The 132,086-nt window shown below is 41.9% G+C and overlaps 2 protein-coding genes across 2 annotated transcripts; both read left to right on the top strand.

The window, feature by feature from the left end:
• The first annotated feature begins 10,523 nt into the window (after positions 1-10,523).
• On the top strand, positions 10,524-70,124 carry ANKFN1 (ankyrin repeat and fibronectin type III domain containing 1). Its single transcript, XM_018918961.3, has 17 exons — positions 10,524-10,710; positions 18,384-18,594; positions 23,385-23,579; positions 26,122-26,235; positions 39,080-39,177; positions 39,790-39,880; positions 43,149-43,256; positions 48,963-49,062; positions 50,206-50,338; positions 50,949-51,065; positions 54,267-54,482; positions 56,539-56,705; positions 58,109-58,259; positions 60,044-60,212; positions 63,613-63,779; positions 66,967-67,186; positions 69,328-70,124. Exons 1-17 carry the CDS (start codon positions 10,525-10,527, stop codon positions 70,122-70,124), a joined length of 3,240 nt encoding a protein of 1,079 aa, XP_018774506.3. The 5' UTR covers position 10,524.
• Positions 70,125-95,683: 25,559 nt separating this feature from the next.
• On the top strand, positions 95,684-97,491 carry NOG (noggin). Its single transcript, XM_009094369.4, has one exon. It carries the CDS (start codon positions 96,246-96,248, stop codon positions 96,915-96,917), a length of 672 nt encoding a protein of 223 aa, XP_009092617.1. The 5' UTR covers positions 95,684-96,245; the 3' UTR covers positions 96,918-97,491.
• The last annotated feature ends 34,595 nt before the right edge of the window (positions 97,492-132,086 follow it).

Below are 132,086 nucleotides of genomic sequence, written 5' to 3'. Positions count from 1 at the left end.
TCTATAAATTTGTATGTTCTTTTTGGTCTTTTTAAAGACTGTGTCACAAGCCTAAAGATGCCTTCAGCTTAAAAAAAGAAGGTGCTTATCTGGGATGGTGTGTGGCTGCCTCTATTCAGCTTTGTTCCATGCTCAAGGTTCCTAAATTCTGGGGTTTTTCTTTATTCTTTCCTAATCTAGAAATTACCAGCTATGAAAAGCTTGTTAATTTCTGTTTGTAAAATGTTCTGGTGTAACTTGAATGAAATGCAGTGCAGCTGGGAGCAGTCATGGCTGAACAATACATGGCATAAATTATCTCTATGCAGAGTGTCTGACAAGATAACATAATCAACAGGAGGCTGACAAAACATCACAGCTGCCTGTTGTTGCTGACAACTTCATTATTTCCATGATGTTCAGACGGGTAATTTGTTTCTGAGGACCAGCAATATCTTCAGACACATCCAATGGCCTTGTGTACTTTTATAGGCTTCCTGAAGCTGCAGGAGTTTGCACAGATTTAGGGGGTTTTCCTAACCTAGGGAACAACTGCAAGAACAAGCAGCAAAGAGCTCTGCTCTGCATTGCTTTTGCAATAGAGCAGCATTCCCATCTATCAGAGTTGGTGCACACCTCCTGATAGGTGACAGCAGCTGCCCTTTGATTCTTTGGTTCATACAGGAAGGGCTTTGAGGCCCTGATGGACCCCTTATACTATTTTATTTCTGTTTACCTTAACTTACACTCCAAAAGATCCCAAATGACTCAGTAGTTTTGTAGCTCTGACAGCCCAGGCCTGATTCTATTCCACTGCAGCCAGGAATTATTAGTCTCAGGAATTTTCCAAGTAAAAAGACTAGCAGGGGGAAACAAGCCACTGTGACTGTATCAAAAACATGCCATCTCTAAAGAATTCTAACCAAACAGTTCTGAGTTTCTGCTAGCTCATTTAAAACCATATTCTGAAGTACAAGCAGCAAATCCACAACTGCCACAAAGCTGAGAATTCCTCCCATCTGCATCCTTCCTCTGGGAATCTGCAGCCCCAGGCATGGGTGCATCTGCCAAGTCCAGCCCTGCAGAGAGCCTGGATGTGCCGGGTTCCACGTTGGGAACCTGGGCTGGGAGCTGGGGCTACAGAGGGAACCTGGGGGAGCCAGGGCTGCCAAGCCCAGTTCCACTTGTTGCTGACATCACATTGCCTCAAATATTTCAGAATGTTTGGGAAAATTATTTCTAAGCTTAGTCCAAACACAATTATTTTTCCTTCACTCACAATTTCAGAATTTTTCAAGTTTGATCATGTCAGTGACTGATCAACTGGGAAATATTTGTCTTTTTCATTAGCATACTGAATACTTCTGTGTCTTTGTGGATAATAGGTTATTTGCTATGGATTTGGATCAAGAACACTGGCTAAAGTAACTAGTGAAACAGTAAGACTCCAGTCAATGTTCTTGAAGAAACACAAGAAACCAGGGAACAGGACAGAGAACAAACAAATTGGCAAAGGGGTATGTGTGAAAGATAATAGGTAAACAAGGAGCCAGAGAGGCAGGAATTGCCAAAACCAGAGCTGGAATTTACTACAGTACATACGTATAAAAATGTGCAAGATAGAATGAGTGTGGGGACAAAGAAACATGCACTTTTATGTGTTTGGTGGTTTGGTTTGGTTTTTATTTTACCTTTCCCACTGAATAGTTTTGACTGTATGATAAAAAACATACATTAAAATAAACACTCCATTATCTTGTTTCAGGGAGAAGAGTCACTTTAACTACTTTTCAAATCATGGATTTTTAAATGAGAGTGCATACAGGTGTCAGAGTTAGCCTTGTTGTCATGTTACTTTGGGAGGGGGTGGAGATCCCAATCCCAGGTATCCAATCTGCCTGGCTCCATTGCTGCAGTGGAACGAGATCTTATATTTGAGCAACGTTTGCTCCTTCTGTGGGACTGTGAACGGTCTAAAATGCAGCTTTGTCTCTTATGATGGCAACAGCTTTGCGAGTAAAGTCAGGCTCCATGTCAGTTTCTCCACTCCAAACATCCCACCCAGTTTCTAGTGGGAAAAACCAAATATTTTTCGCAAACACGCGATGTAAAGCAGGGACACGCTGGGTGCGGGGATGGAGGATGCCCTGCTGGGCATCGCGTCCCGGGGACAGGCGAGCCCTGCGCGGCCGCGGCTCCGGGGACCTGCCGGGGCTTTGGAGAGCTGGGTGGACGCTGCCACCTATCGATGGATGGAGGCGAGGAACCCCAGCCCAAACACGGAGCTCCTCATCCCAGAAACGTCCCAAGGTCTGCGAGGAACAAACAGAATTTGCTAGGTGGAGTTAATGGCCAACACAAGGCTAAAAACACCTGTGGTGTGTAATGAGAACAACACAGGGTGAAGGTCTGGGGGACTGGGTCACCGAATCAGCCAATTTGGGCGGCCTCCTTAAACAAAATGAACCACTCAATGTACAACTTCACAAAAACATGCAGCTTTAGCAGCACTAAGAGCAAGAGCACCTTGTGGGGTCAGCTCTCCTTGTGGGCTGCAGGCAGGGAACTTTCAGACTCACCAGTCATGGAAGGAAATCCTGTTTCAGTAGGTAAAGTCAGCAGTGTGAGTACAGGCAGCCAAATGCTCTTGCAGCTCTGGAGAGAGGAATGCAGGGGCAAGAAGAGCTGGATGGCTTCTCTGTCCTCTGATGGAAGCATCAAAGGCTGAGGATGGGCAGATTTCTGCAGGAAATCAGACTAAAGGATCTTCTTCCACTTGTACAATCCTAAACCCAGGGTCTATTGCTTCTGCAGGTCTTTCAGTCTTCTTCATTTCCAGAACTGGATGTAGGTGCCTCTCACAGTTATTTACCTTCAATAATAATTTTTAACAGTTTCATTTTTATCATTTGCTAAATGTATGATTAGTTCTTTTACCTTACTGAGCAATTATTTTGTGTCTTCTGGATTTGAACAGGCTAATTATGAATTTATATTCATAGGTCAAGAAGATTATAAATATATTTTCATGAGACAAAAAAGCTAATTGTATTTCACAAGAACTATGCTTGGGCAAGAAAACATCTTGACTTTTACTATTCTACTAAATACTGTTTGGGTACAAAAAGGACTAACCATTTAAAAAATCAAAATGGCAATGTAAAAGGGCTGCTTTCCACCAAGCTGAAGGGAGAAAGTAGAAAATAGAAGTATTGAACCGCAATGAGAAGGTGCTCGAAATGTTTAAGAATAGACTGATTTCTGGAAATTCACTCTATGTTTTACCCCTTTAAACAGCTGGAAATTGAGAATTCCTTTACAAGTGAGTTCCATAGGTGAGGTCTATACAGGCAAAAAAAAAACTTAATTGGGGACTTTGACTTAGAAGAATCATCCCTATTTAGCACAGCACTGAAAACTGAGTTCCTAGGCTTACATTATTTTTAACTGATTTAGACATTTCAGATTTTCAGCATGTTTTTTTCCAGATAGTATCTCAGTGTTAGAGAGGTATTTGGTGGTTTTTGAAAGATTTCCAATTCTCTCCTGTTGGCAAGGAGCAGTGACCTCAGTCAGCTCTCTGACTTATGATCCTTGGAAGGAGCAGTACAAAAGAGGGAATCCTGTAAACGGAGGGGCTGTGGTTTTCAAGGTACAGGAGAAGGAATGCTGTGCATAGAGTATTGTAATAGCACTTTGCAATTCTCTGCTGCAGCAAAGCAAGTAACTATTTGCATTTGATATTCTCATTATGCCCTATAACTATATGCATTTGATATTCTCATTATTTGCATTTGATATTCTCATATGCCCACATGTCTGTGTGCGTGTTCACACACACAGATACAGGCAGGCATGTGTGTTGATAGAAAAGCTCCCAAAGAATGGTTGGATCCATATAGCTTTCTCTTGAGCTACAAGTGGCTACTGGGGATATTTCTCCTCAGAGACACCTTCGGCTCGCAGGCTGTTGCTGTTAGGCACTCGAGATAGGCCCATGCAAAGCAGAACTCAGTTTACCTCTAGCAGAAAAGTCCAGGCGATAGTGAAGAGGAAGAGAGCGTGTTCTGCCGGAGAGTTAAATCCAGAGTTTATTCCAAAGTATTAAAGTTCCGAATCTCAGTACAGCTCCAACAGACCCCGACCGCATGGCCCCAACGCCTTTTAAGCTCACAGGAAGGTGGGAGGGGGGAGGACAGGTGAGCCACCAACCAGGTGGGAGGGGGAGGGTCTCAGGGGACAATGACACCTGGACAGGCCAATGACTCCAGGCCTGAAGGGCATCTTTTGAACTTCTGCCAATCTCATGATGCCCTTCCTGAAATGTAGATCTTGATACAGTAATCCGGAACTGGGCAGGGGACAGGCAAGGAGGAAGTAGTCACAGCTGAGGGGAAGAACCTAGCTTTACACCACAACAGATCCATATCCAGATTGGTTTAAAAAATACAGATTAGCTTCCAGTTCCATGGCATGCAAATGTCAGGCCCAGGACGACATTTTAGCTTCAGCTACTTGGGCAAAAGGATGCCCTTGGGTATGAGGCACAGCACCCTTAGCTGAGGTTTGAAGTGTGGGAGAATCAGGCTGATCAGCAGATTTTGGGATGTTTCCAACATTTTCCAAAAATCATGTCTGAATAAAACAGGGAAGAAAACTCAGCAGATTATAAGGGTAGCTCTGGTATCTCCTTAAAAATAATGCAAAATACTTTTTAATGGTCACTGGCTAGGACCCAGGAATTTCTGTTTTGGTTCTTTTCTATATCCAATGTTGCTCTGGAGCGTTCTGAATTTAACCCAGTGGACTGTCTAGAAGATTAACAATTTTCTAGGTTGTTGTTTATCTTTGACTGTCACCTTCACTGTTTTTAGAATTCTGTATGTGGGTATTTGAAATATTCCACATTTGACTTTGTAATATTTTTGTGGGTTTCTGTAGGTTCCAGCATTTGCTTTTTTTTTTGTTTTCCTATAGTAAAAAAATGAGATTATGAAATATCACTCTTCTTCTATTTTGGAAGCTCCTAATGCAGAATTAGAGGATCTGCTTTAGCATCCATAGAGTGTGCTTTTGTTATCCATTTCATAATCTTTTTGAGGCATGACCTGTTCAGGCTGGGAGCTTTCCAATGATGTTGCAGATGTCCCACAGCTATGGCTATGCCTGCTGCTTTTGTTGCTATGATTGCAGACAGCTGTAGTGGTAGCCTGCTTGGAGAAAGAAGAAACAATACATCACATGCAACAAGCACTACTGCAATGTGATTTTTACCCCTTCCTCTCACTGTTTTAGCATAAAACCAGCTGCTTGAGGATGGCTGCATTAATGTCTTTTTACTCATACTTCATGCCAAATTAATTACAATCACAGTTTTGTTTACTCTGGCAGTAATTCTTTTTTCTACTTGCACGCTGTGCTGCTGATCAATTTTAAAGGCTACAACAAGCTAAAAGCACACAGAAGTCATGGCATTTCTCCCATGGAGGCTTCGATATTAATCACTCCTACAGCTGCACAGGTAACTGGGACAGAGTTAAGGCACCAAACATTCTACCTGTGATACAACACTACTTGCCTTAAATACTGTTCTACTCTGAGGTTTTAGCAGCAATCTTGGACTTCAGTAATCACTAGTAACAGGCTTTTTCATATCTGATCATTCATGCAGTGTAAGGAGGAGATTTACTCATTCTGCCCAGAGGCTGAGCCAGCAGAGACAGCAGAGCTAGTGTGATTCATTGAAGGAAGAGTGGGGACAATTAACAGCAACTTGTTCACATTTTGCCTTGGATAGCCTAAGCTGGTAAGTCAAATTTAACTCTTTAATGCACATATTCCTAATTATTAGTTTCAATTATAATTGATTCATAAACATACAGTGCTGAGGGGTTTCTCAGCTGTTTTGTTTTCCTAAAATCCTAAGAGAATGCTTTTACAGCTATGCTGTGCCCTACCAGTGCACCTGTCTTTAGAGTGTAGCATATATGGGCTACAAACAACAGAGGGTGATCCATAATTTAGGTATTTCTTTTTCTTTCTCAGAAACATGTTTTTGAGGGACATGAATATTAGGTCAGTATTCGACGATTAAAAAGGAAAAAAACCCTGAAATCTTTTGTAAGGGTAACTATTTTATATTAATTTGTATTTGAATTTGACTTCTAAAGGGCCCTGGTGATGGGGAATAAAATGGTTCAGTGCTTGGGTGCAAGTAGAAATCTGATAACAAAGATGAAGTTGCAGGATGTGCAGAATGAAATATGAAATAAGATCAGGGAGACCTTGGTGCCTGGTTTGGTTCCTAGCTATAGCACAGAGACAGTCACATTGGTTTGATGGGTATTTCCAAGGCAGGGCAGCAATTGTTTCCCCAGAGATCTGTTGCAAGACTTCGTGCTCTTTAATTCTTGGAAATGAAAACTGCTGTTAATTATGTCTGGTTATAAGGGGAGCTGCTGTTGTTATTTTTTCTAGTCCTGCCTTTCCCAGTAAAACCTGGTGCTGTGCTGCCTGTTGCAGTGCTCACCGTGCTGTGGGGGTACAAATTAGATCACACAGGGCTGCTCTAAACCATATGGAGAGGTCCTTATGTCATCCTGACCCGGGTCAGCTTCGTGCAGATGCTTCCATGGGTGAAAATCTCAAATGGGGCTGTTCTACACATCTTCTTTTTCTAAATGATTATTCTTCCAGGTGCTGCAAAAATTTTGGTTCTGACAAGGACACATCCTCAGGCTAAGTGCATTTGAGGTAGGGTATTTGTTGTTTCAATCAAGACAATGCACATTTCAGGTTTTCACCTGATTGTTGAGGCAAGGATATGGTTGTAAAAGAAATTTTAAAAATTACTTTTTAAAGGAGCCTAAAAATCCTCCTAAAATGAAATTAGTTTATTTCTGTAAAAAAATAACAGCATCCAAAAAACCCTGTGCTTTCCATCACAGCATCGTGGGTTGAGCTATCTCTTTTCCTTGTTTCTTATTATGCTTTTCACCCACGATTTTGCCCAATCTCATTCCCATTGCTCTACTGTGAGTCATTTCTACGGCCTGATAAGATACCACTTCCAGAAAGTTTTACAGAATATCCAGCTTGCCTTTTTTTTCCATTTCATACCTTGTATGTGACTAGGAAGGATGCTAAGTGTGATAATCTGCAGTAGCATTTTGCACTTTACTGTTTCAGTACACTGGTGAAAAAATGCAGCTCATTCACATCATGTCGTTTCAGCTCTTGCTTTATTGTCCCACAGTTATTCCCTGCACTTGTTTGGGATATTGATGGTGAGTATACAGGGAACACATCTATGTTTCAAGTCATTTGTGATTCACCAGTTCTGTGTGGATAGCAAAGATGCCATCTGTTTTATTGTTGAATAGCTGCAATTTCAAGGGTGTTTACTTAGCTTCTCTATAGATTCAACTGCTCTTGACTTCACAGAAACATTGATGAGATTGTAAAAGATTCTCTTTTTCCACCAGTTCTCTTCTTCCACCAGTGCCAGATTATGGATCTGCTCTGGCTTTTTACTGACAAAGCTCCCATGTGTGGCAGGGGCACGCTGTGATTACTGTCCTGGGAAGTTGTTGTTTAGGTGGTTATTAACACACTGTTGTTTTCTTCTGAATGGATAAATCCTGGTTCATTGACCAGATCAAGGCAGGAAGGACTCCAGCCACCCCAAGGAACTGTCATATCTGGAGTCAAATTATGTAACTTTAGTCACAGTCCATAAGAACAGTAACCCAAGCCATAGGAAACAGGCTTGGCAGTTTACTGCTCTGAACCTTTTCTGGGTTGGTGACACAGATTAGCACTCCAGGGATGCCTAAATTTGCTTTGGTTCAAAGCCCATACCAGCATTCTAGAATGCTGCAACAGAGACTCCAGTTTCTTTTTACAGTTAGACATTGAAACAGAGAAAACAGCCCTGCCAACTGTCTGAGTTTTGAGTGTGTATTGGGAGAGGTGTCACTAGAGCACCCCTCCCAAAGACTCTGATTTCCTGGAAAACTGTCCAAGAACTGACAGGTGCTTCTCCTTTACTTGCCCAGGTTAGTATTTTCTCATAAAAGACAATGCAGCTGTCAAGCTGTTCTCTGTAGAAATTTGAGATTCTGGAAACAACTTCTCCCTTCTCAAGAAAAGCTTGAACTTGATGACTTTCAAGAGATTCTGTGAAAAATATCTGGGCAACTGAGTTTAAGAAGATGGAGACAAATACACTTCCTGCATTAGTGAAGGCTGGAGAAGAGATAGGGCTCTTTTTTTTGAGTCAGACTGGCAAAATTCCTTTTATTTTTTGTACTTATTTCAATCCTTGAGAGTATTTAAGTCAGCAAGCAGGTAATTTGGTCTAGTGAGACGGGGACGATTTTATCAGCCTAGAGAACACTGACAGAGGCATAAGCCTTGTCAGCTCTAATGCCAGGCATTCTTGTTTTCTTTAAATAATACCACAATAGGTAGAAGTCCTACTAAGTAGATGTTCCTAATTTATTTAATGTATACTTCCTAAATATCCACACAACCCCTCAGTAAATTCCCATATTGGCTTCATGGACCTTGTAACCTCTCTTGTGCCATTCAGATGTGCTGAGCCTGTTTCTTTTCAAATAAAAACCCATCATCCCAAAGCAGAGAGTGCAGCAGGCTGACCTGCCTGTGAATTAAGAATTGGTTGGGTCTACCTTCTTTGAGGGTGGTTAGGTTTGTGTGGCAAATGCAAACTCTTCTTTCTATCCAGAGCTCACTACCAACTGTGTGTTAGTATTTGTGTGTGGTATTTGGTATTCAAAACTTGTAGTCTTGGAATCAGATTATTTTGGGAAATTGAAATTTCCTTTACAAACATGCCTATGGCACTCCCTGGCCTATTTTTATTCACTGTTTGGGTCTGGGTTTTGACTCATACTTTATTGATGAAAAGAAGTAGTTCTTGAAAACAGAGGTGAAGGGAGAAATTTATGTGGGACAATCTGTGGCACTATGTACTAACAGAAACTGAAAGTCTTACTCTAAGTAACTGAGAATTAAATTATTATTAAATTTGGTAACTTCGTGACTTTTTTAAAAATTCTAATAACATAGAGAAGTGGATGGTAGATAATCAGTTTACCCCATAAACTCAGAGAAAACCAGTCAAAAATCCTAGTAATGCTGCCTCCTGAGTCCCAGGGAGCTTCTGGTCATCTCCACATTTGCACATTTATTTCAGGAGTGCAGCTCACATAATTCCCTTTTGATTGCATACACTGTTGTTCTAATGTAACAAAGTCTTTTCATCCCATATGAAAATCGTGTTGACTCTGTCTCTCTTCCTTCAGAGACTTGGTCTCTCTTCAGTACCCCAGGAACATGGAGAATTTGTGAAATTAATTGTAATGAGATACTTTTATGCTCAGGGTGTCTGCCCACCACAGCATACTGTGAGAATGGAAGATGTAGAAAGCTTAGGAGATCTGGATGGTGTCTTTAATCTTAAGGACAAATACCTGCCAAAACCAGCCCCAACAACAGGATGACTGTTTAGTAAAGAATGCTTATACTGGAAATAGTCCTTAAAGTCTGGTCCTGCCATCCAATTTGCTCAGAAGTCTAAAACCATAAGAACAAAAAAAAAATTTGGATCATAGTACAAAAAAAAAAAAAAAAAAATTATTTCCAGAAAAGATACTCTGGAAAGTATCCAGGTTTACTATTACAACTTTGAAGTCTCCTAGAGAGGCATTCTACCTTATATATGTGTACACATTCATCAGGGGAAAAGGAATATGTGAAGAAATGCTGCATTTTTGTCACTTTTTCACTTAGAAATCCATAGGGATAGTTTCCTATGCCTGCAGTTGGGTCAAATCTGATTCTTAGTTTCCCTTCAAAAAGGCAAAATTATTTTCACATAACATACTTCTAGAGTTAAATATTAATTCAATTTTTCTTAATACAGAAAAATTACTGTAATGATAAGCATAGAATGTATTGTTTAATTTTGAGATAATATGTAAATCCAATTAGGTAAGGCAGTCAGAGAGAGTCAGCAATCCCTCTTGGAAGGGTTTATACTCTAAATGGAAAGGGCAAACACAGAGCAGGATAAAGTAATACAGCAAATAGACAAAACAAGTGCCTACCTGCTACATAAGGAAGAAGCCACTCGTTATGTCACTGTCCATAGCAACATTTACTTTTTTTCACTTTTTTCTGACACCTGTATTACTAGAACTCACTCTGCAAAAATATTGTTTACCTCATTAATTGAAACTCCTTCTCCTTATATGAATTAGCAAATAATTCTGGGGTGGTCTGGTTTATTTTTCCGTCTTTAATTCTCTGTCTCCATAGATATCCATGGGTCTAATTCCATAAAGGGCAATTTGCCATTGAAAAAGCCCCAGACACATGCAGAAGCTGTGTGTGAAAGTGATTTCAGGCCCAGTAGCCTTGCACTGTGTGTTTCAGTGCCACACTTCTAATCAGCGATGTCGGTCTAGCAAAACCCCGCTGAAGAGCTGCTGTTTTCCTTTTAGAAAACCCTGGCTGAGAATGACCCAGCAAATGCATAACTTGGGGCTCCTGCAGAGCAAAAAGCACAGCATGCCCTCGTCGCCCAGCGCTGCCAAGCGGCTCTACAGGAACCTGTCAGAGAAGCTGAAGGGCAGCCACACGTCCTTTGACGAAGCCTACTTCAGATCCCGCTGTGACCGCCTCAGCCTCCGCAAGGCCTCCACGGTAACACCCTCCTCTGCCTCTCCCCTCTCCCCTCTCCCATCTCCCATCTCCCACCTCCCATCTCCTTCTCAGCTGGCTTTTCATCTCTACCATTCTCACCATCACTTTATTCCCTGACAAGTGCATGTGCTCTTCCCAGCCGTACCATTAATGACCCTTTGTCAAAACAGAGTTTGACCTTCTTGAAGGGTAAAGACAAGCTACCTACTCAAGTGGTGATGCTTTGCTTTAGGAGTCAGGTTGTAACTTGGCACTTACATGACAAAATGTGAATTAAATCTATAGATGCAAGTGTTTCTCTTACAAGAAAAGAGTAAAACATGTTTTGAGAAAAGTGAAGATGGCTTTTAATAAAAGTTCCCATTTTTCCAAATGACAGAGCAAATGGAAACTTTCAGGCATGACAAATAAATGTAAGGTTACTACCAGACTGTGGTGATGGTCAGGAGATGACACTATGGAAGAAAGAGATCACATGTGAAGGAGTCTGGCCTGGGTACCCCATCCATATCCCAGCCAAGCACTCTGGTACCAGCACAGTAAAATATAGAAACCCCTGCTGGAATTAACCCTCATAATGGCTCCTGCTGCTGCGAGCGCTAGTGAAGTTACACAACCCCCAGTGCACGTATTTTGGGGAATGGACTTCGTCTCTGAAATAACAGCCCAATGCAAATTCAGTGTACAACAGAATCTTCTCTACTTGCTGGAGGAAGATGAACCTGCTTGTGGATATCGCCAAAACAAAATAAATCCCCCTTTTTCCGAAACAGGAAAAACAAATGCTTCTTCAACTTCTCCTCTGAATTATTTTGAAGGAAAGAGTTTCTCTCCACTTCTGAAGAGCAAAGTTTGATGACATTGTCTGAATGCACCAGGAGATGCCCCTTGGAACAAGCACTCTGCTGCCCTCAATACGATGCTCAGTGCAATGCAGGACTGAACTCAGAGTAGGGCTGGGCTGTAGCAGACACAGGGCCAGCTACAGCCTCCTGGAGAACAAAAGTTTAGAGATAAGGAAATGCCAAGTCCTAGGAATTGAAGTCTTCACTCCGGTCCTCCAGGCCTGTTTATCTCTCTGTAACCCCACAGACTATTTTCCCTAACCCTTACAATGGGTCAGTTCCCAAGCCCCCCTAACCCTATAAAAGAGGCTGCCTTGGCCCATTCTGTTAGAAGAGCTGTCGTCGGACCCTTCGCGAATCCCTCAAATAAACCACAGTGGAACAGCTGAGGCCTCTTCTCATCTCTCCAGTCTGCTCTTCAGACAGCCATGATCAGCCAGAGGGCCTTGGCAAGCTAAGAGCTGAAACTACAAAAGATCTGATTGCTCTAGGAGCTGACAATCACTGAGCTTGCTAAGGGTCAGCCATGGCCGTGCAGCAGCTGTGGCTTGGGCACCCGGCCCCAGAGGGCTGAGATATCCAGCCCTAATACTGCCTGCTCTGACCCTCGCTGGAATCAGCTATCCAGCTAAGGAGCAAGCCCCCGTGGCTTTTTTACACTGGGCCAGATAACAAAAATATCACATTTTGTCAGAAGGAGAAAGGACACTCTAGACTCCTTTAATACTCACAAATTATGTGAGACATATTATATAAATCAGTGCAAGAATTGGAAATTATTTTTAATTCAATTAGCTGATGCTGTCCCCTAGGATTGTGCTTTCCTGAAGTCAGAAGGCTCTTGCATGACCTGTGGAGACTGTTGTCTCTCTCCAATGAAGAAAGACCATGACCTGAAGGAAGCAGGGGACCACGGCTGCTCTTCCAGAGCCAGTAGATTCTTGTTTCATAAGGGAAGCCTAAAATTCAAACAAGGCTTGTGAGCTGGAGAACTGCCTTTTCATGGTAGCCAGCAGCTGTGCTTTTGAGGCTGCGGGTTTCCAAATGCTTTTCAGTTTTTAGGGATGATTTGAATTGACGTCTCAAAGTATGAACTGTGGGGAAAGATTCTTTAGATTAATTTTTTTAGCCACTATCTTATCTTGTCTTTTTTTTTTTTTCCTACCTCAATTTCAAGCATGACTGAGGGAGTGAAGGAGGAGGGTAAACCAGCACTGGGGACACACCAGAGCAGACTGACATGTAGGCTGAATGAATGCCAGTCTGTGAGCATATCTTCTGCCCCGTGTTTATCTAAATACTGCTTTCAGAATACATATGCCTTCAAACATGGGCTCTTCTGTCATACTTCACTAATAAGAAGAGAAATTGTCAGTGAGCTGAGCCAAAGGACTGAGGAGCAGGGCACTGCTACTGGGGGCTGAGTCCTGTGCTAACTCTGAGCCAGTAACTCAGAACCTCAGACCTGTCCCTTTCCACTCTGACCTGTCAGCAGTGGGAGTGCCTATTCCATCAGTCATCATCATTAGGAGACTTGGTTTTATGTTGTGTGGATGGGGATTTAATGGAACACAGACTTATCTGTGCTAACTTTGTTCCCCCAGCCCAGCACACTGTCATGGGAGTGTCACAGCTTTTGTCACTGACAAAAACCCAGCAAAGGAACCTCCAGGTATCACCACTCTGGGGTCTGAGCTTGTGTCCACAGCAGGCAGTGAATAGACTCCCACTGAACTTGAGAGGCTTTGGATCCCATTCTATCCATTCTGCTTGTTGTTTTCCCTAGAAATAAACAGCAAGAAAACTATTAGTGAAGGGGTGGAAATATTCCAGATCAAGTTGCTAGCTCATGTGTTTTCTAATCATTGAGTTTCTGTGCTGCTGAGCTAAGTCAAGGAGTAAAATCATGTCTCCAGACAAGTGAACAACATTTGTTAGAATTTGTTTTCTTTCAGCTTTGGCTTGTGAGGAGTTTTCTTTCCACTCTCTCTTGCTGTGCAACACTTTCCATTCAGTAAATTGTTGTCTTGCTGCGGACATAGCAATGTCCCAAAATAGCTTTATTCTTGAACTCATGTTTATCAAAACAAGTCTTTGCAGAAACTACTTTACCACTTTTTCCAACTCCAGTAGTACATAGTGGACTTTTTCAGTCAAACTTTGAGCAAATAGCTTGAAAGGGGCACTTCATTTTAATTAAGCTACATAAGATTGCATTTCTAAACACTCTGGCACTGAATCACTTACTGGAACATGGTTATTACTTACTGCAAAGCAATACTGTAGCTCTTTTCAGTATATACATTTGTGCATCACAGTAACACCTAAATAAATTAATCACATAGCACAGCTGTCCAGCAAATGATTAGAGGCTGCAGGACTGAGTCAAGGAAAAAGCAATGTAAAAACTGCTCCTAAACTTCACCCAATCACTTTTAAATGTGATTAAGTTTTCCTTTGAATTTAATGCTTTTGTCCTTTCAGAGCAGAAGAAAGTTATCTAGTAAAGATAAATGATTCCTCATGTTGGTATTTGTGACAATATCAGCTGGACTAAAATAGAGCATTGGGGTATAAAGATACCACTCCTTATACCTGTTTAGATTTCTTATCCCAAGGCTGCAGATGTCTGAAACATGCTGCAATACTAGAGAGTCTTCTACAAGGAATGTGATAAGCTTTTTGCAGCAAACTATATATTTTCAAATATATTTCTGTTTTCTGTGTGAAAGGAAATAGTTTGGGAAAAGTTGGTCAGGTGTGTAGAATGTTTTTCTGGACTTGGAGAGCTGGGCTGAATGCAGACTTCCAAATGGGGCAGTTCACTAGCATGGGGGAAGAGGCAATAGATACTTTCCTGCCTCTCCAGGATGTTTTTTGACTGTCTAGCAGACTTTGATGTGCTCTTCTATGGATGAGGGATGCACACATGACCAGTTAGAAAGGCCACATCACAGCTGCCATGATTTTACACTCCTTGAAGTTACAAAACTGGCCAATGTATTTCAGCCTATTGCCTGTGTCTGAATTGCTCATTTGGAAAACCTGATCTTTGCAATTTGATCTTCTAATTGCTTGGATTGAATGAAGCCACTTATAATAGTCATGCTCTGTTTCTCATTTAAATCAGCGCAGCTTTTCCAATCAGATTTCTAATGAAATGAAGAAATAGAAATTTGTTTTTATTTTTTCCCTCTTGGTGAACTGTTCTTGCCAGCAGGTCTGTTGGCTACAGCATTTATGACAAATTTAACTTAAATGTGCTTAAATTCTGCTCAGCAACTTACTGAGGGCCAAAATTTCACAAATACTTCAGGTATTTGTCAAGGAGAAGTCTGAAGAAGCATTTTCAAAAGCACACCAGCAGGTCTAAATCATGATCATCAAAAAACCACAGTTTAAATCAAAAAATTTTAAATAATTCTACAGCAATCTGACAAATAGTGGTGTGTGTGTGTGTGTGTGTGTGTGTGTTTAAAAAGAACAAAATGCTTTAGTCAGCCATAATTTGGGTTAATTTCAGCTATAATAGTGAACTTAGCCTCTTTCTTTTATTATCATGTAATAGTGAATTTTTGGTTTGTATAATGAAAGAAACTTCTGAGATGTAATACAAGATTTCCTGAGTTTCTCACAAAATTTGAATTAAAGCCAAATAATGATATTGAGCGCTCAGAGTAGCACTCCACAAATCCTAACTCATTTAACTTTTGTGCACATATGTAAAGCAAATTGAAAGATAATTACTTATTCTGGTTTTTAAAAAAGGGAAAACCATGTGTGTACACAGTGCCACAGAAGGGAGAATGTGAAGAGAGAAATAACTACCTTCCTGTCCTGAGTGAGCAGCGCAGCCTTTCACTCAGTAATATCATCAGCTTTACCTTTTTGTTCTGCCCCCAGACTGTTTCCAAAAATAAATTTAACTAAAATAAATGCAGACCAATCAGTCATTCAGTTTCCTTCAACCAATTCCCTTTGTAATATGCTCTTATCAATTCACTGCTAAGTAAGTAGATTTTCATAGCTGTGATCAGTTAGAAGAGTAATATGCTTTTGTTTGTTCTCTGATTGGATCAAAATCCAATGATTCTGAAGCAAAATTATGCTGTACTACCATGAACAACACTCTAGAGAAAACTCCAATAACAGTAGGAAAGGCATTTGAAATGGACATTAACAGAGATTAAATTAATGCTGTTAGAATGCTGATGTAGAAGAGTTGGTGAATGTATTTCTAGAGGAAGGTGTCCCTGTCTGTGGGAGGTTGTTGGCACAAGTTGATCTTTAAGGTCCCTTCCAGCCCAAACCATCTGTGATTTTCTGATTTTACATTTCTAATAATTTCCATGAAAAAAGTCTATCACTTCATAATTCTGCATCATAATAATGAATGCTCTTCACTTCTCATGGAGTGAAGAGCAAGCTTTCCTTTTCCTCTGTACTTCACACATCAGTGCCCTCTGTGTGTTTATTTTGAGTGGACAATACAGTGACATACAGCTGATAAATCAGTATCACTGTGGAGTGGAGCTGAAGACATACTGAAGTATCAGAATCATACCAATAATTTAAACATTTTGTAATTATAATTACTTAAAATTCTTTTGATTTCTAGCAAGAGCACTTCATCCTTTCAGGGTACAGGCAAAACAGCAGAATAAACATAAGGTCTCAGATACCAAGATTATAAAGGTGTTACATAAGCAAGATAGCAGATATGTGGAACTACTGGAATAAGTAGTAGATAAGTACTCCTGCATTGCAGCAAAAATTTCTGACATTTTTAAAGTTCTCCCTTATAACAAGAGAAATATGTGCTGTCTTCTAAAATTTTCTGGATGTGTGCTCTGCCTAATGACAGTGTATGTCCTTACAAACCATTTTTATCTTGATCAGAGGGGTTAAAAAAGAATGACAAATAGAGTGGCTCACCATTCCACTGTCCCTTTTTCTGAGATTTTTTTATCTTATACCAACCCTGGAGTGTGGCCTAAGTATGATTATAAAATTAAACCTGAATCTTACCATTTGGAGAAGAGTCTAAACCCAAGAGAGTGACAGAACCCCATGAACAGCACTGATGTTTAAGTAGTATCTTTTATTCTGCATGGAAGCCTACAGAAAAAAATATTTCTTCAGCATGAGCTGTTCTGTACTTCAGTGTCTACAAGGTGATTCCCAAGTCAGCTCTACTGTCCCAGATTTGCATTATTGCTGCATAGCTCGTCTCACCCTTAGATTATCATCTTAACAGAAGTGTCTCATTTCTATACATTGGCAGTTTGGGGTACAGGACACCTTCTGCACACTTGTCCTCCTGTTCTGCTGATCCCAAATATTCAGCACTGATGGGGTCCCTACTAAAACTTTTAACTGACATCACCTTTGCAATTTCTTAGTGTGGTACCAATATTTCACATGCAAAGAGTAGACCAGAAGACCCCTGTCAGGCCTGAAAATTTCGGAAGACACTTTTAACTGCAAGCACACTGAAAAAAAGGTCCTGTAGAACTGATCAAATTCCAAGGTGAAGCTGGGGACTGCAGTTTCCAGAACTGTTTGGAAACCCTTAGTCCATGTGTTTTACAAGGAGACATGCAGATGTTCCAGCAGGTTATTGTTTCACTGAGAGCAAACTTGGACACAGATATGCCCAATAAAACTATTGATAAATTGATATTTTAAAAAGAAAATGAAGTTTAAGTGTGGTTGAAGTGTTAACTTCTAATCACAGTAGAAGATGGTTTTCAGTTCAGTGTGTATTTCATGGAATAAAGAGTGCATTCTGTGATGAGAATTTTCTCAGGGATTTTGGGACACAGGGAGCTGCTTTACACTGTGTTCTGAATCTGTGCTCTGAACCCTCCTTGCCTTGCTAGGCCTCTTGCTCCTGCTAATTCATTCCAAAGAGGGAAAAATCCTATCAAGTAATTATGGCAATGGGACACTGGGAGAGAATTTAAAGAATCTTGGCAAATAACTTGTCATTACTGCAGGCTCCAGAAGGATGTTCTCATAAAAGAAACCTGCAGGCCCTGCTACTCTCCTGCACCTGCTTCTCCCCAGCTCAATTAGGAAACAACAGGAGCCTTTGTATTGTGCCATTCTTTTATCTCCTTGACATTGGGAAGGAAAAGGTTCAGTGGTTCTCCCTGCCTGAGTGTTGGTGCCGTGGAAGTTCTCGTGGTTGGCTGCTTGTGCCCTCTGCTGCTCAGGCATGCACACTGGACAGTCCATTTTTTCAGTCCCATCTCTACTTCTGTTTTTAAGGCCTACAAATATCAAAGTCTCCTCTAGTTACAACTTAAAAGCAATAACATGGGCACTTAGAAATAACTGAGGTGATGCAATGAACACAGTGGGTCCCACTGGAACTGGGAAGGTTTTTCTGCAGAACTGCTTGTTTGATTTGGATTTTCATCATCTGATCGTAGTTTTCTACTTGAAATTTTGAGTTTGAAAAACTCAGTAGTCCAAGGCTCTGCCAAAACTCTAGTGTGTCATCCAGTTTCACACTGCAAACATAGTGTTGCTCATACAGTTTGATTACAGAACAGATGTCTAAATAAAAATGTATTTGTTTCATATGGGTTTGAATCTCACTTGAATCTTCCCACAGACCTGAAGCAATTTCAAGCACTCCAGGGGTACACCAAGCTCAGTTCTGCTGCAAACATTTGCCTTGCTTCAAGCTGGGCCTAAGCTGGGGATGGAGGTGCAATATTTTATTTTCAGGAGCAAACTCACAAAACACAAATTTTCTCTATTTTTAAAGCACTAACATATGAAAAGTTTTACTGAATTTCTGTCTTTATCGACACACAGAATTTCCAGTGCAATGAAGCTATGTTTGAGGCTGTAGAGCAGCAGGACCTGGATGCTGTTCAGATTCTTCTTTATCAATACACCCTGGAGGAGCTGGACCTGAACACACCAAACAGCGAGGGACTCACTCCTTTGGATATTGCCATTTTGACAAACAACGTCCCCATTGCCAGGACCCTCCTGCACGTTGGGGCAAAGGAAAGCCCACACTGTAAGTAGAGAACACAAATTGACTTAGATAATTGCTTGTATGAGATCAGTTCTGCTGTTGTTAGTGAAAATCAATTACACAACACAAAAATTGCCTGGTTTTATCATAAAGAGGATTATAACAAGAGTGCTGGAGGATATTTGCAGCAATATCTGCTCATTGAATATGTGCTCAGCAGATTTGTTTTCTCTCTCTCAGATACACCAACTAATCAATCATGTTGAGCTTCTAATGTGATTAACACTGGGGCAGCTGGGTTAATAGCAATCTTGAGAAAAAATCTTTAAAAATATGGCAACAGGAACTCAGTGATTCAAAGATCGTGGTCTGAAATGCAGAGTTTGTCATCAAAAGTGAAAGGATGATGGGTTGTCTAGACTTTACTTTATTTTGATTATCCTTTTGATTTTGGTTACACTGCCTTCAGGAGGCCAGTTGTATCAAAATCTATCACTTCCATTGCCCACAGACCCCTCACTACTGGTCTTTAAATGGCCTAAAATCCCTCTTAAATGAGAATTTCAAAGTTCTACAGAACCAGAGAAAACCTAAACACAAAACAGACCTTCTTACTTTGCTGGAATACCAATATTGCTTATAACTACATATTGTAGTTATAAAACTTCTTTGTATTCCTTCATGGGCCTTTTTATGCCCAGTTTGTGGGTTAGAGGGTGACTTACCAACCCAATTAATCAACCATATACCATGACACAAGCTCTGACGCCTTACGTGAGTCTAAAAATACCCCGATGTAAGAGAATTTGTTTTAAAGTCAATGCCTATATTTAGGACATTCCCAGCAAGGCTATAATGAGACTGTGTTTGAGGGGTTCGGCCACTGCAGACTCTGCCATTAATTTGAAGTTAGTTAAATTAACAACATTTAGTGCTGGCATGTCAATCTCAGTGCTCCAGGAAATTGCACCTTGAGGCTACTAACATTGCCAGTTTTTTCACTGGAGAGTGTGTGTGCATGTGCATGTTGAGTTTTTTTGCCAGACCCTCAGTGTTGGTACACCTTTATTGCTTTTCTATATCCACAGCACTTATATTATCATTTATTCTGGTCTCCTTTAACCTTCCCTGGAGATTTTTGCATAGTGTAGCTGCTCAGTGAAAAGAGTTTTTTAGTTTTATATTTATTTGTTTATTTTTCTGTCATGGTTCATGACTGAGGCTTAAAAAAAAAGTGTGACAGCATTTAGAGTACATGATTGACTGCTGAAGCAACATTCATTAACCATGACAAATCTAGAGGAAAACACAGTCTTGAGTGTTCTAAACAGCAGTAAAAAAGACTAAACTAATTTTTCATTGACCTCATCTGTAAATAAATGCAGTCTGATGGCGAGCAGGGGCAATCATAAATTAGTATTCATTTCCTGTAATTAATGCAAACATGCCTATGAACACAGAGAATATGAATATATAACCACCTCATTTCCATTTCAAAATATACCCACCAAATTTCCACTTCACTTATCTTGATTTTTAGTTTTTCTGATTGAAATAATGGATGAAACATTCCCAGTAAAAAGCAAACGATCGTTTTGTTTGGGTTTCTTACCTGAAGGGTTTGCAGGGGCTGTTTGAGGGTGAAATGCAAAAAGTTATTTTCAGCCTTCAGAAGAAAGGTTCAGAGCATCTTTGTGCATGGCTTCTCTCTTGTGGAACTGATGGCAGTCACCTTCTATTTTGTCCAGACTTTCTGCTCTGCGTTTCGTGCTCAACCAAGCCTGTTCAAATTAAATCCTGTTTGTATCATCTCAGGGCTGCAGGAAAATGATCCAGCACCCAGCAGGAGCATTTTCATTCCTCTGTGGTGGGTAATTGAGCAAGACTTCTGCATGCTGAATGGGAGGGTAAAATCCTGACTCACACAGTTTTGGGACTGGACACAGCATCTCTTAATGTGATTAGAAGCATGCAAGACAGATGCAGAGAGCTGGGAAAAGGTGAAATGGAGGAATTCCTCCTTCCAAGTGCAAACAAAAGGCTTTCTTCACAGAAAACCTCTGCTCTTTCACTGTATATATTAGCTGTAGGGATCCAGCTGAAATTTCATTATAGCCTCTAACCTAACTCTGTAGAAAAGAGGATCTGGAGGACAGATAGTTTCCATCTGTATCACCTGGATTTCTGCCTGGAACAGCAACAGATAAAGCAATAGAAAGTAAAACTATGATCTTCATCTCCACATGGAACTCAGATTGTATAAATCTCAACAGGAACCCAACATCTTTTATAAACAATGCAACTAAGATCAGAGAGTAGAGCATTTAATATATTAATTTTGTAGGGGAGAAGACAAAGTGTTATCTTTTCAGTTACTATCATTCATCATATACTCATGGTTTGGCTTGTTCATGTGAGCCCAAATAAAAATAAGATTAAAATTCCCACTGGCTGATTGGACATCAGAAACTCGACAAATGTGGATCTGAGCCTTGATTAAACAGATAGAGCCAGATCCTTAGTGAGAACTTGAACCAATGCCAATGCACAACCACCTGAAGCTCTGGCACATAAAATCTCCTTCCTCAGTCCTGTTGTGCTATCAGATGTGTTGCATGTTTATTGTAGGCATGGATCCAGGAAACCCTATCACCTCTGGCCTCCCAGTAAACAACAGTTCTGAGGATACCAGCAGGTTCCAAGGAGCCTGGCCATATGTCCCTGATGTCCAGATGAGGAATGATCAAACTTAAGAAGGATGGCTTCAAGCCAGCTTCTGAAAGCAAAATCTTAGAGACAAACATTCTTCAAAAACAACCCTTTGGATATCAGAGGTGTTGAGTAATTCTTTGCTCTCCCATGGCTTAAAGATCCCAGGCCACTTTTCACATCAGTAGGGTTATTCTTAGACTCTGCTAAACTCTGGCTGTCATACTGTTATGAGAGACAGAGGCAAAAGTTAAAATGAGAGGTTCAGGCTGGATAAAACAAACACCTTTTTTGCTATTAGGGCAGTGAAGCAGTGGAACAATCTCCACGCATCCTGGGTAGTTTTCCAGACCAGACTGGATAATACTTGCAGGAACTCAGTCTGACCTCTTGGCTGAACCTGTGTTGAAGAGGATTGGTCTAGAGAAGGTCCTTTCCAATCTAATTTGTCCCATATAATCACAGTTTAAAAACAATGCATTCATATCCACATACATATTTGCTCCTGTGGTGTTTTGGTGTCAAAAACCTATGAGAGTCTTGGTGTTTTATATGGTACAGATTGATGTTTTCAGAAATGTCTGCTGCTCCTGACTTGTGCAAGTGAATGCTGGGTTCAGTCTGTGTAAGATTCCTGCTGTTCCTGTGAAAGACTTGAGGCAACCAAGAGTCTGCCTGTCTCTACTTAGCAATTCCTCACTATTGCTAAGAGAAGCCACATGTGCAAGGGCACTGATTATGGTAAAAAGAGGGCCTTTAAATTAAGGCTATCTCAGAGCTCTCCTGCAAAAAACACCAAACACCAAAGTGATTTTCTGTGCACTCTTTCCTGCATATTGAAAACCAAGCCAATACCTGCATTTTTTTTCAAATAAACATCTTTACAAGTCCTATTTTCTAAAATGCAGATTAAACAGTTTTAGGCTAAGAGTAACTTTGAAAATAGGACTTGATTCACCACATTTTACTGTACAATCAAAGGGCTTGTTTAGGAAATTGGGCTAAAATCAAACCTATTCTAGCTTGTAACCTTTGTGATCTCAATTTTCACCTTGATGTAGCCCACAGTAGTTCACACTGGGTAATTGAACAAGACTTCTGCTCAATTACCCAGTGAAATCTGAACTGCTAAATATCAAATTAATATTATTCTGAGCATGGGAGAAAAAAAATCTCCATGTGACAAGCTGCTCACTGCCTGTCAGAGGACTAGTTAAGTTCTCTGGACAAAACTGTGGCACAAAAAGCTGGAAAGAGATCGATTCTCTACCAGCCATCGACTTAAGGCACATAAACTTCTTTATTTTGCCAATCAGATCTCTTCTTGTTTGTTGAAGTTTATATATTGTGTTTGTAACAAGTACAACCTCCTTTTTTTAATGTAAGTTTATGATATTATACTGAAGCAGAGGTTAGAGAAAGAGGTTATTATTTTAGCTTGGTTTTCATATTCTGACTTAACAACAGATATGCAATTTCAGTCTATTTAAGACAATTTTAAGCATATGAAAAATACCAGAGGAAAAAATGTGGCAAATTTATTAATGTTGTTAATGACATTTAAGTGGCCAGATCTTTGAGGAGAATTAAAATAAATGCAATAATACAGAAACACTGTCGGAATACAACCGGACACCCTGTTGTTCAGGGTGTTGGTAGCAGTTGGATTAAATGGTGGCTGCAATTCTCCTGGAGTGACAAATGTGGTTCTGTTGAAGTATTGATCCTGTAGAAAGGCTTGAATTTCCTCTGAAGGTCCAATGGTGGTTATGGAGGTCTTGTCCTCTGAGAATCCAGTGGAGACAAGGCTGCTGTGGTGTTCCAAACCTCAGACCATATCCAGGTAGGAATGCTTGGTTCCTGCCCCTGGGCGGAGCATTTCCCAATGGGATGTAATTTTATCAGCCCTGCAGTGACACTCAATGGCCCATTAACAGAAGAAATCCCTCAGAGCTATCCAGGATGAGGCACGAAGGAACTCTGCCCTGCCTGGTTTTAACAGCTTATTGAAGATGGTGATAGAATACACACTTTTGGGTACATCCTACATTGTAACCTAAGATGTGTTCTGAGCACAGCCAAAATTTTGCCAAGCACTTCCTATCTCCCTCTTTTCCTGGCAGTTATGACTGTGGAGAGCAGGTCTGTGCACCTGAGCAGGCTGGTGCAGGAGGCCCAGCAGCGAGTGACGGAATTATCGGCGCAAGCAGCGAGTGAAGGGCTGGGCACGGAGAGCACCGAGAGGGAGAAGCAGCTCAGGGGCTGGGAGTGGAGGGCCAGGCTCTACCAGCGCATGAAGGCCGGCTACGAGCATGCCCGTGAGTATGTTCCCCTTTTCTCACCTTGGGAATGAAACTCCAGGTATTGATTGCACTGAGCTAGAGGTGACTGCTGGGGATATTTCTCCTCAGAGACACCTTCGGCTTGCAGGCTGTTGCTGTTAGGCACTCGGAATGGGCCCATGCAAAGCAGAACTCAGTTTACCTCTAGTGGAAAAGGTCCAGGCGATGGTGAAGAGAAAGAGAGCGGGTTCTGCTGGAGGGTTAAATCCAGAGTTTATTCCAAGGTATTATTACAGTTCTGAATCTCAGTACAGCTCCAACAGACCCCGACCGCATGGCTCCAACGCCTTTTAAGCTCACAGGAAGGTGGGGGGGAGGACAGGTGAGCTACCAACCAGGTGGGAGGGGGAGGGTCTCAGGGGACAATGACATCTGGACAGGCCAATGACTCCAGGCCTGAAAAGCATCTTTTGAACTTCTGCCAATCTCATGATGCCCTTGCTGGAATGTGGGACTTGACAGACAGACAGTAATTAGGAATAGGGCAGGGGGCAGGCAAGGAGGAAGTAGTCACAGCTGAGGGACAGGATTTAGCTTTACACCACAACATCGAGGAAATTTTAGTAAGGAGGTAATAAAAAAGAGAGCTTGATTTGAAGGCCTTCAGGGGCAGTTATAGGAAGATGTCCAGAAAAGCCCACTCCTACCGGGATGAGTACATTTTTATAGGTTTTAGGAAATTAGCATAATGCATAAAAAGCACCAATTAGGAGGATAAGTGGTGATGCAATCCCCCCCAGGTCAAGCCCCTTCTCTGAAGTGCCCTTCTTGGCACTAGCTATGCTCTGTCCATGAAATGGATCTCCAGGAGTTGTTCTCAACCTTGGTTCCCAGGAAGAACCAAGATAGAATTGGGGCCTGCACCTCCCGGGGCTTGGAGCTCTACGATTTGTTTTGTCTTTCTGCTTAAGGAAAGGCTGTGGAAAAGCACTGGGCAAACTAGCTACTAATACAATAGGCTACAGAGCTCCAAATATATGTGGGAACATTTAAAACTAAAAAAGGCAAAAATGACATCAAATACAGGGAAACAGCAAAATTCCAGGCAGGAATCTGCAGCTGAGCACCCTCTTCAAAGATGCTGATCCTCACAGCACTGCTGTGAGTGGGGGCTGGAGGAGGTTGGAATGGGGAAACTGAGGCACAAAGGTGAAATGGCCTTTCCAAGAGGGAGAAGGAAATGGCTGTTAGAACAACAAAAGCACCAAATATCTGAGAGAAACAAGCAGAGGGCTCCTTAGGTTGCATAAAATTAATATGACATCCAACATCCCAACTCTTCATTCAGGACGCAATGATTCTGCCCTTCTTATCTCTTTTCACATTTACTCCTGGATCTCATTTAACATGTTCAGAATTTAAAACAGGATGTTATAAAATAACATATGAATAGGCAGGAAGAGGGATGGAGACGTTGGCCTTTTCTCTGTTGTAATTTGATAATTTTTCAAAAGAACTTACTATTTTGGAATGGGATTGTTCTAAATATTTGATCAAGCAGTGAAATTTCATTTTGCACATAAATATTGTGAAAATTTGACCTTAATTTTGATAAGCACTAATCTTAATCTTGGTATCCATTTCATTACCACAGCCACAAACTGAGTCACTTTAAACAGTTGTACAAGTGAGTCTGTATCCAAATTAAATGGAATTTAGGCCCAAATGAAGGAGTAAACAGGCCTGAATTGTTTCTAGACTCATGGATCTTTTAGCTGTATCCTATGTAATGAAATACAAACATTGCCATTAATATTTTTAAAAACATGTTTATATAAATGTACTCACAAATAATTTTCACAAATTTATTATATGTCAAGGTTATTTCTTCAAGACAGATGTAATGCTCCTTCTCTTAGATACTAAATATAGGAAATACAGAAATAGTGAAAGCTAATATACTGACTTTTTAAATCAATCCCAGCAGTAAGTAATGACATTTTTGTGTTTGATTTCTGAATTGACTCTATTGATATTCTGCAAATTAAGCTTTTTTTTTTTCCTTTTCTTGTTTTAAACAAAAATGTTAGACCCCAATTGACAACTGTATTTTGGAACTATTACACCAAAACAGTTGGGAAATTTGCAGTTTTTTAATCCCAATAACATAAAAATGGTTTCTGGTTTTTGATAAATTTGAGTTTGTTAGTGAAACCATCAAGGTTTCATTAGCTCTTTGTGGTTTTGTCCTTTCCCTCTCCTCTTATTCGCCCCAAGAGATTTATAGGGGCTTTTCACTGACATAATTAGCATGGATCTGTTTTATTGAGTTATATGTATGCAGGAAGATATTTTTAACCAAAAAGGAGCCAAAAACCATGATAGAAACAAATGGTGTCTGCAGGATATTGTTAGTAGGGTCACTAATTAAAATGCTCAAAAGGCAGAAAACACAAACACCTACAGCCCAAAGCTCACAATTGCAGGGTGATTTTCAGTGGGTTCTTTGAAGACTCAGGAACATTGTTTGAATAGGATTTGTTGTGCTGAAGAGCTGATGTTTTCTCTTCTCTCCCAGGAGCCCCCGAGGCGCCAACCCACGTCTGTCTGATGGTAACGAGCAGCACATCACTCATTGTCACCTTCCAAGAACCCCTCAGTGTCAACTCAGCTGTGGTGACCAAGTATAAAGGTACTGGATTTAGACATCTCTCATTCCCCTTAACAATGTACAAAAATTTGAGGGCTAAGTGGCAAAGGTATTAATCTACAAGGGGTTATATTACGATGCAATTAGTGTTTAAATGTAATTATTTTCCCAGTAAACAGACACAGAAGTGGAATTTTCTTGAAAGATTACCCAAGGACAAAACTTTTATTTAAAAAAAAAAAGAAAAATAAATTAATCAAAAGCTTTCTCCATGAGTGCTTTGAAGAAGTTTGCTTGACTCACTGTGGTTAAGACATCAGCTCAAAGACTGGGTTGAGATGAGCAGTTACAAAACACAAACTAACTTTGGTGCCTGTGGGCTCCTGAAACCATGTGTATCCTTGTAAAAGCCAAACCCACACCACCATTCCTTAAAGGAATGCCTCTGGAAGCTGAAACTTCTGGCACAGGCATCATACAGCCCAATTAATTAGCTATTCCAGGGCTGCCACATCATTCTTGGAAGAGTGATACATTTGGGGTGGCACCAGTTAGTTGCAAAGTGGAATGAACAAGAAAATGCTTCCATCTGAATAGCCCTGTTGAATAGAGATGGTTTTAAAACAGAATTTCTGTTCCACAGGAAATTCCAACATTAAGAAAAAAAGCAAGTTTTATTGAAGATTAGAACAAAAATGAGAATTTTTCAAATTTCCTGTTTAAAGGAACTTTCAGGTTTTCTACAATCCTTGGAACAGTAAGTTCTTTAGTCTTCAGCACTGCAATCCACAGCCTCCAGCTTCCAGTGGGAGCATGAGTCCTCCCATGGTCAAAGGATTGGGGATCTGAAGCCTCCTTGGCCCTGCTCAGGGGAGTCAAGGAGTGGGAACCTGAAACTCCTCTTAGTTATTTCCCCCAGTTTCTTCCTTCATGCTTCATGCTTTGTGTTTGTTTCTTTGTGTTCATCACTGAAAACACCTTTCAGAGGTGCCTAAACCTAAAGTTTTCATACTCACAGGCAGCACTGTCCTGGCTGTGTGGTGGGGAATCTGTTTCATGTTTCCATGGGGGTGTCCCAGGGATGGTTTCAAGAGGAGAGATTCAGAAAGACCCCGTCCCTTGAGGGTCCAGCAGCTCAGGGAGCCCCTCCAAAGGTGGGACAGGCAGTGCACAGGCTCCACTGACACCAGCACAAGCTCCCAAAACACTACAGGAGCTTATTTTGGAAAAGGTACATTGTCTCTTTCCTTCCTCCTCCTGCTTCTAGTAACAGATTCCACTCATCACTGGCTGTGCCCAGCAAAATAATTTTTTGCATTCCATGAAAAAACCTCCCAGACACTACTGAGGCCATCAAAGTGATAATGCCCTGATAGCCTCAGTAGAAGGCAAATTAATGTATTACATCTAGTCAGCTGTGCAGTGCTGCAGGAAGTGTGATTTTCAAAAACATCAAAGCCCTTTAGAAGCCTAAATCTAATTTTCAGCAATGGGTTGTGTTGCCAGGAAACTAAATTTCATTTAAGAGCTTCCCACTGCCTGATTTACTTGTGAAAACAATACTTGGGCTCCTAAAACACCAAAGTTCTCTAGAAAATATCAGACTGTTCTTCATAATAGTTGTATTTTAAATAACCCTGAAATATTGTCCACCCTCTAATTAAAATGATTCTTGGTATTTTCACAGGAAATCAAATTCCCAAACAGAGCTGATTTTTAAAAATAATTTTGTGAGGGTTGCAGTACTTTTCTCTTGGGTATTCATTTGGGTTGAGTCTGGTTTGTACCATGTCAGTGGTGTCCTGTTTTTGATAAACACAGCATTCAGAGAAATTTAATCCAACCTGACCTAACTTTCTGATCAGACCAGGTAGCACTGCCCTGTATTTTGAATTACCCTCACTCATGATCATTTTATGCTCTATCAAGTTGACAGTTAGTCTTGCCAGAATATTCTTTTTAAATCCTTTGTCCCAGGAGACTTGTATATTTACCGTTAGATAAAAAGAAAGATCATTAATAGCTCCTTTTGGTGACTTTCAGGAATTAATTAAGCACTGGTTGTAGAATTGTTTATTACATTATGGAGTGAGATTCTTTGTGCTGCTTTGAGGGGTCATAAAATGAACCTTTCAAATGATCACTTGCAAGAATGATTAGAACCAGCTAGCAATTACTAGCTCTGAAAGGAGAGCTTGATAACAAAGTGTGAGGATCTTTTTAGTCAGATATATAAACCTCCTGTCCAGAAAACCACCAAAGCATTTTGCTAATTCAGGAGCAAAAAAAAAAAAAAAAAAACCAACAACAACAAAAAGCTGTTAATGTGGAGATTTTTCCCCCTCAATACTTTACCATTTCTTTTTCTAAGCAAATTAAAATTCAGGAGCATTTGCACCAGTGTTTAGGGAATACCTGCTCATTAACAGAAACTAATAATGTTCTTTTCTCTGGACCTGAACTGTAGGGAATAAAAACTGACACCAATTCTGTTTGGCTTAGTTTAGTTCCCTAAAAACAGTGAAAAACTGCCAATTCAATTTATCCTGGGTCATCTTTCTTTTTTCTTTTTTTTCTTTTTTGTTTTTTTCTTTCCCAAAACTTTATTTGCCCAAATGTTTTTTAGAAACTGGGCTTGGAACATTATCTAACTGTCTGCTGTTTTCCTGTGTGTGATCTTTTCCCTTGTTAGCTGTATAACTTACAAATAATCATACAGCAGAATAATACTTTGCACTCACTCCCTAACCACTAAAACCATCTCACTTCATTAGGAGATTTAATTTTAACCACACACGGTGAATGGGTATTGACTTTGGTGTCCCAGCTGGATGGCAACTCAGTGGCTGCATTCTGTTCAGCCATTGCTTTAAGGAGCCAGAGTATTCTTTACTTCCTCTCCTGGATTGTTGTTTAATGTTGCAGGCACCATCCTAATGGCTCCCTTCAGCTTCCCTCTGGAGAAGGCTGCAGTGTGGTGGTGGCTGACGTGAAATGATCCCTAAGTATTTTGTAACTTAGTAAAGTGTTTTGAGGCTGCAAGCAGACAGGCATGGCATAAATCAATAATAAAAGTAATAATCTGCTCCATACTAAGAAAGACTCCAAGCCAGAGACACCTCACCACAGCCAGATTTAGGAAGGATGTGAAGCATCACTGTAATATTGAGGGGAAAAAAACCCTGCCCTTGGCTAATTGTGCCCTAGAGCCAAACTTCACATACCACCATGGAAGTACTTAGGACCTGCTTTAGTTTTACATCTTTGAAAACACAATCAAAACTTTCCACGTTAACATACAAAACATCTTGGCACAGTTTGAAGCCAAGGAGAGCTTTCTGTTTACACCACTACACTGGTGCTGCAGGATGTTTTGGTATCCCAGAGTTGCAGCACTGCAACCATCTTGAAGAAAAACACCCCACAGCAGCACAATCAGCCCTCAGACAGCACTCAGCTCCCAGGAACATCCCACTAGAGAGGAGCAGCAAGTGCTTGCTGGGCTTAAGAACTGCTGTCTTTCACTAACCAGCTTTTTTGGGTTTGCATGTTCCACACAACACATACACATAAAGAAGGAAGGATTTTTCAAAGAAATAAATTAAAAGTGTTATGTTAAGTAATTTTGTCTCATTTCTTTTCTGTGGATTTTAAACCACAGAAAATTATTTTGCTAAACCACAGATTATTATTTTGCTTTTACAGTGAATAAGTAAACAGATAAACCTCTTCTTACTGCATGACTTTTTTTTTTCATCCATTTCCCATGAGAAGTAGTCATAATAATGCTGTGATACCAAAGTATAGGATAAGGAAGAAAAATGGACATAGTGCTGATCACTACCTACTGGAAAGGATCACCATGCAATGAAAAATCTCTGTTTATATTTTATTTATAATTTTTAAACAAACATCTATATTCCCTTTTGAAGAAAAAAATGAAACAGCTTGTATAACCCAAGTTGAGCTAATTTATTTTAGAGCCTGGAACTATTTATGTTTGAAGAGAGAGGAAGAAAGACATGTTTGATGTAGCAAACAAAGCTAATCTTCTCTGTTTGGTTGTAGCTGTGAATGCCAAGTTATTTTCCAGATAGTGATGCTGAGCTGTCTGGGCCACTTTAGCCCTTGTTACCTTTTTGTTTAGTTTGGTCTTTTAGCAGAGTATTTCATGTTTGTTAGAACTTCCTAGCTGCCTTCCAGGATTTCTTTTGGATGGAGAGAAGATTTTTATTTTCAGTCAGTGTAGCTCTTTAAAAAGCAAAGCAAAACAAAACAGGTTGGCTTAGATCAGGAAAGAAGGAGTCATGTTTTGCTTAAATGTTGAGAAAAGGTCGTTCCCTGCCTCCTTTCTTCCAAAGTTCTTTGTGATCCATTTCAGAATTATTTTTCTTTTGAATGAGAATAATTGTCTTTGAGTGACTGTTTCAGTCCTGGCTGGATGTGCATTAGCCCCAGGACATTGCTGTCACGTGGCTGCATGGAAAGGGTCAGTTCCAGTCCAGAACAGACCAGGACAATTTACTGTTCTCACTGGGAGTCTCAGTAAAGGATGGGGGGAACTGGTTTGCACTCAGGGTCAGCACCTGTGCTCAGGAATGATGAGTCTGGGCCTGTGTGAGACCTGCCCTGGAGCTCCAAAGAAACCTGGATCTGGTATTCTCAGCTGGCTTCTCACCAAGTCAATGGAAAATTTACATTCAAGATTTCAGTGTGAAAAAGACTCCAAGACTTTACAGGAGTGATCTATAAATTTTGTGTGATTCTTCATGTTTTATTCTTCGGGGTTATCCTTTCACAACAAAATAATCTCATCATTTTGTGTGGGCTTCTGCTTGTCCCCATGAACACATGCAAACAGCAGATACCACATTTTTAAATTATGTGTTTGATATGTTTATCAAAAGTTGGCCTTCCATGTTTGACCAAATTTGGATTTGTTCCATAGCAGGCTCCCTGCAATGATCCTCAAAGACCTAAATATACAGATATATTGCTATATTTCTATATCTCTATATCCATATCTACATATATCTTTCTCCACTTTGGTGGCAACTATCTGCTCCCACAGCAGTGTCAGAGTGGAAAGCAGCAAGCCTGTGCTTTCTTTGACTTCTAGAAGAGCCCTGGTGATGGAAATGAATGCTTGTGGAAGTGAGTCTTATGAAAACAAAGTGCTTTAATAATAATACCTCTGTCTCTCTTAAGTAGATGCTGTGTCACTGCTTGATCCTGGTCCAGTCCATAGCAGAACTGAGCAGCATTCTGTACTTGGTCTTGAACCCTTTCCACTTATTATTCAAAGTTTCTTTGTATATTTTCAAGTCCATTCTCTCTTTTTTCAAAACAGTTCTTGCTCCGTAAAAGAAAAGAGAATACATTTCTTTGTAAGACATTTGAATTTATCCTGCTGAATAGGTGTGGTCTGATATTTTTTACAGTAGTTCATTTATGGCATTTTATTAGGTCTCCCGGGCACTTTATTTGCACGTTACATTTTGGTAGCTAACAGGACTGTGCAATTTGACTTCTATTTTTATGCCTAGCCAGTACAGAAATGTATAAAAGTTAAAACAAACCTTTCTATTTCTAGCTCCTGTCAATGTCTGTAGTATGTGCTGGACTTAACAAAAAATTTAAGACGTTCTATTGTTTAAGTTTGTTATGTATTTCAAATCACCTTTGAACATGAATCACATATTAAGTGATGGTGTAATTAACTAATGTAGTTAATCAAACACCAGTTACCTAGCTGAATCATTCTTTCCTCCTGCTTTGTGTTTTACAAGGATTTTGAACAGCAGCTCAGGATGAATAGCTATGAGAAAACCCAGACATACAGTTTCTACTTTTGTCTCCCTTCATTTCTGAAGGAAAAGGCTCATATCATGATGTTGTTTAATTTCAGACACTGATTTGCCTTTTACATTTGCTTTGACTTACCAAAATTATTGAGTTTTGGGGGGGTTTTTTAATTGTTTGTATATGGCTGTTACAGCTTCCATTTCATAGATATGGCACAGGTGAATTCCTTGTAGTCAGTGGCAGGATTGGACTCAAGAACTTCAACTTCCGTCTTGAAGGAGGTCAATGATTTAGCAGATATTTTGATTGATGGATTTGGGAATGAAGACTGACTTAAAACCAGAGGACAAGGAGTGGAATCCCATTAAACAGATTCCTTGAATTTGCCTCTGAGTATTTCCTTCCTTTCTTCCCCACACTGTGAAGTACTCTGCTTTGCCTCCTACCTTGTGATAGATAGCTTTTTTGGGTGCATTTTGCCAGCTGCTGATTATTAATTAGATGTTAAGGTTGTGGTTTGGGCCGAAGCTGAGCCTGCACCGACGATCGCTCCTCGCGCGCGGGAGCTTCCCCGCGGCTCTGGCTGCACAGAGCACAGGAGAGCAACGCTCCCACTGGCAGGGGAAGCTTGCAGAATCCAAGCCAAGCTTTTCTAGGATGTGAACCCTCTGCATAAGAACCCCATTTATTCTTCAATCTACTCTCACAGTTCTAACACGTGTTCTCTCCCACTTTTCCTTCCACGGCCACAGTGGGGTATGTTTGTAATTTCAGGGCTGAGAAAGAAGTCTTGGCTGTTATTATAATCCATTGTAGCTTTCTAACCACTGGCCCACATTGGAAGGCTGCATGTGCACCCACATGGCCCATTTTCTTAGTTATTTATAAAATGTTAGTAAGAAATGTCATTTTCACTAACAGAGGAAAAAATTTCCTTCTAGTACTGGGATAGCTGGTCTTATTGCAAACAGATAGAGAATTGCTGGGATTTAGAAAACGCTAATCAAATACTTGAGAAAAAAGATCTTTTTTTTTTTTATATTCTCTTGGTGAGAATTTTATTAAAATTCAGTAAAAATAGTATCTTATAAATCATTTATATAATGCAGATTTGCTTTAAGATGAACTAGTCATGAAACCATGATCAAGCAAAGATGTGTCTTTGGCACCCAGCCTGCTGTCATAATGGTTCCCATAAATGTCAAGACATAAAATAGAGTATTCTGGCCTGGGTCAAAAGAACATTCAAAAACAGGGCCACAAGAAAGGTTATTTAACATCATTGGTTATTATTAGCAGGCGTAAAATGCTGGGCTGTTGGGAAGAAGATTTACTGCAAATAAAGTATTTGATTATTAAAAGAAAAAAAAATCTCTGAAATAAGTAATGTGAAGATTTATAGCTGTGGAAGTTCCAAATGAAGATGCCCTCTCTAGGAATAGTCTGTATATGCTTTTTTTGGTACTCTCTTGCACTGTTCTGCTGAGAGGCCCTTTAATCCTCCTGCAGCTCTTTCCCACCACACCACAGCAAGTGCTTTGTTTGCCTCAGGTGGGCACAGAGCTGCTTGTTTGCATCTTTTTTCATTCCTCTTCAGATTTACTGATGCTTCTCTTTGTACTAACCCAGTACAAAGAGTCTTGGTTAAGTTTACAGAAATAACTGAAATCATAGATAAAATCCAAAGCAATGAACACTAGTATTTAGAGAAGTTTGGAGCCCAGGTTTTGATTTAAACTGTACCTAGAAATCCAAGTCCCAGGCCATGACTATGTTTTAACTTCTGTGTTTGCACAAACTGCTCAGTGCCAAACATTTGTTTTTTCCTAATGGAAGCATTATGCTGTCAGTAGTCCCTACAGCTGGTATGACTTGTCTTTCTACTATCATTTCTTGGAGGATTTCCAAACATGAGAGAGGGAGATGAACATAGCCTGAACTGAAAATCTGAAAAAATTGGGTTCCTTTCCTAAATCAGGCTGGAGACAACAGTTGAAAACAGCAAGGAGGAGCTGACCAAATACTGCAAACAGTGTTGTCCATCAGAGCTGATCTCTACACCAACAGATTCCTTCTTTTCAGTGGTGTTCAGGTCTCTTCACTTGTTTGATAAATATTTGTTTAGGGTCTTTAATCCTGATTTTATTCATATGAATGGCAGAGTTTAATGTCCTTAAATCCAACTGCTAAGACTTGATGAGAGTAAATAATTTAAATTTTTTAAAGATCAGCAAGCAGAAAAAGATGGCGTGGTTTCTGGTGGTGCTCTCTGTCTGTTTTCTATTTCAAAGGAACCTAATAAATAACACAATTATTTGTTTGGAGGCTCTTGGAAACACAAGATAAGACCACCATCAGCCAAGGCCCTGGACATGGGAGGAGGGGAAGGAGACAGAACCTTTGCTGCTCAAGTCTGTCTTAAAAGCTTGAGTGGCAGAATGCACTGCCCAAGGTCACTCAGCAAGTCAGTGGCAAATGCAGGAATAAAATCCAGAATTCCAGCTCCATACACTACTCTGCAGACCCCAACAGGCAGCAACAGAACTCCTGTCCCTCAATCTAGCAATTCAGTAATATAAGAGCAAGGAAAAACAAATGTGAAGACAAGAAACAAATTCTACTGTGGCTTAGGCTATTTACTTGACTCAGGAGAAGTTGCTTCCCTGAATGAATCTACAATAGGGTCAGGAGGTGTTTTATGCCTTTATCTGTCTGCCTGTCTCTCTGAGAAGCTGTTAAAGACATGTTCATTATAACAGAAGGATTGTGAGTGGAAAAGAAACAGGTGAAAATAAACTTCTCCCTTTATTTTAAAGTGCGTGAATTGAGTATTTAAAAAAAAAAAAAAAAAAAAACTTGGCCACAAGTGAGTTACATAACTTAAGCCAGTCTAAAATTATGTGCCAGCAATTTACATGAGTTTTATGTAACTGTTTATACTGCTGTTTATTTAAAAATTACTACTTATCTTGGCGACCGCAGCAACACATCATGCATTTGCTAGCTCTGGAATACAGGGCACCTTCATTAAAACACATAGTCACCAATATATTAAACACACAAAAAAGCCCTGCTCTGACATAACATGAAGTGTCAGATGGAAAGCCGCAACAGCAAAGACATTCAGCGTTCACAACAAAGCAGCCCTTTGGGGTGTTCGGAACAGGACTGGAACATGCTCCATCCTTAATTCACCCAACAGCTTTCAGGTCCTTTACAGCACAGTTGGTGCAGTCTACAAGACCAGCTCCTGTTCCTGGGCTCTTATAAAGGACCCTCTTCATCCTCAGCTTTCTATACTGGAGCATGTTTATAATTCAGCATTTACATGCTGAGGTGAGGCAGCCTTTTGTTCCCTCTTAAAGTCCCAAGGACTTCAGCGTGACACAAATGGTTGGTAATTTCTGTTTGCTCTCTCCTAGCACTCTCCCTCTCACAAAGGAGGCAAAGATTTAGCTAAATCTTCATGATGGGTTGCTAATGCAAAATTAGACAATTTTTAGGTCCAGATCCTTCAGCAGGGTAAGACCATGAGACTTACCTCTGGCTTTGCATTACAGGAACAGCTGCAGACATCCCACAAGGCCAGGTAGTGGGAGCAACACTGGCCTGATACAGGGATTTTGCCCTTGTTTTGGGGCCTGTTGACTGAAAAAGGTGCTCTACCCCTCCTTACTTCATTTTCACATCTATAAAATAGGAAAACTGGTATCCATGTCCTCCTAGGAGGTTTCTAGCCCAATGAATCAGTATAGCAGAATATTATGTATTATTTTTAGATGACCGTTACAGTAGAGAGCTGAAAACTGGCAATGCATAGCAGGAGATATAAACCTAAGTGTTAAATTATTTCCATCGATTTGCATTTCTTTAAAGCTGTATCATGTCATCTTCTCACTTGAGTCAGTAAAATCATGGGAGGAAAAAAGTTTGTCAAAATTATAAGCAAGCAAGAAAATTCCAAAACTTGTTATGAGTTTCTTTATGACAGATATACTTTGAAATGAGGGGAAAAAGAAGGCACTATTCCAACACAGCTGTTGAAAAAATATTTATTTTTCAGTTATGGAAATTTTTATTGAAACTGGGGGATGAGTTTTTTTCCAAAAGTGAGGTTTTAAAATAAATATATTTGAAAATTAAGTTTTGAGTAACTTTGGATACACCATCTTGTTAGGTAAATATCCTTTAAAAGGAGGGTTCTCAACCATGATAACCATAACCTGATCCACAGTCTAATATCATATTCCTGTGTTTCAATTCCATGGGGCTCAGCCACCACTGGCTAAGCTAAAAAGAAAGCAAAATGCTGGCATTGCTGGCTGCATCAGGAGAGGCACAGCTGAGCCTCAGCCTGGCAGCCAGTGAAGGATGGGGTTGGGGGGGAACACAGGGCACCCAAGGTGCACCTCATGGCAGGATGAGCACAGGGACATTGGGACACTCTCCCAAGGCAGCTGTTGTTGCTGGAGGGGCTGGGACATCCCAGTGTCACCCAGCACTCAGGGGCTCACTGACACCAGCTGGGGCAGCAGCTTGCCCTGGGAGGTCAGAGCAAAGCCCTGTGATTTACTGTCACAAAACCTCTCAAACCTCCCTGCTGCTCCTGAGATGGCTTTGAGGATCATGGCAGCCCCTTCTCCCCTTCGAAACTCAGCATCTCTCCCTGAACTCAGCAGTCTTGGATTATTTCTGAGAACAAGCTGCCATGCTGTTGCTAGTCACAACACCAATATTGTGGTGTTCCTGCTGGTCACAGGCTTGCAGACAGGTAGGATTGCAGTCCTGCTCAGATTAAGGCATTAACTCCTCTTCAGACAGTGTGCCAGCATCTCGAAATGCTGGGAGCACTCCTCTAAATGCCAAATGCAAGTGGAAGGGGACCCACATCAAGGACAGGGCTGCAATGTTTGTTTGTGTAAGCTACCCAAATTTAAATATGCCTCTCGAAGTACCAGGTTATGTCTGGGCAGCCTCCAGTCCATGGAACAGTTAAAAATTTGGGAGGATCAAAAGCTGCTTAGAGCTACTTCTCTCATCCATGGCTTTTGCTTTGTGCTGCCCAAAGTGTGACCCAACCACTGCCCCCCTCTTGGGGCAGGACACTGGGGCGTGCCTGGGGATTCCAGTGAAGGCAGGATTTGCTGGCAGAATCTGTCCTGAGTGACACTGTCTTGCTTGATATGAATCCTTGAAAAGAAAAATGGTGTCTGAAGTGACTGCAAGCCTGTTGACAATAAATTCAGCAGCTTGAGCAGGGTTTTTCCTTCTGGTTTCTCCTCCTGGAAAACAGAAAACATGTCTAAGTCTGCAGCATGTGTACAGTGTCTGCAGTGATTTAATATGAGTAGAGTTAGAAACCTTGAAAATCACGGTTTACAATGGAAACTCTGACAGGCCATCAAGTTCAATGTTGCTTTTAAGTATTCCTATAATTAAACTGTCAACAAAAGCCTACAATACAGTACTGCAATGGTCCCTACATTTTCCTACTAATGTACAGAGATAGCTTCCACTAAAGGTGGCAGAAATTAGGTATTCAAAACCCCTGCAAAACTAGAAAAATACATGGTGAAAAAATACAATGAGAATACAGAAAAACCAATCCTCTTTTCATTGCAGCAAACACAGAAATGTTGCAGAGCATGCTGTGCAATCATAGAAACAAAGTGCAATCATAGAAAAGGAGCGATTAGGGGGGAAGGGAAAAATGAGTTGTGGTATTGATACTTGGCTGTTTCAGGAAAATGTGTTGGCAGTTAAATGCTATATATGCTGAACAAGAAATTCTCTGAAGCCATTTTCTTTTAACGTGAAAATACCAATAAGACACTGCCAGAAGATGAAAATTCCACATGTTGAAATTAGAATACCTATATCCTCTGATCTCTTCTAAATTATCAACTCCAGTACTAATGAATATACAAATAAAGTGTCTAAAAACTATTTTGTGAATAGATTTTAGGAAATAAAGGAAAGTTTTATATTGAATTCTTTGGTGTCAATCCAGGAAATTAATGAGATTTCCCAGTTTCTACTGTAGAATAACTCAAGAGATTAATTTCACTATGGTTTTGATAGGTTTTCCTGGAAGTTTGAATCTGAAGGTACAGGTCACTATATCCCAGAGGTACGACTCCAAGGTTAACCTGGATGGCACCTCTCATAAATAAGGAATAATTTAAGAAAAAAGGCAGGTTTCCTGCCTGCAGCCATCTGTTCCTCACTTGAACATACTCTTTTTTCAAAATCATCCAGTAGTATTTCTTGGTCTGCTCAATACTATTTTATGTGCACAATATTTTTTTTCAAGTACTGAGGAAGAGTATGGACAGCAGAACTGCTGATTCCATGACCCCTGAGCTCAGCAGGAACAGGAGTGACAGGAGCACTTTGGTGAAGATGTCCATCACAATTTGGGCTGAAGGAAAGATGGGAGGGGTCTGTCAGCCCAGCAGCCCTCAAATCCCTCTGAAAGTGCATTCAGCTTAGCAGGTCCTGGTGGAGCTGTGTAGTTGCAGTGACCAGAGCAGCAGCAGGTCTGGCCAGGAGAGCCAGAACCACTGAAACCAACCAGGAGGCTCCACTGAGTATCTGGTCCAAGGAGAATATTTCTATCCAAATTAGCCAAGGGTAGTTTGTGGGCCTGAGGAGGCAAAAGAACTCTGTGCCCATGCCCACCTGTGCAAATCCAGTGCAAATCCAGTTGGTTAGGATGTAGAAACTGCCAAATGGCATTAACAGGTCCAATTCCTTCACCTCTTTTCCACTGCTTCTCTGTCTTTAAAAGGAAATAGCTTAAGTGAGCACAATGGTGACTCAAAGTAATTTGTAGTTCAGTCTATTTTTAGCATTCTTTCCTGAAAAGCTTTTGAACGACATTTTGGGTTTATCTCCCATACACAGAGATATAATTTAATCACTGTGAATTTGCTATACATTACTGTTAAACATGCCTTTTAGTACCCACATGGGCTGGGAATCTGCTAAGAGAAAAGTTAACCTGGGAGTGATTCAAGTCCTTTGGCTTCTTTGCTTGGACTGGTACCTGACTTGATTTTCTCCTGCTATTTGTTTCTAGTGGAATGGAGCTCTTCAGAAGACTTTTCTCCTTTGGCTGGTGAAATAATTATGGATAATCTTCACTCTTTGAGGTGCTCCATCACAGGTCTCAGGACGGTGAGTTCCAGAGGACTCATTTAGACCTTCATGGCCTGGTCCCCACAGTGATACAAAGAGAATTTGCATCACCCCCCCTTGGAAATCACTGCAGAGCCTTTCTTGTAGCAACATGTTCCAGTGATTGAGCATGATATGTCTGGAAGCCATCATCCAAAAGTCACAAAGAAATAGAACCAATTTTTGAGTTATCATTCTCAGGAGAAATTGGGAAAGACTGGAGCAAAAGCTGTTTTTTAGATCATGTGATAATCAGTGCAGATGAAAGGCTCCTGAGAAATCTAGACCTGACTCTGATGACCAATACCTCAAATAACAACTCTTCTCCTTCTTCTAGAAATGCACATGCTGATGGCAGTCATTCTCATTTTTGTTATTTGTCTTTGCATATCTATTTTACACCAAACAGAATTGGGTCTCAAACCTTGTTCTCTTTGTAGTATGTTTCAATCTTTGTAGTACATTTTAATCTATCTGGGTGCATTTAAATTATTAAAGCTATTTAAGTTTCTCACTGAAAAAAACAATCTTTGAGAGGCACTGCTTTGCAGTTGTTGCAGCCAAGGTTTTGAATGCAGTGATAGTTTTGACTCCAGTTGTTTCCATTTGCAGGGCCAGAGATATTATATCCGTGTCTCTGCATACAACATGAGAGGATGGGGACCTCCATGCAAATCTACTCCTGAATATGCTTCTCCTTCAAGTAGGTGGGGTTGGTCTGGCTTCCAGTTTGCTTTGTTGAAGTTCACAATGTAATTATCATGCCATCTGGGAGTGAAATAAATAATAAAACTCAATTCCTTCCAACCCCCAAGAATTAAGAAAAATAATAATTCATGTATATTTATGTTTCAGCTTTTATTCTTCTCCAGTCCTTTGACAGAAAATTGTTTTCTAGTCATTAACACTTTAAAAATTGGAAATATTTTAATCTTCATTTCTCTTAGGAGAGTTCTGACATATGGAACCTCATTTTTCAGTACATTAATAGATCAAAACCTGATTCTGAGCTGCTAGAAGCAAAACATGTTAAAGTATCTCATGTGGTTTTATTGTTACCTTGTAGCATTACAGATCCCATTCACTGGAGCACTCTTACAGCATCCTATACATAAAACACTCCAGTGTGGACACACATGGTGGTAGGATGTAGCCTATAAATGTTACAGAAGTGTCAAAAATAAAATGTTCCTTTTCCAACCTCTGACAAGTCTTCTCAGACTTCATTAGGGCTAAGAGTTGTCATTTGTAATTTTTAATCTATTATAATCACATTGTATTGTTGCTTTTCCAGACTTAGTGTTCCCTGCCAAACTGGCTCAGTGTATTACAGCTCCCCTTGTATTGATTAATGCAGTAAAGTGGGACTTCTCTTTTTATTGCATTAACACTAGCTTTTATTAGGCTAATGTAGCAATTTAATAACCTTGTATGCTAATGTGAAAAAATATAACAAGCTGTACCTACTCTCAGTAGTTATAATGGAGAGGGTTGGATAAATGAGGCTTTTGCATTACCATTGTCCCATTTTGCTTCATTTTTTCTCTTGCGTTTTCTCCAGAACAATACCAGAACTAGGCTAAAGAAATATTCTGCTTGAGAACAAAAATGCTCTACAATAATGGGGAAAAAATCTACTGTGGATAACTGAATAACTTGGTGATGTGCAATTACCTTGACTATAGCCAGGTGTAACTACACAGGACTTGGCCCCAGAAACCCAAAATTTACATCAGCTGGGGGACAGATTCTTTCACAGTAGCTGCCAGTTATTCAGCCAAATATCCCCAAAGAAGGAGCACTCCTGGCAAGACAGGTGGTGTTTAAGACTGCAACTTTGTATGATGTGAATTTTGCTTTCAGCATATTGCATTCTCTTCCCTTTTTATTGTTCCCTGTTATTAACCTTCTGAAATCTGACATTATGTGCCAGTTCCAAAGTTTTGGGGTGTGAAGGAAATCTTCCTGCAGATTTCAGTGGATCAGCACAAAAGCCATGGAGAGAATTCTGTTCATTCCCCTTGTGCAGTATCTCAGGGTGCTAAGAGTACAGAAAGTTCTGTAATTGCTGGGTTTAGGGCCACATGCTTAAGCTTTACAGTAAGACCAGCAGAGCCTAAATTCAAATATTTTCATTAAGTAATAGTCACATTAGAGAGACAAGATGTTATTTACCATTGCTGTTACTGGGGGCAGAACTTCCCTATTCACATGACTGCCTTCACCCCTGGTTTTGAAAAGCAGAAGGTTTGTGCTTGGCAAGGAGGCAGCAAGCTGACATTACACCCGTGCTGCATAACAAAATATGGCCCTGAGCTAAAATTTTAATGGGAATACATTAATGGTCTACAAAGTTGTCTGTATCAGCAGCCATGAGAATATGCAGGGGAAAGGAAAGCTTCAGGGCCTGATGCTGACCCAGTCCAATCCCAGAGCACCAGAGGCTGGTGACACTCTTGGACATGTGTCTGTGTGTGATGACAGGGAGCACTTGCCACTTCCCCCCCACACAGCAGCAGCCTGTAAAGTGGTGGCCAGCATTGTGCAGCTTCTCTGTGAGATCCCAGTAGACAGAAATATCTCTAGGTTTAATCATTATCAGGTGAGTGATGGACAATGACAGAAGCTGATCTGGTTTCTGTGTCATTTTTAAAGTGGTCAGCAATCTGGAGGTCCAGAAAGTTTGGAAACCACTGGGACAGAGAAATCAGAAGGTTGTTTGAAACTCTACCAGTCTTATAACACCAAAGCACTTTGAGACTGGTGAGTTCCAGCTGGTCCCTCCTGGCTGCTCACAGGAGCTCTAAGGACATTTTCCCCACACCAAGCAGTAAAGGCAGCTGGCCCTGATGTCTGCAGTAGCACAGAGCACACAGGACAGCCCCTCTGCGGCTGTCACACTGCTCACAGGCTATCAGGATACCAAATGTCTTCTCTTTCCAGCCTTTCATGGGGCTTACTCTGGCTGCTACACTAAATGTAAATAAACAGGTATTTATATCCCTGGCATAGTGAGTCCATTGGAAGGAATGCTTGACTCCAAACTTGCACTAGAAACTGGATCTGTATATTTAGTGAGTGAGCAAACTGCTGGTGGCTGTGAGTACGTACATGGCTTCTGTGCCAGCAAGATGGGAGCATGTCTCTGTGCAGACAGATCTCTTAATACCTTGATCCACCATTCCTCTGGGCCAGGAAATGGGTGCAATGAGCTTTTCTCATTATAATCAACATATGAAAATAGCCAAGTCTGGAATTAAAGAGATCCTCTCTGATACACACAGCTTCTTCCTATTTGCGATGAGTTTGTTTTTTAAAATGAAGACTGAGATTCTCATTAGCAGAAAGTGAGTGAAAACAAAGTCTCTTGGAGGTTGAATGTGTGTGGGACAGATGCAGCAGTTTTTTGCCTCAGGAGTGCAGTGCTGAGCAGCCCGTGGCTCCAGGGCAGGAACTGCCAGCATTTGTTCAGGCCTCTGCTGGGAGCAGATCTCCAGAAGTGATTTTACTCCAAGCATGTTTCTCAGGCTACAGGGCAAGCTCTGGGGGTAGGAAGATGTTCATTCTCTGTTTTGCAGAACGGTAGGCGAGTTGTGGAGCCTCCTGGTGTCAGCAGGAGTGGCAGAAGGATCACTGTGTGACCTTGGTGAGGGGCTGAGTGCCAGGACAGGCTGAGAGCAGCCCTTACTGCAGCAGCGGAGCCCATTCATGGAGAGAAACAGCCATGGTCAAGTCACTCACTAAAGGAGCTTCTCAGAGCTGCTCTTTGTTAATAATTATTATGATTAATCACCCAGCTGGCACAAGGCAAAGAAACTTCAGTGTACAAGTAACAGCAGACTTAGAAACTACTCCTGCCAGCCGAGATGTAAAACTCCTCTAGAGCCAAGAAGTAACAGAGGCAACAAAATATTTTTAGAACCTCTCCTGCACCTTTGTGTTTCATTTCTGTTTATTCCTTTGTTCACTAGACTGGAAAGACTGCAGTGGAAGGGAGCCTCGGCAGAGGGGACACACGGAGGCCCTGGAAGGTCTCCTCCAGCAGGTCCGAGCAGAGCACCAGCACCACAGCTGCAGAGGTGAGCAGGAGGGCTGCTGCTGGGCACCAGCTGAAGCCTCGGTGGTGCCTGTCATTTTTAGCAGTTTTCTAACTAGGTCATACCTTCTCATTCATCAGGAAAAGAAAGATATTCATATTGGCCCATCTGGAATTACTTTAGCACACTATCTTGCTCTTAACCCTTGAAATTAGTTGGAGGACAACATCTGAAGGCTGCAATGTGCACACACACAGGCACAGTCTTTCTCTCTCCATAACCTACACACCTATTGATTTGTTTTTCCCCACAAATTAGTTTCACACGGCATTCCACTAAAATGTTTCAAGGAAGGCTTTTTTATTTTTTCATATAAAGAAATACTTTAGACAGTTAACAACTGGTTTGGATCAAAAGGGAGGAATTGGCTGCCTCCAAATGGAAGACACTAAGTGGATGGCATGCCAATCCATAATGAAAAATACTTGCACAATGCAAAGGGAAGATAAGATTGCTCCATTTCAAAACAGAATGGATCAAAACTAGGAGAGAGTTCAAATCTCAGCCAGTCTTCATTCATAAGAAACAGACTGTGCCTTTAATAGCTCAAGAGCCGAGGCAACATCTTGGCATTCTTTTTAGAGCCTATATAAAAACTCCTGTTCTATATGGGTTGTTGAAAAGTACTATTTATTTTCTTAAAATAAACTTCTAACTGGAATAATGCCTCATTGCAAAGGGACTTACTTTAAATGGAAAAGTTAAACTATCATGAAGTTTTCATTTTTCTTCACCTAGCATGACTGATATGTCAAATTGCATCAAATTATTTAAAATCATAGAAATATTCTGAGCTAAAATCATCTGGCTGAAATGAAAAGATGCAGCCTTTGTTCTTTACGTGCAAATTTGTAACCATCACACTGATACACGGTCTGACACAACCCACTGTAACCATAGCAACTTAAACTATTCATCTCTGATGCTTAGAAAGGAGATATTGCAAGAAAATGTTGTTTCTCTAATTAAAATTCATGCAAACATTATCACTTGCAGGGGGTCTTGGTACTGAAAATACAGATGATGTATTCTATCTCTTACATGGCTTTTTGTGCTATTAAAGAAGGGTTTTTTGTGGTACAGTTTTTCCTTTCTGGAGTTAGAGCCTATCTCAGCTCTTTCAGGCCACCTTCCCAGTCAACAGGAACCAAGCGATGAAACATCTGAAAAGATCCTTAATATAAATTGTCTTACTGACATAGCAGCCCAGAACAGAAGCAGTTATAAACATCATGCAGAAAAATACCTCCTTTTGACATTCTCACACCAGTGCCTGCTTCTTACAAAATTCCACTGCTCCTGAAATTAACCCCAGTCTCTAAACTGAGCAAAGATCACTTTGTTGTTGATTTCGTATCACCTTTGCCTTGAATAATAAATTACAGTACACAAAAAGTGTTTAGCTCAGAACATTTTCCTCTGTACCTGAAAGGCTGTGGGACCTCACATGGGGCAGTACCACACTGGAGTCAGCTCGAGCAACACCCTTGCCTCCAACCAAATAAAAATCTCATAATTGCTTGTAATGCTAGCATTACCAGTAGTATATTTTGGATAAATCAGCATGGCATCATCAGAGGAGAACCTTTGGAACTTTCCTTAAATATATGATGATGTCAATCCCTTTTATTTCACTAATTTGGTAAGGAATCAAAACAAAGTTTGCAGGAAAAGTAAGAATTATGACATCATTTTGACTCAGAAAATTTTTTCTGATATTTATCAACCTCAGTGGAGTCTGAGGAGTTTGATCAAGGACAAGCTTCTCAGAAAACCCCAAATAGCAGCTTTTACTTCATGTAATACAGAGGCTTGATTTCCATTCTTAATTTATGTATAATAGCATGATTGACTGACAGGGTGGAAGTCAGCCTGGCCCTGCTGTTTATCCACAGGCTGAGGACATGCCCAGGCATTTTTGTGTTTTTTGCCATGATTCCCTTTACCACATTCCAGTTGGTGCCAGCCTCAGGAATCTCTGTTTGCCCCAGCTGCTGTAGAGCTGTCAGTAAACAGCTGGACATTGTTTGAGGAAGATCCTCGACTCTGCCTCCAGTGCTGATGATCTGTGAGAGCAGAACCAGGCTCTGCAGGAATCAGAGTTCAGTGGGAGCAGAGCTGGGACCAGTCCTGGTGCCCAGGCACCCCCAGTGCCCCACAGTGATCCCTGTCCCTGTCAGGCTGGCTCCGAGGGCAGGACAAGTGAGAGGAAGGTGGGAAAAACTGAGATTATCTGAACAATGCAGGCAAAAGCCTCAGCAGCCAGAGGAGCTGGAGGATGAGGCCGTGTGCTGCTGCTCCTGTGGGATCTGGGAGGGGACATTGCCCACATTCCAGGCAGATCTTTGCCCGAGTCTGTTCATCCAGGCTCTGCCTTTTGCCCTGTGCTCTGCATGCAGGCGCTGGAGAAAACAAGCTCACAAAAATACCAGGAAGAATACACTGGAATGTACAGTGAGTTTAAGAGCTTTTGGAATTAGATCAGCTGTTGCTTTTGAACCTGCTCTGTGATATGATGAAATCTCCTAGGGAATTACTTAGGAAGCTTTGCTTTCATATGTTTAATCTTCTGGAAAACCCTGATGATTACAAACAACAGTCATCCATTTGTCTTCATAATTCCATGCTACAGACTATCATAACTGAGTTACAACAATTGTATGTCCTGGCAACACTTCAAATATATTTTTAAGTATTTTTTTTCTTTTAGATCTTTCTTTCTAAACAATTCAGAGTGGATTAAGTAATTGTGTGACGCTTCATTAAGAAAGGAACCCAACTCTTCAGTAGAATTCTTACCAGATATTTTCCTCCTGAAATTCAGTTGAAATGTCTTTTACTAGACAAGTCAGAGGTGAAATAAAAATGTTCTCATTTTAATTCGATTCACAAGCAGAGCACATAGTTTTAATTGCATTTAGCAAAGAAAAGGATTGCTGATTCCACAAGGCATTTAAGATATTTAGATTATAATTCTTTTTGAGAATATACAAAAGTAGACTTGAAAACCAACCTATAGACTGAGAAGTTCAGGTTGAGAATTTAAGAAGAGACCCCAGAAGCACACAATTTTGAGGGGATGGTTTTTATTCTTCCACTAGATTGCTTTTAAGTTTGGGTTGCAGTTACATAAAAAACTGCAAAGAAATCTCTACACCCTCTACCTTCAAAGGGAAAGGCTGCCAATGTCATAAATACACCTTTTTATTTAATTGCCTATTTCAGATCAGGTTTGAATGCTTCTGATCTAAATCTAATCACTGGAAATTCTCCCATCTTGGCTGCTATGTGCTCACTCCCAGAGCTCACAGCTCAGTTTCTGTATCATTTGTTAATATAAACTTACTGTGTTGCTACTGGTGCTTTTCTATGAAGGTTACTCGATGTTATTTATTAGTTAATTAAGTAACAGACAAAGTTCCATTTCCTGAAGATCCAAATTATCCTCTGATCTCAGCTCCATGTTTTCTGGCTTCTAGACATACAATACTGTAAAATAAAAGCAAACAGCAATATAGAAGAGTTTACCATCTCCATCTTGTTTTACATTAATTCTTTTGCTGTTGGCTTCTGCAAAGCTGTGGACTAAACCCAAACCACTAAATAGACCAATAACATATATTTCACTTGTAATGTGCCCTCTCATTTTAATGCTGCAGTCTCTTGGTGTTTTATACAAAATTATGTTGCTCTGCCTTCAGTAATTTCCTCCTCCGTTGCCTCTGTATAGATGGAGGGAATACAGAAGAAAATAATTAGAATGAAATTTATATTCCTAAATTGATCTTAACCTTGGAAGAATGAAACAGTAAGACAGGAGTTTTAATGTAGCATTTGGTTTACATTACTGCAATACACTGAAAAAAGTTCACAGTAAAATAACCATTATCTGAGGAGATGTGGATAGAAATACAAATGAATATTTTTAGGAGAAGAAAACAAAGGAGTAGTCATGGATTTGGCTGAGTCTGTTTAAGCTGAAGAGTGCATTGGAGAATATGCCATGGAGAACAAGTTTGTGCTGGAAAGACAACGGATTTGATGATCTAATAAGTGTCATACATCTGAACTGTATGATTTCACCCCCAACAGAACCTTGTTCTCTTTGTACTCACTGTTCCACAGAGCAGTAATTATTGCTAACAATGTGTCTGCTTGCTGGGGCTTTCAATGTGCCAATCGTGGTGCAAATTTATTCAGCATTTAAAAGATGCTGAGCACTTCCACAGATGGGGTTGTGAAAACAGCAAATTTAGATGTTCTTCAAATATTCAAAATTAGAACTCACCAGGGAGACACAGACAGGCCCCTCCTATTCTGCACCAGAGGTAAATGGGAAATACTCTGAGAACATCAAAGCAGAAGATCTGCAGCTTTCACAAGTCATGGTTTTTTTTCCCACTGGAGAAGGGTGTCCCTCAAAATGTTTCACACTTCAGTCTGGGTGGGGATCCATGCTTCATCCAAATAAACAGTCAGACCCTAGAAAAGTGAAATGCACTTTCACAGTGACATTTTTTGTTTTCTCTTTCTTTTCATATCACAGCAAATATCTGAATAATTAACTCAATTTTTCAAAGTATTTCTGTTGTTTCTCTTGCAACAACATTAAACAGCACAGACATTGCAAAAAACCAAAACCAAACCCAAACAGAGTTAAATGCCCATTGCTTTCAAATCCAGGTATGAACAGCAATTGCCAGTACATTATAAAGTCCTGCCTGTCCCTGATTGCCACCTCTTGGTGTCCCCTCCAAACCTGCTCACAGGCACACATCTGTTCACAGCTGTTACACAGAACTCATGGCTTTCAGTGCCCATGGGAAGATATTTTCTTGGCTTACAAGGCCATGCATGAGAGAAGAGAAGAGATTTAATCAAATTCATCAAAGTGAAAAGAATGCAATTTATAAAAATTTAACAATATTTTTCTTAGAATATTGGGACAATGTTATAAAATTCTTCTATTGGAGAGCTGGCTAAGAGATGCTGGCAGGCACACAACAGGTCTCAGCTTGGACATGAAGTGAACAACAGAATTTAACACCTCTTCCTTGGACTCCAGATTACTAGGGAGCAAAGGCAACTGTGGAAACTCTGAGGCAATAATGAGTGGAAGTTGTTGTGATGGAGAAAAAAAAAATCCAAGCAACAGCAGATGTATTTAATGTGATATAGAGAAAGATGAGGGTTAATCTGGTCTCCTCAAAGCTTTTCCTTAGGTTTCACTGGTGATGCTGGGATGTCAGTGACAGCCTGTGCACCAGTTATTCACTTCTTAGAAGCTTAAGCTACATGTGGTAAGAAAATTAGAATTACAACAACCTAAAATGTTGACTGATGATTCAAATCCCTTCTTGGGTTTTTGAGACCACTGGTAAAATTCTCATCCTCTCTGAGCATTAAGGAGTGTGAATGGCTGGTTCAAACTTGCCTCAGAGTAAAACAGCTTTTTCTTGTCTGAGTTTGCAGCAAGTAAGGAAATTGTCTGCTCCTGTGTATCACTAAGTTAATGAAAACACCATCAAAGGGTTGCATTTGAGCATCTTTCTAAATGGTGTCTTTTGAAAGGAATGTAATGGACACTGACTGAAATTTAGTACTGTGGTGCAACAAACAAAGGTTTTTTATGAGACACGAACTGAAATTTAAGAGCTGGGTTGGGTTTGCTTCTTTTTCTCATTTCAGAAAGTTCTAAAATGCAAAATGCTGGTCGCAAGCAATCGGTTTCCAGAAGCCTGAAGCACCTTTTCCATTCATCAAACAAGTTTGTGAAGACTCTGAAACGGTTTGTCATTCCTTCTCTGTTCCAGGCATTCTGGATTTTGGCAGTTGTTGTTCTGTATTAGAGAAAAGAACCTTAAAAATATGTGTGAATATGCCACTACTGATGAGACAGCAATTGGTCAGAATGAACTGATAAAATCACAGATGTGTAAGACTGGTGCAGCTGACAGGAAAAGAATGCTCCAGCTCCTGCTGAAATCAATAGAATTTTTTTCCTTGTTACTTTTGGAAGTGGATTCAAATTTTTACAGAGTGAAATATTCTGTGTAAACCCAAAGTGCAGCTACTGAGCTGTTTGAAAGCACTGCCTCTGTTGCTGCTCATTAATGAAACTACAACATTTATTCATTCATAATATAAAGCACAGAGCTCAGATAACGCCTGAATAGTCCACTGGCAACAAGCTACACACGTAGAACTCTGACATCCTCAGCTGGGTTTGCAGCCCATTGTGACCCAACTCTCAGCCCTGATTATTTGTTTAGCAAATGGAAATTGCTTATTCTGGATTATTTCTTCTTTCATTGCCAGTAGTGTTCAATTTGCATTTTCTTCTTTGTATTTTAGTAAGATTTTGATTCTTTCAGAAGAGCTCTCCAGAGTCTTTAAATTCCCTGCAGTAACTATTTAACTTATGTAACTAATTGTGAGGGTAAATATTGAAAGGAATGATCTCTATAAACAGGTTTGCAGATATCTTGGCCAAATTACACTCAATTATATCAATATAAATCCATAATAACCCACCTGATTTCAACTTACTTACTTCAGATTTGCTCTGAAGTAAAGGAGGGCAGACCTAAGCACATTAATGATAAGTTTTAGTAAAATTTCTGATTTCTAAAGGGCATAAGGCCTCCATTGTGTACTGTGGCAAAATTCTCACAGAAACTGATGTCAGTGGCTTGCACAGTTCCATAATCTCTTAGATTCAAGTAGTCTCACATCATCTAAAGTGATAAACTTCCCAAATATTTTTCAGAATTTACTGACTGAAGGTGCATGACCTTCTATTATACAGAAGTTCAGACCAGATGATTCACTTTGTCTCATCAGAACTTAACATCTATGATTCTTTGACTAAATTTGGCATGGATGTGAACAGACATGAAAGGTGTTTGATAGTGTTTCCTTCTCTCTTTAGGGGACTCTACTTATCTGTTATACTTTTTTACAAAGACAATTTGTTAGTAACCAATGAAGATCAAATCCCAATTGTGGAAATCGATGACTCTCACAGTAGTTCAGTTATGCAGGATTTCCTGTGGTTCACAAAGGTAATGGGAGTCTAATTTCATCTATTGCTTCTGCAAATTTGTTGCTAGCAATGCATAGGCCTTAGCTCATCACTCTGAATGTATGAAATGATGTCAGTAAAAAGCTGAATGAGGAGATGCTTTATCACTCATGTTAAAAGCAATTTTCAAAAACCAGTCATGTGGATTAAATCCTGACTGGGCCACTGACAGTGATACAATTAACTCTTAAGGAATGATCCTAGATGAGTGATTGCTCTGTGGGTACTTACAGGTTTTATGGACATTCAGAGCAAGAGCCTACAGAAATAACCAGGGGTTTAAAATTTGGTATTGTGGTTGTGCCATCACCCAAGTTGTCTCACACTACTTTTTTTATACCACAAAGAACAGTAAATCAGTTTTGCACAACAGTCCAAAATCAATTGAAACAAGTTCATGATGTTTACAGAATACTTCGTGTGTGAGTCAGTATCTGTGCCATGTTTATCCACTCAGCTGATTGCCGTCTGCAGAAACACAAAATGTGCAATATCTACTGATTTTTCAAGTCCAAATTGCATTTTAGTATCTCTTCTGCTTTTGCAAATGCTGAGAACAAGAACTGGTTGAAGTGGATCTGTTTTTGCAGTTGTCTTGCATGTGGGATGACATCAGGTGGCTAAGGCAGAACATGGCTGTGTCTGTGTCCTCATCCACAGCACTCCAGGCCAGGCAGAAGATGCTTTCAGCAGCAGCACAGCTACAGGTGGGTCCCATGGCATGTTTCTGCCTGTTAGCTCAGTGACTTTCTGATCTGCAAGGGACAGAGCTGCCAGCTGTGCCTAGGACTGTTCTTTGGAGCAGCAATCTCATCTCCAGAAAAATGAGGTACCGAGTCTCTCCCGCCAGGAAGGAAGGAGTTATATTAGAAGTGAAGAGTAGGAATAACAAAGGAAAGAAACAACAGGAAGAAAGAACAAAAGAAGTAGACAAAGAAATAAACAGATATGAACCAGTAAATAATGACCAGGCAGAGAAGCCTGCGAGTTTGCAGATTGGGAATTCAAAGATATAATCCTAATATTTGCTTCTCAAAAGCCTCTTATAGGCCTATTCATTATCAATTATTAATGTCTTAAAGAAGCACTTAAAGTCTGTTCTATTCCAGCCCCTGCTACAGATGCAACCTGAGTGTTATTGAACAGGTCACTTAAATCCTTCTGTGTCTCAGTTCACTACTTGTTATGCAAATAGAAATTACACTTTCTCCAGCAGACCATTTCTACCTTTATTGTAAAGCTTTGTAAGTTGGGTTAAGTTTGGTTTCACAACAACATGAAATCTCTAGATGGCAGGCAGACACTTTCATTAAAATAGTTACTTTTGTGGGAAAATACATTTTCGAAAAGCTGTGTGCATTTTTGTTATGGAAAAAGTATATCCAGGCCTCACTTTCTTCTTCCTTTTGCTGAAGTCACCAAAACTTCCCAGAAAATCTGTGGTGCACTGCTGGCATTACTGCAGATCCTCACTGCTGGACACTGCTGGCCACACGTGCCCCCAGGGCTGTGTCAGCACAATGACCTGGTGTGCAGAGCTGGGAGAGCCACACACTGTGGGGCATTGCTAACAATATGCATGTGGGGCTTGTTTTACACCTTTTGGTGAGCATGCTGTGCAGGAGAGCAGCCTTCCTGGGCAGCCACCTGTCTGGACTGATTTCCCCAGCGTGCCCCAAAAAGCCAGCCTGCTGCAGGAGGACCACCTGTGTAAAGCAGCAGCTGCTTGTCAGTCCTTTGAGCTGTCAGGAGAGGAAGTTTTAACTCTATCTGCTGAAGTTCCCCCTCTGGGGTTGGCTCAGCTCAGGTAGCACACCTTTGGTTAGCTCAGCTCCATCCCCTTGAACAAAAAACCACCCTGGGAGATACCCAACATCCCCAGGGCATCGTGGTTCTATTGGCTACCAGAGATGCAAAGTGCAGAACTTGAAACACAGAGACAGAGCAAAGATGCCTGTGTGGTGCATTCCCTGCTGAAGTTTTGCCAAATTTATTGCCCTAAATGTCTGTTCTGTTTGCCTGGTCCCTGAGGAGCACAGGGATTGTCACCCAGCTGCCAACCATGTGTGGCCTAATGGGATCCGCCAGTGGAAGGATCTCAATAAAGTTTATATGGTTGAATACTTTTTATTGAGGCAGTTAATAGACTGACTCTGCAGGAATTTAGGACAGGATGGAAAAGATCAGTGATGACACTGCTGCTCAGGGACTAGATCAGTAGACTGAGACAACAGGGACTGCAACTTTGCCTGCTGTTACCACCAGACAACTAAAGCAAACAAAGCACAAGTGATGGTGTAACAAGCTAAGCAGACACAAAACTTTTTTAGGGCATGAATCTGTCCCATATTGATATTATTAGGTCCCCCATTCCCTGTGCAGGAATGTCTTTCACAACATAGTGACAATAAAGAACTGTTTTCATCTGGGCAGATTCATGTGCTGCAGTGATTAATGTGACCATTACATGGCAAAGGACTACTGCCAGGATCTGCCCCAGCTGGAGACATGGGGATTAGCAAAAAATGTACACTCAAGACACCCAGAATCACTCACAGAAGGAGACAAACCCCAAAAGGCAGAACAGTTTAAAAAGGCAGAGGAGATGAGCTATACAGACCCCAACAGTCTGCCCTGGAAAGAGATGCACAAAGCTGAAATAGCTTATACTGCCCAAACTCAGGCACTGTACTGACCACTGAGAGTTTATAAACAATTTAATAATATTAAAGTTAATAAGTAAATACTGCCTGCTAAGTGCAGATAATTAATTTCAGTGTAATCTATCAGTTTACAATGTCATTAAGTTAATGTACAGCATTTCCCCAAAGATACAATATGCTTCATTGTGAATTCAAGTTTTCCTTTTACACTGCCCTCCTCCCTGTCCAGCTTAATGTAGATCTCTTGAAAAATCACAAAGTAATGAGCATATTTTAAATGTTATGCATTTTTCTTTACAACATCTGGGAATCTCTTCAGTGGCTGGTCAGTGGGTTGAGTGTGTTTGCACCTATAAGCAGATGCCTTACTGTGTGAGGAAAGGGATTTTAACCAAAATATGTATTTTATGTGGAGTCTCTTTAAATTACTTTTCTTTAATCCTCACATATTTTCCTGGAGAGCTTTGCCTTGGTAGTTTTGTGAGTTTCTGCCTGTTTTGTCTAGCACATTCTTGGTATCTGAAGTAAAAGGATTTGTGTCTCTTCAAATCCTGTGCTTCACAAATACACTCCACAGTTTAGCTCCAGAATTATTTACATTCAGCACAAACATGAGAGTCTCTTGCTTTTGTTGCTGAAAATAATCTGAATAGTTTTAAAATGGAGAACAGAGAATGGAGATTATAGTTAATGAACATAGCAAAAAAATATATTTAAATGTCTGTTATGAGTGATTTGGGGGTCAAGGAAGAATTTTATATGATCTCTGACATTTGGTTGTGGGAAGGTTCAGATAAGCATCCAGCTCTTAAGCAAGTTCAAATCAAAGGAATCACCAGCAGACCAATGAGTGCTTTCAAAAATCACATTCTTCATCTTTACATGACTGGGCAAAACTAGGAAGTTTGGCCCAAATAAGTGAATTTCTGTGCAGTAAATAGGTGAATTAATTTGCCTTTTACAAAGACGTTGGGTCATAACAGTCTTTCTGAGGTTCTCCATTAAACATTGGAGAAAACCAAAGCTGGACCACATGCATCAGAGGATGGACAACTCAATCCACAAACACAAACATTTCCTTTTGTCACTAAATGATGTGACTGTAAGGCAAGGTTTTGAGAAACATAGTGTGCCTCATTCTTAGTGAAGGCAACAGGAGTGATGTCAATGAGCACAAAGTTATGTTTCAAATTATACTCTTCTGATATGTGATAAATAACTTTCTTTTTTTTTTTTTTTTCCTAGAATTTGCTGGGAACTCACAATTTAGGCAGAGTTTTTTACGAGCCAATCAAGGACCGACATGGCAATGTGCTGATAGTTACTGTGAGAGAAGTGGAGAGTCTGTACTCATTTTTTAATGGCAAATGGATGCAGGTATCCAAACTACAAAGCCAGAGGAAATCCCTCTCAACTCCAGAGGAGCCAACAGCATTAGACATCTTGCTTATAACAATCCAGGTAGTGCTTTGCTTCTCTTACTGTGTGTTATTTGCTTTTGTAAAGCCTGTGCCAGAGCCCTGATTTTTGGAAGCATCTTGTAGAATTTTAGGCCTTAGTCCAGTGCCCAATAAAATTAATGGCAAGGCTCCCATTGAGAGCAAAGACTTATATTACTTCCAGTGGATCTGGGATCAGATCCTTCATATGCAAAATATCCATGAGATTCTAAAGAAATTACTTCAAAGTCCTAGCAGAGAATAGTAGTTTCTATCAATTTCGGGAAACCAGGCTATGGAATTTCATAGCAAGGGATATAAAAAAGCTTTAAAATTCTCTGGGATGTTCTTAAGCACCTATACAGACACTTAGAATTTCTATACTCTGTAAGATTTTTCCATCCAACCTTGAAAACTAAATCTAGGTTTTAAACTTTACTGTTCTACTTAATAAGCTTATTCTGTGGGGTTCAGGGTTCCTTGGAGCCTGGTGTAGCCACTAAGGAATCCTTTACTGACCATAACCCTCCTTTAATTTCTGCATCACATGCTCCTAGACTTGCAATTAGAAAAATGCCAAGGTAAGAACTGATCTCAGAAGCTGCTTGGCACACTCAGCTCAGTTAGCATCCCTAAGTGGGGGTTCAGCCCTTCAAGAATTATCTCTGAACACACAGAGACAGTTCATGTTAAGATTGATACATGTTTTCTGTAGGTAACAGCAGCCAATCTCCATAAAACTGTTGCACAATTACCCAAAATACAAGAAAAGACATTGTCTTGGTCCCTTCTTTGGCACTGTCCATGAGATGAGTGCTGTGGTTAATTTTTGAGTTAGAGGCACTTTCTGGGGCACAGACTCTGCTTTTCATACTGGGAAGTGACAGGCAATCAAAATATATGTTACCAGGTTTTAGGAATGTTAAAAAAATTCCAAAAGACAATAAAACTTACCTGATCTAAGCTAGATTTAATGTATTACAATGTGTTAAAGGTGCAGAAAATTGTCAATCTGGGCAAAAGTTTTATATTAGGAAAAGCAAACTACAGTCCTGATCAGATTTCCACAGAGATCCTAGTGGAAAAAATGTTCCCCTAATGGTTTACACATTCCTATCTAATGCCCACCCTTTCTTCTATTACTTGTTTAATCATCAGGTGGGTATTTTGTTCATGAAGTGCTTGTGAAAATGAGGGTCTAATTGCACTGCTCAGAGCCAAGCATAGCACTGGCAGATAATTTGATGGTTCCAAGAGTAAAGGCATAGGGCCAGGTGTCTTAATCCTCACTCACTGCAGAAGCACACATTTCTCAGGATGGATGGCAGCAGACATCATTTTTCAGGTAGTTTTGGAGAACTGCTATACAGAGCTCTAAAAAGGTCTCCTGGCTTCAGCAAATTCACCATCAATACTTATTTCTTCTAAGCTCTATTTGTTGATAAAGATATTTGTTCAGAAAACGCTGCCACTGGTTCAGTTTTGCAATCTACCAACTCCCATGCTGACAGAGATCTTCCTGTTGACAGCAGGTGATACAGAGCAGGTTTTGGAGAAACGTGGGCAGGGATCTCCTTGGGGACAGTCCTGGATCCTGCAGCCCCTCTCTCCCAGCTCTTCCCCAGTGCTGCTCTGCTCCCTCTGTGCACTCACCAACCAAACCCGAACCAGGGAACTGCTCAGCTGGAAAACAACTGCTCCTTTTCCCAAGTTGTTTTTCAGAGGAATCAGTTCCCTGAGCCGGCTCACCACTGAAATGATCAGACAGGAGGCAGAGGTGGGGGTTATTTAAGCCAGTTTAAACACCACAGTTGCAGAAGATTGAAACCTCAGGTTGTCAGAGCCAATTCCTGCACGACACAGAGACCTTAGAGATCCTGTGTATGGCTTTAAGTGAGAAGTTGTCCAAGTGCACCCGAGCTACCAGAGATTATTCATATGCTGCAGCATGTGCTTCAATGCTTTTTGCATTGGGAACGACGGCTGTAAAAACATTTGTTGCTTTTTGCTCCCAAACTCTTCTGCTTATGTGGAAAAAAAGATGAGATTTTTATGTAGGACTGTTTCCCTTAAAACAGGACATACTTTCCTATCACAAACGAAGTCAGCAGCGCCTCCCTCCCGGCTTGTATCTGGGTTACCTGAAACTCTGCAGCTCTGTGGATCAGATCAAAGTGCTCGTGCTGCAGAGGCTGCCCAATGTCCTGTGTCACGTCAAAATCCGAGACAACAGCAACGTCTCCAAGTAAGTGAACACAGAGATTGACTGAGAGAAAGAGAACAGTTGGTTTAAGTTTGAACCAATTGATCAAATGTTAATGCCAAGGCAATTCTGCCATCGCAAAATTGTAGGTGGCAGCATGGTTTGGCTCTGGTGTGTGGCAGAAGGGTTTGGCTCCAGTGTGTGCCATCCCAGAGAGCCCTGCTGAGCTAAACAGTGCACCTGAGTGTCCCCAGCAGTCTGAGGACCCATCCAGAACACATGGATAGGGGTCCATTGGTTTCTAAGGATGGTATTCCATGGTTATTCCAGTTCTGCACAGGGGTAATAACCTGTTCAGAAGATCATAGCCTGCAGCCCTGACTCAGCCTTCAGTGGATTCAGTGCCACCCTTTCCATGGATTTCACTGACTATGGGGTGTTGGTGTGAGGAATTTTTCTGTTTATTCTCTTGTGTGATACCTGGTTTTTTTACCCTAAACCACAGCAAACATACAGGAATTGAAAACCATATTTATAAATGCAACCAGCCAGCAAACTTCTGTGTTTTGGGAGAGCCATTTTCCCCTTGTCCACTGCTTCCCTTATCCATTGGCAAGGCCCCTGTTTGTACTGCCTGGTCCTTGCCCAGTGGGAAACACATTTTATTGACCTTTTTCTGGAGCTTTTTAATCCTGTATCATTTCAGCAACCAGCTGAGAATTTTGCACCAGGAAAAGGAGCTGGATATTTACACAGACAACAAGGATATCCAGAATGTAGTAGTGAATACTAACAACAATGTTGGAAGGAATAAAAAGGCTAAGGCTTCAGAGTTTATAGCAATCCCTGACTCTTGAAGTATCAGATCTTTATTTAGGAACAGATTATACCACAACTATTACTTGTCCTGTAGTGGGGTTTCCTGTACATCCCTTTTTTTTTTTTTAATGTTTGATGCTGGCAGCTATTCAAGACTGAATACTAGGCAGGGTGAATTAGGGATTGGATCCAGAACTATGATTCCCATGTTTATCAGGTCTCAAATAGAGACACATGGAGGAAAGCAGGAAGTTCTTTGGCTGCAGTCAGTAGAAGATAGTCCTTCACAGAGATCAAACTTCCTGCTAATTGTAGCAATTTCAAATGCATGGTTTTTAAAATATTGTGGTAGATAGGGAATGAAGAATGTGAAAGAGAAAACCTGAAGTGAGAAGCCTTACTGAAATATTTCAAAGGCAATTGGACTTCCAGAGGAATGTTCAGCCTGATCTACATGTGCTAGAAAAATAAAACTTTTCAAAGTTCAATCAAGATTGCACAAGTTTAGAATGTTTTGGTATATGAGGATTAAACTATCAACAGATCCCAAATGCACATACACTGAATTCCTGCTTGTGCATTGAACTGTTGTTATATTTCTAATTTTAACTTGACTCAACATACAGAGATGAGTGGGAATGGATCCAAACACTTTCTGGCTCAGAATCTGTGGAAAGTATGGATCATACTTCAGACTGCCCTACTCAATTGTTCTTGTATGAGCTCCAGACAGCAGTGAAAGCTCTCCTCAAACAGATCAATCTACCTCTGCATCAGGTATTTGCCTTTGTGGGATTTATCACCTTTTTAAAACCCCATTCTTAAGAACACAATGAAAAGCTACAAACTCTGTCACTGAAAAGTAGGGATTCAATGTCAGGGTTGCAAGAAAAGCAAAGCAGAGAAGTTTTGTATTCCATTTTTTTAAGGGGGAACATCTTTAGTAAAAACAGTTCTTGTCCTGGACATGTGAACATTCAAGGATTAAGAGGTAAATTTCAACTGCCTGCTATTTTTTTTTTTTCATCTTTTAGCTTATTTGTGCAACTTCAGGCAGGTCCAAATAGTCACTTTTGTATTAAAGTTGTAGTTTTGAGCACCTTTATGAAGCTGACAAAGAAAAAGAGGCATTTTTGCAGGCAAGAACAGCAAGTGACAGTTTTTTGGGAGGTTTTGATTGAGGCTGTAGGAAAGGCCCAGTAAAGACACAGCATTTTGCTGTTCTTTTGCACATTGATGAATGCACCCCTTCTAAAACACAAAGTCCCAGACCTCCAGATTTCTGTGGGTGAGGAGAGGTGTCTAGCTTCTGGCTTTACATTTAGGTACAAGAAATACATATGTGAATAAATAAAGTCAGGGAGAATAATCTATGATGTGAAAGATCCATGAAAAAATAAGCTAAGAAGTTTGTTTCTTGTTTACATGAATTCCATTTTATTTTGGTCTGCAAAGGTAAAGAGGTCTTAAAGTAGAAGTAAATCATCTTTATATTCACTTCAAGGTCTGTTTGTCCAGCTAGAAAGATGTGGTCTTAAAATAAATTAACCTGGTTCTACATTTCTTGATTTTGAAAGGTTTAGGCTTTGCTTTTAAAAAGGAATCCATCAGTGCTTCACCTTCTAGCTAGGGAAGAGCCAAGTAAGACTCAAGTAAATCCAAAATTAAGACAGATGGTGTGCTGCCTTGTGGTCAGTCACCCAAATTCAATAGGGCTCTGTACAGATCTCTATGTTACCGCATTTGCTTGGAGGTTATACCTTTTGTGCAACTTTTTTTTTTCTTCTTTTAGAGTTAGGGACTAAAATATTGAAATCACAGTGCAATATGTTCTCGAGGCTGCAGCTCAGCCAAGCATCTGAGCTCATCCGTTGTGCCTGAGAGATAGACATCAACATGACCTTGCAGTTAAACACAGATGTAAATGGTCTGATGGCTCAGCACCAAACTTTTATGTTAATGAATTGCATTTTTAATTCCACAGATTTATTTATGTATTTTTTATTATTTTTGTGGTAACTAGGAGCAGGGACAGTGGTACTGGGGCACAGCCAGGGCAGAAGGCAGGGCTGCACACAGCAGCTCTGAGCAGCTTCAGGCCACTTCTGCCTGGGCCATTTTCTCTTGCTGCAGCACTTGTTTTCAGTGCTGTGTTGAGGGAGAGCTGCATATTTCTGTTAACCAGCCCTAAATTGAATCTTAAAGGTTTTTAATTGAATCCATTTTCATGTTTTCACATAATTATGCAATCATAATCTTGAAAAGCACATGGCATGTGATCATTTTCTGCCTAATAAGAAACATAAATGTTGTTTTCAGGGGAGTTGTGCCTGTGCGTGTTGTTTTAATGTGGAACATTGCAGCTTTAAATCTTTATTTTATGTAGTGACATGAACCCAAATTTAGCCACCCCCCCCCCCAAATATTTACGTTTTATAAAAACTCCGAGCTTGATGTTGTGCAAATTTTCTTTAATGTTTTATATCATTTGGGGTGTTGTTTATATAAGTGCCATGTTGTAATTCTCTCCTATTCCTTCCCCCGCGCGTGTCCCTGTACAGGCTAAGCACTTCCGTCTGTACACACAGGAGGTGTTGGAACTGGGTCACAATGTCTCCTTTCTTCTCCTGCTCCCCGCCTCAGACGACGTCTGCACTGCCCCAGGACAGAATAATCCTTACACCCCACACTCAGGATTTCTTAACCTCCCTCTTCAGATGTTTGAACTTGGTATAGTAGCTTGCTTCACCTAGAAATATTAACCCAGTCTCCTTATAATAAAATCACAAAGTTGTATCTGTTTTCCCCCTTGTCCCAGTGGAGAGTCAATAAATCACATGATGGCTTTGGCAACAACACTGCCTATAACGGTGTACAAGTTACAGAGGGAGCAGGGCAGTTAAAGCATGCACTGTAGCCATCGTTATTGAAATGCAAAGCAGACAGCAAGGCCCACAGTTATGTGGCTATAAGCTTCTTTGCAAGATGATGTTCTTTAAAACTCAGAACCAAGAGAAATTACACATGACACAGCAAGTCTGGAGTGTGACAGGAGATGCAAAAAACATCTCTCTAAGTTGTCACAAGGATAATTGCTGGTTCTGCAATGGGGATTTACGCAGATCCTAATTACAGATGGTCCTACTCAAGGTCTGACAGCTTTGTGAAAGGTCTGAATACATTTTCCCACATGAGGGGCATCTTTTTCCCTTTGATACCTGGAAAAATACAGGAGACTGTCCTACTGCTGTAGTGCAGCAAAAGCCTGTTGTGAAAAATGCCCAAGCGCTGGACTTGAATCTCTTTCTTTGGAGAGCACATCTTATGCTGTGGCAGATTCAGCTCTCTTCTTCCACTGCATTGATGACTGGGCAAGAATTCCCCAAAACAGAGTTTTCCAGCTGTTTCACAGAAGGCATAAGATGCTCTAGCTTCAAGGTCCTCTCTTTCTCATTTCTTCTTCTTTGGTCCACAGAGAAAAGAAAAGGTTCCACATAAAAGCAGCTCATAAAGACTTAATAGTTCTTTTTAGAAAGAATATTAAAATGTGAGGGCTGCTGAGCCTTCCATGTCAGTCTGCTCTGTTTCCTTCTAGCCTGTAAAACTGGGTATCTTTCTTTCCTCTGCCTTCAAGAAGAGAGAAAGATATGAGCCAAAACTGATCGAGCCAGTGCACCAGGAGCCACTGCAGGAAAGGCCTTAGTGGCAGCTGTGTCCCTAGTGATGTCCTTCTTAGATGTTTATGTGACACCATTACCTTCCTATCTCCTGTGTATCAGAGCCAAGTGCCGCTCAAATCATTTATGTTCTGGGGGATTAGATATTAATGGAGTGTCTTGCCTTGCCTGTGTTTCTGCAGTCACAACTCATCCGTGACCTACCATCACCCAGCAACACAAATTTAATTTGGATCAGGCAGGAATACAGCACTGGATTTAGGCCACATCAGCCACAGCACACTGTGGTGCTGTGACAGCTCTGGGGGTTTCTGCTGCCTGTGAGAGGACAGATGCCAGCTGAGCTGCCACACAATTATGAGTGGAACAGCCACACAATACATGCTGTAGTCTGCCAAGGAAAAGTTACCCCTTCAAAGGAAAGCTAATGTAAGAGTTAGCTCAGTGCTTTGGGTCACATGGCCATGGCTGCAGTGCCCTAAAGCCAGACTTTTATCTTCTGATGTGCCACCCTGAAGCCTGTTGGCCTCTGAGTATGGAGCACATAATTTCTCCTGGTGAGAGGGGCCTGCTGCCTTGCTATGCAAATTAATGCACAGAGCATATTAATCTCTGATGCAATTAATCTCCTCACTAGAGGTTGTGCAGACTATTTGATTCTCATTAGGTGGAACACAGGCCAGGGGCAGGAGTGCCTCTCATTTCAGGGACACAGCCTGCATGAGTCTGACAAATCAACAGAGCCTGCATGGAATGGTGTGGTGCCACCAAACATGCAACAGAGCCATCTCCCAGAAGGCATTCCTGGTGCACCCCTCTCTGTTCTGCAATGTTGCTGCAGTGGGAAAACAGTTCATGGTGGAGAAAACAGTATGGAAAGCTGAATTTTACTTTTGAGTATTTTTTTAAGTAAGCAATCCTCAGGCCAAAGGCAGATGACATTTCAATATGACTTATTATATGTATCCCTGATGTTCTATAAAGTGACTGTGATTCACATCTCAAATATTAGAAGCTTCCATTCCCCATTAGCTGGTGGCTACCAACTATATAATTGCATAACCACAAAAGACTACGTTGAAGTAACATTTGTTAAAGTAACATTAAAGGGTCTGACTTAAAAACCACAAAGGCTCAAAACTTCAGCACTGGAGCCGAAACCGCAGCTGTAATTCACTCAAGAGTCCACCACATATGGCATATGTACTGGAAGACCACACACTATTCACACTGGATCCCTGCAATATCTAGGCATTGCTGAAATCAGAAGGTAGAATTCATTCTTTCACTCTTTTTTGTGAGATTTCTGTGTTCAGATTAGGCCTTTATTGTTAATGCTAAAAATGTTTCTGTGATTGGATCTCTCAGTTGAACAAATCCTTCTCAATTATTCTAATCGTGTTGTTTGTAAGGGATAAGTAGACATGGGACACTGTTTTTATTTCTTTTTTAAAATTATTTTTATGAGAAGAATATATGCATTTTACACCTGGAACACCCTGAAAAATGCCCTGCCCCAGTCCAGGAGAGCAGCAGCAGTAAATCTGACTGGCACTCGCTGCTCTAACAGGATTATGCTGTATATTTGCATTTACTGCAGCACCAATGAATGGGGAAGTATTTCTGAAAACTTGCTCTCCCTCAGCAAGTTTCAGTACGTCTGCACTGCCATTTGGAAAGGTAACTGCTCAGTTTTGCCTGAGCAGTGGCAGGTCCTGGAATAATATACCTTTAACACACCGGGTAAATTGACATTTGCAAAGCTCCATGGCACTGTAGCTACTCTGTCTCTGTTACCTCTGGTAAAGAGGATAGTTCTGTGCTGCTCCAAAGTCAAATTACGCAAAGCAAGAGGTCATGCCTGAACTTTCTGTGTTACCCTTCTGCAGGAGAGTTCAGAGGATGATGTGTGGTAACACCTAAAACAGTTTTAATTATTTCCCCCAAACTGTGATATCAGTCCAATGCCTTTCCTGCTGAGTCATTTACATTGAAGTTGCTGATTTAAGCCAACTTAGCCCAAGAGAAAGTTATCAGGCTTGAAATTTTTTTTAATTGTTTTATTCTGAAACACTCAATTTAAGAAAAAATTTAAATATGAGTTTCGTTTTCAAGCCATGTCACTACTTTCTTGATAAAAGAAATGATGAGCTATAAAAGTCTCAGAAATAGCCTTTCTGATTAAAGCTATCAAGGGCAAGATAGCCTCTGGAGCTGCATACTAAGGACCTGATTATCCCTTCACTTAGATGCAATTAGAAATTACTCTTTTGAAATCAGAGTAAATCCAGTGTAAATGAGAGAACTGAAGCCTGCATTATTCATTTCTAGCTTAAAGAAACCCATCCAGAGTTAGTTACTATATTTAATAAAATTTGTGTTCTGAAAGCTAAGGATTTCATATTTCATAACCAGAATGTAACAATTTGCCTTTGCACTTGGTCTTTTCACAGCTCATTTTTGCTGTTACAAGGAAAAATTTATAAGCCTGTATTGCCGCCTTTCTGCTGTCATAGAGCTGGACTCTCTGAAAACCCAGCAGTCCCTGAGGGAAGCAATTTCAGACAGTGAAGTCGCTGCAGCCAAACAAAGACACCAGCAAGTTGTAGACTACATACAGGTAATAGTCTGTTTCTGACTATTCCAAGGAGATTTTAAGGTGGCTTTCTTAAAAATTGCATGGGTCTGTAACTTGAAATCTAAATGGAGAATTATTCACAGACATCATAAAAAGAGCAGTTGTATCAAAAGTGCAATTCTGTTTTTATGAAATTCAAACCCAGAACATGCTTTCCTTAGTTGTTGCTTTTATAGAAGGATTTTTATGGGTAAAATCAAATGACAGTTATACCAGACTGTTATAAAGAAATGTGTCAGTCTGCTTGTAAAACTCCCTCCCATCTAAGGTGAGGTAAGCTAGCACCATGTCTGGGCATTCATTTGTGTAAGAGTTTTTTTTGTCTGTACAAGCTGGGGAAATTTTTCACTGCAATAATGTGGCAATTAAAAAAATTAAAATGAAAATTCAGACTAGGTTGTGGAGACAATCTCCACCAACAATATCACACTCAGGAACACAGCTCTGCATTTCAGATGTCAAGCTGGCCCCAAAAGCAGCTGTGAGCCTGGCCAGCACCATGCAGTGGCACTGCTTCAGTCCTCCAGTGCAGGAGGATCACCAGTGTTTCCATACTTGTCCAATTTGCTTATTCTCTGTCGTTCATCCTGATTTTCCTCTACTGCTCCCAAATCGAGACTTTACCTACTCAACTTAGGGCTCTTTAAACTACACTCCATTGTGCAACACAGCAAAGGCTGTCCTTTTGCAAATGATTTTGACAATTGGTTATTTATAGCTAAAGCTCATTACTTTTGCAGAGTATATCTATGGGCATGGTTGACCTGTCTTTCTACAAGAGAGATGCAAATAACTTTTCAGGTCTATACTCTTAATATTCAAGCTATCCTCTGTTGGAATAGGGGCCAAGACACCATTTATCCCATTGACAAGATGTTTGGCCCTCCATAGTCATGAACAAAAGGATCATATTTCTGTTTCTCTTTGTTCTGCATGCAGACCCCCTTTTGCCTTGTCCACTTGGAGCTTTGGGCAACTTGCAACAGGGCAGAGAGGGAAGATCCATTGTATTTCCACTCTCAGTCACCCCATTCTCACACTCAGAAAATCTAGCTTTCTTGCAGTCTGCAGGAGAATTTGGAAAATTTTTATCCTTCACATAAAACCGAAGAATTTTTATATTAATAAGCAGGTACTGTATAGTCAGTTCTGTGTTCCTCTTCTCCAAAGTGTTTGAGTCACATATCTATGCTGGGAAAATATGGGAGAGCATTTTAAATTTCAGTGTTTTGTGCTGAATTATTGTGACAGTGTATTAGGCTTGTCAGGTTTCCTCTCAAATGAAAACCAGCTGTATTCCACCTATTGGCAAAAATATCTCTGCCTACCACATACCACAATCTTCAGCGGTGACCACGAAACCACAAGAGCATTTGTGTGATCCCAGATCTAAGACAGTGTTGAAGTCACTACACAAACCAAACATTGTAAAGAGCAAGGGAGTCTACATAAATGCAGTTCTGAAAAGGAGTCAGAGGGCAACTGAAAAGTAAAAATTACTGAAAAAAAAAAACCCAGCCAGAATGTAAGGTACTTGAAGTCTTTACCAGAATGTTACAAAGAAAGGAAAGAAATCAACAGACAATGAAACTAAAACTGAAGTTAAACTGTAATTCCTGTCATGTAACGCTTCAAATGTTCCTAAATTGTAAAAGAACCACCGTTCATTACAATGTCCTGCAGAACAGAACCAGGGAGAAAACCAACAGGATTTGCATTTTAATAAACTGCATACAGGATGATTCTTGTTTGGGGTTGAGGGAGGATCACAGAAAGGATGTATACAATCTCTAAAATCAAATAGGTGAGATGTTTGCTAACTGGAATTCTCTTCATGGAGCTACACTGAAGTCTTGAAATTATGCAGGATTATGAATTAATCTCTGAACCATTTGCTATTCTTATCGATGTATATTCTTAGCTCATATTAACTCAGTGGCAAGGCTTGCACTGACATCATTGGAGTTGGGATTTCACCTTTACATAAAAATGGCCATACTAGGTCAAAACCAAGATCCAGCTGCCCAGCTATCCTGCCTCCAACACAGCTCATCAGGAACTACCCCAGCAAAACTGGCATCTACAGTATCCCTTGGGAGTAAATATCACACTCTGAATATGCATTTTGTGAAGTATCTCCAGCTAAGAGAAGTTGTCTTCAAATATCAGTCTGGAGGCTCTCTGATCCCTCTGGCACTCTGATCCCTCTGGCACTCCCCTAGCAGACAATTGTCACTGCACAGAGTACCCCTCACTTTTGCCTTTCCACTACTCACTGCATTCTTGCAGAATGCAGCTTGTGTAACTGCAAAGCAGCTTCCCTCAAGCACTGCAATATTAATAGGAAGGCTCACCTGACATTCAGAACCTTCTGTAGGACAAGTGTGAGGGAAGTTCTAGAAAGGACACTGCAGCAGGAGGCCATTTACTCACAGCTACTCTTATTTGATGGTGGCAACACTTGCTCAGCCATCAAAGATCTTGAATGGCTTGAAGATGATGTTAAAAGATGTTGAAAGTGTTCCATTATCAAAACACTCTTCAGATCCACATTAAACAGCATCTTTCCTCTCTGCAGAGATACTTAAACCTACATCCTGCTATTGATTTAGGCACTTGTCTCTTATTGCCATCAAAAGGCATGCCTTAGAACTGCTTTTGTGTAGATTTATACTTTTAAAATGTATGCAGACTAAAATGGTAAGGGAGAAACTGCAGTTTGGCTCATAGCTGTGCTTCTGCTCTCCATTTATGTATCTGCACATGTGTATGTTCTTTCTTAAAAACTAGGTCTGACCTGAGCAATTGCTTTGACCTGGGTTTGCAAAGATGCTCCAGAAGTCTCACTTTTATTCCAGCGCAGAATCAAACCAACTTCCAGGTGTGCTACAAACTGATCATATTTTTACTCCATCAAAATAAAATTTTCATTTTCTTTCCATGTCAGACTTTAGATCTGGATTTACCCCTCCTAACTACACATTCTTAATTGAGGTACCTCTTAACCAAAATCAGTTCAGACCTCCTCAATCTGAATGTTCTTTTGGGAGATCATGCTGTTCTCTCTTGGCAGTGACTACACACTTACTTGGGCACTGGAAAAAGTACACACTTAGGTAGAATTAATACTCATACTTAAATGTATTTTGTCACTATTTCTTTTTCACAGCAAATTGATGAAATCTGGAGGGACATGAGATGGATCACAGAAGCACTGCAGTATGCAAGATACAAGCAGCCAGCAGCAGGCCTCCCCATAAAGAAGTTTGTGGATCTTTCAGAAGAACACTCCCAAAAGAAAATGAGTTCCACCTCTTCACATCTAGATTGTCTTCCTTCACCTCCCCCTTCTCCTGAGCCTAGAATCCAGAGGAGAAAAGCTGTGAGTGGTAAGAGAACTTTTTTTACCTAGTATGCTTTGAATTCACTTTTAATTATAACAGTTCTTGTATGTCTTTTCATAAAAGGAGTAAATTTTCTCCGTACCTGTCAAGGTATTTTAACAATCATTTTACCAATCATTTGCCACTCAGTATATGAGATCCTTCTGTAATCTTTACAATCATTTTTTACTTTCACCTACTCAGAATAACTGCTCGGCATCAGCCAACTTTGTCACCTCACTGTTCCAGATCATTTAATGAACAGATTGGAAGGGACAAGTGCTATCACTGGCTTCTCCACAATGTCCAGAATTCCAGTAAAATCCATCCATGGTGAAAGCTGACTGCTTCATTTTTTGCATACACCAACAATCTGCTCTTTTATATGGAGGGAGCTTTCTCTTTGTCCCAATTACAGCTGCAGAGCCTGTGGTAAAGAACATTATCACAAGCTCTTCAGAGCTCTGACGGTGGCTGTGGATTAATTGTGCACACGTTCAGAGTTCTGTTTGACTGATGAGACATGAGTTGTTAACAAAAGCTATTGACCCATTCTCATCACTCATGTATCTATTATTCTTCCCCACAGTTTTCATTAATTTAACAGAATCTAACTCAAATTTTTCCACAGTTTCCATTTGCCATCTCCTGTTTCTCAGGTATTACAGCAACTTTCTTTCCAGGCTTTCAATTTTCCTGTTTTGCGGCAATTATTTCTCATGCTTCTCTTGCTTTGTTTTGATAGCCCAAATTTTAGTGCCAATTGTCCAGTTTAACAGCTGTTTTCACACACCTCTCAGAGTTTTAGTGTTTTAGAGAAGCATTTTGATTTACACAAATTACACAAATAAGTACCCACCTCACTGACCATTATTACTTCACTGCATAGCCAGAAAATTAAACTGATGAAAGAAATGGATCACAGGAAATAAAGATGAAGCAAATGAAACAGCAACACCCATTGTGCTAACAGAATAAGGACTTTGGAGGAAAAAATAAACCATCATTCTGCTGAGCTGTCTTTAAGCAACAAGTAAATGAAATAGCAGAAACAAAGAGCAACTGATGCTACATTAAACAACTGTTAATGCCATGACCATTATAGTAATAATAATAATTTGGGGTTTTTTTCAAATTGGCAGTTTTATACAGTTAAGGAAAATTAATAAATCTATTCTGCTTAGATTTCATGAGATTAAAAGAAAAGAAGCCTGAAGAGGCTGGTGCTTTGCTTCACTCCATTATACAGTGGTGTTCTTTCTCAGCATCCCTCCCTGAGTTGTTTTTCCCCTGTATTACAGACCATGAATACAGAATAATCCTTGGCTCTGGTACAGTGTAAACTGCAGTTCTATCTTGTCCTGCACACCCTGGATTCATTAATACTGGCCTCTATGGCAATTTACACAAGCTCCAAGTGAGCAGTCAGCACTGTATAAAATCGATGTTTAATTCCTGGAATCTAAGATAAACTATCCAGGACAATGGAGCATCAATATATTCTATCACACATGCCACTATTCCTTATCTTATTGATCCTTCTGAAGCCCAAGACAGCATCAATTTCAGTGCCAGTGTGAGATTTGGTCCACAAACTCGCATTTGAATTCTGTGTGTCTGGTTTGGATTTGAACATGCAATGCACCTGATGGCCAAAAGGGCAGTTTTTATTTATCAACCTCCATGTTGTGCCTTGAACCTCTTACCACACTTTTAGCTGCATACCGCTCACCATTACAGAGATATAAATCCAGAGTAACTTCAATGACATCTTTAATAAAAACAGAACCTGGATTAGAGATTTTCTCTCCCACAAATCTATAAGTCTATGAAATTTAGTGAAAGCAAAATAAAAGAAAAAGATCTTCCCAGAACTTAATCCCAGTTCAAATTCAATTTTTTTCCCCATCATTAACATAATAAATTAATTCTTTTCTAATTCTGCCACCACCTGTCTAACATATCTGTGACTCCTCCCTGACAAATCCTCCCTGACTCTCTTTGCTGTCACCTCGGACTGTGGCAATTTCACAGAGGAAACACACATACATTTCCAGCACTGGAGATTTAAAATTAGGACAAAAACCACACAAATGACATGTCTCTGCTGAGCCTGTGCTGTGAGTGTTAACCAGTTCTCCTTGCAGACTCCCAGCCCTGCTCGGATGAAGAAGGCTGCTCCGAGGTGTTCCTCCCAACCGACAGCGACTATGACTCCAGTGATGCCTTGAGCCCAAGGGAATTAGACCTGATTTACTCCTCATCCCAGGACATCTCCCAGCAGGCTGGCAGTGGCCTGGGTGGCAGTGCACCTAACGTGCTCCAAGCCCATGACATGAAGCCCTGCTTGGCGCTGAAGGAAGGCCTGACAGAGTGTGGTGCCCTGGACAGCAGTGCTGACTGTTGCACAGAGCAGATGAGCAGTCTGACAATGTCAGGGCTTACACTGAAAAGCACGGACAAGTCCTCCAGCTCCAAGCAGCCACTGGGCTTTTTAGGGAAAAAAAAGTTGGGGAAACACCAGCATTACAACTACTTCAGCCGGCAGCACCGCTGGCTGCGAGTGCACAGCGAGACGCAGGCGGGCTCTCTGTCAGAAGGTGTCTACACCCAGCACCTCATGAGATCTCCAGATGTGTCTCAAGAACCTACCTCCAGCGAGCAGGTGATGATTCCCATCGATGGGTCTCGGAGCACTTTGGTACCTCATGCATCCAGCCTTCCAGAGGATGGCAAAGGCAAGTATGAGGAACCAAGGCAGGATGTCCACAGGATACATGTGGAGCCATATGAAACAACATTTCTGGATGGAGAGGGTGGGTCCTGGGCTATGAGCACGGAGTCTGTAGAACACACGGATGTGCACAGTGCTATGCAACAGATCACAGGGCCAGAGGAACAGTCAGGTTCTGCTGTCCCAGAAGTTTTCAGCAGCACCCTTTAACCCCAGAATCCTGCACTGCTTCCCACCACTCCACATGAGGTATGAGCATTGTGATCATAAAGGCCATACTTTCAAAACCACTGGTAAAAATCCAGCTCCTGAAATGGCAACTTGTGCCACTCTAAAGAATCCTAATCTTTTGACTTCATCACCAGATTTCTGGTCTCACAGAGGTATCATCTGTCATGAAGTGAGCATTATTATTACTGGCATCTGCAGCTTTGCAGAGTCATAACAGTGGCCACATAACAATGTGCAATTGAGTATCAGGTTTTGCAGGTGTCTTCATTTCCATGTTTCTCTGAGCATGCAAAATTTAAGCATGAGTGGTTCTGCCTGCAAGCTACCAGAAGTTGTAACATCCTTGGTGACTTTATTTTAGGACTGTGTCCTAAAAGTCTATTCACTTGTTTCCTACCACCTCCTGCAATTTTTTTTTACTTTTCAGCTTCTCTAGAATGAATTTAGGTTGGATATAGCTGAAATACTAACTGGTCTAGTAACACAGATAACCCAGAGTTTCTAGCCACTTAAAGAAATGAAAATTCTTTCAATATCTAGAAAATGTAATCAACACCATCTCTGAATGCTGTCAGAGCCTGACATAATTATCACAATTATTTTTTCAGGAGCTTAGATTTCAAATTATTTAAGTAGCAAGTTATTTTAAAAGCTCAGGAGATGTTTGAGGTCAAGAGCCGGCAGAATGAGGCCAGGTTCCACATGAATAATATACAGGGTGTATGTGAGATTGAAGCAAAGTTTTTCTTTTCTTTTCCCCACCAAACAAGAGCACATTTTGTTGCGTTGGCATCACTCTCACACATTCATTGGAAAGAAACACCCCTATTTTTATTCCTGAATATTCACCATAAACTCCAGGGGTATTCGATCACCATGTCTGAAGCTGGGATATTCTGGCAACTCATATTAGGGAAGTTTGGGGTGCAGTTTGAGTGTAAGATTTTTTTTATTTGGGCCCCAAATAAATACTAATGTGATAAGGAGGTTGGGATCTTACTGTATTGTAAAAAGGCAAATTACAGTGAGTCAGGATTTTGTCCCTTGGAACCACAATAAGCACTACAGAAGATGATCTCAAAAATGAAATCTATATTAATAAGAACCATAACACTGGAGTTACTAAGAAATGAACTAATGTGTAGAGAAACCCCAGCTGTTGCACAAGCTTTAATTTTCTTAAACAGTTCTTGAAGTTTAATTTTATAGGCCACATTCCTGCTGGTTAAATTCCCTCACTCCGTGTTTGTGTAGCCTTCTACCTTTCAGTTTTCCAGCCTCCAGGTGGATACATTCTAAGGCCCCCAATAAAGAGATTTGAGTTAAATAGTTGAGTTTACAAGTCCTTGAGGTAAAGGTAAGGATTTGGGCCCATGATCTGTGGTCCTTATTAAAATAGCACTTCCATAACCCTAGTGCTATTAAAATCCCTGCGAACTCAATCCATAAATTCAAAAATAAATGTTATTCACTATTTTATGCTTGGTCAGTATGTGGAAGCCAAGAAGAGTCTTTGCAGTGATAGGAAGGGCAAAATTTTTCTATAAGGGATTTACATTTTTAACTTCTCTTTTTGGGAGCAGGAAGTTAACTTCTTGGACAAAAAATACTCATTCATTACCTGATCCACAGTGAGGATGGAAAGACTTCCATTCACTCCCACAGGGTTTGGATGAGACCCACATCGAAAATTCCTGTGGGTGAGAAGATGCAGGGGGAGCAGCAGTGGCAGTGCCCGTTTGCAGCTAGAAGGGCACACATTGTATGGAACTGGGGATGGGGAATGCCTGACTCACCACAGAGCCAAGCAGAGATGTCTGACTGTCACTGAGGGCACTCACACTGGTTACTTCAGGTTCTGCTTATTAGCAGAAGGCTTCTCACCAGGGAGAGACAAACAATGTAAGGCTCCTGTGCAGAACCAAAATAATTGACAGTTTTCCAGTGTTCAGCAGCTCACCTGGGCTCTCCTAACCTGTTTTGCCTCTAAAGAAAACTGCCATAACACTATTAAAGAATAGAATAACCATACACTGAGGCCATGTGTTTTTGCAGGAAGTGATCAGATAAAACAAGATACTCCTAAATGAAACCCATCTCACTTTTCTTTGGCTCATCAGGAACAATGAGGGCAAGAAGTAGCAAAATCTCCAGCAGAGAGGCACACACTGCTGGTGAGATAAAGATGTAAAAATCTCTTGTCTGCTCCTGCTGCTGGACCTTTCCAGAAGCAGTCATGTAGCTAATAAAGGACTACATTCTCTACTTGACAGAAGGCCTTGACTTCATCATAATCTTCTGTGCTGAGATGAAATTTGACTCTGGGGGTGCAAATACCAGCCAAAATCTATCCTGTCCTGATTTTAACCTTGCTAAGGAAGTAGTGTTTAGGTGATTGATGGCCAATGGGATGTGCTTCCTTGATCTATTGCCTCCAGACTGAGGTTCTTCCACAAATTTTATTAGTCAAAGTACTAATTGATAGTTCTGCATTTAAATACTTCTTGCTAAAAAGCACTGACTTATCTTGAGGTAAAAATACATGTTCAATGTTCAAAATTGTTATCCCTACCTATTTTGGGTCTCCTTAAAAGAATAGTAGTGAACACCCAGAGATAAATAAATAGGAAGCAGTTCCTTTCAAGTACTGCCATAATACAAATCACAATTCTTCTGCAGTTCTCTTTGGAACATCACACACACTTCAGCAGTGGAAAAGAATCCTGGAAAATGCACAGCACAGCACTGTTAGCCCCACTCCGCAGAGTGACTCCACCAGTGACTCTTCTGAGTAGAGCTGAGTAAAGGCTCACAGTCCCAAATCAAATTAAAATTAGGAATCCAGGCCTTTAATTACTGGGAGCCCTTTCTCTAGAATGAGCTCAAGCGCCCCTCCAAGAATTCTTGCACAGAGCTGGGCAGTGCCATGGCTCAGAGCCTGCACCACACCAGTTCCAGTGGCCAGCAGACAGTTCATTCAAAGGTGCCTGTGCTCCCTCTTCATCAGTTAAAGCTCTCCTCTCTAAAGGGTACTTGGGCTTTGCAACATCTTACTCATCCATCTAGCACCAGAACTTTTATCCTGCATATTTTCTCCTGGTCTGAACCCAGTTCCTCCTGTTTCTAGCCATAACTTGGACTAGCTAGAAAAGAATACAGTGCTTTAATATTATGACTCCACAGGAAGAAGAAAAAAATGTAGACAATATCTCCCTGTTTAATGGTCTCAAACTTTCCTGTTTCTGCTGGTAGGAAGTGAGATATAGGTAAACTGCAAGGTTTACATTCAAAATTTCTTGCATCCACAGAAAGGCAGTCTCCAAATGGACAGTTTGTCTCAAGACACCTGTGGCTCAAGCATTTATTTCCCATGTATTTTTTACTTCATTTTAGAGACTAATTAACAATTGGATTTTTTTACATAGTAAGACAAAGAAATCTATAAAATGCTTTTAAATATAAACATTAAAGGGGGAGAGGGGAGAATATTTTATCCTGAACATTCATATGTTTTGGAAAGAGACAGTGCATCTTTAAATTCTTCATGGTATAAAGAAATGCATTAAGTTGCTGGTCAACTCTTTTAAGGTGTTTAATGCATGGCTCGTGACTGTTATGTAAAATTTCAACACAGCCTTACAAACAACAAAGGTACAGTGTATTTCAAAATAGGGTACATAGTTTGGGAACTTACTCTGAATTTCTCTAAGGTGTTGAACTTTGCCATCAGCAAAAACTATTTTCAGTAAACAGGCCCTGAATTTTCAGACAATGGAGATTTCATCAGATTGGGTCTCTGATTTTTCCACTACAGAAAAACATAAGTAACTAGAATGCTTTATTTGCAAATATAACTTATCTTTTGATCACATGAAGTGGAATTCATAAGGCTGAATCATGCCCAGAAGTGAGAAGGGGAGCTATATTCTTTGCAGAAAGGCAGGGCATCATTCCCCAAGGTGGACCCTGGCACACTGGAGCTGGCAGCAGGGACTGGCCAGCAGGGCACCCATCCTCCCTGGAGCAGCCCCCAGAGTCCTCCTTTGGCTTAGACATTTCTGCAGAGCCAGGAGGCTTCACCTTGATCTGATCGGGCTCAGGAGCCGCCTGTCCATCACTGCTGGATGCTGGAGAGGTCCCACCAGCTCAGAAGTCACCTTTCCTCAGTGCTGGTGTCTGTGAGCTCTGACCCAGGAGCTGGTTCTCAGCCTGGGTTTTGGGGTCAATAAGAGCCAGGCTGGAATGCCTTCCTCAGTCTTTTCACACCACAGCATCCTGGGCAGGACTCAGCCTTTACACCAGTCAGCCCATAACAGGGGAAGGTGTTACTAAGCTTGGCTGTCACTAGGCCACAGAAAAACACCTATGTAGCTTTTCAAAAAAACTAGGAACAAACCTTTTATGTTTATTGTTATTTTCAGTTTCTTTCTTGGGAAAGCAATGTGAAACTGATCTGACATTGGAGAAGTTGGTATGGCACTAATCTACCTTATTACTGTGAACTGTAGTAATTATTGAGCAGATTTAAAACTGAATGCACAGAGTTTTTGGGGTTTACTTTATGTAAAAGGTCCATTTGGGCACAGTCCTGTTGTCCTTGGGCCTCACTCCAGGTTCTTTTGCACCAGTGTAAATCAGTAGCTTCACTGAAGCTGGGTCAGGTACAGACCACCACACCCTGAGGCACAGGTCCATGTCAGCTGAGACCTGGACCACTGGAGTCATCCTGAAAACAACACATTTATGCTGGTGTAAAAAATGATGTGTGTAAAGAAAACAAAAGGCATTTTATCTCAGAATATTCCCCTGGAGGTCACAGGGACTGCTGGAGCCGGGCTCAGAGAGTGAGCCCATCACACTGTGTGACACCAGCTGTGCTGGGGGAAGCCCTCACTGCAGAATTCACTGTTCCTCCTCATAATAGAGACCACATTTCTCTCCCATGTTATACAAATGAATCCCCTTCTGAATGCAATGGGGGTTCCAGTCATTTTGCTGATGAAAACAAAGACTTAATAGGGTTATTGGGGACTTGGGGGAGGGGAAGAGGGGTTGTTTGTTTTTTCCCCTCCGAGAAAAAGTAATTTAAGTGAAATGTGTGAGGCAGTGTTTAATTGCTTCCTGCCTTGTTTGTACATAGCAATTTGGCTGTTTATTGGTTGTCTTTGTTGAGATTTTTATTGTAACTTGTTTCTATATATGCAACCAAGCGTATGTTTAAATTTTGGTACAAAATAATGCACAATTTTATGTGCTCTAAAACTTTGTAAATATCTCGATGAACAATGTATGCTGTGCTAACTGTGAGCTTGGGACTTGACACAATATTTTCACGCATATGTACCTGTGAATGGCTTGAAAAAAATCAAAATATATACTGAGGATGGCCACAAGCCAAAAGTAAATGAGTGCCGTATGACTTATGCTTCTTTAATAATTCCTGAAAGAGGCATGAATAGTACATAAAATAGACAATAAAAATAATTTTCAGGACTACAAATATTTTTTATAACTTCAGATATTAAATACTATTTTAGAAAAAAAGATCAGTTGGTAAAGAAATCTTACGTTTATTTGAGTGAATCATTGTCATAAAAAATGTTCTTAACATAGATTTTTTTTTTGATCTAATATCATAGAATCTCAGCTCTTTCAAGATTTAGATGACTTGAATTGCTTTTGCATTCTTACTACTCCTGTGATCTTCTAAAATTAAGCACTTCAGGTCTTCATTAACAGAGAAATGCTGGTGTGTACATGATCTTAAATACCACATGCACTTGTGCATAATCTTTTAACAGTATTTCTTGAAAAAAAAACTGTGTTTGACCATCATCAAGTACCCCCATATGTGAACTTTACAATCCCTGGAAATCTGAACATAGTTTGTGTTTCTCCCTGAATTCCTTTATTTTTATTGGAAAGTGGCTTTTTCTAAGGCCAAATCTTCTCTTTAAAATCTTCTCTCCAAAACTTTATTTCAATTCAGAAACCTGAATGAAATAGGCATGGCTTCCAGGTCTGTGGGTGAAAATACCCTCCCATAAAAGACAACAGAAATTGAATTTTTTTCACATATTCTTGTACACAAAAAAGCAAAGCAAGACACTTTTAATGCAGTGTGGAACTGTGTTACTGTACATAAGCAAGGGAATCGAGATCAACTCTGTTTTGAATACTGAAGTCAAACTGGAAGAGCTCTGCTCTAGGTCACAGTTTACCTGCTTTCACAGAGGGACAGTTTGCTAAATGTGTTTTAACAGTCAAATGATGCCATAACTGGAGCAAATGTCACGGCCAAGGTGACACAGACAGCTTGTGGCAGAGCAGGGACACAATTTCCTGATCAGCATTCTCCTCCTTCCTGATCAGCATCAGCATCCCGTGCACGAGTACATGTGGCAATGTCCATGGTGTCCATGGTCTGTATTTCAGCTGTGGCATCCCAACTCAATGCAAGTTTCAAAAATAACAGCATGCCACTGGACTAATACTGGATGTTTTCATCCACGGAAAATATTTTAACCAAAACACAGCCAAAGTGGAGTTAAGTGGCAGAGCAAAATAATTCCAAAATGTAAGATAAAACATGTTTGTCATTTCCACTACCTTGATTTTTAATTCCAAAACATTAAGATTGGTACCATGTTTGCTAAGTTAGTAAAAGGAAAAAAAAAAAAAAATGCAAGTAATTATTCATGTACAGTGACCTAAGAAATTAACTGGGGATTACACTGCAGGAAAAAGCAGGATTTTTGTGTGCATGTGCTTCAGTTCCTCTGGCGCATTTTGCATGTACCATGCATTTTTGGAGTTTGTATGTTTTGCTTGCCCTGAGCTGAGATTCTCCTTTCTCCCAGAAGATCAGTGAGTGAGCAGTGCAGCTCCCCCAGGCACACGTCTGCCATGAAGGACGGTGCTGTTCTGTACCCGCCTCTGTGTTTTCAGCTATTTTACTAAAAAGCTTTTAAACCAACTGGAAAGAAGTTACAAACTTTGCTGGGCATGTTTCTGACTCACTCTTGTGACAGCAAAAGATAACCATTTCACTGTTCCACTCCAGTGTATTGACCTATATAAACTCTCATCTCTCTGAACAAACTGTTAACTTATTTTTTCATTCTGTCTTTAAATAAAAGCTTTGGGTTTTATTTGGGGTTTTTGTTTGTTTTGAAAACACACCAAAAAACCTTCATTTGTAAGCTTCACTGTTCTCTTCCCCAGGCCGCTCTTCTCCTCCCCAGACTGCTTTTTTCAATCTCTCTTCAAACAAATATATCTTTTAACAAAAGGCTATAAAAATGTTTCTATTTTCCTAAAGTTCTAAACTAATAAACATTAATTAATTGGTGCTAATTAATCACTAAGATTTCTTTCTTACCTGTGAGAGTAGCATCTTTTTATTCTGACTGTCCACTTCATCTTTATTACACCAAAAATAGTCAGGTAGAATCATTCATTCTCTGCTCACGCACACACTCAGTTACAGAAATAATAATAATAATAAATGGAGCAGCAACTTTCAAGCCTTATAAACTAATATTAAAGAAATTTAATGATAAACAGCCTTTAATACCAGTAAATATACATGCTTCTTCTTGAAATATCAAAATCACTGAATTTGGCAATGTCAGCTTTTCTTTTTTACTGATTCTATGTGATATTTTCAAAATAGATTCTCTCAAAACTTTAACCAAATTTTATTTCTCAGGGAGAAAAAAGGCAATGCCAAAATGTTTTGTCTGGCACTCTTTGTTATCACTTCCTTATAATCCTGAAGCAAAATATTGCAAGTATGGGTGCCTTAAATGGTCATAAATAATTCTGTAAGAGTTGAAACGCCCTCTCTAAGAAACACCAACATCTGCCACTTCTCTGATTTTAGTGGTACTTGGGAGTGCCCCTCACTTCTGAAAATTGGGCATTTTGTTGAAGCCCTTCATCACAGGAACGTGGCTCCTGTTCCCCGCAGCTGTGATCATTTCTGGACCACAGAAGATTTTTCCACCTATGTGTGGATTCTTCACAAGAACCTGCCTGGCCTTTGTCTTTTCTCATATTGCTTTTTTAAATATTTGAGAAAGGAAAATATTGCTTTGTTTTTTCCCTTATCTTCTCTTTTCCTGAAATGGTCACAGAAAGGAGCTAAATTGGAATTCGAGCTCGAACAGTGGAATGCCCAACTCGGATGGCTACACATGCGAGCCAGCCACAGCAGAACAAGGATTTTTTTTCAGTCTTTCTTCTGGGGCACACTTGCTTCTTTCCCCTTTCTGTGCCTTGCAGTTTGGTCCTGATCCCCTGTTCTCTCGTGGCTCCATCCTGATCCCTCTCTTCCTCGAGTCTGAGTCACAAGAGCAACAACCCTGCCTGCTCCGACCTACTCAGTGCCTCAGCTGTTAAGGTAAAGCCCACGCTCCCAAGGGACTCACGTTTGAGTACAACCCCCGGATTGTCAGGGCTCTGGCTGGCAGTGCTGCCGAGGGGACAGTCTAAGGCTCTATTTTAATCTTCTGGAGCCCAGCCAAACACTGGAACGGAGCTGCCAGCACGAGGGGGGCCCTCCTGCTTACTGTGCCTGACCTCCCATCAGGAGAGGTGCTGGTGTGTTCCTTCTCAAACTACTAGGGCTCTTTCATTGCGCCTGACCTCCCATTACGAGTGCTACTAGGGATCCAGCTCCGACTACTGGGGCTTAACCCTGGCCCGGCTCCAGCACACGAGCCGCACGCTGCTTGTCTCCAGATGCACTGAGCGTAAATCCAGACTCAGCTGCAAGCGCTGTTTCAGGTACGTTGTAGAGCAGCCACGGAGCGACGCCGACTGCTCGTCCTGCCTTAGAGAGCTGGATGCATCCCCGCACGCTTTCCCAGCTTTAGTTTGGGAGGATGCAAACCAGCATTTCACGTGTCTTTGTGGTCCCAGCCTGCGTGTCCTGTCCTGAGTCATACTGGCTCCACAGCCCATCCCCACAGGCGTTGACAGAGACCCGGCTGTGCCATGGGCCAAAACCCATACACAACTGCAAAGCCGAGCATGCCTTACCCTTCCCTGGATACCCAGAGAAGGGAATTTTTCAAAAACCCTGGCAGGGTGATGCCCAGTTTTGAGCACTGCAGACCTCTCCTCCAACACGAGCAGCAAAGCACAGCAGCGCGATCCGCCTGACTTACTCCCGGTTTGCCCGGAGTGCAGGACACCAGTCCATCCCGGCTGATAATAAATCACATCACCCGCTGTGCCAACGTGACACCCCTTGCAACACTTACTTTTCACTGAAGGATAAATATATTTTTAGCCGAAGTCAATGTGTCCTAATTAACTTCAAGTGACGCCCGCCGGGTCAGTTCTAGAGCTGCACAGCTTTACACCAGATTTACACCTCGGCAGCCCGGAGCCTCTAGTGCCGCTGCGGTGACCGAACCTGCGGCAGGGGGACAAAGCCTAGTCCTGAGAAGGCTCGGGTGAGGCTCGGTACCGGACACGGGCTGAACCCGCCCTTCGCAGCACCTGTGGCACAGCCCGGGGTGTGCGTGGAACAACCCGGGGCTCACTGCCTGTGTCATGCCCGGTGTGGGGACATCTCGAGGGTCGCTGCCCGAATGTCCCCGGTGCCGCCGGCCAGCCCGGCCGTGTCCCTTCACGCCCGCCCAACATGGCGTCTCGCGGGCGCCGCCGCGCCCCCTCCTGGCCGGCGCCGGTCAGTTGCGGTCCCGCGGGAGAGGTGCCGCCCTCAGGGGAGCGCCTGAAGGGGGGATCCCGCAGCAACCCCACACGCGAGGGGGATCCAAACCCCTGCCGGTACTGCCCGCAGCCCTGCCCGAGGCCCGGCAGGTTCCTCCTCAGTCATGCTGAGGCTCATCCCGAGTGGATCGCGGCCTCTCTTTCGCCACCGGCGTCGCAGGTGCTGGCGCTCGGGACTCTGAGGTGAGCGGCGGCCGTGGCACCGGTGGCATGGGACAGCGGCCTTGGGCTCCACACACAGCTCCAAACCCAGGCCGAGCCCCCCAGAGCGCGCAGCCGTCACCACCCGCCTTCAGCTCGCTCTACAGGACTTAGTGCGCTGCCCTGGTCTGAAAAAGGGTTTCCGATAAAAAGCGCTCAGGAAGCACCGCTCTAAGTCACTGGGAAACAGCTGATGTGCAAAAACTTGCAGGCGTTGTTCTTGGTGGATGAGTTTTTGGCAGCTGTGTGTCACCCGGGCTCGGGAAGATGGTTAGCACAGGGATTCTTGGCAAAGCTGAACTCATAAAGATCGCTCTGTTTGAGTGATTGCATCACCGCAGGTTCCTGAGTGACTTCAAACTCGAGATGCATATTTTAAATCTCCCCTGCTGTTGCTGATAATTTGTTCCATATTTACCATATAACTTAGGACTTGCAAATGGGACAGGTTTTTTTAGAACGTAAATGTTAATTGAATCAGACGGCCATAGCCACAGCAGGCCGAGCTCATCCCTGGCCCGTAATGCCGTGGCAATCCATGGGTTTAACCTTCAGGGTGAATTTAGCACTATTGACTTTCCCTCAACATAAATCCATGGTACTTGAAAAGAGATGGAGCTGCGTAAACTCAGATGGTAACAATTTCTGATTGAGCTTTGTGCTGGCTTTGGATCCCAAGATTTTCAAAGGATGAGGCTGCTGAAACTGTATTGCTTGTTCAAATTTATATTGGCATTGATACATACAGTTCTGGACCTACCCAAAGACCACAGTATCTGCATCTGTCAAGGTAGGAATTGGGTAACAATGTTGGTAAAATAAAAGGCTGAATGCAACAAGCTTTTAAAACCACATTTCCTCAGCTAGGGTTTTTATGGAAATGTTCTTCCTTAAAATCAATCTGCAGACTCCCCATAACCTCAGAAAAGAGGGCAGCTCATAAGGAAATAATCTCATGCTCTGGTGTTCTACATCCTGCAGAGATTGCATCTAATGTCCAGCATTGCATTGTTAAAAATAATTTCATAAAATGACATTTAAGGTGCCATAGGTACGGTTTATGGATAGAATATTCTTTATCATGTGACCATAGCTTTTACTTTGGAGCAAGTATGGAGTAAATAAGATCTGTGCTGTTGGGATGTGCAAGCTGATGGGAGAACCACTGTTTCTGGGACAGCTTTTAATTTCAATTTAAAAATTGTTCTACATTATTTGCTAAATCAATTTACAGAAAAAAAAAAACAGTTCAATCAATGTTTGGGAAAAGATGTTTTAGTCTTGACAATTAGTTTTAAAAACAAACTGAAGATTCTTTTCGATGAGAGAAATTAATCTACCTCAGGGGCTGATTACAGTCCAAGTAGACAATAACAGAGTTTTCAGCTTTCATGTTAAAAATCTCATTTGAAGTGTGAAATTAATGTCTTTTCCTGGTATTTTCTTGCTAGATGTCTCTTCCATTTCTGGTTTAACCAATTATTTTAACTTTAATTCTTTGCCAAATGAGCAGATTTACCACATACAGATCCTTATTAATGCAAGTAATAAAGTATACCATCCTGTTCTGGAAGTTAAGACTTCAGAAAGGTTCAGAAGGATCAGTAAGAATGATTCAGGAGTTGGAAACCATACCTTAGAGCGAGAAACTTAGGCAATTCTTTCTAGTTCACTTAAAAAAAAGGTGACTAAGAGCTATTAGTTCACATCCTCTTCAGTTTCTGAGGAGGGTTTGGATCACAGAGATGTCCTAACACGGACAAGACATGCCCTTCTCAACTCCAGTGTCAGGGTACTGGAGCACCTTAGAGTGAAATAGGGAGTACAGTTAACTTTTGGAGACACTTGCTGAATATTGATTTGCCCTTTGCACTCTTCAATGTGAAATTTGTGTGGAAAGAACCAGGTGTCCCCATCCCACTGTACATTGGTGGACATGTTTGCAGCGCAATCCAGCCAGTGCTGCTGGTGTGACAGTATCTCCTGTGCTTTAATCCACACTGGAATTCTTTTGGTCTACATTGTTAACCAGTCTGAATATCCAGCATGTTAGCAACCACCAAAGTGAGACATAGTTTTAACCTCCATGTGATCCTTTGGAATTATTATTAGCTTCATATTCTGTGCACTTTCATAACACACAGTCTCTGCCTTTTTGTAATGAAAATTGACAGCTGTGGAAAAAATGGTTTAGTCAGGCTGCAGCTCTTCCTGTGTGGCCTCTGTGTCCCTGTCCTGATGACCAGAGGCCTCCAGTGGGTGCAGAGAGCCTGGAGCCGCGGTGCACCGATACATTTCTGCTGATGCCCCAGTTTGGGACACGAGGGGCTTCTCTGCTAGGTCAGGTTGTCATCACTCAGCAGCAACAGTTGCCCAGATGGTGACTTTGCTGTCAGTGCCTTGCCCACCCAGGTGTGGGAGCATCTCGTCCAGCTCTCCATGCTAACTTTTGCACAATTTTTTGATTTTTCAATCCACTGAAACCTATAGAAAGGACATTGGAAAACTGTTGGAAGTGTGATACTGACTTGAATCTTCCAGCCTGATGAATACAGAGCTCTGGTTCTACCCTGTGCCCTCAAGCCTGGCAAGAAGGCACAGATTGAAAGGGCAAATTAATACACTGTGAAGGTTCTTTTGCTGTAAATTGATGGGGGCAGGCAAAAACACATGTAAGAACATCTAGGCTACAAAATAAATAAATTGGGACTTTCTGCATCCAGTTCTATTAAAAACCGGGACAGAACTTCACTAATTGGAAGAAGTGACAGATATTGAGAGTCAAGCAGCTCCAATAGGAGTGTTGGTTCTGGGAGATGAGCAAAGGTAAGACCTGCCTTTTTGGATGCAGCTTGGCAGGAGTGAAAGTTGGCAGAGCTGAGCCAACAGTGAGCTCTTTAAAAATCCCATCCTTGCCCTTTGAGTTCGCTGGGTACTGCGTTCCCTTGGGCTGTGTGACTGTACACAGCAAAACACCTTTAAGTACTTCCGTGCTGGGTTTGAGTATTGGCTCATGCTCTTCTTCAGTTGCCTGTGGGCAGGTTTATAAATTATGTGCTGAGGCTTATTTCGTTTATGTGGTTTCTTGAAATATGCTTAAACTTAGGAGATATTTAGTCAGTATCTTTGCCTCTTTAAAAACCTTCTGCTATGTTACTCACATATTAGTTTTTGGGCTTTACAGAACCTCTTAAAAACCTCTTGACCAGGAGATCTGCACTAAAGGTCTGCTGGCCACAAAGCCCACCATCCTGGTGCCACTGTGTGCTGCTTGTCAAGGTACCCCTTCTTCCCTGCTTCATCAACTGAACATTGTTGGCAACAGTGAGCAGTTAAGTAGCTAAATGTCTATTCAAAGAGCAGCCTGCCAAGTTATCAGTGCAGGCATATTTTTGTAAAGAAATATGCAGCTCAACTTGTGGTGACCATTGAGAAGCTGAGCTACAAAAACATCAACACCACAAGGACTCAATATTTTTCTCCTGCTTACAACATGGTCGTTTATTTTGGAATTCTTATGCCAGCTGAGGACTCCAGGGCGGTGACAGTAGAAGAGTTGTCCAGATGCCAGGGAAAAGAGAGAACTGTGTATTACTCCTGTCCTGAAATGGAAGAGGGCAGGGAGAAAGGCTGGGTAATGATTTGAAAGAATACATTCCCATAAGCTTTCCAAGGGAATCCACAGATTGCTCCCACCACAGATACCTGCAATACTTTGAATATATGTACAAAATGAGATTGCTAAATGGTGATTGCTGAATTCCCTGGTCTTCCTGTAGTCTTTACAGAGATCTGCAGATTCAGAACAACCTTTCTCTTAAGATAAATGACTGGCTTTCAAATTAGCTGGGAAAGCCATCACATAATAAAGTGATTGTGATGGGAGCAATCTCTGTGCTTATGGCCAGAGAGGTAGTGGGCGCTGACATCTGACCAGGGTGGCCAAGCAGCAGACAAAGAATAAACAAGTAACTATAATAGAGACTTTATTTGGGCTTACGTGGAAAACTTAAATCACTGTGTCTTTCTACAGTATGTAGAAAGGTTTTTTTACCTCTTACTATGGTACCATTTCTGTGTGGAGACAGCCCCTCCAGCTCTCAGCATTATTTAAAACTTTTTAATTCTCTGTCAGTTCACAGCACTAACTTTTTGAAAGAGAATGTGTTCATCAAAATGTAGGGAGCACAGTCTGTATAGTGTTGTGCAGAGGCAGTGCAGAAGTTTCTCCTGGGTCATATCACAGAATCTGATGTTTTTAAGACTTCTTTTAAAAGTTTTTTTTTTCTGTTTTATCTGGAAACAAAAATTGAGCATAGGTGCTGAGGTACCGATGTGCTGAGGCAAAGCAGAAGGTAGTTCTGTTTCATTCTCTAACTTCTGTCCAACTAGCTGTTATCTCAAAGGTTTAACTTATGCTGTAAATTTTTGAGGGAGCAAGAATGCCTTCTTCTTACACATTTGCACAACACCAGACATGGCTGGTCCATGTCCAAGCTTTTAGGTACTATGATAAAATAAAAATTAAATCTTTCAAAGGATATCTTTTTTTTATATTCCCGTGATTGTCATGGGTGTGATGTTGTTTTATGGCTAGAGAACCAAGACATAGATGGTCTCCAGTCAAAGTTATCAAGTATCCCCTAATTATGGCTGTGCTTATTCAAACCACCTAAGAGCTGGTATTTCATACCAGGACTTTATGTGTTCAAAGCCCAGTTCCAGTTGGTTTGCACTGCAGCTGTTGTGAATGCACACCCTGCTATGAATGGAGCCCAAGTGAGGCTGCATAGCTTAAGTGTTGTTGAAAATGAGACATAGACATTAAGTGGCCATCTGTGGAAAATTTTCAGTTGCTTTCATACTGCTGCACTGGGATTCATGGCAGAACCCAGGGAGACATTTCATGTTTCTGTGATGATGTTCATTTCCTGCAAGTGCTGCCTTTATCTTCCTGCAATCTTCTGCTTGGGCTATATCATCTAATTACTGTAACAAATCAGGGAGTCCTGTTTCTGCAACAGTTTCCTTTCACTGTATATCCATTGTCAGGTGCACCCACACTAGCACAGAGGTGAAAAAGGAATGCACACACTGACTGTAGAAAGAAGTGTGGGGAACAAATGGCACTTGCTCAAATAATGAAAAGCTGTATCATGAAGTGTGAGAACAATTCAGGGCTGCTTCTCAAACAATAATGGCACATGACAGAATGTGGTCCAGTATCAAAAATGTGCTTCCTCCACAGCAAGACCGTTCAGCTTCATTCCTCTGTATATCACACTTTTGACTAAAGGCACTTGAAGGTCCTCTATCCCCAGGGTGGCTATTTGCAAAGCAGAGATAAAATAGTGAGAAGTATTACAAAAGCAGCAATGTATTTCTAATTGATGAGTAACTTCCAGTAATTAAATCAGAACATGCTATAAAATCCATGAGGCCCTGTGGTCTATCCCTGCCAATATGATACGCTGCAAAAGATAGGAACTGGTCCTCTTCTTGGTTTTGCTGTTTTGTGACCCTGGGCAAGCTGAGTTGCTATTTTACTTCCTTTTATGTTCTCAAGTTTTGTCTGTGCTATCTGTTGAGAGGATCAAGAATGCACGCCCTGACCTGCTGTTCAGCAATGCCCAGTGCCCACTGCAGAGAAATCCTGGTTACACTGCACTGACATTCACCTGGTACATTTCACTGGAAGAGCATGGTAGCAGAAGGACCTGGAGGAGCTGAACTCAACAGAATAATCACTGTGCTGACACTGAGTACCCATAGCATGGTGCAGAAAACAGACTGGCTTGTATGAAATCTGTTGGATTATCTTACCAATGGTTCTGATACCAATGGTTCCTTACAAGACTACAGCTGTCCTTGTATACTGCTGTATACATGTATGTTTTGAATATTTTCAAAGCAGCCTTTTCCAACATTCCCAGTCTGTATTACAATAGGCTTATCTCCTTGTACAAAATGGTTTCTTTGTCTAGTGAATGATTTAATTTAAACCAATCAAATCAAAGTCAGCCTTCCTTATGAGCAGCAGCACGTGGCACTGCAGGATTTTAAAGCACTGACAGGGATGTCAGAGCTCAGTTTTCAGTTCTATCATAGATTTGTGTCACCATCTCTTCAGTTCAGGGGTTGGCTGGCTGCACCTCTGTCAACAATGAGCCATGCAGCCCAGGTGGAGAACAATCAGGTTGTCCTGGGCCTTGGGAGAGAGGGTGAGATGGGCTCCTTTAGCCAACCAAATCTACTTCTTCCCACTGCAGTTTTGCCACTGGTTTGAGCACACTGGGGTTCTACTGACTTGATAGACAGGACTTATGCCAAGACAGTGGTTCTGAGGAAGATGTTCTGAGGGGTTGGTTCCCCTTGAACATTCATTGGCAGCATCCCTGCTGAGGACACCTCTGTGTACAAGCATACACACTCCCACCTGCTGCTTTTTCATCAGCTAGGCAAAAAGGGATCTCAGAGAATCAAGAGGCTTGATTGCTCTTTGTTGCTGTCTTTTGGAAGGCTCTGTTGCCCATAAAAATGCATGTGAGGTTTTTCTGTCACTTCACAGGCTTCTTGAATTAAACCCCTTCCAATGTCAGGATCTAAGCTGCAGGTTCAGGCTCTTACCTTTAAAATCTGTGCATTAAGTTCCTTGTATCTACCTGGTATAGCTGTTGAACTAATCAATGAACATTCCACTATTGACATTTATCCTTCCAAGCTCAGAGATCATGCACCACTGGTGTTGAAAAGGCTGAATGATTTGCCCCGTTTCATGCTTCTGAATAAAACTGACAGATATGACATGGAAATGTTCAGCTCATGTCTTAATTTGCTGCAGGAAAGATTTACCAGACAGAGGTGAAGTCTTCGACCCAGTTTTGTCCTACTGCAGTCTCTATGTACAAGCTAGAGACTTGTACATAGGGAAAGGAGGGGTCCCAAACACTGATATTTTCAGGCATCTCTTGCTCTCCCAGTTACAGCCAGTGGGATTTTAGGATAACTCAAGAAGGTGCTGCAGCCTAAGCAGAGGTGTTGCAGGGCTGCTCAGGGATTGCTGCAGAGCAGGGCTCGGGACAAGGGAAGGCCGGGCACTCAAGGTACCACATCCACGCTCAGGGATCCCGCCGGATAATGCCGGCTGGAGCCCGAGTGGCTCCGCCGGCTCCAGGAGCCGCTCAGAGGGAGCGCGGCCGTCAAGCGCAGGGCGGGCCAGGGCTGGCAGAGCCGGGGCTGGCAGGGTCGGGGGATGGGGATGGCAGAGCGGGGGCTGGCAGGACCAGGGGCTGGCAGGGCGGGGGATGGCAGGCCGGGGGATGGCAGGGCCGGGGGATGGGGATGGCAGGGCGGGGGCTGGCATGACCGGGGGCCGGCGGGGCTGAGCCGGGCCCGGCCCAGGGCTGTTCTCCACGCAGGGAGCCGGCGGTCCGCGGGCCTGGGGGCAGGGCGGCTGTCTATTTTTAGTGAGGGTTTTATAGAGTGGATCCCTGCGGTCTGGCTCCACACTGAAATATTGTCCTAGTCTCAATGACATAAACACAGGGCCAGCCTGTGATCCTGGCGCCAGCTTCAGCTTAGGGAATGTGAATGAAAGTACCAGTGGGGTCCAGGCAAGGAGAAGAAAAAAATCCTGACTGTAATTACAAATAAATCCCAAACCCTTTCGCTCTCATGGCTCACTTAGTGCAGCAAATAGCCTCTGATTCTCTACAAATAAGTCCCAGCTTAGTTACTGACAGATCTACCAAGAGGCAGTTAATGGAATAATGACTAAGGGAAGCTTAGGGTAATTTACAAACAGTTCCTGGTGTTGGAGGGTGATTGCTCCCACCTCGCCCCCCTCCCTGCTCCCTTCAGGTCCTGCAGCGGTAAGCACCAGGCAGGACCTAAACCTAGGCACACCAGGGCTCTCTTCAGCTCGTCTGGGAAGGCTGCTATTTATTTGTTTCTTTGTTTGTTTATTTATTTATTTCTTTATTCAAGAGATCTCACACAAGAATGATGACTGGCAAACTCCAATATCTGTCTTCCAAGGGAGAGCAGTTTAGATTATGGTCTGCTGAGCAAGGTTATTCCCACCTTCCTTTTTGATGAGAAAAATGGGGAGATCTTAAGTGAAAGTGGCATAAAAAGCCATCCCTGCCATGATATGCTTTAAATGCAGCATTCTTCCTTTTGCTTCCTTTTCTGTTATAAAGGCATCTGTCTTCTTTGAATCCCTTGTCTGGGCCTGTTTCAATACCTCAATATTTGAGTTGAAATGCTCATTTTGCTGACCAAAGTTAACCCTCATGTTCAAAGTAGAGTGAACTCTTCTGACACACTTGACAGAGTGGTCAGGGCTCTTTTTTTGTTTGATTTTGATCTTTTTGTAAATCAGAACATGATCATGTGTCTTTGGAACACTACTCTGTCAAAAATGGGAGAAGTGGGAACGTTTTTACTGCATGGGAATAATTGCACATATATAGACACATGTCAAGAGAACAAATAATAGTCAAAATATATGCCATTGTGTCTGGCATGTTATTGAACTGCTGATGTGTTTATTATGAGAACCAAGTACTTCAAAAGGTGATGTGGCTTCAGGACACTTGCTAGGCAGCAAAGATACTCAGTTGAAGTGTTGTTTCAGTGATGCTTGAAAGAAAATCATCCTGACCCATGTCTATGCAGGAAAGCCTAGCTGGTTGTTAGTCCTGTGATGGGTTGTTTTTTTATTCCTGTGCCATCCTGGTCTTTCCAAGTATTTGTGTTCAAAGGAGGAGGATAGCAGTCACTTGGTAATTTTCTATTTGAAAGAATAACAGAAAGTCCTTATTCAGGCTTATCAGAGGAACTGTACATAAGCAAAGCTGTGAGCAAAGCAGTAATTCGTGACTTCTCTATGTGCTGTGGGGCTTTTTGTCTCATATTCCTGCTGTCCCCTCCTATATTCCTGACAAATCTCTTTTAGAGACTGTGGTGTTGTGGGATGTTGCTCAATATCCAAAAGCTTTTAACTCTATCCTGTTATTGATGTTTTGTGTAAACTGCAATAAAGGAAGGATATTAAAAAAAGGGGGGGGCAGGGGACGACAAACGACCAACATATTTAATGAGGATGAGTAAACACACCCAAGATGTAACTGTAGATATAAGAAAAATAAAAGCAGCTGGGGGGCTTCTGAGACATTGTTTGTCTTGAAAGTGATGAGAAGAGTCACCATCAAAAGACTTGTTTTACTACAGTCATGCTTCATTATGGGCAAGGAGAGTGTGGGGAAGGGGAGGGGTGGGGGTTCCCTACGTGACCAGGTTGCCAGAAGAGAGAACCTAAATCGTTTGCATGGCCTAATTAATCCCTGAACCCAGTCAAAGCCTGAGTCAGAGGGAGAGAGCAAATGTCAGGTCTGTGTCTGGGAAGCCTAGATTCATTATTTTACTCGCCTGGGTCCCTTTGCCTTTAGACGCAAAGACTTGAAACTCCCAAGCCAAAGAAACACACCCCTGAGATTGCTACTGAACATCAGCGGATTTGGAATCAGTCAGACACAAATGTCTGTTTCCATATTTGAATTAATCCCATAACCCCATGAGTGTGCCTGTTTCATCATTTGTGAGAGAAAGGGGAAGTCATTCCATGTGCCACTAAAGGTACAAGTTTCTTTGAGAAGTCTCCTACTGAACATAGAGCTTTTCACAGACAGCCCAGCCACTGTGGGTTTGTATCTTGGGACATTTTGTAGTGGCTGCAGAGATAATGCTATGCACACAACTCTGGCCTGATCATCGTGATCCACTTCTTTTTTCAGAGATCAGATTCCCTGAAGGGATAAAGCATAAGAAGTTGGAAAGGAGTGATAATACAAAATGCTGGGGAATGGCATGCAGTTTAATATTTTTCTAGTTACTAAAGCTCCTTCATCCTTGTACATTTTCTAGCCACAGCAAATTTAAAGAATTTCTAATAAAGCAGTGGTTCTGAATTTGTGGGACCTTCTGCTGTTGCATTAATTCTTGAGGCAAAACCCTAGTCAGAAATTGTTCTATATACAGGCTAAATTCTGCTCTTTTATTACACTGTAGCCAGATTACTTCTTGTGAGCATAAGGTGCAGCCATTCTACACTTAGTCCAAGATTTCTGAGTCAGTTATATTTGGGATCCTGTTCCCTCTGGCTCTCTGATCAGGATTAGACCCTGCCTCTTGGACTTCGTACTTCCACAAAACCCGTGAGTGTCTTGGAACCTTTTACACCAGAGTCTGAGACAACATTTACTGAGTGCAGGGGACCTGGGGGCTCAGGACTGAGTTGACAGAAGTACTTTTAAAACAAGTTTCAGTTTGCCTTCGTTCATAACCAATGGAGTATATATGATGTAATTGGATTTATTTTTTTCCTCTTCACCCCCACTGGAGCCAGGAAAATGAAGTAGTTGAGAGAAAAGGGGTTGTCATTTTCAGTCAAGCAGTCATTCATCACATAGCATTAGACAATTAGCAATAAAACATTTGAAGGGCTCCATTGGTGATAAAAGGGCGAGGGGGTCTTTTTAAATATCAGAGGTGAGAAATGTTATGTATCAGGGTTATTCAGTAGCTGGCATCAATTAATCACTCCCATGCACACAGGGCTTGATTGGGGGAGGTTGCTGTATTTTTCACTTCATTGAATCTTTGTCTCTCAGTTGTTTTAGCATTTTATAAAAAAGAATAGTAAAAACTTGGTTTATCTCAGTAGATGTTTCTCTTAATGACCAGGCTGGCTAAAATGAATGAATACATTCCTACTTGCCATGTGTGTATATATGTAATGTATGCTGCCACAGGGAGTTTGTTTGGATAAACAATATTGCCTGTGTGGAGATTCAGATCCCCTTCAGGAGCCATTGCTTGTAAATATAAGTGTCATTTTTTAACATAAAAAATGCCTTGGTTTCTGTATCCTCTTTTCCAATTCTCCCACTGGCTTCCTCCCTGCCTGCAATGAATTGCTCTGCACACCGTGAGATGTTGGTCCCTTCTCCTGACTGCAGAGATGTTAGGATTTGGCACAAAAAGTAGATGTTTAGGTGGGGTAGAGGAGGCGGAGGATTTAGAAGAACTTTGGGTTTCCCCTGTTGCAAACGTTTTGCATAAATAAATAATTAAATAAATAATTAAATAAAACTAATTCCTCCAAGTGGAGTTGTAGCCAAGAAAACTGTTCTGAGAGATTCAGATTTATGGCAGAAGACACTGCTGAGAGAAAAAGCAAGAAACAGAGACAGTGGAGTTCCACCTCCCATGATATATAGAGCCAAGGGAGGTATAAATACCCGTCACTTCCCGGACCCTCTTCAAAAAAAAAAAGACAAACACCCAGGATCCTGTCTCTGGCTGGCTTGCAGCAAGGCGCCCTCATAAAAGCTAAGATAAACAGTTTATCAGCAGATGAATGCACAAGCTCTGGTCTAAAGACAAAAGTCTATACCTTAGGAAAACTGCAGAAGCAAGAAGAGATTGGGCTGAGAATCAAGGAGGCACAGTATTTTAGGAGAAAGAATGACATGTAATAAGAAAAAACCAGCAAGTCTTTAAGGACATTTTTCTTAAGGCAGTGGATACATCTATGTATAGCTGTACTTAAAAGACTAAGAAATAACTGGTTTTTTATTTGTGGGGTATCCTTTTTTTTGGTTTTTTTTTCTTCATTGTTTTAATGCATTAGTCATCTTAGGATTTACTCCACTATAAAACACTCATCTCAGAGCTTAGTTTCAATATATATAATTTATATATTATTTATCACTGTAGATACATGTTCTTGGCCAAATGTATCCTGTCTCCATTCTATTGGGATTTTGGGATTTCAAGGTAGAACTTTTCTCTCTCAAAGTATGTTTTACCTTCCAAAGTTTTTGATTCAAAACTGTTTTCCTTCAGAGCAGCTGATCACCTGCTAACATTGTCATCCTCACCACAGTACTTATTCTGTGGATCAGGAGAGGCAGGGAAATTGATGAGGTACCTTCCTCATGAGGGAAGAGGTACAGAGCACTGCATTTCAAAGATCCAGCAGGATCTCTTTCCACACTAAAGAATGTAGTTGCAAAGTAGAAAAATGGTGATCTTCTACCTGTGGTACATGGATTCCAGGGAAGGTCATACATGACCCTTGATAGCTCATAATGTAGATTTGTCACCTGATATGTTTGGACTCTTTAAAATGGCTCCAAGCTGTGCATCTCCTTTAGAATATCTTTAGGGATTCAATTTTTAAGGAAAAGGTAGAAAAGAAGTTCCTTATAAAATTTATACAGGTGTATTAAGGAAGAGGAAACTAGCAGCTTGCTAGGACCCAAGACTAAAATTGAAATGTTTTTAATTGAGCTGTCTGCTCTTTCAAACACAGGTTTCCCCTACAATTTTAGTAAAACAGTAAACTCTTCCTTCTGCATTATTCCAGTGATACTGGTAGCATCTAATCAAACTCTCCAAAACTTCCATGAAAGAGGCAAGGATTAGCAATCCTGCTCTACAGATAAGGAAAGGCAGAGCTATGAAATGTGCTGCCCAAAGCCATATGAGAAATTTATATGACAGCAGAGCAGAGGACTCAGTTAGTTATGCTGTTGCTTTTCCCTTCCTTTCCTTAACAATCATTTCATGCCAATTGATTTTTTAAAACAAGAAGCAAAAGGCAATGAGAGCATGATTTAAATAATCTTTAAAGTGTAAAGGGAATCAAGAATAATTCTAAGGAAGCCTCTACTCATAAGGAAGGCACAGCTTTGCCAATCACACCTGGCATCATTCTTCTTCATCCCAGTTTTCCAGTATTTTATTACCTTCTGTGAGATTCCCTCTGCGGTTTAGAGTGGTGCACGAGATCACTACTTGCAGACCAGGCTGGTTTGAAACCATGGGCTGAATTTAGAGGGATGTCCCTTAGCCCTGAGTTGGGTGAAGTAGGTCAGGCTATTTTCTGTTAGTAGATTTAACAGGAAACAAATTTATTCTGAATTGTTTCAGTACATCCTTGCTGCTGTGGACTGAAGTCAGCTGCTTACACGATGTGTTTGCAGAGCTGTGCCTCCAGAGCCGTGCAGGCTGCATTCCTCTTCTCTCCTCATCAGCGATGTCACCCTGAAGAAGTGGCATCTTACTCTTGCCCACCTTGGCTTCCTGTGTGCCTTGAAGGTTGTATTTGCTTTGTCTACTGAAAAAAAAACATTTTTAGTACTGACAGCACTCCAGAACCAATAAAACTGAGGCAAAGGGAGTTGTTCTACTCTGCTTCATGCCTCATTGCCAGTAGAATTACCAGCTAAGGCCTCTATGAGCTGCTGGCCTCTCTCCCTATCCCAGGAAGGGCTGGCATCACACACAGACCCTGGATCATGCCCTTTACCTCCAGGTTTCATTTACTGCTGTTTTCAGCAAGCCTTGGAATAAACCAGTTTCTTTTCCCTCTGACCCAGAGCCCTCTGGCAGAGTTACTGGCAGCCCCTTCCCAGTCCTGCTGTCAGCCAATTCACCAAGAAATTCTTGGGCCACAAGTGACTTCTGTCACTTCTACATCCCTCAAGCTTTCATGGCTTCTCCAGGAGCCCAGTGCACCTGAGGCAAGGCAGACACCCATGCTTGAGGAATTACTGAGGCCCAGCCTCCTCTGCTCAGAACACATCAGGGGCTTAAAGAGGGACAGAGAGGCTTAAGGAGACTCATTCCAGAAACATTTTGTTTTGCAAGTAACTCAGTTGAGGAGGAAAAGGTCTTGTCTTCCAGTCCTTGTTTAGAGTCACAATTTTGAATGTGGAATCTTAAACATCTGGCATGGAATAGATGATACATATGCTTTATTAGCTTTGCTTTTTAGACTTAAGATTAAAGAACTGGTTTCAAATACCAGCTGAGTGAAACTTAATTTATTATTAAAAAATAAATACAAGCAATACGATGTAACTTTTGAATTTTTGCTTCTGTTCTGTGTCTGAAGTGTGGCTTCTCACTTATATCAAGGGACAACTTTTATGCCAAATTTCAGCAATTAAAGTTTACCAGTGTCTGGGTGAAGACAGAGAACTCAACTTGCAGTTGAAAAAAATTGTAATAAAACTCCAGCAGATCTTTGACTGACATTGTAGCAGCAAGTGTCACTGTGAGGTTCTTTCACAATGTTGGCCTTAGATTAGTTTTCCATCTTTTTAATGTAATTTTTTTTCACTTATGTATTATTTATAAAATGTCCTAGATGTTCTGGAATAAAGCAAAGTTAAGAGTTCTTTTAAACTGAAAATTGGGAATGAAAATAGTTGAAAAAATACAATTTTTATAAAAAACACCCAATATTGGTAATATGATCTATGTACTACTTTCATAATGAACCTAATTTAGAAGGATAAGATTTAAACAAATGCATAAATAATTTAGGTGAAATGGCTTAGCTTCAGTCCCATTAAACTTAGGCTCCTAAGTGCCTAAATAGCCTGCAGGAATGGGATTCAAGCACTTCAGGAAATTTTACTCAAACCATAATAGAGCCTTACAGCCATACAGCCATACTCCCTGCCACGCCGTGTAAGTGCTCTTTGCGAGACAGTAATTCTGCCAAGGAAGTGGCATTTAGTATCAAATTTTAAATTGTTTTATATATTTCCATAGAGGTACTTTCCATCTTTCCTGTATGGATTGAGGGCATAACTGGAAATTGCGTTTCTGATGAAGAAATCTTAGCCAGCTCACTAGAAAATCGCTAAGCAAGCGCTCCAGAGAGAGCAGCGGGGCCGGGCAGTCTCCCGGATACTCGCCATGGGAGCCAAGCACCCGGGCTCGTCTCGGGGGACCGCAGGTCCGTACGTGGGGTCCCACCCGGCCGTAGCCCCTAGCCCCCGAGGTGCGCGCGGAGTCTGCGGGAGCCGCCTCCTCCCACCCGCAGCACCACCGGTGCTCTGCCCGCCGCTGCCCGCGCTGACCCGGGGGGCGCGGAAGCCTCTTCCCGAGTTTCTCCGGCGCCGAAGGCATCCCGCCGCTCCGCGCTGTCCCGGTGCCCCCCGGCCCGCCCGCGGGCAGCCCCCGGCCCGGCACGGCGCCGCCAGCAGAGGGCTCGCTCCGCCCGGCAAGGCGCCCGGCGGCCCCGGCGCCGCGGGCAGAGCGTCCTCAGCGGCCCCGCGGGCGGGCAGCTCGCCCCGCGCCCATGTGCGCGCCCGGGCAGGCGGCCCCCAGCGGCCGCGCAGCGCAGGCCGGGCCGGGAGGGCGCGGGCAGCCCGCGGAGCACGGGGACAGCCGCAGCTCTCCGCGGGCGGCCGGGCCGCCCTCCTGCGCGGGGCGGGCGGGAGAGGCCGCGCTCCGCGCCCACGAGGAGAGCGGCGGAGCGAGGCCGAGCTCGGAGCCGGCGGCCCGACGAGGGGGCGCCCGGCCGGGCGGAGCTGCCGGCGGCTGCCCCGGGCAGGGCAGCATCTCCCGGGGCGCGGCGGCTCGCGTGAGCGGCGGCGTGCGGAGGGCGGGGGGAGGCGGCGGCTCCCGCCTCAGCCTTCCCCAGCAGAGGGTGCCTGCCGGTGGGACGGGGGAAGCCGCGCTCTCCTGGACTTTTGTGGGAGTGGGGGTTGTGGTGTGTGTGTGTGGGTTTTAAGGGGGGTGGGGTGGGTTAGGAGAGAGTCTGTGGTTTCCATGGAGATGAAGCTGAAAGTGCAGGAAATTTAAAGGCTTTGGGTCCTTGCAAAGCAGACAAACTGGTGCCAACGTGCGTGGCTGCTGTTGCTGCTGAGGAGGCTGCTTTGCAAACGGCGGAGAGGAGCGGGGAGGAAGAATCGGCAGCTACTTCTTCTACACGCACGGGCAGACAAGGAGGAGCGGCAGCAACAAGCAGAATTTGCAACAAAAAGAGGCATCTCCCGTTACCGGGAAGGGCGAGAAGAAGCAGTAGCAGCAGAATTTTGGAGCGGCTTCACCAGGAGAAATTTTATAGAGAAGCCTGCAAGAGAGAGTGTTTGCAGGGGGCTTGTTCTCCGCGCTTATCAGGGGGCTGTCTTTTCTGGTGGTGCGCCGAGGGGAGATCGCGATCCCCTTCAAAGACGAGCTATTTTGGATATCCCCGTACAAGTTTTCTGATGTATTTGCTTGCACCTTCTTCCCTTGCTGTTTGGTGAATCCAGCCCCCCTTCCCCCCCCCCCACCGGTCTCCCAAGGATGGATCATTCCCAGTGCCTTGTGACTATATACGCCTTGGTGGTTCTGCTGGGTCTCCGGCTAGAGCAGGGCGCCTGCCAGCACTATCTGCACATCCGACCGGCGCCCAGCGACAACTTGCCCTTGGTGGATCTAATCGAGCACCCGGACCCTATCTTTGACCCCAAGGAGAAGGATCTTAATGAGACCTTGCTAAGGAACCTCATGGGCGGACACTTCGACCCCAACTTTATGGCTGTTTCTTTGCCCGAGGACCGGCTCGGAGTGGACGATCTAGCTGAGCTGGACTTGCTGCTCAGGCAGAGACCCTCGGGAGCGATGCCCAGCGAAATCAAAGGGCTGGAGTTCTACGACGGGCTGCAGTCGGGCAAGAAGCACAGGCTGAGCAAGAAGCTGCGCAGGAAGCTGCAGATGTGGCTTTGGTCCCAGACCTTCTGCCCGGTCCTATACACGTGGAACGATCTCGGCAGCCGCTTTTGGCCCCGGTATGTCAAAGTGGGCAGCTGCTACAGTAAAAGGTCTTGTTCAGTCCCCGAAGGCATGGTTTGCAAACCTGCCAAGTCCGTGCATTTAACGATCCTGAGGTGGAGGTGCCAGCGTCGGGGCGGGCAGAGATGCACATGGATACCCATCCAGTACCCCATCATTTCGGAGTGCAAGTGCTCTTGCTAGGGCTGGCACTTCCCTTCGCGCCCCTTCTCCAGCGGACTCACGTGGACCTTTGCTGCAACAGAAATAAAAGACATTTGCTTTCTGGTTAACGTTGTAATGCACTGTAACGTGTAGGAGAATGTATATTGTGTGTATATATGGCACCGGTTTAATATACTATTAAAAGGTCAGTATTATACGTGAAATAATCAGCGTCTACTGTATTTTCAAGACTATTACCCTGATCCTTGCTAATGTGTTCTTTTTTCCTTTTTTTTTTTTTTTTTTTTTTTTTTTTGTATTTATATTCCAGAGAGAAGTCACTTCGCTTTGGCGAAGTAGGTTTTTTGTTGGGTGTTTTTTTAATAAAAGGATTAAAAAATACAAACCAAACTTTTTGATAAGAAAACTTTTGATAATATTTTCCATTATTCGGAAAGCGTGTGTGAGGGTTTTTTTTTTTTTTTTCTTTTTCCTTACGGACTTCAGATTTAAAATAAAAATGAATAAACGCCTAGAGCACAATGTTATTGTAAATAGAGAGAACAGTTCGAATGACTTAATCCTATGTAAATGAAGAGTATCTGCTATTTATTCTTTATATCCTTGTAGTAAAAGTGCAGTGCAGAATTAAAGTCAACCACTAAAACACGAGCCGTTTGGATTCTGTTTGCTTTTTGGTTTGGCCGCCGTCGGGGGGGCTTTCTTCTCTCTCCTCCTCGTTCTCCACGCTCTGCAGGACGTTTCGTGGTGGCAGGGGGAGGTGGGAACCTGCTCACGACTCTGTTACAGGGACTCTGCGGCACCTACACCGCCGGAGTGCCTCGGGCTCCGACTCCGCAGGATGGGGGGCGACCGGCGGGGGGGGTCCCTCCGCTCCGCGCTGCGCTGTCCCCCGCGGAGCCGCTCCCGCGGTCGCGCAGCCCCGGCGAGCTCGGTGGCAGCTGCTCGGGGATTTTTCTTTTAACCGCTTGACATTTCATTTACAACGGGACACGTGTCTTTCACACCTACCATTGTGGTGGGACACTGCTGAAACTTGACCCCTGGGCTTTGGGGGGTTTCAGCGCAGACACGTTATTAGCCTGATCCTGTGACAGCCCCGCACACCGCCAGGCCCGGCCCGGTTAACTCTTTGGGCTCCCGCCAGCGCCGGGCCATCGCCACCCTGACGGGCTGCCCGGGGCTGCGGAGCTCGGGGCCTGCAACCCCTCCCTCGAGCTTCTTCTCTCCAGGCAGCCCGGGGAGCACCGTGCCCCGCACCGCGGAACAGCGAGCTCTGCTGCCGGGGTGCAGCGCGCCGTGCCGCCCGTGCTGCCGCGGGGTGCCCGAGCCCCGCCGCCGCCCGCTCCCGGTCCGCCCCCCGGGGCCGCCCCCGCCCGCTGTCCGCTGCCCTCGGCGCTGCGGAACGGCCCGGCCCGGCCCGCGGGGCTCCGCGGGATCCGCAGCTGTCCCGCGGCTCCGTCGGGACCCGGCCCAATTAGGGACGTGTTTGACTTTTACGTTCTGGGAGAGCCGACGGTTCGTATCTCATAGATACCAACTGCGAAAACAAACTCTCCACGTGTTCTTCAAAGACACTCTGACAGTGCAGAAAGCCTTTTCCTTATTTATCTTGGAGCCAAAAAACCTCTTTTTTTTTTTTTTTTTTTTAAATTTCTCCTTCAAAACTCGGAGGGAATCTATGCTAATCATTTTAAACCCGTGGGTCTTTCACTGAGACGAGCCAGCCCTGCTTTCTCTAACGCTTAGTTCAGTCCGGTATCTCCGAATGCATATTCATTCCCTCGCTCAGTCTCTCGGTGCGTTTTACCGCCCGTCTCTTTGCTCTAATTTCAATAGTTTTAGGAGGGGGCAAGAAAATCAGATCTTGGGACATTTAGGGTATTCATTAACCTAGTGAAGAGGAACAGAGGCATTATTACTCACATAGAAGGCACCCTGCCCCCATGTCTATCTAAGGGTTCATTGTAAAAGGATTAAAAGTTAAAGACCTTCATCTTATGATTCTTTCATTTAATCTTCGTGGCGCCTGAAAGACATGCTGGATGGATGATCACATTTAAAATATTCCTAATGTCGGCTACCTTAGGACTCCAGGCAGGGCAAACAAACGTAATTTATTTCCAGAAGAAAGGGTATATTGAGATGTTTAAGTTTATGAACCACCATTACCATGTATATTTGTTAGGTTCTGACAAATACCCAAATAACATTAAAATCAGCCATTCATCACATATGAATTTATGCAAAACCTTGTATGCCTGGGGCCAATATTTTTTTAGACAGAGTTTCACTTGCAAAAAAAAAAAAAAAGTTTATTTAAAAAAAAAGCAAGAGTTTTTCATGACTGGTAAACACGAGAATTATGTGAACAGAAACTATTTCATGCTGGGATGGCAGCCAGGGACTCGGGAATGTCAACAAAAGTTCTCCGAAGGTTGAAAATGTCACTGGATTACAATACAAGGTCCTTTGCCCCATTAGCAAACTTTGCTAAAGTAATATTCCCACTACTTAGCGAGGGGGGTCTCCCAGTGATTTATCTGTCTGTGATCCCAGCAATGGGGCAAACAGGGTCTTCATCTGGAAACCACCTCTGGCTGCTGGCTTCAGTGATTTAAAAATTTTTATGCGTGCAGAGGTGACTGTTGTGTATTGGTGACTGTTACGTGAGTGTAAAAGAAGTGTGCTGTTAAAGTAGTCTAAATATTTATCACCATATCTGTTTTAACACTAATCCGAGGGTCATTGTCATCAGAGAGTCATGTGTTACATACATGCTTTCTCAACCAATAACACCTGTTAATAAATTTATGAGAATATTTTGGGTTTTAAAAAATCAAGTTTCACCATCCATAAGGCCCATGATTTTGTAGCTGGTAGATCAAAAGTAAACAAGTAGTCTTCAGTTGTTTTTGGTCAGGTCCACTTTCTGGTCCTCCTGCCCTAGTGTTGAAATGTTTGGCTTGTAGTGGAAGTGTTTCAAACCAAACAAAATATCTTTCTGATGAATGTTTCTATGCAAATTTATTTAATATTAGATTTTGTAATATGTTTTTATATCAAAATTGAATTATAGCTCTTTTAAATAAAAATCAATTCATAACACAACCAGTTTTTCTTTGCTGATCTTTGTAGTGGCATCATAAGGCTACACAAAGACCACTGTGGGGAAGAATTAAGGGAAAAGCTTAAAGTTTGCTTTTAGATACTCTGCAGTTTCTTATTTTGCAATTTTAGTGTTTTAAAGCATAATAATGGGAATTTCAATTCATTTCTGTGATTGCCATAGGCTCAGCTGAGTCATTCAACCTGTGTGGTGCAGTTGCTTGTGAGGAGCACAGAACTTCATCTTCTTTGCCACTGTGGTCAGTCGTTATCGGAATAATCTGTTCTCTCACACCATGTGTTTATTCAAAAACTAATAAAGTTAAGGCCTGGTGTTCAAGGGAGGTTCCTCTATGACATTGCATTAGCAGCCAAGGCATTGGTTTTGTCAGTGCAGAGCAGTATTCTATGTATCTTTCTTCATTGCTTTACACTTCTGATTATCAGGGGAAAACGTGGCTTTTAACCAAAGTTGTGATGATGGCTAATTTGAAAGTGCTAAGAGGAACACAGGCAATAAAAGCACAAAAAAGTAAACCTGAGTAACTTGTCTAACTAATTCAAAATTAGTTCGATAGTGTGAAGAACTAATTAGGAAACATTGTACATTAAAGTGTTGTCTCCTCACATACATACTTAATTGAAATCTCTATTTGATTTTATCATTTTCAAAATACCACCACAAAGATGAGTTCTTGAGATTGCATGACAGCAAAACCTAAATAACCACTGCTAGTCATCACCTAAATAACCACTGCTATTAGAGCAGTAGTATTTCGATAAATACTGGACAAGTTTTTCTTCTTCCATAGTTTTAGTAGAGAAATAATCTTAATTTAGTTACACCAACACCTTGAAAAAAATTTCCAGCAGTTCGCTTAACTGGGCTGTGTTACATAAATGTAATCTGCACCACATTGGCTGGATCTTGGACACATTAAAGAGAAGATATTCCAGCTTGGAGATTTGCCAGGAATCTTCATTGAAAGCTGAAATAAATATAATGATGTCATCATATAATGTAACATCATCGCTTTCAAGGTGAGCCAAACCAAAGGTATGCTGGCAGGGGAATGTTGCCACCTGGTAGATCCATGCTAGGAATAGATATGATACTCTTATCCAGCGGGGAGGAGAACAGCCACACTCTTCCTGGAGTGCCCACAAGGATCCTGCAGTCTCTCTGTGCCTGCAGGTCCAGTGGGAGCCTTGCTGCACGTGGGAGCCGCAGGGTCTGTGTCAATGCTTTCTTTTAAGAGAGCAGCTCCAGCAAATTTGAAGAGACCTTTTCATTCCCTCTTCCCTGCTCCCAGACCAAGCAAGAAGCTCCAATGGTTAAAAGTAACGGAATGAATACATTCACTTGAAACAACTGCTGGAATGGTTCAGACGGGAACAGAAATATTCAGCAATCAACATTCAAGACTCTAAATCCTTGGAGGTGTTATTGCAGGATCAGCAGCTTACAGCCCTCTTCATGAATTCTGGGTACCAGTGTATTACTGCTAAGTCCCCTGCAGCCTGTGCCCTGAGGGGAAAGCAGCTGCCCTGTGTGATTGTGCTTTTGAAGAGTCTGGAAGAAAAGCTACTACAGAGAAATCTGCACGGGTGTAATGTCAGTGTGTCACTTTTCCCTACTGAACTGTGGGACAGGAGTGCAGAGATGCCACAATTTAGCCTCTGACTCTGTTGGTGGATGGCTTAGATGGAAACCACCTGAGAGCTGATGCTATGGGAGCTCACTAGTTGTAGTTCTGCCCTCTCCAGGGGTATATTTATGTGCCTTCAAGCATCCTTCTGAGTCAGCACTCAATGCCAGACCAACCTGTGTGCACACTGAGGTCCTGACAGCCTGTAGATGTCCTGTAAGGCTTTGGAGCCATCCCTGTGGGGCCTCTGGCTGTGTGTGGGTGCTCCCATCCCAGAGCCCAGCTGAAGGCAGCAGCACCAACTGAAGGCACACAGATCCTGGCACTGACTGGTCTGGAGTCTGCTCTTCACCCAGGACAGACATCACCCAGCACTCAGGTCTCTCCCGTGGAGAATCCCAGAGTAGTCACTGCATCAGATAATCATAACAGAGTTTGAAAATAGGTTTCACACTCCCTCCTCGTTGTTTTCTTTCCCTCATGAGAGGGGGAGTGGCAAGGCTCCCATCACAAAGAACGTTACTCAGAACCAGAACAGATCTTAGGCACAACACTAAAAACCTGTATGCAATGGAGAAGGACTGGGTGGCTCGAGGGATTGGTAATGGTATAAAGAGCTTTTCACCACTAGGCTTCTGGCTCTGATCCAGAGGTAGTAACTGAAAGCCACAGTCATCTGATGCCTGCAGAGTGGGCTCTGTAGAATGAGTTGTTGGTCTCTGCATAGATCCTACCAAGCAGGATCCAGATCACAAAGCCACCACCAGAACTGTCATGCTTGCAGGGATTCTCAATCCAAAGTGCAAAATGAAGCAGGAATGAGGATGTTTGATCTGTGTTTGTAGTTAGTAGCTTAGCAGTCTGTGATTGTGATCGTGATTGTGATTGTGAAGAGTATATTGTTGATGAGTATTTTTTGTTTTGTGAGGCAGGGATTAAATTAGGAGAATGTAACCAATATAGCCCCTTGTATTGATACAACTCTAATAGCATTTTCCTTCTGGCATAGTAATGCCTTTATTTTTGGCCTACACCTGGCAGCTTCCTACCTGGCTTGGATGCAAACGTGTGGTCTAGAGGAAGATAGAGCAAACAGAAGGGCCAGGCACTGCTGTATTAATTGACGTGCCTCCTGCACTGGGTGGTGTAAATAACTTCATAAGTGCATCTTATACCTACTGGTGAAAATACCTTATTTCCAGCACTGCAACTTTCCAGGGCTCAGGGTAGAGGTTACCCTTCCATAGGATTCCCAATCACATGGCTCTGAGCACACACTTCTCTGAACAATTTCAGAATATCCTTGCCAGGCTGCTGTTTTGTATCTGTGCCATAAAAAAATAATCTAGTACCTTTCTCAGCAATAAATAAGCTGAGTTTAACTTGAAGTATTAGGAAAAACAAATATATAAACCCAATATATATTTATATAAGGACCAGTGTAAACATCAGTCCTCTATTTTAAAATGAACCTTCTGGTATTCCAGGCACTTCATAATATTGTCTGGGAGTGAAAAATGGACAGAAAACAATTTTCCCTCTCTCCCTCTCCTAGTTTGCTTTGGACATTTAGGCACTGCATATCTAGCTAGCTTTATTTTGCTTTTTGCATGGATTTGTTCTCTAAGGGCATTCCATTTTTCACACAGCAACAGAATGTTGAACAATACTGCACAGATATTATTGTAAACATGCATAAATTACTGGAGAGATTTCATGGCCCAGTGAGACCATCTGAAATACTATCTTTTAAAATCGGGTGGACTTCAAAGTTCATCATGTCCTTTTGGAATAAGTGGGTAAATTTTTGTTTTGTAGGTAATACTTGCACAATAAATGAGGTCATTGACCTGAACCTTGAAGCTCTTGTAAATAAGCCTCAGTTAGAACCAAGACCTAAATTAAGTCTCAGTGCTACATCTCCTGGCCTTAGAAGCACCCAGGTATCTCTCCTCTCTCTCATTGTATCTGCTCCTGGCTTCATGAGAGTGTGAAGAGCCCTCTTCCCCCAGCAGTTTACTGGGTCTGTGGGGGGTTCACCCTGGCAGAACTCCAGGTGCCCACGAACGCTGCTCTATCACTCCTCATCTGGACCGGGCGGGGGCGGGGGAGTGGAGAAAATACAAGAGGTTCTTGGGTCAAAATAAAGGCAAGGAAAAATCCCTCACCAATTACCATAACAGGCAAAACAGACTTAGCTTGGGGAAATTTATTTATTACCAACCAAATCAGAGTACTGAGAAACAAAACCCAAACCTTAAAACACCTCCCCTCCACCCCTCCCTTCTTTCCAGGCTTAAATGCACTCCTGATTTTCTCTGCTTCCTCCCCACCAGCAGCACAGAGGCTTGGAAATGGGGGCTGGGGTCAGATCATCACGTGTCATTCTGTTGCTCCTCCCTGCAGAGCGAGAGAATTCCTCACACTCTTCCCTGCTCCAGGGTGGGCTCCTCTCTCCATGGGGCCACAGGTCCTACCAGCTCCAGGGTGGGCTCCTGTCTCCGTGGTGCCACAGGTCCTGCCAGCTCCAGCATGGAGGGCAGCTTGGCGTGGGCTCCTCCAGCGCTGCAGGTGGATGTCTGCTCCACGGGGGACCCAGGGACAGTCTTCCCGACCATGGTCTTCAGCAGGGGCTAGAGGGAAATCTCTGCTCCTGGAGGAGCCTGGAGCACCTCCTCCCCCTCCTTCTGCACTGACCTGGGTGTCTGCCGAGCTGTTTCTCTCCAGTATTCTCACTCCTCTCTCTGGCTGAAATAGCTGGATTTTTTGTTTCCATTTGTAAATACCTCTGCCCAGAGGCGCTCCCGTCAGGACTGATGGGCTCAGCCTTGGTTCACCTTTGAGCCTGCTGGAATTGGCTCTGTGGGGCATGGGGGAAGCCTTTCAATCAAGGCATCCCTGTAGCCCCCCCTCAGCTGCCCAAACCTGGCCCCACAAAGCCAGCACCGTTGTGTGTGTGCACAGTGGAGTTTCTGGTGAGCTGGGAAGTCTAAAAAAGCTTCCTGAGCACTACACGAAGAAGGCATTAAAGCTGGACCACCAGGTTGGGAATAGTTACACTGTACTTAAGCTGTCTTGAGAAGTGCACAGCATTCTGCTCTGAGCCTGCAAAACCTTGAGCACAACTCAGCCAAGGCTTCACAAGCAGATCCACAGAAGAGCTCACTGCTCACCCCACTAGTCCAAACGTTCTCACTTGGAGCAGCTGAAACCTCAGCACCCTGTACGGGCGTCCCGAGGGAACCGGGAGCAGCTTGGGTGTTCAGGGGAGGGCTGTTCCACCTAACCAGGAACAGCTGAGTGTTGTGGTTTGTATAAACTGTTTGCCATGTATGTGTGGCATGTGGCAGTAAATGAAACACTTACTTTAAAACTTATTGAAGTTCTTTCAGCAAAAAAATTAATGTGGGGTTGGCTTTTATGCGTTGTTTCAAATGAAGCAGAGATTTATACACCTTATTATCCTAATTTTTTTCCAGACACTGCCTTGAATATCTCTCATATCTTATGGGAAATCAGATATCAGAGATCACTGTTAATTTCCCATCTATGGTAAGAACAAAAAAATGAGTAAGTCTAATGAAGTGGCATGTAGTCAAATGTTCAGACTGTAATCATCCACGAAATATTTAAAGCAATCTGAAAGAAACTTTTCCAGCTAGGCACACTAGGTTCCTCTTACTCCTAAGCTTCTGAGAGATGCCAACAAAATTTAAGGTTAACATTTTCAGTCCTGGGTGCCAGAGATTAGGCATCTTGTTCAATAAGATGACATCTATGGCAGGAAAAACCTTTGGTTTGAATTTTTGGATGCAGAAATTCACCTCTCTCAGTAGGAGACAACGATAATACACCACACTGTGAAAAACAGCAGATGTAGCTTTACTGCTACGAACAGGACTCTATCTGATATGTTGAATTTTGTAATTGGTTACAGTAAGGTGTTTTGTTTTGTTTTGTTTTGTTTTCAAAAGAGCTAATAGATGCTAATAATGTGTTTTAAAATGGGGCATTTAGGAATATAACATTCCTAGGAGCTGCAGAAAACTCCATTTCCAAATCTTCTCACGCTAAAGTAACGAGAAGAACAGGTGGCTTTGGAGTTTCTCACAGACAAGAGAAATCCTAAAGCAAAATAATTGGGTTCTTAGCCATATCTTCTGCCAGGGTGGATTTATAGGGGCAAAGGGAGGATGGGGAAAGACCTAAGGCAGCATTACCCTCTTTTCACTTTTTTCCCTCCTTCTGCCTTCCATCAGCGTGGGTGATGGTGTCATATGCTGAAGGAGTGGTTGAGTTCCCTCCCTCCTTCATTTCAGCTCTACAACAGCCCCTGCAGATGTGATGGATAAACATACTGACTTCAATGCATTTGTTTTATGCCAATCAAAGATCTTCATCTGCTTTTAAAAAATACTAAGTATTTTCAGAGATCTCTTTTTCTATTTCTTATTGCTTAGAATCTTTCTGTCTTTGGTTCAGTAATTACTTGTCACTGAAGTTTCTCTTTGCCTGTTATATTTTCCCTGAAGGTTGTCATAATATTGTGATTAAAATATTTTTTTATCAAATCGTAAGTTTTCTGAGAAATTGCACATTTTATGTTGCAAGTTTAGCTATGTGGAATTTCTTTCACTTTCTGTAAAACCAGAGCAAAACATGGGTTTTAATGTTCATAACTGGGAGACCATAGAGATTAATACAGTCTACCATATAGACAGCATGGTCCAACCACCCTAATTTCAATTGAAAACAAAATGTGTTTAAAAAATTGCTGTAGCACTAAATGATAGATCTGAATCATGAGTAGCTCTGCTGTATTAAATAGCCCCATTACAAATCATCCCCAAATCTCCTCCTTTCTCAGATGCTCTTGAGCATCATTTCTGCAATGCCACTTGAAATGTGTGAGTCAAGTATGTTATTTATTTCAAAGTATGCCTTCCAGCCTTACTGAGCAATTCTGTAGTTTATTGTGTAACCCTTTTCCCTCTTAGTATTGTGGATTTATATGAGTGTTTCTGCTGTAAATTTCTCAAGATAGTTTAGGTTGTGTAAGACAGTAAATGCTCCTGGCCCTACCTGTGCAAATTGTCTTACTAAGGTAAAAAATTTCTCTACTGGTACAGTCTGAGGAAAATATTTTAGCAGTTTTTCTAGAGCAAAAATGGTGACTCATTGGCAGTGTAACATTTTATAGATTCCCACCAGCTGAAAAATCTGGCCACTTTGAGCTTTGAAAACAATAAACTATTTTTTTTTTTAATATTTTGTTCTGATCTTTTCAGAGTAATACCTGTTGATTTTTTCACTTGGTGTGTTTTTTTCATTTTAGAAGCCCATTCAATTCTGGTACAAAAATCCATTCCTCTTTAGCCTGCATAAACTGAAATCCCATTTCAATCAAAACTATACTGAGTAAGATGGAACATGGGGTGAAGATGGAACAGAGCATTCCATGTGATTCTGAGACAGTATTTCTTATTTTTTTGCTCACAAAAAAAAATTGAAAATGTATTATTTTTGTGCTCAAAGCATGTATTTAAATTATTCACCAGAGCTGTGAGGAATGGAAAATTTAGATTGTCTCAGAGCTCAAACCAGATGTCAGATCCATGGCTGCAGTAAATCAGCCTAGCTGTGCTGATGTCGGGTGAGCTGAGGGGTTTTATGCCAGCAAGGAATCCATCTCCATTTAAATATTTGGCTCAATAGGAATGTGTAGATGGACTCTTCAGGTGGCTATGGCTTAGAGCTGAGATCTTGAGAGAAAAGACTTGCAAGACAAAAGTACTCTCTGACTTACCTGTGGGACTAATGTGTGATGTTTGAGGACTAAGTGTGTGCATGGCCAGTATTGCATGAATTCCTTTCCACACTCCTTCACTCGGCATATTAAAAGTTGCATAACTTCCAAGTCTTTCTATGAGCTGTTGATTAGCATTCCACCAGGATCACTAACCTATTGGAGTGTCTGTCACTATTGGTGAAAAAGAGTCTTTTATTTCCTTCTCAAATGATTTTGTTTTCTTCAGTGGTGTCCATAGCAACCCATACTGGTAGTGATGAGTTCCTGATTCTGTTGCAGGCTTTCCACAGCCATGTCCTGCCAGGAACAGCAGCTAACCCGGAGCTGTGAGGCTGCTGGGGGACACGAAGCCACACTGGTTCTCCTGAGCAGTGGGAGGGGTCTTTCAACACGTGGCAGGTCAGTTCCAGTAAGTGGCATGGCTGATTTCTGGTCACACTGACATCTTCCGTTATTCTGAACACAGTGATGGGAATCTTACCCTGGAAGGTCTTTTGCCCGAAATGCCTTTTCTGAGTGTGTCAGTGCACAGATGTTTCTCTGCATGTCTGTAACTACTTCCATGAGTATGAGTTTGCTGCTTCAAGCTGAAAGTTAGTTCTGGTAGCAAAAAGTCTGTGGAAGAGGTTGTCCCTGCTTTCCAGGGGACCAGGAAAGCAGTTTTTCCCCTTAATCTTCTCAGTCATCTCTCCTTGTTTTAGCCTTTTTGTCTAAGTAAAAGACATCTCAAGAAATGAGTAATCTGCAATACAGACTATCTCTGCTGCAGACTTTAAATCAGAACCAGCAATCTAATGTCCTGGTCAAATAAGAATGACTTCATTACCTAGACAGAAACTGGCAAGGAAGACAAAATGCTCTGTTGTGGTCTCTTGTGCCTTAAGCTAGCAAGTCTTGGACTTAGTAAGAATTTGCTTTATATCACAGCATGCATAAACAGGTACTAGATCCAGTGACCTTTCTTCATGCGAGCAATTCTTGCTCACATATGTAATCAATGGGGTGGTTTGCTTAGGTAAAGTTTCTCTGTTTGTGTAAAAGTGGAAAGGACCTAGACAAAATTCCACAGTTTTTCTTTCTCTGACTCATACTTGTCTCTGGATTTGCTTTGTGTGTGTATTGGCACTGCCATTGCATCCAAGCCCCAAGTACATCTCTGCAGCTCTTTAGGTTGGATTTTGAGTGCCAAACAGACATCCTGCATTTCTCATGTGCCCACAGAAGGATCTGCTTTTTGGAAGCAAGAAGTCTTGACCAAATGACTGTTGCATGAAAGGAAAATTATTTGTGCTGTCTGAAATGCCCCTGGCATCTTCATTTGTGCTGGTGGTGTGTCATTTCTGGTGTTCAGTGTCATTTCTTCCAGGCCAGCTTCACCCTGAAGCCCTGGAGTGAGGGTCCCAGCTGAGCTGGGGCCAAGCACAAGGAAGGTTGTGTGAACAGATGGACAGGCCAGCACTCAATAGAGCGTGCCTGAGTGTGAGAGCAGAACTCACAGGTGGGAATGGCCAAATGTCTGTCTGTACTGTGGTTAGGGGGACATACCATTGCTAATTCTGCTCTGGGCTGACTTAACTGAAAAAAGGAATTCTTCCCTCACCACATAAGGAGAGGTTTTGGCCTGTTGGAATTGCCTGGGTGGTGCAAAGGAAGGTGGGGTGTAGAGAGACATTCTAATTAAGTCTCTATCCCCTTTTGTTCATATCTTTTTAGGAAAGCCCCCGTGGAATAGACCAAAATAAGCTCCTACCCCTAGCTGAATAAGTTGTCAGGGTGCAGAACTATATTCTGCAGACTTATGCATGTGTAAGGGGTGTGTAACATTTTTGTCTGAATGGAGCCCTATGTTCTCATAATTTATAGTAAGTAATCTTATTTGCAAAGCATGCCCTTACAGTTTTAAAAAACAGGTTAATTGACTTGCATAAAAATCAAACATGTCAAAGTTTTCCATCTCGACACAAACACCACATTGAGCAGCACATTGCTACAATAGCCATGATGCAGTCTGAGCTACCTATTGAGATATTTCATAAACCAAAATGGAATCTTAAAAAGTTTGTCAGTTTTGCATACCTCTGAGTTTCTGAATTTAGGAGTCCATTACTCGACTAATTATACAATGTTTTATTTTTTTCCTTGTGTAAATAAACAAACTTGTGTCTGAATTTTGGCAAGGGGCACTAGAAGCCAATTAGAAGGTGTTCCCAATGTATTACAGTATTACAAACAAGATGCCTTTTCTTAGAAAGGCGAACACACCATGTTTCTTTTAATGAGTGTGAAAATATACCAGTTGCTTAATCACTAGCAACTTATAGTTATAAGCATAAGTGAGTCCTTTCTCAGGAATGAAAAACAGCTTAGTTTCTTTACTAACAGATGACATTTTAATTTAAGGCTCCAGTTTTTGTCTGGAAGGGCTAAAATATCTGAATTATTTGAGAGAGAAATAGGGGGTAGATGGGAGGTATGGGAGAGCAGGCATGATTTTCTCTGAGTAGACCTCACCCCATGCTCCTTTGAGTGGTGAGAGGAGTGTGTGTTCCCTCAGACTGTGTCTGCAATGCCATCTGAGGTACTGTGCCATGTCTAGCATGAAACTGGATCCAAAACTAAAGCACCATGACTTACTTAAGAGTAAAATATTCTTTCTGCATGTTTTAGGTCTGGGTTGAAGCAGCATCCCCAGCAGAGCAAGTCCAAGGAAGGATGATGGCTCAGCTGTAGTTTCTTCCCATGGTCCTTTTCTGGGTGAAAAACAGGAATACAGCCTGGAGTTACTTTGAAAGGATAAAGCATCCTCCTGTGCAGCCCAGGCAAGTCACAATATGCTCGTTGTGAAGCAACAAAAATATTAAGCTGGATAAGAGTCTGGATAGAACAAATAGCTCCATATAGAGGCCCTTTATCCTTGTTTTCCTTGAAATGTTTGTCTAGAAACATAAAGATTGCTTGATTTATGACTTGTTCAACAAGCTCCAAATCAGATGGTGTTGCATTCAGAGCAGTGAATCTGTCAGCCTGGCACTGCTCCACTGCAGCCAGTGGAGTGCTGAAAATTCCCCACGACACATCCCCAGCTGCTGCTCACTGGGGATATGGCAGGAGTGTGGTGCTTGTCAGCAGATAGAAGTGTGGAAGGATCTGGACCATCACAATTTTTAATCCTTCTCAGAAAAATAAAATAAGCCCTGGGAAAGCTTTCCAGTGTTACTTAAAAATAGAAGAAAGAGTGTTAGTGGTTTTATATGGATTATATAAATTACTAGTTTATTAGAAAAAGGGATCATTTTTAAGAGAAAAAATTTCCCTTGGAGCAAATGTTAAACTTCTTTGCATTATTTACGGATATTTTATTTTACAATTAAAAATAATTAAATCTTATAAAACAGAAATTTTCTCTTTTCTTTTTTGTTCTTTTTTTTTTTTTTAATTTCTTTTTGTCAAGTAGTGCTGTCTCTGCTTCAGAGTACCCCAACTTCTTGTGTGCCATCCTCGGTGCTGCTCAGCCCTGAGGCAAGAGCGGGAGCTCAGTGAGTTACTGTGCCTGGCTTTGGCCAGGGTCTGTGCAGGTACTCTTAATTCAAGGCAGGGCAATGCTGACTTAGCCAGAAAACCAAGCACAGGAGGTTTAATCCAAAGCCAGCTACACTGCTCAGCTTTAGTTGTGCCAGGTACATGAGTTAGATTCCTAATTTAGCAGTTTGTGCCCCGGGTTCCAGTGGAGCCTTCAGAGAGGCAGAGCACAGTTCTCAGCCTATTTACTGCCTTATTTGCTCTAAAGCACCATCAGAATTTTCACACAGGCATTAAAATAACAGCAAAAGCAGCTCAGGAGTCCCTGAAAGATAAAGAAGAAGAGGAAGAAAATGTAGAAAATTGCCATTTGTGCTGTGATTTTCTTGGTGGAAAGTCAGTCTTGTCAAAAAATTTGGGGTTTTATTCCTTTTGCTAATGCATCTCAAAATGGTCAGGTTTTGAAAAAATTGTGAGGCTTTGACTGGGTAGAAAACCTTCTGTTAAAACCAAGAAAAAAAATCAGGTTTGCTTGTAAAAATTCTTTGGATTTCAGTACCCAAAAGTAGAGGGGAAGAACTTCGTTCAAAACTAAAACATTTCAGCTTTCTGTCACTGAAAACCAAAAAGTTGTCATTGGATTTTTTGTGGTGAAAGTAATAGTTTCTAATCTAGTTCTGAGATTTTCCAGGACATTTAGGGAATAGCAAGCTATGCTCTGGATGGAGACACAGAAAGCCACTTCTCAGCTTTGTCAGAGCTTTCTGACAATCTCTTTGGATATGTCCACATGCCCTGATAGAGGTGACTCAGGGCTCTGCTGGAGTCAGTTATGTTTGGTAGAAAATATTCACTTAATGCTTTTCTGCCTCAGTTTTTCTTCTGTAAAATGGGAATAATATTCTTGACCTCTTTTCTCTCCTCGGTGTGTTGGTGCTCTCTGACAGGGTCTGTGTCCCTTGGCAAATCAGGTCCCATTTGTAGCTGCAGAGACGTGGCTGCTAAAGGCTCCTGGTAGTACTGCTAAGGAATGAATATATGTCTAAATACTCCCTTTTATTCACATTTTTATAAGTATTTTGCTTTACTAGGAAAGATCCTCAACCATTTTAAATTTGGAAGGTGTCCACCAAAGTGAGAGCAGCTCTATGAACTTACACCAACTGAAGAGCTTGGCCCTTAAGTGTGCTTGGGGAGAAAAAGTAAACTTTTGCTGTAGGAATCCTTTTGTTAATACAATTAGCATATTTTGTGTTTACAGCATTTTTTAAAGTTCTGTTAAAAATAAATTCTAGAAGTCCTCGATAAATAAATACTGTACAGAAGAGTCCTCTATAGCCACAAAGGTGCCAGAAATTATCAGTAATCCTCAGTCAGATGGAATGTACAGTTGGCAAGGGGATGGCAGGAAAAAGCCCTCACCAGTTCTGCCTCATATTCCCATACAATGAGAGATGCCAAGTTTTTCTGTTAGTGTCTGTGATGCAGTTGAAGATGGGAATGTTTGTCATTACAGAGACCTTGTTTTGGTTAAATAACCAGTGAAAGGCTCAGTTCAATTGCATATTTTTCCATCACTAGACATCAATTTCATGAGCTGCTTTATTTTGTTAATGAAATTTGACCTTCATTTCTTCTCCGTCTGTATTTAACTGAGTTTAGGTCAACACATATACTATGCAAATGAAGAACCACAAGTCCAGCCCACTAGTGATGTGGTTAAAAAGTCATGAATAAAAGTAAAAATTATTTACAGGCTAGTCTGGGGCAATATAAGCCTTGAAAACTGTCATCCAGGATCCTGGCAGCTGACGTATGTATTTATTTAGGCTTTTACACGGCCGGGATTTATAACTGGGGGGCTGGAGGGGGGTGGTGGGGGTGGTTTTTTGGAAAGTAACTGGTGATTTTAAAGGCCTTTATTCTGAGTGACGAAATTCAGACAAATGAAACTGGCATGTGCTCCCTGCTGTCTGAAATACTGCTTTGTTTGAGCCCTGTGTAGTAAAGCTTCAAGCTCTTGAGGAACCCCCAATCACTTGTCAATGCTGTGTATCTTGGCCCCTGGGCACAGTGCATGTAAGTGGATAATGGGCCAAGAGCTGTTTTTATTTAAAACTGTGGAATTCCCGCTTGGTTCAACAGGAATCACACCTGTTCAGCCAAAGGCAAACTTTGGCCCAGGCACTGAAATTTAAAGATGCTGCTGCATCAGGGCACAGCCACCCCAAGCAATCACAGTCTCAGCGCTGTCTTGTCTCAGAAGTCCTGCACCAACACCAGGCACACCTCGAAGATGGAATCACAAATAGTAGGAAAATGCTCAATCTGAGGTTCTCCAGTCAGTTTGACTGGCTCCAGCCCTAATAAATACCCTCCCTAAATGTTCCACCATTAGATCTCTGTGATGGCATCGCTCTGTGCCAACAGAAAAGTTAGAAACACTTTGCTGCTTAGAAAAAACATCTGCTGAAAAGTTTAGTAGCTTAATTGCAAAGTGTGTAGAAATGTTTAATAGCCAGAAGAGTAGAGCTGCAGGAGTGACTGTGCCTGCATAGCACTTGAATCTTTTCAATTAGCCCTGAAGGTAGACGTCTGAGAACAGAAAAATTAAGAGACTGAAAAGATTTGCCATCAATGCCGTGATTAAGCCCCATTCATACTCAATTTCTCAGTGTTCTCCAGACCCCTAAAACATAAAGGCAAAGTCTGAACTATTTAAGGACTGATGCAGCTCCAGTTTAAATTAATATCTACATTATAGCAGCTACTACTGTGACTGTCAAAAATTAGTTTTACCCCAGAGAGAAGGTACAAAGGAAACAATGGAAGGTCTTCTGCAAGAAACCCTGAAACCAAATCCTAACAGGCACACAGAGCTGTGCAGATGTAACACAATCTAACCTTTTCATGTTTAGACTAAAGCACTTTCATTTAACATTACACTTAACGGAACAGCTTTAAACCAGCCACAAAGAAGTGACCTGGCATGTTTTGACTATAATAAGCATTGATTCCATGCCTATAAATTTTATAGTTGAATCAATTATACTCTTTCTTTATAGGATTAAGGAAAATGTTCCATTTTAAATGGAATTTTTCTTTCTTTATTCTCATGACAGAGAGGAATAGAAGAGAGAAAAAAGAAAAATGAGTGAGCAATGCTAAAATTATTAAGAAAATATCTAGAGTATTTTCTGCTAGAATAAAAGCTGTCTTGATAGACTACCTCAGCCTGTAGCAAGATCCACAAGCACTGAAAATACTTCTCATTTCCCATAAAAAGAGAAAATCATCAGCTGTGGTCTGTCAGTTCCCAGAGCAGTTAGGAGCTGACACTCAGACCCCAGTGCAGATGGGCCTGTGCTATCAGACTCAGCACTGAAAAGAAGGGACATATTTTTCCATCAGAAATAGGATCTGGGCTTTGGGGAGAGCCCAGCTAAACTTTCATCTCTTCCCTGGGCAACTCTTCTTTCACTGGAAATGGTCAGGCCTGGTACTGTGTTTTCATAAAGTACCCAGTCAAATGGGACTTTGAGTGTTTGGTGGGACTGAACACAGGGCCTATTGATCACTAACTGATACAATTAAATTATCTCTATGGAATGCAGTGTTCTCAATACTTGTGGCATGTGAGTGGTAAAGTTGCAAACTCAAGTAGTAGGGAAAAGCTCTGAAAATCTTTGATTGCACTTCTATGGAGGTTTTGAAGTACTTCAAGCTCCTGATCATAAAGCAGACATAATTCTAGAAATCTGCAGAAGATTCAATAAGATACCAAAGCCTGTTGTTAGTCAGAGGTCACAGAGCAAGGAAATGCCAGAATAAAAGCTTTCCCATTATTCCCATTAAGCCACATCCCACTCTGGAGTGGAAATATCCACTTCACCACGTTGAAGAGAGATTATGAAGCAGCTTGTGACAGATATCAACAACACAAACCAGAACTCTTCAGTGTCTCCAAAACTCAGACAAACTTGTGTACTGCAAGTCTTTATTTACAAGGGCTCTGAGTGAGGTGCCAGTCCAGAAGTACTAAAGACTACATCATATGTAAGGATTGAAATCATATATTTTATTTTTTAAAAAGCAGTGAGGACACAATTAACGCCCAAAAGTCTGGGGTACATGGTACAATATGTGTTCCTATGTATCCACACAGAACTTTGCTGCAAGCCAGTAAAATCTAACGTGTGACCCAAAAAACCACAGTGAGCTGGAAATTTTCTGGGTAAATCCTGGTCTGGGGAGACACCTCAGAAAAGCTGTACCAAGAGCAGAGAAACCCTTGGCTTTGCCTGTAGGCTGCAGTGCACTGCAACATTTTCACAGTGAAAACGGGAGTGGCACAGATCCTGCTGTCAGAGCATCCTGACCTGGAGCATATCACTCCACCATGGGAGGGATCCTCTCGATTAACAGTGATCACACAGGAAAAGAGAAAAGGAACCTCTCACTGTTCCTTTGCACTTCCCAAAGGTCAAAGCCTGGAGCAAACACGCTCTGTTTAAGTGATGAAATGCAGATCAAGGTGTACTAATTTATGATGTTTGATTTTTATGGCTCTAAATTACACCTTTTTTCTCATCACAGTTACTCTAAGTACCTGACAAAACAGTGCCCAAGCAAATTTCCATAAAATGGGGATGGGGGGGAGGGGGTGTGGTAGCCAGCTTCCCTTGAAGAATATACCAGCACTTCTACATCAGAAGCAGTAAAATATCCTTGAGGTTTCTACAAACACTGCTAATGTATTTTCAGTCAACTGGACTGTGGTTTAAAACAGATGAGATTTTTAATAATCTTCTGGCCTAAAAATCTGAAAAAAAAAATAGTGATCTCTCTTTGCTGACAGTATAGTGCAGGCATTACTGTAAAAGAGCAGATATTCCATTTAGTCAGTGAATTTTTGCAAATGTATCACCTTTAAGACCTGTTGATGCAGCCAGCATGTATTTTAAGATGCTCTTCAAAGATTTCCTATACTCAGGTAGGTACTTCTGAGCAGGTAAGGATGGATTCTTTTTGTAAAAAAAGGATTATTTCACCCATTAATAGCTGCCCTGGTTCGCCATCATTAGTAGCCTGATATGGGGAGTGATGATGTAACATTTCCCTGATTATTTGGGGGGTTATTTTTAGAATAGTAGCATTTATATAACAGTCTTGGTAGAGATTTAGGGTACAAAAACCCCCTAACCCAGGCTACAGCCATTAACCTCATGTGTTGTGTTTATAAAAAGCCACTTTAATACAGTGCTGTATAAAGTACGTATAAAGAGAAAAATCCATTACAACCAAGGGGATTTTCAATTAAGTATTAGGCTGGTAAGAGGGTTAACAAGTTTGGTGCTTTTCTTCCCTTCCTTTCTTTTTTTTTTTTTTTTTAATCAAGGCACAGGTTGTTATAAGCAGTTAATGTGCAATTTTGGTGCCACAGATTAAATTGTGCAGGCAAAAGTACTGTGGGTTTTGTAAAGACATATATTCAGTACATTGATACATACAAATAAGATTATACCCTTTCCCCTGTATTTGCATTAGCCAAGACAAGTATTAGACATCATAATACAGAATGGTTATTCAGAGTTCACTAATTATGGATTCGTATCTTTAAATGAGATTATAATATGGCCAGCTCTGGATCCTGGTACAGCCTGACTGAGTTATGCTGTGACACTTAGAGGCAGCAGAAAAACAGCCTGGAGAAAAGAATTTCACAAAATATTTAATATCAACTTGGTAATAGTGTGTGTGTTTGTGTGTGTCTGTGTGTGCAGGGCAGGAAAGAAAATGGGCCTTCACCTGCAGGTTACAAAGGGCTGTTCCAGAGCTGGGATTCCTGATACTCCAGCTGGCTCTGCAGGTGCTCAGGGGAAATCTCAGCAGGCTGCACTAAACCTGTGCTGGCCATCAGGGGTGGCTGCCTCCCAAACACTCCCACGTTGCTCCCGTGAGTTTTTCACAGGGAGCTTTCAAGGACTATCGCAGAAATTTCTGATCCAGCTGAAGATGGGGCTCTGCAGTTGTTGTATTGGCTCTGGGCTCAGTAGACCTTTCCCAGTTCTGATCTTCAGATGTTTGAAAAAGAGGATGCAGGCTGAGTGAATTCTTATTTGTATGGGACTTTTGTGGCACTGATATCTATGTTCCATTCTTTTTTTTTTTAGGAGCCTATTGAGTCACTACTGCTCTTCCCCTCTTCCACCTCTTACAGTTTTTAACACAGTCACATCCCTGGCGCTCAGGATGGCAAAGGGGGCAGGTGGCTGAGTTTCCCTTCTGATCTCTATTGAGCTACAGCCTAGAATGCTTAACATCATGTGTAAATCACAAATAACCACACAGAATTCCCAGTAAGTGCAGTAAGATATGGAAGAAGAGAATCAGGCTCTGCATGCTCCCTACTGGAAGCTGCTCTGTGGTGTTGCTCTGGGCTGCTGCTGCTGCTGAACACACTTCACCCCAGGGCTGGCCACATTTCCATGATGAATGAAGCCACCCTGTGTCCAACATGTCTGTTTTGTTTTAATTCTGCAGAGCTCTTTGGGATCTTCTAGGAAGAAAGGCACAATACAAGTGTGAGATTGTTGTTTTTATTTGAATTGGGAAATAGCCTTTCTGAAAATAGTAAATTGTAGATTAAATGCCAAACCAGCATGAGGCAATACAGCTTTGTACACAGAGAGGATTATTAGAAATATTTCTTGAGAATGATACCCAGAATGTGAATTACTCAACTTGCCAGGTTACTTATGAAACAGAAAAAGTTACAGAAGTGCTTATGTAACATTGTTTTTCCAGAAAAAATAGGTGATTTTTCTCAGCACTTCCATCTGCTAAATGGGCTAACATCTTGCAAAACCCCCTCACTGCTTTCCCTCCCAGAGCTCCTGCAAGGGGACACACACAAAAGCAGATCTATGCGTTACAAAGAGCAATCTCAGATGGGTTAAGTAGGCAATCGGATACAAGAACAAGCTTGGACTATTTGATGGGTGAGAAAGGTCAGTTTGTTTTTAGCTTCTCTGCATATAAATCATCTATGAAAAAGTTTATTTTGCAAACGTCTTGAGCAGTACAAACAAGCAATACAAAGTTCAGTGATTTGGGGGTGGGCAGCAAGTTGGCCAAAAAGGTCTCTTAACGTGCTTCATCCTTGTCACAGCAGCACTCCGTTACACCCTGTGACACAATCCCAAATTATTCCCTTTCTGCCAGCAGGAATTTGCAGAGGGTTGGCATCAATGCAGAGCAGCTCTTGCAGCGCTCACCTCTGCTGAGTGCAGCAGTATTCATATATTAACAACTGCTCCCTCTGCTTTTGGAATGACTGGCAGGAGTGCTTAATATTTGGGGCTGAATTCTTCTAGAAATGTAATTATTGTTTAGCACAGAAGGAAAAAGGCTTAGTCAACACAGAGTATTCCCTTCTAGGCAAATGTATGGGAGGTCTCCAGTGATACAAAGTTATGTTGTGCTACTGTTTCATCTGCTAATATGCTAATGTGCAATTTTGGGTACTAACCTGACAGAGATCTCTTTCAGAGGGTGTATAATGCACCCCTTCAAAACAATGCTTCTTGATGCTTATTTTTTTTATTGTATCTTAAAACTTACTACAGAACAAAAGAACAACAAAGAAACCCTCCTCCGTGGCTCTCCAGTAAAGCACCAGCTACATGTCCATGTCACTCCTTTAACAGGCATTTCTATTTTATGCCATATTTTAAAAATGCATTTACAAATTTCTTTCTAATTAAATTTTGTAGATTAATTTACTGCTCATGAAAGTGAATGATTAATAATAGTGGCTCGGGCCAGGCATGGTGGGGTAGGCATTGTGCAAACTTCCCTGCATGGCTCTGCCAGAGCATCTCTGGACCACTTTTACCCTGGAGAGTGGGGCTTGCCAGTTGTGTGATAGTTGGGGCACGTGGCGTGGCTCTTTCATCACATGCCACCAAGGAAGAATGTCCCTCTGGAGTATCAGTGGCTGGAGTGGTCCTGTAGTTTCTGCTGCTGCCATCCGTGGTGCAGGCACTGGTAGCTACAGAACTGGCTGGGAGCTTTGTGCTTGGCTCCCATGGAAGCACAGAGGAGACTAAAATTCCTGTCCCTTGCAGAGGGGCTGGAAGTTCAGGACCTGAATAATGTCAAGGACATAAATATTTAGTGTCTTTAGGAGGAGAGTCATCTTTTTGAAGTCAAGCACATGCTGAAGTCATTTCTTGCCTGTGAATGTCTAAAAGCAGCAGAAGCTGTAGGACAGGGGAGGTAAGAATTACAAAAGCTTGAGTTCAAGTCATTACAAATCAGAAATCAGCATATCACTGATCTGTCTATATTAAAGCATAACTGAGAAAGGCAGTTAATAAACAAGATTCCCTTATTAGTCCTTCCCTGCTATTCCTTGAGAATCCCATATTTTTTGTGTGTTCAGACAAAAACTCAAGCAAGCACTAGGCATTTATGGCCATGCAACCTGAAGTAACCATAGGAATAGCTCCATCTCCAAAAGCTTGTAGTGCCCACTGGGTTTCCCAGAGAATCCTTCCCAGACATGAAATGCACATTGATTTTCACAGCTGTAATACAATTCTGAGCTCACACTTTGGCATCTTCACAAATCCTGTTGATACTGAAAACATGAAGTTATACCAGCTTTGAAAGGTTCAGGTCTGAGCTTTACTCAGCAGGATTTTTGAGAGCATAATCTTGACTATAACTTGTGCTTTGACACTTGCTGTCTCACAGAAATCCCTTTTATTCCTCTGGAAAAGAATTTTATCTTTACAATGACTGTCACAACAGAGCAGTTCTAGAAAGCAGAATTCCCTGTGACAGCTGTTCCAGCCTTTCTCTTCCTATTTTTAGACAGTGGGCACATTGCTCATCTGATACAATCCCAAGCAGCACTGTGAGTTAAATGTAAATTTTCAGTAGAAAGAATTTAGTCCCAACACTTTAAACAGTTCTTTCAAATACATTTTAACTCTGACAGTCTTCACCATATTCTCTTTACATTTTTATAGACTAGACCCTCTCTTCACTACATACTTTCTATTAACCAGCCCACTTAATACTTAGAATAACAGAAGACATTAGAATAACAATTTTCAAGTTTTATACTTAAAAATATATCTCTCACTGCTGTGGATATGAAGCTTGGACACTTTTTTTAGGACAAGAAGGCAAATAGAAGCCAATAAATATTTACAAACTGTCATAAGAGGTTATTTGTTTTCTAAAAAAAAAACCCATTATAATTCTGAGTCTGCTACATCATTTCTTCAAACACTTTGTAATGTTGTAATAGATATGAATTACCATCTGGAGGCAAAAAGGGCTCTGGACAGAATGAAATGATGCTACAGTTATGTGAAGAGTAATTAACTGCTTGTGTAAATAATATGTGTGCTTCTTGACCAGAATTAGCCAAGTCTCACACAACTCATCTGATGATGTTATTTGTGGTTTTAATTTTTCTCCCAGAGAGAGTTCTGGCAGTCCAGAAGAGTTCAATGAAAAGTCTAATGTAAGACTAATGAGCATCAGTGGAGATTTAAAGTAATGCTGGTTAATACTGTGGGTGAGACCAAGGACGGTTGTTGAGAAGTTTTTAGAAAACAGCAGTTGACCCAAAACCATTGGAAAAATTGACAGGTATTCCCTGGACACAGAATCAATGCTGATACTGCTGTAGGTTGCACATGGAATCAGCTTCTGCAGGGTGATAATGGAATTTGATGAATGGACTACACCTACACTCCTAAAACTGAGCAGAGGCTCTTGGATTGCAAGACCCCATTGGATCCCTGCTACACTCTGGGATCTGCTTCCTGCATTATTTTCAGCACAGATTTTAGGCTGTTTCATAGGCTAGTGGCTACTCAGAGGTGGAAAATCCAGCAATGGCTTCCTTACCATAAACAGTTAATGTTAGGCCAAGTAGGTATCCACAGTAAGGAGCAGAGTGGCTACCAAAACTGCCACTTATAAACATACATTGTGCCCACATTTTCTTTCCCCCTTCAAAAATTTAGCCTTATAACCCAGGATACCAAGCAGGATTTTTATTTCTAGGACCTTATATAAATGATTTTCATATACTGCTTGAAGTAACCTATCTCATTATGATGAAACTTTATTACACATTGTCTTTTATTTATTCACACCATGTTCTTCAAGGCTGTCATTATGAAAACTGCTTATGAAAAATGTTCCACTAAGGAAATAAAATGCTAGTTGAATATATTCTGTAAAAATCTGATTAAATTTTAAAAAATCAAAATAAAATCAAATCAAATAAAATCAAATCTTGATTGATTGATTGATTGATTGATCATATAATGGGGTTTTTCCTGGTTAAAATCATGCTGCCTGCACTGAATTGTAGGTACATTTTTTGCAGAGCTTGAAAAAGAACTTTCCATCTCTCCTCCTCCTGGCTTTCACTGCTGTAAATCCAATCTAAAACCTGGTAAACGAAAAAGGATCTTCACAAAAGAATTTAACACTAGTTCCTTGGGAAAGGGTAAAGAGTGACCATCAGATAGGACTTTACACAGAAAATATTTACCTGCATTGATGTCTCAGTAACTGTGAAGAGCATTTTCCAATGAATAGTCAATGTTTGGCTTCAACTCAAGTGGCCCAACACCTAATTCAAGCCAGCAGGTTTTGTTGACCCGCAGACCTAATTATTTACACTCTCCAGGTATTGTGACCTTTGAGAAGTACATTTTAGATTGCAATTAATGGATTTATGCCAATTTACACCAGCTGTGGAACCAGTCCTTAGTTTTACACCCTGTTCTTAAACATTCTGAGTCAGAACCAAAGTACAAGGGTTCATGGAATTTAAATAATTTCTGGATGTGCTTCTGGATCCATATCCAAGATATCTTTGTTTTAGCCTTGCCTTTCATCATTATGACTTCAGAAGATGTGTTCAGTACAATACTTCATGCATCAGAAAGGAGCCATTGTTGTTTGTCAAGGCCCAGTCTGATGATAGTTAACACCAGGTAAAGTCAGGAGCAATGTCACTCACCTGGCTACAAAAAAAATGAGAATCTTTGCTGAAGACCACACCTAAGGAACAAAGAGGTGGGAGTAAGGAATACAGCAGAGCAGAGCAAGTAAACTCTATCACCAGAATAGCACTTATGTTTTCCAGTGTTCTCTTTGTGTGCACTGGACTAAACGGGTGTGTAACTCAGAGGCTGAATTCAGTTGTAAACTAAATCCATGGAAACACAGCAGAGGAGAACTAGCCAGAATATCAGGAGCCAGATTTTGTTGTTGGAATTGGAAGGGCTCTTTCACCAATTTCACAGAGCAGTTCTGGAGTCCTTTGCATGTAGAGCACCTAACTTTGAAGTGAACTGGCTCCAGCCTCCAGATACGAACAGACAATTCCTTTTTATATCTTGAGCAGTTGCGCACCTACAGATAATAACTCAGACAAATACACAGCTATGAGTGCAAAGAACTGCAGCTGTCCAACACACAGCAACTGGAGGTATTCAAGAGTTGTGGTGACTTTGTTGGTGACTTTCTTGCTGAATGTCACTGGATTCTGGTCAGGAGAATTTAATCCATCTTCTTACAAGTAATTGCAGTGGGGCAGATGAGAGCATTCCAAATCTGCTTATTTTAAAACCAAATGTTGAGAGTTCAGTTCTTAACTTTGCCCAAGCATTGCTGTGATAAGGATCTCTATCTACACTTAAGATTTTTTAGCCCCTGTAAAGGGGCACAACCACAGAGTGAGCTACAGGCAGTGGAAAGATTTCAGGGGCTCCTGACTCAGTGTGTGATACTGGTGCTTTGAAAAATGGGCAATGATGAGCACTAACTGCAATAGTCCTATTATTTTTCCACAGAAAACTACCAGCTTATCAAAACAGATATTGAATTTTAATACAGCACTCTGATATTAAGGAACAAATTTGGATCAAAATCAGAGAAAAAGAGTGCAACTGCTACTTCCACCCATTTCAAAATAGAGAAGAAGGTGGTAACTGGGACAGTTACTTAGAATATGAGTTGAATGGCTTCTAGTCCCTCTGATTGAGAAATTTAAAGCTTATACAACAGCTGTACATTAATTATTACATTGGAATTTTTACCTTTTTGGCTTCTCTGATTTTTGGGCATGAGAATTCAGACAAAGTTTTTTTTGTTCTTTGGGAAAGGCTTGAGACTAAGTGCTAAAATTTAGCAATTCCTACAAAGTACAGTTCTTATTTCCTAGGCTGGATTTATCTCTAAAGCTCTCAAAAAGCTGTCAAGAAGGATTTCTGCACTCTTCCATCCCAGTTTCAGTTTTGAGTCTGTGTTGGGCCAGGGAGCTCTACTCCTATGGACAGAGATTTCTTTGCAAACACAGACACTGTACAGGAAAGACCAGACAATATATAAACTTTCTTATTCTTTCAAAGTCTTATTTTATCTGTTGGCTTTAAACTCACATCCATGTGTATGAGGAATTGGGTGTGCCAATCCCATTAAGAATAATGGGAGCAGAGGGCTTAATTCTCCACCGACTATGCTGAAAATGTGCCCCCAAAAGAATGCTGCTTGTGTAATTGATTTGGGCTATTTGTTTGAACTTGCCAAATGGATTTCTTGAATATTTGTAGCTAGTTTTGAAAGCACTCCCATCCTCAACCAGACACACAGGTTATTAAAGGATTTGATTTGACATTTAACAATTTTGTATATTAATATTCCCCACTTTTTCCTAGATCAACATAATCCTTCTAAATCCCAGCATCAACAGTCATTACACCAAAAGAACAAGATGTTGCTGCTGTCGCTGTGTTCCAGTACTGAATTTTGTAGGAGCTTGGTTAATTTGGACAGATTTATATTCTGCCATTTCCTGAATTGTGAGCAGGACCTTGCAGGTTCAGCTCTTTGAAAACATTCACATAAACAATCTCACTTCATTACTTTGAAGGAAATAGATTCAGTGGCATCTGCTAAAGTGGTGATATTCTGTGACACAGAAAGATGGTTTTTTGTTCTCAGTCCTGGCTAAATAAGACTAAATCCTTAGGTACCAGGAGACTAGTACCTGATGGAGATCTGATCTCAGATCTAGTGAGGATTCCTGTCATTTTGAGCTACTCTGGATTTCAGCTGCTTCAGGAGAGAATTACAGCAAAAAACTTATTTTCAATTGATGTAATGATTGATAGTTCTTTCTATAGCCAATGTGAACTGCAAACCAAAGGATTCAATGGGGTTTTTTACCCAACTTTTCCTAGGACTATTTCTATGATAGGCCCTCATTCTATCTGGCAACACTACAGTGTTTTCCTGTTATCTCATTCCATGATCTCAAGCTATAAACTGTGTTTTGCCAACCTGCCTCAGACTGGGTATTGCATCACTCAACAGATAATTCCATTGCAGTGAATTGGGCTACTCAGAACATTTACCCTTCAGCTTCAGATCTGGGTGTGATGGGATGAAGAGTCACTCATCAAGTGACTTCCTTATTCCAGTAGGTAGAGGGAGAAAGGAATGTTGGCTCTGTGTGAAGAGTCAGGAGCCAAAACAGCAAGGTCAGCATAGCAGGAAGATGTACCTTGCTGCTGGTGTAAACCAGCAGTAACTTTCTACCCCCAAGAGAAAGTAATAAGAGTAGTAACTCAGAGGTGTGTCTGTGAGTCACAAACAGCCTCAGGTTTATCTTCAAGATGCTGTGATTAAAACTCAACCCCTTATTGGGGGCTGTGCCTAAGGGTGCAATATTCCTTACATGATTAACATGGATCTGAGCTGGGATTGGTGCTGGATTGAGTACCATCAGTGTTGATCCCAGAGTCTGGATAATGAATGTGAGTAGTACGAGTCAGCCTTTAGCAGAGGACACTTTTGAGAAATAAGGATACCTGAAACTTTTGGTGGAAGATGCTTAATTCTTTTTTTTTCTTTTTTTTTAACCCTTGTCAGACATGCTTCAAACCCAGGCTAAGGGTCTTGGTTAGGTTAATTTAGGTACAGCTGAGTGTTAGTTATGGCAGAAACCCCCAATGAGTGAATGAAGAACTATGTTTAGTGCCATCCATTTATCAGCAGAGGTTTGTTCCCATGTATCAGCCTAACACTGACACTTGTGTTCTCCAGGCCTGACTGCATCTCTCCAGGTTGTATCTACGGCAAAAGGGAGAGAACAGCTCTCAGTCTAGAGAAAGGCCTGTCTGACAACCCCTTCCCCTGGTCCTACATACACCTCAGGAAATCTTTCTGACCCCTTTTGCCTTTAGGTGTTAGTTCTGGATTGAGACATTGGGACCTTCTAAAGTTTATTTGTCATATAAACCAGCTGTAACTAAAAATATACCTCTTCTTTTATATACCTCTTATATACCTCTTCTTTTTTTTGTTGTTGTTTTTTTTTTGGTTTGTTTTTTTTTTTTGTTTTTGTTTTTTTTGTTTTTTGTTCTAATATGCTATCTCACTCTTCATATTTCTGTTGTGATTCATGGAAAGACCTTGAGTCTATGATTCATGTATTTTAAAAATCACCAGAGTTATGACCTTTATTTCTTAATGTGCTGGCAGAAGTTGTGGTCTTGGTTGTATTTTGTAGTTTCCCCCTGGTAAAACATCTTGAGAGAAGTTTGGGTTGATGTTGTTATGCAAAAGAGGACTCTCACAGTGAGGATGATGAGGTATAGCTTATTTGCTGGGCTCAGCAGGACTGAAGGGCTGCATTAGCAGCACAGGCATTGGCTTTTCTAAGCCTGCTTAGGACACACAATCCAGGTCTCAGTAGCATCTCCTTAACCTTTTCTGCTTTCAAAGCAAATTAATTGCGTAACAGAGAGAAATGGGGTGAGAGCTTAAAATCTTCTATAGCTCTTCAACAACATGTTACACTTTGGTCAACAACACACTGTACTTTTAACAAAACAGAGATTTTTTTTTTTTAGTAAAAAAACTGTGCTCATAGTGTTGGCTGCTTGCTGTTAGTGTTGGAACTTCATGGATCCCTGAAAGAATGAGAGTGGCAATCTAGCCATTGACTGTGAGCCCTGTGGGCATTGCCTTGCCCATGGTTGAGGGGCTGAAATGGTACAGTGCCTCCAGCCTTCATCTTCATTACACAGTTACCTAATCCATTTTCTGCCCTCAACAGCTATAGCTCAGCATAAAAGTCACATTACCAACTTCAGGAGGAATCCAGAGAATGGCTCCATTATTGTTCTTAGGTAGGTCCCTGCCCCTGTTTCTGTCAGCTGCTGCTGGCTCAGCCACTGCTGTGGAGAAAAATTATTTCCCCTGAAAGCTGCTTCTCCCAAGGCCAAAGCATTTTTGTGACACTGCTGGACTGTGAAAGACTGATACAGAGCAAATAGTGTTTGTGCCTTGCTGAGAAAACCATTTGGGGGTTCTTGTGCTGTAAATGTTGAAGAGACAGAACTTCTGAGGAGGTGACATTCCATGATCTTGTCATATTCCACTCCACCCTCTCCAGGTTAAGATGCAGAATTGCAGTCTCAAAGGAAATTATTTCCGCTCCACAGTCTTAAACTTTTCATCTAGGCTTGCATGTTTGACTTGCAAAAATCTTGAATTAGGCAGGAAAAGAAAAAACTCAGAAACAAGGGAGCCCATAGCTCATCTTTATTTGAGCTGAAGCTACTTGCTCTGATAACAGCCAGTCTTTGGCAGCAGCTCTAAAGACCTGTCCCAGCTCCTGGGAGAACAGGCATTCACCCACCCAAACCCACCTCATCTCAAGCACTTGCTGTGCAATCCTGCAGCAGCATGTCCAGCCTGGACTCACCTCCTGGAGCAGGAGCTGTGGACAGGGAGGGGGTCCAGCCCTAATTCCTCTGCCTCCTGGCCCCACAGGGCTGCTCCTGGTGCCCCAAAGCCTGATACAATCTCTCCACCCTAGGAAGGAGAGACACCTTGCTCAGAGAGCGGGAAGAGAAGGTGCCAGGGTCAGGCCCACTGTGTAAAAAGGAGTGAATAGAGCAGCAACATTGATGTTTGTGCTTTTGAGCAGTGGGCTTATTTTAAGATTTTCATTTGCCTAAAACCAGTATATATGTTCTACAATAAATGGCACAACAGCCTACAACTTAGGTCTGTCAGTTCCACTGAGTTCCATGCATGTTCCATAAATATGAATCATATAGTGAACTAAAAAAAAGGGGGGGGCTGATTTATGCTTATTTCCTCTGTACAACTACAAACATCTGTGTAGAAAACAAATACGGACACTGAAGGAAAAGAAAAATAATTCCACCCTTCTCCTTTCTCCCCTCTTATTTTGAAGCCTTACAAAGACAAGCCATGTGGTCAACATCTGGAATGTATGTGGGAATTATTCAAATGAGCCTTTGTGGTAGTTGCCTTGTGCCAGACTCCTGAAGTGGCAAGGAGGAGTGACAGCCACCACACTGTGTACATGCCACAGTCTTGTGCACCACATCCACATTCCAGTATCTTCTGGCTGGGTTTGCCAGTGGTGGCCAAAAGGGCTGGTGGAACATGACTCCACCTATTTCATGTCAAGTGTATTTTGCATGTCTCTGGCCATGTTTGTTCCAGGATCTGTGTTTCACAGTGCCTTTGGGAGGGAGGGAATGGATGTTGTTGCTGGCTTTAGTTTGGCAGGATAACCTTGAGCCACCTGAGCAGGCAGAAGACAGTCAGTCACATGCTCTGTGCTGGAGCATACCAATCAGTGCTGCTCATGAATTGAATTCAGTGAATCAGCATCAGGAGAGGACATGGGCCACAGCAGAGACACAGTCCAGTCCCTGCTGCAGTTCCCCAGGCAGTGCCTGGGAGACTCTGGCACTGGACGGCCACCAGGTGAAGTCTGTGGCCGCTGTGCTTAGGTTCAGGCTCTGCTTGCCTAAAGTGCACAGCCCAGGCTCCAGTTTGCCCTTTACCTGTTCAGCCAAGTTTGTAACTGCCCACCGTGCTCTGATTGGTTTCACTAAACTTGAATATATATTTGTGACTATATGGATCTAAAATTCTGCATTTAGTATCAGGTAGTTTAGGGTTTATTTTTCTTTTCCCTTGACTATCAGCTAAAAGTCACTGTCCGTACTTAGGAAAGACTTTGGCAAAATCTTTGTCTTCTTTGCTACTCTGTGAAGTATGGCAGAAAACACCCTGGAACTAAGCAGACTTCCTCTCCCGACCAGACAAATCTTGCTCCTTTTCTTCCCAAGTAGCCAAGCATCTTCTAATTCGACGCTGGATGGTGAATGCCTTGTTCACATCACTGGCTCAGTACATCAGTCATCCCGGCACTTAGGCCGGTTCCGGGTTAATTCTCTCCGAGTTAACTTCGATGGGACAGGCGTGCGTAAGCAGCCAGGAGCCAGCGGGAGCGTAGCGATTCCTTCAGTGAGATCAGCAGTGACCGAAGCACTGCGCTTTCATCAGCGGAGCTCGCGGGGTGGGAAGGAGGCGCTGAGCCCGCATCGCCACCGGGAGAGCAGCGGGAGCGGCGCCGGGAGCGCTCGGGACTCGCTGCCGCCGCATCCCCGGCGCGGCGCGGGCGAGGAACGCGCGGAGTCTCCGCGGCAGCGGAACCCCCTGAGAGCCCCAAGGGGCTGCAGCTGCCCGGCACCCGGCAGCGCTCCGCGGCAGCCTGGGGCTGAGCCGTGCCGTGCCGTGCCGAACCAACCCGAGCCAGGCCAGCCCGTCCCACCCGAGCCGAGCCGAGCCGAGCCGAGCCGGGCCAACTCGGTCCGAGCCGAGCCGAGCCGAGCCGGGCCAACTCGGTCCGAGCCGAGCCGAGCCGAGCCGGGCCGAGCCGAGCCGAGCCGAGCCAAGCCGCCCTAGTTCCCGGCCGTGGCCGCTCCGCCGCTGCCCTCTAGCGGTGCCGGCCCCGCGCCGCCGCTGCCCGGCCCCGCGTGTTCGGCCGTTTCTGCCAAGCGCTGTCCGTGGCCATCGCAGGCCTGGGGCGAGCGCAGCACCTTGGAAAGGCAATATGTCTCACTGTTGGTAGGGCTGGCCACCAATATTTTGCCAAGGCTGTTTTTCAGTGGAAAATTGAATTAAAACAAACAAAAAACAAAACAAAACCAAAACAACATCACAACAAAGAAAACAAACAAAAAAAAACCCCAAAACAACAACAACAACAACAACAAAACAAACCCAGAAACATCTTTTTCACAATGGAGATCTTTTGAGGAAGAAATGTGTTTCCCTCGAGAAGAATTCAGTCAGAATTTTAAACTTCTGTCTGCTTTTAGTTTCTGTTGAAATTACTCACATTTAATTATTTTTTAACACAAAGTTTGCATTTCTGCAGCTGAGGAGGAGTCATTTTCAATACAGGTCTATGAATTAACTCTCATAAAACCCCAGCCAGCAGCATGAGCATAGTTTTCTTTTTATGGATGAGAAGCCGAGAAGCAAAGAGGTTAAGTGATTTGGCTTCAATTCCTACAGGCACAATTAAAAGTTCCTGGCTCCCAGTTCTGTGCTCAGAATGTTAGATCGCATGACATATCTTTGAGAGGCTGTTAAATGCTTTCAGACTCCCTTGGATTTCAGCGGGAGGATCAGCCAATATAGGAGAACAGAAGAGGGATGGTGCAGCCTCGGCTCACACAGCGCGTCCTCCGCGGGCTGGAGCGAGGCCTGGGGACTCTCAGTCCTTCGCATGACACACCACATTCCGTGGCTTATCAGACAGAGAACTGGCACTTTCTTCTGGCCTGCCCTGGCAAATCTTGTGTCTTAAAATGGAAGAGTGGTGGCTGTTTCATGGACAGAAGTGTTTGGCCTCGGTTTGAAATCTCGTTGAGACCCAGAACTGAAAACTGGAACCATTGGATCTTCCTGAGTGCTGATAGTGCAGCATTACACCATCAGCCCCAAGCATTGATGGTCCAAAATAAAAGATTAAGTAGCTGAAAGGGGACTCAAGGGCTCATCTCAGCCCTTCTGTGGTTAGAGCCAATGAGCAGAAGTGCCTAACCTGTATTCCAGTTTGGATACGTTCATAATGTCTAAAAATGGTTAAACCATAACATTCCAACTCAGGCCATTCTACAACACTCTTTTCTCCATACCTCAGTTTTCATATATGCTTATAAAGTGTTTCCTGGCCTTGTGAGGGAGCAAGGTCTTACCAAATGGTATTTAGCTGGGCAGGAGCTTCAGTTAGCCATGCTGGGGGTTTTGTGTATTCTCCAGAGTTGCAAGAGGCAAGATAACGTCCTGTTACCTCGTTCACAGGGGTCTCAGGATGAGGGAAGAGACGACAAAGTTGACTCCATGTATCAGAAGGCTTGATTTATTATTATATGATAGATAATATATAAAAACTATACTAAAAGAATAGAGAGAAGGATTTCACTACAAAGCTAAGCTAAGAATAGAATAGGAATGTAAACCAAGGTCTTCTCAGACCGAGACCAGCCGGACAGGTGTTCTGTGATAGGCTCTTAATTGGAAACAGTCTGACAGGGCAAATCACAGATTTCCTCTGTTGCATTCCACAGCAGCAGATAAGAATTGTTTACAGTTTGTTCCTGAGGCCTCTCAGCTCTCAGGAGGGGAAAAATCCTAAGTAAAGGATTTTTCATAAAACATGTCGGTGACAACGTCCCACTTGTGCTCTGAGTGTGCACACGGAACTCCAGGGGCCACACCCAAAGTGAGGTTCCCACTGTGCTGAGGCAGCAGAGTCTGCAGTGATGTGGTTTTAGTGATTTCCACTAACATGTCTCTTTTCAGATGTTTGAGATACTGAATCACTTTGTATATTGACTGACTATCTCACTGAGAGCAGCCAAGATGGAAAATGTTACTTGGATTCTTTTGCACACTGGAAAACACAACATTTGTTCCGGGGTGGTTCAGATCTCCTCACTCTTCAAACTTTGTGTGTGTTGATGTTTTTACATTGAAGCTTTGTTATCTTCATTCACAGTTTCTCTCTTTTAGGACTTGTTATCCTTCTCTTGATGTTCTTCTCTTATTCTCAGCCAGTTTCTTGATGAACCAGGTTGAGGAACTGAACTGTAAGTTCAGGACAATTCCCAATCTTGCAGGAGCTACACAAGAAGCCCCACACCAAGTTCAGAGGCCAATGACCAAATCATGCTTTTTATCACAGGGCCAGTACAATTCTTCTGCTTTCTCACTTCAGAAAGAGGTTGTTTTAAAAATACAGTTTCAGGGACGTTAGTGATTTATTTTTAATTCTGAATAATTGGTTATGGAGTCTTTACCACTTTAATACCAGGAGGTTTTTAAGAGAAACCTGAGGGTTGGTTTTTTTTTTGTTTTGTTTGTTTGTTTGTTTGTTTTTTGTGTTTTTTTTGGTTTTTTGGGTTTTTTTGTTGGGTTTTTTTGGTTGGGTTTTTTTTTTTTTTTTTGTTTGTTTTTTGGTTTTTTTTTTTTTTTTTTGTTTTGTTTTGTTTGGTTTGGTTTGTTTTTTTTTCCTGTTCCTTAGCCACTTGTGGAATTGAGAAGTATCACTAAATTTTAAGGGGAAAAAAAACATACTTTTTTTCACCAACACAAAACTTCTAATCTTGTTTTTCTTTGATCTCTAATTTCTGTTTCTTCCCACAGCAAAAATATGACGTATGTTCCTTGTTTTAGGGCCCTGTGGGCACTCATGGCCTTAACTGCCCTTCACCTGTGGCCTCCCCACGCTGTGCCCAAGGGTCCAGGAGCTCTGTTTAAGCTCAGCTCTGGGCTCTGAGCTCATGTTTGGTCAAAGCTATTGAGGTGCCTCTTTGCAGCTCTGTTGTGGCTCTCTTTGGCTGTGGCTCCCACACTGTGGCCCTGCCTTGCAGACTGTTCTCTCTGCTTGGTCTTGGACTTACTGCCACGGGCAGGACAGTGCCTGGCCCTGGTTCCTGTCACCAGAGCTGACCCTGATGTGACTCCTCAACTCAACTTTGTCACCAGGGCCTTCCCTGGTGTGGGTGCTTGGCTGAGGCTGGTGCTGCCTGGGGCCTGCCCTGCTCCCCTTGCTCAGGCAGGTCAAGGGCAGTGCCTGGTGAGCTCACAGCCCCCTGTTCCTAGTGGAGCAGCCAGCCCATGGGAGCTGGGCAGTGTTCATCTGGCTCTTTTAGT

The sequence above is a fragment of the Serinus canaria genome, chromosome 18, assembly GCF_022539315.1.
Source record: "Serinus canaria isolate serCan28SL12 chromosome 18, serCan2020, whole genome shotgun sequence".
Classification (NCBI taxonomy): domain Eukaryota; kingdom Metazoa; phylum Chordata; class Aves; order Passeriformes; family Fringillidae; genus Serinus; species Serinus canaria.
Note: the sequence above shows the minus strand (reverse complement) of the source record. Positions and strands in the feature narration are given on the sequence as shown.

Coding starts and splice junctions, on each gene's coding strand:
- ANKFN1 (XM_018918961.3), top strand. CDS start 10,525: ATGACCCAGCAAATGCATAACTTGGGGCTCCTGCAGAGCAAAAAGCAC. Junction 51,066..54,266: donor CAGCAGCAGCACAGCTACAG/GTGGGTCCCATG, acceptor TTTTTTTCCTAG/AATTTGCTGGGAACTCACAA. Junction 63,780..66,966: donor AAGTTGTAGACTACATACAG/GTAATAGTCTGT, acceptor TCTTTTTCACAG/CAAATTGATGAAATCTGGAG.
- NOG (XM_009094369.4), top strand. CDS start 96,246: ATGGATCATTCCCAGTGCCTTGTGACTATATACGCCTTGGTGGTTCTG.